A 118,454-nucleotide genomic window follows, 5' to 3' on the forward strand; every position below is an offset into this window, starting at 1 on the left:
ACAAATCTGGGATGTATAGGAGAAAAACAAGATGTTATCAGAGTGTGTTCAGCTGTGGTGGGCTTCTTGCAAAACCATCCTGCTAGGAAAACCAGTCTCTCGTCAGGGTGGACAAGCACCACCTGTAGGTAAACAGAGATGGCTGCAGAGATGGTAGCCGCTTTCTGCTAGGAGTCGGCTTCCAACACTAACTGAGCTATCCTCAACCCAGCCATTTACATTTCAACTATGTGGGAGTTTGGATGAGAACGACCATCTTAGGCTCATATGTTTGAATATTTGGTGTCCAGCTGGTGGAGCTATCTGGGAAGGACTAGAAGTGTGGCCTTGGTTGAAGAGCTATGCCATTATGTGCAGGTTTTGAGGTTTCAAAGACCCACAGCCATTTCTACTCACCTCTCTTGTGGATCAAGATGTGAGCTCTCAGCTACTGCTCCAGCACCGAGCCTGTCTTATCTGCTGCCATGCCCCCTGCTATCATGGTCATGAACTCTAAGCCTCTGGAACATATGTAAGCCCACAACAAACTCTACAAATATTGCCTTAATCATGGGTTTTATCCCAGCAATAGAAAAGCGCCTGAGATAAACTGATTCTTTTTCCCCCTGAGGTTTTTTTATTTATTTATTTATTTTTTTTTTTTTTGGTTTTTTCGAGACAGGGTTTCTCTGTGTAGCCCCGGCTGTCCTGGAACTCACTTTGTAGACCAGGCTGGCCTCGAACTCAGAAATCCACCTGCCTCTGCCTCCCGAGTGCTGGGATTAAAGGCGTGCGCCACCACGCCCGGCTTAGGTTTTTTTTTAACTTAAAAAAAAAAAACCTTTTTATTTAATTTTGTGTGTATGTGTGCATGCAGGAATGTATGTATGTGTACCACATGTATGTAGTGCCCAAGGAGGTGAGAAGAGGCACCATGTAGTCTGGAAGTAAAGTTACAGATGGTTGTGAGCCAGGATGAGGGCGCTGGAAACCAAACGCAGGTCCTCTACAAGAGCAGCGATGCATTTAATGCTGACCCATCTCTCCAGCCCTTCCTTTGAGTTTTGGGGTTTTTTTTGTTTTGTTTTTTTGTTTTTGTTTTTGTTTTTGGCTTTTTTGAGACAGGGTTTCTCTGCAGCCCTGGCTGCCCTGGAACTCACTCTGTAGACCAGGCTGGCCTCGAACTCAGAAATCCGCCTGTCTCTGCCTCCCAAGTGCTGGGACTAAAGGCGTGCGCCACCACCACCCAGCAAATGTGTAGCCCAGGCTGGCTTCGAACTCGTGATCCTCCTTCCTCTGCCTCTGCGATCCTTTGAGTTTTCTTAAGATGCTACTATGAACACACATTATTTTGTATGATTTATTTACAAAGGAAACTGTATCAACATGATAAACAGAACCAGAATCAGTTGTCCCAGCAGGTGGAAACGGAAATAAATGCAGTGTTGAGGACTGTAGCCCAGACAGCAGGCTGCCAGCCTGTGAGATCAAAGTGGAGCACACAAGGGGTAACAGAGACACTGGGTAACAGGACCTGGAGAAGTCAGTGTGATCTCCACAAGGTTCCTGGATCAAAACTCTGGGGAGCTGGAGAGATGGCTCAGTGGTTAAGAGCTCAAGGTCCTGAGTTCAAATCCCAGCAACCACGTGGTGGTTCACAACCATTTGGATGAGATCTGATACCCTCTTCTGGTGTGTCTGAAGACAGCTACAGTATACTTACATATAATAATAAATCTTTTTTTTTTTCTTTTAAAGAATCAAGGGCTGGTGAGATGGCTCAGTGGGTAAGAGCACCCGACTGCTCTTCCGAAGGTCTGAAGTTCAAATCCCAGCAACCACATGGTGGCTAACAACCATCCGTAACGAGATCTGGCGCCCTCTTCTGGAGTGTCTGAAGACAGCTACAGTGTACTTACATATAATAAATAAATAAATCTTTAAAAAAAAAAAAGAATCAAGAGTCTGGGGCTGGAGAGATGGCTCAGGGGTTAAAAACCACTGACTGCTCTTTCAAAGGTCCTGAGTTCAATTCCCAGCAACCACATGGTGGCTCACAATGGCATCTGATGCTCTCTTCTGGTGTATCTGAAGACAGCTACAGTGTACTTATATATATAAAAGGAATCTCTTAAAAAAAGAAAAGAAAAAAAGAATCAAGAGGCTGAGCAGGGCAGTGGTAGCGCCTGCCTTTAATCTCAGCACTTGGGAGGCACAGGCAGGAGTATTTCTGTGAGTTCAAGACCAGCCTGGTCTACAGAACAAGTTCCAGGACAACCAGGACTACACATAGAAACCTTGTCTCTTGAAAAAAAAGAGTCAAGAGACTGAAGAGATTGTTCAGCTCTTGAAGAGGACCTAGGGCCAGTTTCCAGCACCCACATCTAGCACCTTACAGTGGCTATCACTACAGTTCCAGGGGACTTGACCTCTTCTGACCTTTGTGAACACTTGCACACATGTAACACACTAAACTCATGCAGGTACACATACATACAAATAAATAATAAAAATCTCTCCTGTCTCTATGTTTCTGTCTCTTTGTCTCTGTCTTTATCTCTCTGTGTCTCTCTATCTGTCTATCTGTGTGTGTGTGTGTGCATGCGCATGCACGCGCACATGTGTGTTTCTTTCTGTGTCTCTACCTCTCTCCAGTGTCTCACTATGTAGTCCTAGCTGGCATAGAACTTGCTATGGAGACCAACCTAGCCACTAGCCTTTCTCTCTCTCTCTCTCTCTCTCTCTCTGTCTCTCTCCCCTCCCTCTCCCTCTCTCTCTCAACTTCATTTCTTTCTTTGAGTCAAGCTCCCACTAGGTTGCTCAAGCTGGGTTTGAACCTGCAATTCTTTTGCCTAAACCCCACAAATACCTGGAATTCCAGACCTATATCATTTGCTCAGTTGTCATCTTTAGATTACACTGAGACATGGTGAAATCTATATAAATAGTTGCTATACTATATTGGCAAAAATGATAAGAAAAGCTCTCTTGACCTCTTGTTCTTGCTCCTTACCCTCTCCTCCCCCTCCCTCTCCCCTCACCCACCTTTCCCCCCTGTCCCACACACACACACATGCTCATGGCCAGTTTCTACTCCTCTACTCCCTCCCTCTCTGCCTTTCTCTGCCTCTACTACCCACTCAACTTCCCTCCCCGTGCCCTGAATAAACTCTATTCTATACTAAAAAAAAAAAAAAAAAAAAAAAAGACAAGAAAAAAGTCTGTACATATTCAACACACAAAACAATCAAAGGGTAGAAGTACCAGCCATATTGGCATTGTCTTACTTACTACAAGGGATTGTTTTTCAACAACAACAAAAATGAAATGTGTTGTTTGGTTGGTTGGTTGGTTTTTTGTTTTTTCAAGACAGTTTCTCTGTATAGCCCTGGCTGTCCTGGAACTCACTTTGTAGACCAGGCTGGCCTTGAATTCAGAAATCCACCTGCCTCTGCCTCCCAAGTGCTGGGATTAAAGGCGTGCGCCACCACCGCCCAGTCGAAATGTGTTGTTTTGGTGAGTTTTATAGCATCTTTTGACCGTAGAACCAACAGATTCTCTTGAGAATCAAACCACAAGAATACAATGTATGGACAGGAGGTGCTGGCCTATGATAACAACCTCACCAACCCCCAGGGTTGCATTTTATTTAGTTTAGTTTTGTTTTATGAGACAAGATCTCACTCTGTATCACTAGCTGGACTTGAACTGGCTTGGAACTCACTCTGTAGCCCAGGCTGGCCTTGGACTCACAGTAATTCTCTTGCCTCCTGTTCTGTACTGATATTAAATCTCGAGCCACCATACTTGGCATGAAGCTTGGGGTTTCTGAATGCCTCAGTCTTTTGCTGAGGTGGGAGAGGAGAAGGGAGGGAGGAAGGGGAAAAGAATGAAAGGTGACCTGCAGCTTTTCTTGTTGATCTTTGCCTTCCTTCCTCTCTTCTCTTTTCTCTTCTCTTCTTCTCTTCTCTTCTCTTCTCTTCTCTTCTCTTCTCTTCTCTTCTCTTCTCTTCTCTTCTCTTCTCTCCTCTCCTCTCCTCTCCTCTCCTCTCCTCTCCTCTCCTCTCCTCTCCTCTCCTCTCTTCTTCTCTCCTTACATTGTAGACCAGGCTGACCTCAAACTCACAGAGATCTCCCTACCTCTGTCTGCCAGGACCAAAGATGTGTGTGCCACTATGGTATGGTCTTTGCCTTTTTTGTTTGTTTGTTTTGTTTTTGTTTTGTTTTGTTTTTTGAGACAGGGTTTCTCTGTGTAGCCCTGGCTGCCTTGGCACTCACTTTGTAGACCAGGCTGGCCTCGAACTCAGAAATCTGCCTGCCTCTGCCTCCCGAGTGCTGGGATTAAAGGCTGGAGCCACCACGCCCGGCTGGAGGGCGAGTCTTACTCCCTATTCCATGTGAAATGTTTTGAGTGTTTGTCCCCCAGATTTCATATGTTGAAAGCCTGGTCCTTAAAGTTTTACATTAGTGGCAATTGAAGAAGGAACTTTTGGAAGATGATGTGTTCATGAGGATGCTGACCTCATGAATGGTTCATAAATTCATGAATTGGTGGATTAGTGAGGAAGTAGTTAGCAGTCATGACATTGCTGTATTGGGAGACTAGGCTCATGATTAAGGTCTGGATTCCATCCCCAAAAACATAAAAGAAATTTGGCTATCTTGGCTTTTTCTTGCTATATGTTATCCTGGGTCCACTCATGACTGTGGCGTCCTGCTTCACAAGAAAGGCCTGTCAGAGGCAGACCCTCAGCCTTGAGCTTTCCAGTCTGCAGAACTAAAGGTAAATTTCTTTGCTTTTTCAATGACTGAACCTCAATTATTTTGTTGCAGCAATGAACAACAGACTCATAAGAACCAGGATATGTGGCAGCTAACTAGAGAGGCAGCTTCAACAGCCTTACTTCTACCCTTAGTTAGAATGATGAACATAATCCAGCTTATATTGAAATGTCTCAGTTTTAGCACAAAAGTCCCTTGTCCCAGGAACCTACTCAGTCCCAAGAAAATGGAAGGGTGAAGTTACCTCAGTAATGGCTTTACCATCCAGGAAGTTGGACCCCATCCCAGAATCTTCCTGCTTCATGCCTGCCTGCTGAGTTACTCTACTACATGCAATGCGGGCAAAGGAACATCTGCTGGGAACCTGCTCTTGTCCAGTGACAGTGCATTCTGAGCAGCAAAAAAAAAAAAATTGGGCAAAAAAAGTCCACAATAGCCGGGCGTGGTGGCGCACGCCTTTAATCCCAGCACTCGGGAGGCAGAGGCAGGCGGATTTCTGAGTTCGAGGCCAGCCTGGTCTACAGAGTTCCAGGACAGCCAAGGCTACACAGAGAAACCCTGTCTCGAAAAACCAAAAAAAAAAAAAAAAAAAAAAAGTCCACAAATAAATCTCCATTGATGGTGGAACAACCAAGGAACCCTGATTAGGTCTAAGGGTCTTGCGGGAGCAGAATTCCAGAGCAAGGGGTTAATGAAGGGAATGCTGGCCCAGGGATGCCTGAAAGGTTGCATTCAGGATGTTGGCTCAGGTTGTGGTCACCTGAAGAACAAACTGAGGCTGGAGAGTGCCCATCCACAGCAGGTCATAATTTAATTTCATATCGGGGCCCTCAGTTCTTGCTCTAGATGGCTGTTTGGGTATTCCCTCATAGATACTGGTTTTCTCCAGACTAAGAGATCAAAGAGTGAGTAAGCTGATATCGTCAAGGACTTAGAAATAGGTTGCACTCAGTCATTCCTGCACATCTGATTGGTTACACCTTAGGCCTGATCAGTGTGGGAGTGGACGTTACAAGAGTGGGAATGCCAGCTGGGCCTGTGTCTTAGGGTTTTACTGCTGTGAACAGACACCATGACCAAAGCAATTCTTATAAGGACAACATTTAATTGGGGCTGGCTTACAGATTCAGAGGTTCAGTCCATTATCATCAAGCTGGGAGCATGGCAGCATCCAGGCAGGCATGGTGTAGGAGCTGAGAGTTCTACATCTTGCTCTGAAAACAAACAGGAGAAGACTGGCTCCCAGGCAGCTAGATGAGGGTCTTAAAGCCCACACCCACAGTGACACACCTACTCCAACAAGGCCACACTTCCTAATGGTGCCATGCCCTAGGCCAAGCATATACAAACCATCCCAGCCTGTAATCCCAGCTGTGAGGTGGCTGAGTTGGAAGGATCTTAAGTGCACAGGATCTCTGGGCAGCAGAGTGAGTTTGAGGCTGGCTTGCATAATTTAGTGAGACCATGTCTCAAACTAAAAAAGTTAAAAGAGGGTGGAGGATACAGCTCATCGGTTGAACACTCACCGAGGATTCACAGACCCTAGGTTCAAGTCCTAGCACCAAGTATGTGAATGCAAATATCCAAAAAGGCCAAGGGCATATTGGAAGCTGGCTACTACAATTGGGTCTCGAATGAGGTCCAGCTTGGTGATTTAGATCAGACTCAGTTTCTCAAGCTCAGCCTAAAGGCAGAGCCCAGAGCAACAGGAAAGCTAAGCAAGAGCTTTACCCCGGGTCTCCTCAATGTATGTTCTACAAGCAAGCCTCCTCAGGACCTCAAATTCCTCCTGTCTCATGCCCTCTCCATCTACCTTCCCATCATCCCCTGCTCTCTGAGGTCCCTTTCTGCCCAACCCCAAATCTGAGCACGTTCTCTCTCTCTCTCTCTCTCTCTCTCTCTCTCTCTCTCTCTCCTGAGTGTTTTCCCAACCATCCCTCCCCCCCCCCCGCCGCCCATGCAGGGAACAGTCCTATGCTCTCAGCCTCCCTCCCTCTCTCCCTCTCCCTCCCTCCCTTTTCCCCTTCTTCTCTTCATTCCTTTCCAAAACCACCCTCTTAGAATCCACCTTCATAACTCTTTGCCAAGGCCTGCTGTCCACTCGTGGAATGAAATGAGAGGAGCCAAGGACAGAGACAGATGAGTTGTACTGGGCAGAGAGAAGTAGGCAGGTTCCTAAGTGTAAAATATGGACAAACCTGCCACCATCCATTCCCTGGGACAAATAGATCATCACTGAATAGGCTGCAGAAGAGCAAAGAGACAAATTACGCAGCTGTGGCTCTGTCACCTGCTCCTTATTGATGGGCTTTTATGCTCAGGCCCAACTGCTCTCAGAGAATTGTATTCCCCAGCTTTCATGGGACCTCAAACAGGAGGGACAGTGACTCAAAAGCTTTTGTCTCTGCTGGGGCATGAGCCACAAGACCAAGTTCCAATCCTTTGGTCCTAGACATCATATGCAAATATGAATGGTGCTACTTTAACATAATATTTACATAAGCATATTAATCAAATACATTTTGTATGCAAGTAAAGAAATAATGCAAACGCTCCCCCAAACTTATCTCAAGCATTGAACAATTTCAAAGTTACTGGTATGGAATGACTTACAACTGTGATTACAAAACATTGCCACAAGGTGGCACCACTTTAGCTTGGAAACGCATGCTAGCATCTTGTCTCTGAGGGAGTCTGTTGCTGCAGTTTGGACTCTAGCAACTGCTTTTTGTGACTACTGAGATGTCTTGTGGCCATTCACTTAGTATTAACTACAATAGCATCATATGAGCTTGAGCAGAGTATTTATCGAATATGATAAAGCAAACTAAATAAAGTTTGAACAACCCATGTGATCCCTGGACAGAGATATAGTTGCAAAAGCACACAGCACCATCAGAGGCAACAAAGTAGCAAGATGGCGGTGTAGATTTAAGAGTGATGGGACTGCAGTTTACTTTGTCTTTGCATTCATTTTATGGAGGGAAACAGGCCTTGGGATGCAACGGTTTAAATTGTGACGTTTAAGGAAGCATCCTTGTTAGAATATGATTTCCCCAAACCTCCCCAGGTATCCTAGCATAAAAATGGCTCCTAGAGAGAGCTCAGTCATACTGGCTGATACATCCCTACAGAAGAGATATGACTCTCTTAACCCCAGTACCATGAAATGTGGCCTTACTTGGAAATAGCGTTTCTTATGGGTTGTTTTTTAAATGTTTAATCTCTCTCTCTCTCTCTCTGTGTGTGTGTGTGAGATGTGTGGACGTGGGTGTGCCATGGCATGCAGTTGGAGGTCGGTAACTGTCAGGAAGGAGTCAGTTGAATCACTTGTCTCCTTCCTTCCACCATAGGCTCTGGAGTTTAAGCTCAGGTTCTTGGGTTCTCCATGTCAAGCACCTTTGCTTACTGAGCCGTCAACCTTGCCTGTTTTGTTTGTTTGCTTGTTTGGGTTGTGTTGTTGTTTGTAAGACAGGATTTCTGTGTGTGTCCCTGACTGTCCTGGAACTCCCTCTGTAGACCAGGCTGGCCTTGAACTCACAGAGATTCTCCTGCTTCTGCAGCCCAAGTGCTGGGGTTAAAGGGGCGCAGCAGCACTGCCTGCGTGGTTTGGGCTTTCTTGAGGAACGCTCTTTGCCATGTAACCCAGATTGGCTGAAACTCATAATCCTCCAGCCTCAGTCTCCTGAGTGCTATGATTATAGGTGTGTAGTATCATGATTGGCTGCTGAATTTAGGATCTTCTCCATCCCTACCCCCACCATAGGAACTCACTCTGTAGACTGAGCTGGCCTCAAACTCACCGAGATCTCCCTGCCTCTGCATGCATCCCCCCCAGGTAGTGAATTTAGGGTCCTAACGGGGCTAATGAAATTATTCAGAAGCTGATCCAGAATATGTGACGCAGTTTTGAGGCCAGCCTGCCTCGGTTACACGGTGAGTTCCAAAGCAGACTTGGCCTCAGAGTGAGCCTATCTCTAAAAAATAGAAAGACTGGGGCGAGGCGGAGCGGGAGCGGGTCGAGAGCTGGCTCACAGTTAAGAGTTTATACTGCTCCAGGAGATCTGACACCACTGGCTCCCATAGGCACCCAAGCTGACTTGCACAGACACAGACACATTCACTTATTAAAAGTCTTTTGAAGCCGGGCGTGGTGGCGCACGCCTTTAATCCCAGCACTCGGGAGGCAGAGGCAGGCGGATTTCTGAGTTCGAGGCCAGCCTGGTCTACAAAGTGAGTTCCAGGACAGCCAGGGCTATACAGAGAAACCCTGTCTCGAAAAACCAAAAAAAAAAAAAAAAAAAAAAAAAAAAAAAAAAAAACTTTAATCCCAGCACTCGGGAGGCAGAGGCAGGCGGATTTCTGAGTTCGAGGCCAGCCTGGTCTACAAAGTGAGTTCCAGGACAGCCAGGGCTATACAGAGAAACCCTGTCTCGAAAAACCAAAAAAAAAAAAAAAAAAAAAAAAAAAAAAAAAGTCTTTTGAAGCCGGGCGTGGTGGCGCACGCCTTTAATCGCAGCACTTGGGAGGCAGAGGCAGGCGGATTTCTGAGTTTGAGGCCAGCCTGGTCTACAGAGTGAGTTCCAGGACAGCCAGGGCTACACAGAGAAACCCTGTCCCGAAAAACCAAAAAAAAAAAAAAAAAAAAAAAAAAGTTTTTTGAAACATAAACAAAACAGGTTATTAAAATGGGCCCTCTGTGACTTGAATGGAAATGGCCCCATAGGATCCTGTGTTTGAATACTTGGTCCCAGTTGGTAGAACTGTTAAGGAAGAATGAGGAGTTGTAGTCTTGCCAGGTAGTAGTGATACACACCTTTAATCCCAGCACTCGGGAGGCAGAAACACAAGGATATCTTTGAGTTCAAGGCCAACCTGGTCTACAGAGACAGTTCCAGGACATAGAGAGTTTCAAAGAAACTCTCAGACAGGTTGGGTTTCAGACTCAGGACAAACAGCTCTGGTGCCTATTTAACATATAAAAGTGGACCTAGCCTCCAGGTACTCCCAGCATCCCTCAGTCCCTACCTGTGGCAAGATATAGCATACGTGCCACGCCCTCTGCTCTGAACTTCCCAGCCCAGGATCTAGCCCTCTCCCCCAGAGGTTCTTCCCTATATAATGCACACATTTTAGTTTCTAACTCTCCACTCTCTCTGCAATCCATCCCCATCCCCAAGGCAATATCCCTGGCCCTGTTTGGGATCAATAAAACTGCCTAAGAGCTGCCCCCAATAAACCTGCCTTTATACTCTTAATTTGGCTTGAATTGGCTTATTTCCTCAGTGGAGAAAGCCAATCAAGACCCTGTCTTGGTGGGGGGTGGGGGTACTCTTGGAAGAGGTCTGCCTCTGGAGGTGAGCTTTGAGATTTCAAAAGAGTTGAGGTGGGGCTGGAGAGATGGCTCAGTGGTTAAGGGCACTGCTCTTCCAAAGGTCCTCAGTTCAGTTCTCAGAAACAACTACATGGTGGCTCACAGTCATCTGTAAAGGGATCTGACGCCTTCTTCTGGCATATCTGAACACAGCTACAGTGTACTCATACGAATAAAATAAATCTCTTTTTAAAAAAAGAAACTACATTTTAAAAAAAAAGAGGGGCTGGTGAGATGGCTCAGTGGGTAAGAGCACCCGACTGCTCTTCCGAAGGTCCAAAGTTCAAATCCCAGCAACCACATGGTGGCTCACAACCATCCGTAATGAGATCTGACGCCCTCTTCTGGAGTGTCTGTAGATAGCTACAGTGTACTTGCATATAATAAATAAATAAATAAATCTTTAAAAATAAATAAATAAATAAAAAATAAAATAAAAAAGACGAAGCATTCTCGGGGTGCATCTCCCTGCCTCCTGCTCAAGGACTGAGCTCTCAGCTATTCCTGCTACCACGCTCTTCTCTTCCATTGCTGACTCTACCCCACGGAGACAGCCCAAGTAAATGCTTTCTGTTTTATAAGTTGCCTTGGTCATGGTATTTTGTCACAGCGGTAGGCGTTTTTATAAAAAGGGGGAATCATGGGCTGGTGAGATGGCTCAGTGGGTAAGAGCACCCAACTGCTCTTCCGAAGGTCCAGAGTTCAAATCCCAGCAACCACATGGTGGTTCACAACCATCCGTAAATAGATCTGACTCCCTCTTCTGGAGTGTCTGAAGACAGCTACAGTGTACTTACATATAATAAATAAAATAAATCTTAAAAAAAAAAGGGGGGGAATCAAAATCTGACTAGTGCTAGGGAAAACGTTGTGAAGAAACCTGAGACGAGGCTTTGCAGAGAAAGGAGTCCTGCTACCACAAGCCTGCCTAGGGCTACCACAAGCCTGCCTAGGGCTACCAGAAGCTGGAGAGATGGGGGAGGATCCTTCCCTTTCTAGGAGACAGAGGAAAAAGCAGTCTCAATTGGCACTCGGACTTGGTCTCGGACTCACAGACTCTAGAGCTGTAAGACAAGAAGATGCCTTCCTTTCTCTTGTGTGTGTGTGTGTGTGATAGCACATGTGGAGGTCAGAAGGCAACCTCGGGTGTCAGCCCCACCCCCAGCCCCTTTCTAGCTTGGCTGGAGCAGGTTCTCTGTAGTGGGAGTTCTGGAATTTTAGTTTCTTTTAAAACACAGAAAGATTTTAAGAACGGGCTTTTGTTTTGACTCCAGGTGTGGGAAGTGGGGCTGATTTGGACAGTCAGAGCAGCTGGCTATGATTTGCCTCATGCTCTAGAGGAGACAAGGTTTTGCCAGCTGCAGATAATCTCTGCGATTGCGTGACCTTTGGGATTCTGGGAACTTTTCATATGTAAATGCTAAAGCACCGACCCGTGGTTGTTGGTTTAGGAACATTGATTGTGGTTAGTCTTGCTTTGGTCAAAGAAGAAACAAAAGGAGAAAAATTAGAGTCAGGGATTTTCCTATTTCCTCTCCCCTGTGTCCTTGTTTCTCTCCTATCTAATGTTGGGAGTTGAAATTGGGAGATAAAGGATAGGGGAGAAGAACCCACAAAGTAGCAAAGACCAGCCCCAGTTCTTTTTCTCTTGTGCTCCATTCACTAAGCATCTCCAAAGGCTCTCAAGCTTGCAGGGACTCTCCTGTCCCTAAGTGTACCCTAAGTCTCCTGTCCTGTCTCCTCGGTGTCCCTAAGGAATGGGGAGTACAGATTTGAACACTGCGGTTGCCTCACTTTTCATGGGTTTTGGGATTCAAACTCAAGTCCTCACCATGTGTAGCAACTATGTCACCCACTGAGCCATTTCCCCTGCTTGAAACTTCTGTGTTTCTAGGTGACCCATTTAATGGTGCTTTGGTACAAGAGGTCCTAGAAAATGAATAGAATATCAACCCAAATACAAAAGTATCAGCTTGCTATGAATGCCTGTAATCCCAGGACTCCAGAGCTCAAATTCAAGGTCAGCTTGTTTCAAACAGTGAGAGCAGTGCCTTCAATGAGACTACAAAACAAAGTACCAATTAATGTAACAAAGAAACAGCAGTGAGTTGGGAATTAGACAAGGTCCTTTTCCTCCATAAACCTGCTGTCCTTAAACAGCAGTGGCCCAGAGCCAGGACAGGGTGAGCTGGAGAAAGCGATGAATCACCCTCCAGGCGAGCAGGGTAGGGCAGGGCAGGCCAGGGCAGGATTTCCTCACCACACTCAACAGCTTGCACTTAGAAACTCTGAAATTTAACATTTAACATTTTCAGATTATAGCTGAGCAAGGGACTGCTATATTTTCTTTTTCTTTTCTTTTTCTTTCTTTCTTTCTTTTTTTTTTTTTTTTTTTTTTTTTTGGTTTTCTGAGACAGGGTTTCTCTGTGTAGCCCTGACTGTCCTGGAACTCACTTTGTAGACCAGGCTGGCCTAGAACTCAGAAATCCACCTGCCTCTGCCTCCCAAGTGCTGGGATTAAAGGCGTGCGCAGCCTCCACCACCACTGGCAGGACTGCTGTATTTTCAACAATGTTTCTCTTTACCTGTCTTAGTTTTACTGCTGTGATCAGACACCATGATCAAGGCAACTCTTATAAGGACAACATTTAATTGGGGCTGGCTTACAGGTTCAGAAGTTCAGTCCATTATCATCAAGGTGGGAACAGGGCAACATCCAGGCAGGCATGGTGCAGGAGGATCTGAGAGTTCTACATCTTTATCTGGAGGCTGCTAGCAGAATATTGGTCTTCAGGCAAGTAGGATGAGGGTCTTAAAGTCCACAACCACGGTGACACACCTACTCCAACAAGGCCACACCTTCTAGTAGTGGCACTCCCTGGCATATGCAAACCCCCACACTACCCCTGCTCTTTCACACCCAAGTTATGTGGAGCTCATTTTCTTTGAAACTCAGTGCCTCAGCCAGGCATGGTGGTACAAGTCCCCCTCAAGGCAAAGGCAAGCAGAACTTTGTAAGTTGAACTGAGTTCTAGGCCAGGCAGGGTTACAAAATGAAATGCTATTTCAAACAAAACAAAACCCAACTCAGTGCCTCAGCGTGGCACTTTGGAAAAGCATCCCCGCCGTATAAAGCTCTCCGGGACTAGGTATATTCAATCAGTCAGCTCACCTCCCAGAGCCTTGAGTTCCTAGTAAGCGAGAATCTCTGTTTATGTGACTTCGCTCTCCACCCCATCTGCAAAGCAATGTGATGCAGCCTACCAGAACACATCCAGAAGCAGAGTGTGCGTTCTTAGCGTTTGGGGGCTGTGGGAGGGGATACTGAATTCCATCCCAAGGTGGGCTATTTGTTTGGATGCTCTTCCCCAAACCAAACCAAAATTCCAGAACATTAGAAAATAAAGTCAAAGTCACACTGAGAGACAGTCAGCAAATAATTGGTTGGCTCATAAAATACAAGGAAAGACTGTAGGAGTATTATGGGCTGTAGGAGAGGAAGGAGAAATAACTAAGCATTGCATTGGATTCTACACTGGATCCAGGAACAGCAAAGGGACAGTAATGAAAAACAAAACAAAACTATTGCTATTGAAATAGCAATAAGAGCCAGGCGTAGTGGCGCACGCCTTTAATCCCAGCACTCGGGAGGCAGAGGCAGACAGATTTCTGAGTTTGAGGCCAGCCTGGTCTACAGAGTGAGTTCCAGGACAGCCAGTGCTATACAGAGAAACCCTGTCGCAAAAAAACAAAAAACAAAAAAACAATAACAACAACAACAAAAGAAATAGCAATAACATCTTTAATGAGATGCAGTGTCTCAATGTTGTTATTTTTTTGTAGAGCTGGGAGTTGAAGTCAGGAAATCTCATGCTAGGCAAAGATTCTACCAGTGATTGTTGAAACCTGAGAGTCACAAGGAAAAAAAAAAAAAAACAGGTTTACAAGTGCAAGCCATATTTGAAGCAAGCTTTAATTAAAGGTTGGCCAGGATGAATGGGCTCTGACCCCGACCATTCGGAGTACCCAGGGAATGGATGGGTTCTGACCGGGAACATTTAGAGTGCTCAGGGAATGGTGACAAATCACATTTTGCAGAGGCTTCAAAAGAACCCATAAGGCTGTTGTATTTCCCATCAGCTCCAATCAGCGGCCAGCATACATCCTGACATACTTCCTGCCATCGGATCTCCTGCCTACACCCAATCAGGGGCAAGCATTCATCTTGACATATTTCCTGCCCATGCTCCTCCAACTCACTTGTTATCAAGCATAGCCAGTGCAGATGGGTTAAACAAACAGGACAAACAGGAATATATTGTTAACTATCTTCACTGCAAACAGAACCCTTAACTGTAAATGAAAGCCTTAACCTGCGAGGTGTATTTTTCCTTGCATTAAATTGCAAGGTGTATTATTCTTGTTCCTGTTTGGTCTCACGTGATTGACACATAACCCATCCAACATTTTTTTTTTTATTTATTATTATATGTAAGTACACTGTAGCTGTCTTTAGACACACCAGAAGAGGGAGTCCGATCTCATTACGGATGGTTGTGAGCCACCATGTGGTTGCTGGGATTTGAACTCGGGACCTTTGGAAGAGCAGTCGGAGCTCTTAACCACTGAGCCATCTCTCCAGCCCCCCCATCCAACTTTCTTTCTTCCTAACCTTCCTTTCTTTCTTTTGTTCTTCCTTTCCTTCTTTCCTTCTTTCCTTCCTTCCTTTTTCCATGTCTTGCTTGCCCAGGCTGCCCCTGAACAACATGATCTTCCTGTCTCAGCTCCAGGTCTTTGTTTTGCCATTGACTTTTAGAGCTGGCACCTCGTTATGTTGCCGAGGCTGGAATGCAGAGGTCATTCACAGGTCCTGTCTCATTCTGATGGTATTTGACTTGCTCCATGTGGACCTCATAGTCCTGGGTTCATGCGAGCATCCTTAGGGAACATGGATTCCCTCCTGTACACACCACAGTTGCCCACGGCACTATTTCCTAGCTTGCTGTGATAAAGTACTGACCAAAACCAACCTGGGGAAGAAAAGGTTTAGTTCATCTTACGAGCTATAGTCCATCAGAGGGAAACCAGGACAGAAGCTAAAGGTAGGACCCCAGGCAGAGACCAGAAAAGAATGCTGACTACTGGCTTGCTCAGTTTGCTTTCTTACATAACCCAGGACCAGGTCGGTTATATAGGAGTAGTACCACCTACAGTGGGCTGTGTCCTCCCTGAACCAATCATTAATCAGGAAAATTCCCCCACAGATTTGCCCACGGGACAGTCTGATGCAGACAATTCCTCAGTTGAGATTACCTCTTCTCAGTTGACTTTACCTGTGTCAAGTTGACAAAAAAGTATCCAATGTCATTGGAGTCCTCAACTCATGGGCTCAAACAATCCTTTTGCATCCTCCTGTCTGTCTGTCTGTCTGTCTGTCTTCCCAGCCATAGGGGGTTGATCTGGTGCCTCTGTGTATACAAATGTTAAATACTGTCCTCCAAGTTCTGGTTGCCCCCACCAGGAAAGACTCGTGTACACCAGCTTTTGTTGTGCAAACCTTGCTCCCCACATTAACTGGTCAATAAAAGATTAAAGCCTGTGATTGGGAAATAGATAGAGATACACAGTCTTTTTTTTTTTTTTTTGGTTTTTCGAGACAGGGTTTCTCTGTGTAGTCGTGGCTGTCCTGGAACTCACTCTGTAGCCCAGGCTGGCCTCGAACTCAGAAATGCGCCTGCCTCTGCCTCCCGAGTGCTGGGATTAAAGGCGTGCGCCACCACGCCCGGCTTTTTCTATTTTTTTTTTTTTTTTGAGATACACAGTCTTTCATTACCTGTCTGGGGGGTCATAGGAAGAGAGAAGAGAGGAAGAGAGGACATGGGAGAAGGAAGACATCACCATGAGAGACGATGGACCAGGAGAAACAGCAAGTAACAAGGGACACATGGATGGGATGTGAGTTAGAACAGCTCCAAACCTGCCCACTCTAGGCCACTGCTGCTAAATAAAACACCTAGGCTATGTGTCCTTTATACAGGCTAGCTAGAATTCACAACTCCTTTTATACCCGGCTACCTATCTATGATACTGGAGGTTGAACCTAACCCATCCTGCATCTCAGGCAAATGCTTCGTATTCTTTTTTTTTTTTTTTTTTTTTTTGGTTTTTCGAGACAGGGTTTCTCTGTGTAGCTCTGGCTGTCCTGGCACTCACTTTGTAGACCAGGCTGGCCTCGAACTCAGAAATCCGCCTGCCTCTGCCTCCCGAGTGCTGGGATTAAAAGCGTGCGCCACCACGCCCGGCAGTGCTTCGTATTCTTAGCCCAAGCCACACAGTCTTGCTGTGCTCCCCAGCTGTTCTCTCACTCCTGTGCTCAAGCTGTCTCCCTGCCTTGGCCTCTTTAACATTTGGGACCATCGGCAGGCACTGCTTGCCCAGCTCCAGATGTATAAGCTTGTGATTCTGAACAGTGTATTGTAAGATGTCAACATCAAGGCAAGCTGAACGAAGGTACAGAGAAACTACTGTCTTTGCAATGATGAAATTTAACATTGGTTTATTTATGTATTTATTACCTGTATCATTTTGGCTCCTGCTTCTTTTTTTAATTAATTAATTAATTTTTATGTATATGAGTACACTGTAGCTGTTTTCAAACACACCAGAAGAGGGCATCAGATCCCATTACAGACAGTTGTGAGCCACCGTGTGGTTGCTGGGATTTGAACTCAGGACCTCTGGAAGAGCAGTCAGTGCTCTAAACCACTGAGCCATCTCACCAGCCCCGGCTCCTGCTTCTTAAAACAAAAACAAACAAACAAACAAAAAACCCATTCATTCTCTGTGAGGTGGTGGTGCACACCTTTAATCCCAGCACTTGGGAGGCAGAGGCAGGCAGATTTCTGAGTTCGAGGCCAGCCGGGTCTACAGAGTGAGTTCTAGGATAGTCAGGGCTGTACAGAGAAACCCTGTCTCAGAAAACAAACAAACAAAAAACCAAATAAGAACAAAAAAAATCACTTAGTCATTATATGGTATAAAGTAGTAGGCTAAGAAAAACAGACAAGGGGTTGGGAGTGTAAGGCTTAGCTAACACGAGCAAAACCCTGGATTCCATCTCCTGGGCCACATAAAACTAGGTGAAGTGCCATATGTCCATGATCCCAGGACTTGAGAGGTGAAGGCAAGAAGATCAGTTCAAAGTTATCCTCCGTCAGTTTGGGACCAGCCTGGGCTGAAAAAAAAAAAAAAAAAAAAAGTCCCTCTCCCAGGGTTTCTGTGGAGGCTGGCTGTCCTTGAAATCACTCTATAGACCAGGCTGTCCTTGAACTTACAGAAATTCACCTACTTTTCCCTCTCAAGTCCTGGAGCTAAAGGTGTGTGCCACCATTGCTCTACCTGAAAAGTCTTAAAGCAAGAGATTTATAGATTTAGAAATAGAACTAGCACAATGAATAAACAGTAAAGGGTTGGGGAAAACAATCAAAAAAAGAAAAAGGACAGTGTAGCCAGTCATAAGAGGCCCTGAGTTTGCTAATAGCAAAGTCCAGGAAGAAAACAAGACTGCCTACATGAGTCCTGTGTTGCCCTTAACAAATAGAGCATAGACTATTTAATGCTATGGGGGTACCTTGGCGACATTTTGTTTTTTTTTCTGCTTGTTGGATTTGAGGTTTTGAGACAGTCTTCCCTTGATTAGTGTGGTGTCTCTGGCCTTGGCTTCTCGGATTACAGGCATACCATCACACCCAGCTCACTCCATGTTAACCACTAGAAAACCAGCAAATCACAACACAATAAATAGTTACATGAATGCCATAGGCCAGTAGATCATACATGTTAAAATCTGTTTTGCTTTCTGGCCACATCAAGTTCCTATTGCTATGTAACAAGTTGCTAAAATCTAGTGGCTTAAAACAACCTGTTTACTCTCATCCAGTACCCATGCCCGGGCTTAGCTTAGCGTGGAATTCTGCTCGGGTTTCACAGGGCTGCAGGCCTCATGTCAGTGACACCATGGTTCTCATCTGAAGCCTACGGTTTTCCCTGGAGCACACTCAGATTTCTGTGAAACCTCCAAGTCAGGACTGCAGGACTGAGAGCCGTTTTCCTTAGCTGCTGCTGCTGCTCATTCCTAGGTCTCTGAGGCCACCCAGAATTCCTTGTTCTGTGGCCTCATAGGTTGTTTAAAACGTAAATATCTACTTTCTGGCTAGCAGAAGTACATTAATCTGCCTTTTTTCACCTTCTACTTCTAGATGCCTTTAAGAGTTAGTTCACGCCGGGCGTGGTGGCGCACGCCTTTAGTCCCAGCACTCGGGAGGCAGAGGCAGGCGGATTTTTGAGTTCGAGGCCAGCCTGGTCTACAAAGTGAGTTCCAGGACAGCCAGGGCTACACAGAGAAACCCTGTCTCGAAAAACCAAAAAAAAAAAAAAAAAAAAGAGTTAGTTCACAACAAAAAAACAAAACAGCCGGGCGTGGTGGCGCACGCCTTTAATCCCAGCACTCGGGAGGCAGAGGCAGGCGGATTTCTGAGTTCGAGGCCAGCCTGGTCTACAAAGTGAGTGCCAGGACAGCCAGGGCTACACAGAGAAACCCTGTCTCGAAAAACCAAAAAAAAAAAAAAAAAAAAAAACAAACATAAATAAATAAATATATCCTTTTGCTGGGAGGTGGTGGCGCATGCCTTTAATCCCAGCACTTGGGAGGCAGAGGCAGGCAGATTTCTGAGTTCAAGGTCAGCCTGGTCTACAAAGTGAGTTCCAGGACAGCCAGGGCTACACAGAGAAACCCTGTCTTGAAAAAAAAAAGAAAAGAAAAAAAATAGTTCACGGGGCTGGAGAGGGGTTAAGAGTGCTTGCTGCTCTGGCACAGTACCCAGGTTCAGTTCCCAGCACCCATGTGGAAGCTCTCAGCCACCTGGACCTCTACCTCCAGGACTTGCAACAGTTGGTGTCTCCTTGGGCCTCAGACATAAAATAGAAATACATAAATCTTTATTTGTGTGTTTATTTATTTATTTATTTGAGACAGGGTTTCTCTGTGTAGCCCTGGTTGTCCTGGAACTCACTATATAGACCAGGCTGGCCTTGAACTCAGAAATCCGCCTGCTTCTGCTTCCCAAGGGCTGGGATTAAAGGTGTGCACCAACACCCGGAGAGAAACCACGTCCTTAAATACAAATGTATACAAACACACACACACATACATGCACACATATGTATACTTTTATGTGTATGAATGCTTTTCCTGTGTTCGTGTCCGTGTCTTTAAACCAAGCAAGGACTGAGCCACCACACTGGCTCCATTTTTCCCTTATTTTATTTTTGCTGTGGAGATGGGAGTAGCCTAGCTTTCTACTATTGAGATACAAGCCAACCCTTCAGTCCCCCAAGCCTTATCTTTATTCCCTTCCCTCTCTTCCCATCTCCTTCCCTCTTTTTCTGAGGTAGGATCTCATGAATTCCAAATTGGCCTTAAGCTATGACCTTGAACTTTGATGTTCCTCTGGAACTGTGGTCCCTGCTCCAGGCTCACTCTGTGCGGGGACTGAACCTGGGGCTTTGTGTGCTAAAGAAGCACTCTGCCAACTGAGCTTTTTCTTTTAAGACTCCTCTCACCGGGTGTGGTGGCACACAACTTTAATCCCAGCACTCTGGAGGCAGAGGCAGGTGGATTTCTGAGTTAGAGGCCAGCCTGGTCTACAAAGTGAGTTCGAAAAAACCAAAACAAAAAAACAAAAAAAAAAAAACCCAAAACAAAACAAAAACACTCCTCCCTGCCCCTGACAGGGTTTCTCTGTATAGCACTGGCTGTCCTGAAACCTGCTCTGTAGATCAAGCTGGGCCCTCTTCTCTTCTCTTCTCTTCTCTTCTCTTCTCTTCTCTTCTCTTCTCTTCTCTTCTCTTCTCTTCTCTTCTCTTCTCTTCTCTTCTTTATGCTGTCCTTAACACACCAGAAGAGGGCATCAGATCCAATTACAGGTGGTTGTGAGCCACCATGTGGTTGCTGGGAATTGAACTCAGGACCTCTGGAAGAGCAGCAAGTGCTCTTAACTGCTGAGCAGTCAGACCTTTTCTTTTCTAAAGAGAGGGTCTCACTATGAAATCCTAGCTGGCCTGGAACTCACTATGTAGACCAGGCTGGCCTCCAATGCACAAAGATCCACCTGCCTCTGTCTTTAAATGTGGGATTCCCCTCTTTATTTTTATTTATTTGTCTGTTTGTTTTTGTTTTTTCAAGACAAGATTTCTCTGTGTAGCCTTGGCTATCCTGGTACTCTCTCTGTAGACCAGGCTGGCCTTGAGCTCATAGAGATTTATCTGCCTCTGCCTTTTGAGGGCTGGGATTAAAGGCGTGTGCCACTACCACCTGGCTCCTTATCCCCCTTTCAAAGACTCTTTTTACATTGATTCTTAGGCAGTTTCATACATGTGAACAATGTATTTGTTCACATCCAGCCCCACCCCCTCACTCCTCTCCCCAGACTTTCCCAACACATCCCCTTCCCGCTTCCTTTCCGGGAGACAATTCCTTGCTATCTAGTACATGCTGGTACCAAACAGTTGCTATCTTTCGTTTCTCAGCCTTTTGATTGATAAAAATTACATGTGCAAATCAGCAAACCTGGTTTCTATTTTTAAAAGATCTCATATAGATTACTTGTAAAGTGATGTAAGCCACAACGTGCCATTAAACAGAAGAGTGAGCGAGCGGGTCACTACAAGTACAAGTGGCAGAACTTGGTAAACTCATTACCTGGTTGAGGAGGGCTCTGAACACGTGACTCCCCAATTTTCACCTCCTGAGCACCAGGATATTAGGTTGCCTAACTATAGGCTCAGGACTTTGTGTATGCTAGCCAAGCACAGTATTACCTGAACTACACCACCAACCTCCCACAACATATTTCTTCTATGAGTTTCCACTGAAAGGATTCTCTGCGAACCTCTGTCAGCTCAGGCTCACTGTGCAGTCCTGCCTGGCCTGGAACTCATAAGATCCCCTTGCCTCTGCCTCCTGAGTACTGGAACTAAAGGTGTGTGCCACCAACACACATGGCCATATCTATTTTGTTAACAATACTTTGGTTTTTTTTGTTTGTTTGTTTTTTTTGAGACAGGGTTTCTCTGTGTAGCCCTGGCTGTCCTGGAGCTCACTTTGTAGACCAGGCTGGCCTCGAACTCAGAAATCTGCCTGCCTCTGCCTCCTGAGTGCTGGGATTAAAAGTGAGCAACCACTACCGCCTAAAATTTCTTTATATCTGTGGGTATTTTGCCTGAATGTTTTTTTTTTTTAAGATTTCTTTATTATATGTAAGTACACTGTAGCTGTCTTCAGACACTCCAGAAGAGGGTGCCAGGTCTCGTTGCGGATGGTTGTGAGCCACCAGTGGTTGCTGGGATTTGAACTCTGGACCTTTGGAGGAGCAGACGGGTGCTCTTACCCACTGAGCCATCTCACCAGCCCCTTGCCTGAATGTTTATCTGACCACCACAGTTGGATGCCTTGGAACTGGAGTGACAGGTGGTTATGAGCCCCCACGTAGGTGCTGGGAATTGAATCCATATCTTCTTCAAGAGGAGCCAGTGCTCAGCCGGGTGTGGTGGCGCACGCCTTTAATCCCAGCACTCGGGAGGCAGAGGCAGGCGGATTTCTGAGTTGGAGCCCAGCCTGGTCTACAGAGTGAGTTCCAGGACAGCCAGGGCTATACAGAGAAACCCTAGTCTTGAAAAACCAAAAAAAAAAAAAAAAAAAAAAAAAAAGGAGGAACCAGTACTCAAAACACCACCATCTTTCTGGCCACCTTACCCATTTTATGTTTTAATAAAGTGTGTGTGTGTGTGTGTGTGTGTGTGTACCTGTGTGAGAGTATAGGTTCCTGAGGTACCCAGCAGAGGGAATCAGATACCCTGGAGCTGGATTTGTAGGCTTCTGTGAGCTGCCCCACTTGCAAGCTGGGGATTGACTTCAGGGCCTGTGTAGGAGCACTAAGTGCTCTTTTTTTTTTTTTTCCGAGACAGGGTTTCTCTGAGTAGCCCTGGCTGTCCTGGAACTCACTTTGTAGACCAGGCTGTCGTTGAACTCAGAAATCCATCTGCCTCTGCCTCCCGAGTGCTGGGATTAAAGGCGTGTGCTACTACGCCTGGCAAGTTACTATGTCTTCCTGTTGGGGAATCAACGCCCGGTCTCCCACGTGACAGGCAAGGGGTACTCACCACTATACTAACCAGGATGAGCTAAGTGCTCGTAATCACTGAGCCACTTCTCTACCCCCATTATATCTATTTTTATTCCTGGCTCTCACTTGTTTTGATTCACAACTACCTATCTCGCACATGGACCTTTCCCAGGAACTTTAAATGGAGCATTTTGCAGATTAGCTCTAGGCCTAGCACCTAGGCTATCTTCTACAAAAATGAATGATTACTCATCACAAGCCTTATGTTTTAGCTCCCGCTGTGTGATCTACTTCCTCTCGCTGCTCCTCAGTGCAGTCTCCAGATCACGATTCATTGGCAGCATATCAGCTCCTGGGCTATTTGTTGTCTCAGTAGGAAGATTCCAACCTGGGTCTCCCACCAGCAGGGAAGCACTGAAGCAATAAAAATGAAGATGACTCCACGCCCAGCCCACAGCACCCTGAAGCATCACTTTGGTGGCAGCCTTGCTGTTGGGTCCAGTCAACAACTACCTAGCCCTGGCTGGTGCTTCTTAGGCATCCAAGGATCTCTTGCAGCAGAGTGAGACTTGAGCTACAGGACAAGTCTAGCAACATTGTCTAATAAATACTACAGAATTCCAATCATGTTAGTTATGTATTGCTTCTTGAACTCCCATGTATACAAAAAAAATTTTTTTTTTTTTATGACATTTCGGTGCCTATAAATCCTTAGACTTTGCTCTTGTTAGCCCCATTCCCAGTCCATATTTTTTGGAAGCAGCAATAGGGAGAATTTAGAAGCTTAACGTTGTGTAGCACACTGGTAAAGCCAGCAGTTCTGGCCTAGATCAGGGCTCAGTCCCATTTCTAGCCTTGTCTCTCAAGATCTGGGTTGAGCATGAGATTCTATCATGCTGGGCATTGGTTTTGCCAGGGTCAGAGCAGAGAGGATTTGACAGAGATAGCACTTATGGAGTGCCTATTGTTTAATCAAACTACATGCAGTTGTCTCCTTTGCACCATGAGAACTAGTTACAAACAGAATTTAAGCTGGGCTGGCGTGGCATGCACCTTTGTTCTAGCACTCAGGAGACAAGACGTTGGTAGACTTGTCTGAATTTAGGGTGAGGCTGGTGTACATACTGAGTTCCTGGACAGCCAGGGTTACGCAAAGAGACTGCCCCTACCAAATAAAGCAACACATAAACTAAACAAGGACAGCAAAACAAAAACACCCCTCCCCAAATAAACCAAAACCAAACCAAAACAACAGAAGTCAAGCCAGGGCTGTAGGGTTTTTTGTTTTTGTTTGTTTTTTTTCCTGAGACAGTGTTTTTTTTGTTTTTGTTTTTCTGTGTAGCACTGGCTGTCCTGTAACTCTATAGACCTCAAACTCACAAAGATCCACCTGCCTCAATTTCCCAAGTGCTGGGATTAAAGCACCAAGCTCTTCCAGGGCTATGGTTTGTTTGTTTGGTTTTTGTTTTTTGAGACAGGGTTTCTCTGTGTAGCCCTGGCTGTCCTGGAACTCACTCTGTAGACCAGGCTGGCCTCGAACTCAGAAATCTGCCTGCCTCTGCCTCCCGAGTGCCTGGATTGAAGGCATGCGCCACCACACCTGGCTCCAGGGCTATGGATTTAAGAGAGGCCGAGGAAGAGGACATGCTTAAGCTCAGGGGTTCTACGATACCCCAAATAACACAGGGAGACCCTGTCTCAAAAACAAACAAATAAGGCAGAGGCAGGCGGATTTCTGAGTTCGAGGCCAGCCTGGTCTACAAAGTGAGTTCCAGGACAGCCAGAGCTATACAGAGAAACCCTGTCTCGAAAAACCAAAAAACAAACAAACAAACAAACAAACACAAACAAACAGACATACAAAGGTTGGAAAGATGGCTTAGTGCTTAAGAGTAAATGTTGCTTTCGCAGAGGACCCAGGTTCAGTTTCCAACACCCATGCAGTAGCTAACGACTGAATTACAGTTTCAGGGGCTCTGGAACACTCTTTTAACATGCGTGCCAGGTATACATGCAATGCACATATGTGCTGTAAAACATTTATATACATAAGATAAAAAAAAATTGTGGTGCTTTGACTAAGAATGGCCCCATAAGCTTATATTTGAATGCTTGGTCACCAAGGAGTGGCCCTATTTGAAAGAATTAGAAGGCTTAGGAGGTGTGGCCTTGTGGAAGGAAGTCTATCATTAGGGGTGGTTTTTGAGGTTTCAAAAGCTCATGCCAAACCGTTGTCTTGCTTTCCAAGCCTATAGATCAGGATATAGCTATCTCTCAGCCACTGCTCCAGAACCATGCACGCCACCATGCTCCCTCCCTACCATGCTGATAATGGACTAAACATCCGAAACTGTAAAGAAGAAAAAGTCCCCAATTAAATGTTTTCTTTGATACGAGTTGCAGTGGTCATGGTGTCTCTTCACAGCAGCAGTGCCTGGGGAATGTATCTTTAAAACAAGTAAAAACTCTACAACTCTCCAGAAAGTTAAAATTTTCCTAAGCATATTATACATTTGATGACATTAAGCTACAAGTACTCCAAGTATGTAGCTTGGAAATTAAAACAAAACCAAAAAACCAAACAAAGAAACAGAGGATAAAATGAAAATTCTTGCCGAGCAATAGTGGTCCACGCCTTTGATCCCCAGCACTTGGGAGGCAGCGGCAGGCGAATTTCTGAGTTCGAGGCCAGCCTGGTCTACAGAGTGAGTTCCAGGACAGCCAGGGATGCAGAGAGAAACCTTGTCTCGAAAAACTCAAAAATAAATAAATAAATAAATAAAATTAGCTTTCTATATGTATTTAGCAAGTTTCAATTCCTCAACCACCAAGTAAGGTAGGGAAGGACTATCATGAATCCTGTGGTTATTCTAATTCTCTTAAAAAGAAGTTGACGGGTCTGGCAGGCAAGTCGGGGCAACTTAAGCGGCCTCACTTCGTGTTTGAAAAATATTAAGTCAGCATATATAATTAAGTGTCAAAAAGGAATTTCGGCCGGGTGTCCCAGATACGACTGATGCTCTGGTAAGACGCTATAAATGGGATCTCTCACTGACCGCAACAGTACCTCGTGCGGTGCTGTCCGGGCCTCTACAGGTTTCCCGGGAAAGGCGCCGCCCGCGCCTTCTCAACCAGTCTTGCTAGAGTAGGAGTATACTTTACGAACAAAAGCGCTCGGAGTGACCGCATCTACAGCCACTCAACGCCGAGAACAGACCGGCGGCCCTCGTTCAGTGCAACTTTCAATTGGTGAAGTAGGCCTCCAGGAGGCGGGACGAAGCGGAAGTCCCGCTTCCTTTGGCGTTGCTGCCAATCACAGCGTCTTAGAGAAAAAAGGGTTAGGGTGAGTCCGTGAGTAGCGTTGTGGGAGTCCGGAGGGCGGGGCGGGGCGGGGCGGAGCGGGGCGGGGCCCCGGCAGGTCGCTGAGGTGGGGGTTGGTAGAGGACGCTTCCCGAGGGCGCGCAGAGCGGAGCTGGTGACAGACACGCACGCGCGTGTGCGCTCCCAACTACTGCGCGGCCCCGCGACCCTCGGCGGTCGCTGAGAGGCCCGGCGTCGGCGCCGCAGCCGTCTAGGATTTCCGTCCAAAGGCGTCCCTGGCGTCCGCAGCCCGAAGCTCCGAGCTCCGGGCCGCGCGTGCTTTTGCCGGCATCTCCCCCGACCCCCCCGTCGTCAGAGACTGTCCCTTAACTCGTCTTTCCGCACCCACAGCCGGGTCCTCGCGGCCCATGCTGGCCGCTGGGGACCCAGGCAGCCTAGGTCTGTCTCGGGCCGGCCAGCCGGCCACCATGGTGGCCCTGAGGCCTGTGCAACTACTGCAGGGGGGCTAAGAGACCCAGAACGCGGGCCTAGGGGTGAGGGGATCCAAGGCCGGTACCCCGCGCCATGGCCGGAGCCATCGCTTCTCGCATGAGCTTCAGCTCACTCAAGAGGAAGCAGCCCAAGACATTCACGGTGCGGATCGTCACCATGGACGCCGAGATGGAGTTCAACTGCGAGGTAACCGGCCGCCGACCCCGACGGGCTGTGAGTGGAGAGCCGCGGAATCTCTGCCTGTCTGGTGGCAGCGGCGCGCGTCCCTACCCATGGGGTGCCCTCGCTGTGGTGACAGTCGAAGTGGAAGCTTAAGGGATTCCGTATATGTCATTATCTGGAACCGGAAGAGGCTTTCTAGGGCCAGATCACAAGTTAAAGCTAGTTGTTTGTTTGCTTGTTTGTTAAAGTGGGGTTCTTGGTTTTGGCATTTCCCGAAGGTTATTTTCATTCATTTGTTATTGGAAAACACTGGAATCTCCCGTAGAAACGAACCGGTGTACAGTGTGTAGAACTCGCGCCTAAAACTCCAGGGAGTTTTTCACTAGGTATTAACTGTGTACCCTAGGTCTTAAAAGTTACATCTAGTTATATTGGAAGCTCGTACTTTTCCCTGTTCCAAAATTTTCAGTTTCTGGAAAAAAAACTCTTTGAGTAAAGAGTGTCTTACATTTACTCTCTATAGTTTCTAACATGATGATAATACCTATCATTTGTTGAAGTGTGTGTATGTGAGTGTGTGTGTTTGTGTTTTCGGGGCCTTGTGTAAGCTAGGCATGCACCCCATCACTGGGTTGTATCCACAACCCTGAACACTTGCTAAGTGTCAGACATTTACATTTGACTCTCAAAAAGCAAGCAAACAGAAAGCAAAGCAACAACAAAAAAGCCAGTCAGGTACCTGTGACACTGGAATATACTTGGTTTGCTTCCCTAGCCTATTGCTTTTAAAATCCCTGGAATCTCCAAAGTCCTGGGTTTCTTTTTGTGTGTTAATGAGTTGGATGCTGTTGCCCAGTTATAGTAGTTTTAGAATTCAGCCTGGTTCCCAGAAAGGATCTTTAAGGTTGGGACTTCTCACTTCTCCCCTTAAGATTGAAGGGTCAGCCAATGATTTAAGCGACAATGCCTATATAATTAAGCATCCATAAACTGAAAGGATGTGGCTTAGAGAGCTTCCATCTGAACATGTGCTCTAGTAGTGGTATAGTATTAACGATAGTAGTAGTAGTATAAACCCTGCACCATTTCCCACATGCTTTACCGTATACATTTAAAAAGATCTTATAAGCTGGGCAGTGGTGGCACACACCTTTAAACCCAACACTTGGGAGGCAGAGGCAGGTGAAAATCTGAGTTCGAGGCCAGCCTGGTCTACAGAGGGAGTTCCAGGACAGCCAGGGCTACACAGAGAAACCCTGTCTTGAAAAAAAAAAAGGTCTTCTAATATCTTGTGCCCCTTTTAATATCCTATGAAAAATAGGTAAATGTGAGTGTTTTTACCTAAGTTCTGTGACGTGTAGTACTAAATTAACTGAACCCAAAGAGGGAGTTGTGGAGTTGTGGCCCTTCAGTTTTGTAGCTAGTCGGAAGCATGTGATTGGCCTCAGAACCTGGAGGCAGTCTTGTGTGGCTGACACTGCAGAAGATGGTAAAAGCCTCTCTTTAAAAGGTGGAAAAAACCCTTATTTTTTCCTTTATGCAGAGTGCCTCAAGATTTTGAGCTTTTAGCCAGTATGATACCTAGACTCTGGAGCAGTTTAATCCTTGCTACCCTAAGTGTTGATTCATGGCAAGCAGGATTGGTAGCCGTGTCAGGAGTTGCCGGATTGTTTGTACCCGTGGCTACAGAGCCAGTCACTTCAGCTTTGCCGGGCTTTGGAGTTCTGTTGGAACTACTCAACTATTTAGCTTTGCTCTTCTATTGCACTGACTTAAGCAGGACAGTATCATAACTCACTGACATTTTCTACTCCGCAACTGATGGGAATACTTCTGAGCACAGCCTTTGGGAATGGCTGTAAGGGCGCCCGGCAAAGGCAGCAAGAATGGGAAGGTAATAAAGTAATAAGAATGGGAACGAGCCAGGCGTGGTGGCGCGCGCCTTCAATCCCAGCGCTCGGGAGGCAATGGAGGCGATCTCTGGGAGGCAAGTGGATCTCTGTGAGTTCCAGGCCAGCCTGGTCTACAGAATGAGTTCCAGGCCAGCCTGGTCTACAGAATGAGTTCCAGGACAGCCAGGGCTACACAGAGAAACCCTGTCTCGAAAAAAAGAAAAAAAAAGAAAGAAAGAAAGAAAGAAAGAAAGAAAGAAAGAAAGAAAAGAATGGGGATGTAGTCAGGTGGTAGCTTGAATCGAGATTGTCAGCGCTGCTTTCCCCTTCTGATGAGTGAAAGAGACTCCACTACTTGCTGCTGAGGCGAAGTTCTAGGAAGGCGCACTTACTTGGAGGGTAGGCTGCTTTTTCCTATTCAGTCACTACTTGTGGAACAGGATGTGGCATACAGAGATCATTTAGGACCTCAGTGCTCTAGTACCGGCTTTGACTTGTGAGGTGGTTGGTTATTTGATGGTAGGGAAGGCAAGTTGCAACCTCTACCTACTGTGTTTTTCCACCCAAGACTCAATCCTAGTGAGGAAGGAGACAACTGAGAGAAAAGCTTGCATTATCTCCTTCCCTATTTCCAGGATCCTGGTTCAGAGAAGAGTGGAGGGGGCTAGGTCTTAAAACAGAGAGTTGCTGACTAGGGGTATAGCTCTGCTAGAGCACATTCAGGCGGTCCAAGAGTCAACGCCAAAAAACAAGCAAAACCCTGATTGTTCCTAATCTTCCCCCAAAGGAAATCCCTCACCTGAAACACAGTGGGAAAGTTCACGCCTGAAGGCAGATTTGAGAATACTAGGTTTCAGTGAGAGAAGGTTCAATTGTTTGAAGATACAGCGTGGACTGCATGTTTTCCAATTTGCAAGAAATTATTAGGGAATCTTCCTTAGGTAGGCATAAATATCAAACACTCACCTAAGAAGCAGTTCCCTCAAAGTAACCATAATTCAGTAGGCTAGTTTGTATACAAGTTTTGCCTTAGGACATTGTTACAAATGTTAGAAAACAAGCCACAATTACAATTTAACAGTTGGATGGTCCTGGAAAGGGAAGACTAAAACCAAGGTCATTCAAAGCATCCACCGCCCTGGGAAGAACTATTGCAGGCTTTCACGCTGTGGGATAAATAGATTTTCTTAAAAGCATCCAAACAATAAATAGTCAAGAGACTTGACGTCGATTTGATGGTCTGTGTGGGCACTCTCAGCACTTGGGAGGATGAGGGCTGGAGAATGGAGAGTACAGGGCCAGTGATAGAGTGCTGCCCCTTCCCACCAAATAAGAGCCTCGATAAGGGCACTAGAGTCACTAAAATATGCTATCTGAAATGTCCAAGGGGCTGGAGAGATGGCTCAGCAGCGGGGAAGAGCACTGACTGCTCTTCTAGAGGTCCTGGGTTCAATTCCCAGCAACCACATGGTAGCTCACAACCATCTGTAATGGTGTTGGATGCCCTCTTCTGGTGTGTCTGAAGACAGTGACAGTGTACTTACATATAATAGATGAATCTTTTTTAAAAAAGGAAAAATTTTTTAAAATAATGAAAACTATGAGATATACAAAGAAAGTGGAAAGTATGAACCATATAAGGGAAGAGGAGGTGGGTGTGGGGATGCTAGCTACAGAAGTGAGAGTGAGCAGGGCTTAGATTAACAAAAACGACTTTGGGGGAGCCATAAACTGCAGGCCATAAACTGCTTGCTAGAAAAGTGTGAGGATCTGAATTTTGATCCTGAATACCCATGTAAAAGCTGTGCTGAAGGCAGCTCTCTTGAACTTGCTGGGCAGTCAGTCTAAATCATTGAGCTCCAGGTCCAGTGAGATACTTTTTCACCAAAAAAAAGGTGGAGAGTAATAAAGAGGGATACTTGATACTGACCTCTGGCCTCTGCATGTGCACTTGTGTACCACATATGTGCACATCTATACACACGCACATATTCATGCGTGCATGTGAGTGAGTGTGCGTGTGCACACACACAGATTTAGCCATTATGAATATATTCCCAGAACTTAAGGGAAGCACAAAATAGTAAAGGAAGGTACCATAATACTGCCAAATCAAATGGAAATCCCTAAAGGGAGGAATTATAAAAGAAACTAATGAAAGTTCTAGAGCTGAAAGTACAGTAGTTGGACTAAAATACTCAGTGAGGAACCCCAGTTATAACTTTGAACTGTTGGGCTGGAGAGATGGCTCAGCGGTTAAGAGCACAGACTGCTCTTCCGAAGGTCCTGAGTTCAAATCCCAGCAACCACATGGTGGCTCACAACCATCCGTGATGAGATCTGATGCCCTCTTCTGGTGCATCTGAAGACAGTAAGTACAGTGTACTTAAATATAATAATAACTAAATCTTTAAAAAACAAATAAATTTGGACTGTCAAAAGAATGAAGAAAGACATTGGTGGTGGTGGCAAATGGCTTTAATCCCAGTACTTGGGAGACAGAGGCAAGCAGATCTCTGAGTTCTAGGCCAGCCAAGGCTACACAAAGAAACTCTGTCCTGAAAAATAAAAATAAATAAATAAATAAACAAATAAATAAAACAAAATAGAAGGTCAAGTAAGAATTATATAGCAAAATTGAATATAGTTTGGCCATTTTAGAGTGGTGAAATGAAGACAACAGATAACCAAAAACTGGGAGGAGTTATTGCTCAAGGACCTGCCTTACAGGAACGTGTTAAGGGGTCCTTCAGGCTGGAAGTCAGAGACCTTCGGCAGTAATTGCAATGCACATGAGAAAACAGTAGAGGTAATTGTGTGACTATATAAGATGCTGTAAAAGCATAGTTTTCTCCTTTACTGATTAAAAAAAATGTTTAAGTGTGTATGTTGGGTGTATAGCAGGTATCATATGTATAGCACATTGACTAACAATAACACAGAAAAGATGTGTTGGAACAAAGCTATAATAGGCTACGGAAATGACTACATATGGTAAAAGAATAGCTGTAAAAGTTACTGTGCAAGTAAATTTCAGAACATTTCTGAATCACTAAAACTAGTTTAAACCAGAAGTTGATTTTGGTAAGTCAAGATTATATGATAAGCTGTAGAGCAACTACTAAAAAGATCTAAAAATATGGAAACGGGTTAGAGAGAAGACTCAGTGGTAAGAATATTCACTGCTCTTGTGGAGTACCCAGGTTTGCTTCCCACACCCACACTGCAGCTGATAACCACCTGTAATCCAGTTCCAGGGGATCTACTGCCATCTTCTGGCCTCCACGGGCATTACATGCATGTGGCACACTGATGGGGTGCTTGGTCCTGAAGATTGAACCTCATGGTCAATAGCAAATGCTATTCCACTGAGCTGTTTGTTCTGTTTTGGAGAAGGATGCAGGCCAAGGTTTCATATAGCCCATGTTGGCTTTACACTTGGTATCTAACTGTAGATGACCTTGAATTACTTATTTCTTGCCTCTGTCTTCCAAGTACTGTGGATTATAGACATGTGTCTTCATGCCAGGCTGGAGAGATAGCCTCAGTGGTTAAGACCATATCCTGGCTGGTCATGTACATATATACACTTTCAATCCCAAAAGTCACTTTAATCTCAGGAAGCAGAGGCAGTGTGGATCCCCAAGTTTGAGACCAGCCTGGTCTATATAGTGAGTTCCAGGACAGCCAGTGAGATTCTGCCTGGAAAGAAAAGAAAAGAAAAGAAAAGAACAACCAGACAATATTTTCCTGCAACTTGCAGAAGACCCAAGTTTGGTTTCTAGCCCCTATATCAGGCAGCTCATCACTATCTGTAATTCCAGTTCTAGAGAGATCTTATACCCCAGCCTTCATGTGCACTTGGACTCACATACATGCACGTATACCTACATTTACACATAATTAAAAATAGTAAAAGTAATCTTTAAAAAATGATCTGTAGATCCAAAAATAACAGATAGTATATTCAACTCAGGTGTGATTTCTCAGCTTTAGCGCTGCTGATGTTTGGATGGATAACTTAATGTATAGGGAAGCTGTCCTGGGTACTGTAGAATTTTTTGTTGTTTTTTTAGAAACAGTGTTTTTGGGTTTTTTTTTTTTTTTTTTTTGGAGACAGGGTTTCTCTGTGTAACTCTGGCTCTCCTGGCACTCACTCTGTAGACCAGGCTGGCCTCAAACTCAGAAATCCACCTGCTTCTGCCTCCCAAGTGCTGGGATTAAAGGTGTGCACCACTACCGCCCAGCTGAACTTTTTTTTTTTTAAAAGATTTATTTATTTTATATATATATGAGTACATTGTAGCTGTCTTCAGACACACACCAGAAGAGGGCATCAGATCCCATTACAGATGGTTGTGAGCACCATGTGGTTGCTGGTAATTGAACTCAGGATCTCTGGAAGAGCAGTCAGTGCTCTTATCCTCTGAGCACCTCTACAGCCCAGCTTTTAAACTTTAATGGCACACAACTGACACGAAGATGTTAATTAAACCTGGGTTTCTCTGTAGCTCTGGCTATCCTGGAACTAGATTGGTAGAGCAGGCTGGCCTTAAACTACTAGATTGAGTACCGCTGCTTTCCCAAAGATCAAAGGCGTGAGAGATCTCATTTCTAATGAGTTTTCAGATGATGCCAAGCTGCTAGTGACCACCATTTGAGTAGCAGAGCACATGGACTTTAAATAAGACACACTGAGACTTAAAGTTCTGCCCTTTTCCTAACCACTCCTGCTTGGACTGTGACATGTAAGCTCTATGGACCTCATTTTCCATATCAGTAAAGTGGGACCAATAATGCTGGCCCTGCACACTGCACAAGGATGTCCGATGCTTAGTCCCCCCAGAAAGAAGCAGCAGAAAGGCCATAACTGGCTTAAAGTAGGAGGCTTGCATCACTTTAGGCACTGCCCTCTTGAGTTTTTTATTAAGTCATCTCCTTTGGACTTCAAATTACAGAGGAAACACTGTTTATAAATGGTGTTTGACTATTTTGTTAAAGTAACAATAGTTTGTTCTGTGGTATTAGAGAGCTTAGAGAAGCAAACAGTCTCACTCTCTGCCATGCTTTTGTGCCCAGTTTATACAAGGAGATGGCAGATGCCTTAGGGAAAAAAGAAAGCCAGTATTTGTGGAACTCTTGGCTTTGGTAAGGTCAAATGGTAGTGACCTTCCAAGAAGGACTCGATTTTAGAACCAGTGGTAGCCGCCATGTGAGTCATGTTACCTTATGGGGATAAGTTCAGGATTTTTGCTGCAGAGATGGGGTGGACTCTGTCTCTTGATCTGTCTGTTGCATTGCACAATTAGCTTGATGCTCTAGAAGATTTTTCCACTTGAGAGATTTGGTATTTGTCATCTTGAGAAAGTGGATGCTGAGTGTAATTCGCCAGGAGGCTAAACGGTTATGTTATTTCTTATCTAGGCTGGAATTTTGCTCTTATAATTCAGTCTTTCATTGGGATGAGTCAAATATGAAAAATTTCTCAAAATTGAGTTGTGAGAGATTCTAATACTGTATTACATAAAAAACAAAGTCTTCTCATGTTGGTTGGCATTTTAAATGCTTTTACCACCACCAAATGGGATTATGAATGCCAACATTACTGGTCATCATACCATATAACAAGTAGACGTAGTTTGTCCATAACAAAAAGAACCTTCAAAGGGGGGAAAGCAGAAGTAATAATGCTGGCATATTTAGTATAGTCTTTATTCCTATACTTCCAAAAATGTAGGCACATAACATCTAGAAATTATGGTTGCTATTTTGTATGTTGTATAGCATATTAGAACTGTATACATGTGCACTGAGGAACTTATTACAAAAGAAAGGCCATCATCTTCTTGCCACCAATATCCTATGGGTAATAAATAGTGCGTTTGAATGGCGTGCGGTCTGTAGTATAGACAGGGCAAGTGAAGGATGAGCTGGTGGAGAGGTAGGGAGCATGCTGGTTAGTTTATGGACTTGGTACCTGCCCTTTAGTGGGATGAAGGACTAGGGAATAGCAATGACTATGTTTCATGTACAGTACTCTGGTTTAAATGCATGGTTCCATTTGGTACAACAGGGCTTCATTATTCATTCAAGAGAGACTGAGTTCCCACAAGGGCTAGGCAGCTAGCATCACCTAGTAGAGATCAAGGCCATGTGGGACATGTGTGTTTTGTTCTGTTTTTTTTTTTTTTTTATATATAAGTACACTGTAGCTGTCTTCAGACACTCCAGAAGAGGGAGTCAGATCTCATTACAGGTGGTTGTGAGCCACCATGTGGTTGCTGGGATTTGAACTTCAGACCTTCGGAAAAGCAGTCGGGTGCTCTTACCCACTGAGCCATCTCACCAGCCCTGTTCTGTTTTTTGAGACAGGGTTTTTCTGTGTGGCCCTGGCTGTCCAGGAATTCACTCTGTAGATCAGGCTGGCCATGAGCTCAGAGATCTGCTTGGTTCTGCCTTCTGAGTGCTGGGATTAAAGGTGTACAATGCTACCACCACTTGGCTAGTTTTAGTTTTAGGTATTTTTTTTTAAGATTTATTTATTTATGCATATGAGTACTCTGTCTGCATGTACACCTGTGTGCTAGAAGAGGGCATTAGATCCCATTACAGATGGTTGTGAGCCACCATGTAGTTGCTGGGAATTGAACTCTGGACTTCTGGAAGAAGAGCCATTGCTCTTAACCAGTGAGCCATCTCTCCAGCCCCTAGTTTTAGTTTTATTATTTTATTTTATTTTATTGTTTGTTTGTTTGTTTTTCAAGGCAGGGTTTCTCGGTATAGCCCTGGCTGTCCTGGAACTCACTCTGTAGACCAGCTGGCGTCGAACTCAGAAATCTGCCTGCCTCTGCCTCCCGAGTGCTGGGATTAAAGGCATTTGCCACCACCACCAATGTCTTTCTTCATTCTTTTGACAGTCCAAATTTATTTGTTTTTTAAAGATTTAGTTATTATTATATTTAAGTACACTGTACTTACTGTCTTCAGATGCACCAGAAGAGGGCATCAGATCTCATCATGGATGGTTGTGAGCCACCATGTGGTTGCTGGGATTTGAACTCAGGACCTTCGGAAGAGCAGTCTGTGCTCTTAACGGCTGAGCCATCTCTCCAGCCCAACAGTTCTATTGTTTTAATTAAACTTAAAAAGAGAATATTACTGGGTGAAAGGGCATGTGTGGAGAAGGCCAGGGGACTACTTTTGTGTACTCAGCTCTCCTACCTTTACATGGGTTCTAGGTCTGGCACTCAGGCGTCCCAAGCTGGCCTTGAACTTGCTGTGTAGCAGAGGATGACTGGGGGACTTGGTCCCTGGTGCCGCTTCTGAGGAGCTGGTTCCTTTACCTCTTACTTGGATCATCTGTAAGATGGGATTGTCATGATTTTCTTGTAGGAGTTATTGGGGAAATACTTAGACCAATACCTGGCACCAAGTAAAACCATGTAAGGGTTTTGGAATCAGTGGAGTTCCGTCCTGAGCCCCTTCCCATGTCTGTGCTCCTTTCAGCCTCTCCTGTACTTTGTCAGACACACTTTGCTCTGAGCCTATTGGCCCAGTTACTCTCTCTCACGCTCTGTTCACAGAGCCTCTGTGTAGACCTGGATTGCGCTTCTCACTTTCCGCCTGGCATCGGGATCCTAGGAACTCACTTACACGATGGCCAAGCTTGCTTTTTGTGTTGGGTGCCATACTGCTGCTAAAAGGTGAGCCTGGGATTTGATTCCCGGGAACCAGTCTTCCAGGCCATTCTCTCCACTAGGTGTGTCAGGAGGAACAGGCCAGCCCTTTCTCTTCCATGTATGATATTCTATAGGAGTCTCCAAGTGGAAAGAAGGAAACGTTAGAGCCCCCCCTTAAAAAAAAAAAAAACCTAATTCTAAGTATTTGGTAAATAGGAAAAGTGGAGGTAACAGTCTATTTAAAGAACTTATTATTAAAGACAACTTATTTGACTTTGTCATTATTTTATTTATTGAACATGGTGTTAGATTCTATCTCAAAGCCATTTTGTAAACTTGCCAGTGGGCTTTAGATTTTGTTGGGTAAGGACATGACTAACCGTCTTTGCTGTCTGTCTTGCCTTGATATCTAGTTTGTCCTTTGGACCACCTGAGCATATTTTTATAAGAGAATCTTTTTCAGTTGCCCATGATCAGCTTGGAATTCATGCCTTTGGCCTAAAGTAAAGCTTATTTTGCAATAGTTAAGTATTTTCTAGTTGCATATTTCACATTCTTTATGGTCACAGTGGTTCTTCCTTGGTATTCAACCTGTCCAAAACATGTGGTGTGCCCACAAAGATGGTACCTTATTTTTTTTTCTTTGTGTATTGGAGTTGGACCCCAGGGCCTGTGGCGTGGCAGACCAGCTCTTTACCAAGGAGCTACACAGCCAGCAATGGCTTACTTTTATTTAACTCCCTTCCCTCCAAGGGTCTCTCCAGTAGTTCAGTTTTAGAGGAGCCCAAATTGAGATGATCAGAATTACAGTTTCTGTACAGGAAGAGGAAGAGGACTGCAGGCACTTTGAAATGCATGATTCCTTTCTGAGTTCCAGAGGAATTCCTATGGGGGGTGAGGGGGAAAAGACATGGATGGACAGACAGATAGACAAGGAAAGAGACAGACTGAGAAACTGAGGAAAGGTACTAATTTTTCAAGGTGTTCATGATCCAGTTAGAGATGGAAGACATAAGTTCTTGTATACACACATACACAACACATATTTGGACTTGAAATCATATTAAATCATATTAAAATTGGGATAGAAACCATGCAGTGTGACAGCTACTTAGTTAGGAGGCTGAGGCAAGAGGATTGTTTAAATCAGGAGTTTGGGACCATCCTGAGCAACATAGTGTGGGTCTGTCCCTTTAAAACAAAACAAAACAAAACAAAACAACAACAACAACAACAAACCTTTCTTAGAAACATCAGTGAGTGCTGGAACAAAACTAGACGGATGTGTGGGTCTACTGAGTATCGGAGTTTGCTGGGCAAGCCTGACTACAGTTGGGCTCTGGAGGGCTATGCACCTTCTCTGTGTGTGGTTCTCTGTTTCTTGTATAAGATCATAGAGAGCCCTGAGCTGGGCTCTGAACATCTGGTTGAGCTATTTTCAGCTTGTTAAGTCTTTTTCCCTAGTTGCTCATCTGAACACTAAAGGGAAGAAGTCACATTTCAAAGGCCCTCAGCATCAGCGTCTGCCTTAGGACAGTGATCCCCTCCTTCCATTTTTGTGAGACAGCATCTCTCTGTGTAGTCTCAGCTGGCTTCTTTTTGCTTTAGCCTCCTGTGTGCTGGGATTACAGACATATATCATTCTCTCAGCATTTTTCTTTCTTTCTTTTCTTTTCTTTTTTTTTGATGACTCCCCCAGTGATTTATGCTAGTTTTATGTTATTGTCCGAGAACATTGTTTGGTACGTGTTTAGTTTTAATTTCAGAATTTAAAGCATTTGAGACTTAAAAAAACTCAGAGCTGCATTTTTTTTTTTTTTTTTCCTTTCGAGACAGGGTTTCTCTGTGTAGCCCTGGCTGTCCTGGAACTCACTCTGTAGACCAGGCTGGCCTCGAACTCAGAAATCTGCCTGCCTCTGCCTCCCAATTGCTGGGATTAAAGGTGTGCACCATCACTGCCCTGCGACGTCCCAGGTCTTAAACTTTAAACTATAATAGTGGGTTCTGAGAGGTTCAAGCTGCTTGTCCCAGTTGAGGAATCTCTGGCACCACTAGGTGGAGACAGAGGACAGAATTTTCTATGACACCCCCCTCCCCTCCCTTCACTTCTATTCTTGTTTTTCTCCTTTGCCAAATTCAGGCCAGATATAGGGAAATTCACAGAATCTCTTTGTTCATCTTGTTGCTTATGGTCTTCGGGCTTAAGTAGTTTGTTAGTTTGACTTTCAGATAAAGCTGAATAGAGTGATTGTGGAACTTAATCTGGACAGGTCTGAGGTTTTAAATTCCCCAGCAGTGCCTTTATCTGCTATCTTACTCGTGCTGATTTTCTGATTAAGTCAATCACATAAATATTCTTGCTAGAAATCTTCAGACCTTAGTACTTCTCACCCTTCAGAACTTTTTACCAACTCTACTCATTCCTATAACTTACTGTTACTTTAGTATTGCTAAAGTCAGTGTTAAATCTTAGAATCAGGGGCTGCAGAGATGGCTCAGTGGTTAAGAGCACTGACTGCTCTTCCAGAGGCCCTGAATTCAATTCCCATAACCACATGGTGGCTCACAACCATCTGTGGCTCACAACCAATGCCCTCTTCTGATGTGTCTGAAGACAGCTACAATATACATAAAATAATATACATATAAAATAGTATACAGTATACAGCTACTCATATACATAAAATAAATGAATAATTCTAAAAAAAATTTTTAAAATTTCTTAGATTCAGAGACAGAATGTGTAAATGTTCTGGGTGCTGCCTGAGCTGGTTTGCATGCTCTGATCCTGTTACTCAGAAGTTTGTTTGGAGAGAGGGGCTGCTTTAGGTTGGACCAATGCCCTACCTAGCTGGTGCTTTGCTTCGGAGTTTTGTCCCCAGTACTACTGAGAGGTTTGTTTGCTTGCTTAAACTTTATTTTGGCTTTTTGTGAATGTCACATCATGTGCCCCAGTCCTACTTATCTCCCCCTCCCCTTGTACCTGCCCTCTACCCGTGCAATCTCCCCTCCAACAGAGAAAATGGATCTTGTTGTGGAAGCTGCAGTATGTCACAATGAATCCCACAGTATACTCTTTTGTCCACACTTGTTTGCTTACAAATATTCATTGCAATAACTTATTGGTCTGGTATGAGGCCTCTGGCTTCTGCTACTCTATTGATACTGGAACCTCTCTGGGACTCCTCTAGGATATCCTGTTGTTGCCCTGTGTCATGGAGATCCTGTAGTTTTGGCCCCTTCATGTACTCCAGCAGTTAATTCATCGGTGGGGTAGGTGTTGGGGTAGGTCAATTCAAAAGCCTGGATCTCGACTTGAGAGTTGTCATCTAAGCTGGTTAGCCCTCTGGCTCTTCTGCTCTCATGGCCTTGGGGCCAGCTCATCCTCCACCCCCACATCCAGGGCCAGCTCTACTGTGCTGCTCCAGTTAGGTGCAGGGCTTGCTTTCCTGAGTGCTGCAGCACTGGGAGGATTTTTTTGTTTAAGTACAAGAGATTGAGGCCACAGCCTTGAGCATGCCCAGTAATTGCTCTTCCTCTGAGCTATATCTCTATTGGAAAATAAGGGTGTCAGTGGGGTTGTCTGAATTAACCTTGAATTTATAATCTTCCTTCTTCAGCCTCCCGAATATATGCCATTGTGAGTATATGCCATTGTGAGTATATGCCATTGTGAGATTGTGCCCTAGGTCTGGCCTAGGAACTTTTTTTTTTAATTTACAATATCCAAGAAGGAATAATCATTTAGGTAATATTCTGCCATAGGTTGGTTGTATTTGATAGTCTGCTAATTTTGCCTAATGTTGAAGCTGGAGAGAGATTTCTCTGATTAGAAGTGCTGGCGACTCTTCCAGAGGACTCCAGTTTAATTCCTAGCAGCCACTCGGTGGTTCACAACCATCTGTCACTCTAATTCCAGGGCATCTGATGCCCTCTTCACAGGTGCCAGGAATACAGACAGGGAAAACACCCTTCACATCATTCTTTCCTTCTCTTTTCTTATGTGCAGGGAGAGCCTGAGCAACACACAGCATGCATGCATGCATTTATTTGTTTACTTATTTACTCACTTATTTACTTATTTTAGTTTTTCGAGACAGGGTTTCTCTGTATAGCCCTGGCTGTCCTGGAACTCACTCTGTAGACCAGGCTGGCCTCGAACTCAGAAATCCGCCTGCCTCTGCCTCCCGAGTGCTGGGATTGAAGGCGTGCGCCACCACGCCCGGCTCCTGTTGTTTTTTTGTTTGTTGTTGTTGTTTTAGACAGTCTCTGTAGCTCAGGCTGCAGATTCTCAGTTATCCTTTTGCCTCAGTCTCCTGGTGAGTGTTAGGGATACAGGCATCAACCACTACTTCTGGCTTAGGTTTATGTCTTAGCCATACCAAACATCCTTACTATTGTTTCAGGAGAATTGTTATTTTCGGTATGTTAAGTATTGTAATCATTGCTAATTGCATATTCTCCTCAGCATGTTATTTGCTAAAATCTTCCTTTTCAGCAGTATTTATAATTACCATTTTTGTTGAATTAGAGAGTTCATAATACAGTCTATGCAGTCAGTTTTTTTTTTTCTTTTGAGATTGTGTCTCATGTATCTCAGGCTGGCCTTGAACTTATAATGTAGCTAAAGTTGGCTCAAACTCTTTTCTTTATTTAGAAAATTTTATGTACAATTTTAATGTACATTTTGCTTGAATGTATGTGTGTGTGAGGGTGTCAGGTCCCTGGAACTGGGATTACAGACAGTTGTAAGCTGCCATGTGGGTGCTAGGAATTGAACCCAGGTTCTCTGAAGAACAGCCAGTGCTCTTAACCTCTGACCCATCTCTCTAGCCCTGGTTGGCCGGAACTCTTGATCCACCTGTGATGGGATTACAGGTGTACACTACTGTTCTAGCGATAGCATCCCCCTTGGATTACGAGGCATAAGGATCTTACTAGCAGAGCCCAGAGTAAGGGAAAATGTTCCAGAAAGTGCACAGCAATGAAGTATTAAGTATTAGTTACATTCTTAGAAATGATTATAAGTTAACAGAATGGGTTGTTAAAAGATTGACAGAAAATTATTCCAGCAACGAAAAAGGTACTATCTGATTTATTCAAAACCATCTCAAACTCGTGGACTCAGAGGGTGACCACTTGATGACTGCAGAGGTTGAGCCCCCAAAGAGGTTAAGTGACTTACTCAACACAGCAGGTTGAAGTATTTATGGCTGTTTGACAGAGCTATGATTGCTCTCATGTTGTGAGCTGACTTCCTCAGATAGATATTGTCTTCTTGGCTTTTGGAGGACAGGCTCTTTCTTGCTTTTATAACACTATAATTGGTTTTTGTTTTTGTTTTTTTTTTGCTTTGTCATCTATTTGTTAGCTGACTTTGAAACAAGTACATCCCCCTTGCTCCAGCCCAAAATCTGCAGGTTACACGAAGCTTGGAGGAGTTAGGGATGAAAACACTGGAGCCTACTTAGACTAGGTCACTGATGTCACAGGTTGCTTGTGGCAGTAGGAGGAAGGATCTGGACTATTGATCTCTTCTCAGGGCTTACTGCTTATCCAGTAGTCACTCTCCATTTGGGTAGGGAAGATGCCAGAAGCTGCAATCAATAAAGACTTTTACTCCCTCAAAACCAGTAACTTACTTTGCTTTGAAAGACTAAAGACCGAATCAAAACCTACATTTTGTGGCTTCCCAAAGTGCTGTGATTTGTCTCTTCCTAATAGTGCCTTTTGTTCTATGGAAAATTTTCTTTGGTTCTTTGAGGTTTAGATTTCTTTCCTAAGGTATTTTTAGAAAAAGGGAATCAGTATGTGTCACCAAAGGGGGAAATATGTATCTTAAGGCCTAGTTATGTAATTAGAATTTTAATAAGGAGAGTCATAAATTCTTGCTTCATTGCAATCATTACTTAGGAGTGTTCTACTTTGAAGCCTCATCTAGCTATCATCATCATTATCATCACCGTCACCAGCCAACCACGGCACTTATGGAGTGTCCACAGATCGTGCAGCACTTGTTTATATTCTGAGGGACTTAAGTAAGTGTGTGTGTGTGTGTGTGTATGTGTGTGTGTGCCCTTGGCTTTAAAGAATTGGTGATCCGTAGAACTGGAGAAAAGTCAGGAATCTTGGGAGAAGATAAACTCGCTTTTCCATACATGTGAAATACACACTAACTCTTACATGATTTTGAGTGGATAGTGAAAAGGGTGGAAGGAATAGTTCTTAGAAAGGTCTGGAAGCATGTAGCTTTGCTGACTTGGGAATGTGTAGACTGAGTTATAATAAAGTCAGATAATTGGTTGAAGGAGAGAAAATGCAATTGATGAAAAGCCTTGATAACTTATATATACTGAGTACAGTAACAGAGATGATTGGAGGACTGGGAGAGGAAATTAATTGCTATAGTTGATTATAGCAGAAACTGACAGGGTAGGCGATTGGTTGGAAATAGACTTGTTTAATTGGTTGGTTGGTTGGCTTTTTGAGACAGGGTTTCACTATGCAGCCCTGCTGTCCTGGAACTCGCTTTGTAGACCAACCTGGGCTAGAATTCACAGAAGTCTGCCTGCCTCTGCCTCCTAAGTGCTAGCTAGTATTAAAGGTGTGCTCCACAACCACCAGACTAGATTGGTGAATTTTAAAAATTATCTTTTTTTTTTTTCTGCAAAGAGAAAGTTATAGCTTGTGACGAGGGATACAGGCTTCAGGACTGCAGAGCAGCAGAAACACATCAGAATCTCTGTTTCTATTTGGAGGATTCTTTGTCCCCTTTGGGGAGCAGCAATGTCCACGTAAAGGGATGTGTCCCTTAGCTGCAAGACCAAAATGCAGGCTGGGTTTGCATGTTTGCAATGTCCACGTAAAGGGATGTGTCCCTTAGCTGCAAGACCAAAATGCAGGCTGGGTTTGCATGTTTGCAAGTTCAATGGACAGAAAAAAAATCTACTTTTGTGGTGTCTTACTCCTTTTGAATTTTTCTTTGATTAATCAGATTTTAATGAAGTTCATTTTTCACCTATTACATAGCAAAGTTATCTGTATAAATGTTTTTGAGCAGGTTGCTGGGGATTGAATATACTAGGCAAAAATTATGCCTACTGAGTTGCATTCTCAGCCCCTAATAACTCTCCATTTTGTTTATTTGTTTGTTTTGGCTTTTGAATTTTTCAGACAAGGAGTTACTTTGCAGCTTTGGCTGGCCTATAAATTGCTATGTAGAACAAATATGGTTTGAACTTTTGGTGATCTTCCTACTTCTGCCTCACAAGATTTGCAAGGAGTGCACCACCTGGCCTATCTGGGCTCTAAATTGAAATATCTCCCTCTCCCTCTCCCTCTCCCTCTCCCTCTCCCTCTCCCTCTCCCTCTCCCTCTCCCTCTCCCTCTCCCTCTCCCTCTCCCTCTCCCTCCCTCTCTCTCTCTGTGTGTGTGTGTGTGTGTGTGTGTGTGTGTTCTGGCCTGAAACAAACTTGAGAGACCAGGCTGGTCTCAAACTCTTAGAGATCTGCTTGGCTCTCTGCTTCCATGTGCTTAAATTAACGTTGTATGCCAACATGGCTGTTGCTATCTCTTTTTTTCAAAACATAAATAAATAAAAGTTGTATTGTGACTTGAATACAAACATCTTAAATTCACAAGTCTTTTTTAAAATTTATTTTCATAGGCCAATTATGACTACAAATGTCTGTTGTGGATGACTGTTGAGCAGAGAAGTCAGTCAGCTTGAGTTTTCTGTTTCTGAAATAATGGCACACTCGGGGCACAGGCCCTGAGCCAGAGAAGCACAGGCCTTCTGTCACACTATCTGTAAGGAATCTAACCTTCCTGCAGTTTTTATGCAAATGCCAGAGCAGCTTGTGAGCTAATTGGAAAGATCTGATAAGCAAATGGGTTCTCTGGTTCCTCTTCTTGTTCTTAACTTTTTTTTTTTTTTTTTAAATCAATAGCTAAACAGGACCACTGTGTAGCTGCTGGTTGGCCCACCTCCTTTTTTGTGAAAAGCCTCTATTTCAGCTCTTTCCAGTTGTGAGTTGTGTGTATGTGTAAAATCTAAATTTTTCTTTTTTTGGTTTTTCAAGACAGGGTTTCTCTGTGTGGCCCTGGCTGTCCTGGAACTCACTTTGTAGACCAGGCTGGCCTCAAACTTAGAAATCCGCCTGCCTCTGCCTCCCAAGTGCTGAGATTAAAGGCGTGCGCCACCATGCCTGGCTTTTTTTTTTTTTTTTTTTTTAATGTATTTATTTTATTTATTTATTTTATTTTTTTTTTAAAGATTTATTTATTTATTATATGTAAGTACACTGTAGCTGTCTTCAGACACTCCAGAAGAGGGCGCCAGATCTCGTTACGGATGGTTGTGAGCCACCATGTGGTTGCTGGGATTTGAACTCTGGACCTTCGGAAGAGCAGTCGGTTGCTCTTACCCACTGAGCCATCTCACCAGCCCCCTTTATTTTATTTATGTGAGCACATTGTAGCTGTCTTCAGGCACACCAGGAGAGGGCATCGGATCCCACTACGGATGGTTGTGAGCCACCATGTGGTTGCTGGGATTTGAACTCAGGACCTCTGGAAGAGCAGTCAGTGCTCTTAACCACTGAGCCATCTCTCCAGCCCAGCTTTTTTTTTTTTTTAAGATATATTTATTTATTGTATGTATACTGTAGCTGTCTTCAAACACACCAGAAGAGGGCATTGGATCCCATAACAGATGGTTGTGAGCCACCACGTGGTTGCTGGGAACTGAACTGAGGACCTCTGGAAGAGCAGTCAGTGCTCTTACCCACTGGGCCATCTCTGCAGCCCCCGATCTACGTTTTTCTGTGGGTTCTAACTCTGAGGCGTTCACATCCAGCGTCCGAGTTGGGTTTACTCTCTTCAAGAGAGTGGAAACCGTGTTTAGCTGTGGCCTTTCCTCAGCCTGTGGCCTAGTTTCCTCTCACCCTGCAATGTAGTATCAGTGTGTACCAGGAGTTTGACTGTCAGGGGCTGCAGAGCACTACCAGGGAAAAGAGAAATTCAGTGTCAAGACCGACAAAGTCAGAAAACAAATGGCAGTGTCAGGATGATTTCATATACCCCTGGCCAACTGGTGAGATGGTTGTGCTGGCTAATAGGCTGCAATCGACTCCACGGGTTATTGGTGCCATGTGCTTCCTGTGGCTGACAAGTGCTGCATTCTAGCTGTGTTCCTGCAGTGGAGGGTAAGTGTTCAGTGCTGTTTACTTACAACATTCTAAGGTTGATAAATGACAAGTACTTCACTCTGGGTAAAGCTTGTAAATCTAGCCCCTATAAAAAATAACAAGCCGACAGCACTTAGTCGTGCTTATAGAGTTGACGCACATCTGTCTTTTGATACAGGTGCATTACATATCTGTGACATCACACTGCAGCCTGTTAATGGAACAGGGCAGCAAGCACAGCCACAGCCAAGCAGCTCCAAAGGCCCTCCTTCCAGCCCCCCTGCCTGAAGGGCACTCTTCTGTGCCCGTCTTCTTTTTGGAAACCACTCTCTTTACTTCTGGAAAGTGAACACCTGCCTCAGCCTTTTTCCTCTTCTCTAGCCATGATCAGGGAAGAGGGCTGCAGATGGAAAGAGACAGGTTTAAGTGTACACTTCATGAAAACCAGAGGCTGTTCTATTTTTGACACACTGTTCAGAAAGGACTATACACCTAACTTTAAATCAAAATAAATAAATAAATAAATAAATAAATAAAAGCCTACAAATACCATATACTACACAGCTTGGCTCCTTGACTTGACTAGGGACAGTGAGGGAATAAAGAAAGAATAGGAGCCGGGCGTGGTGGCGCACGCCTTCAATCCCAGCACTCGGGAGGCAGAGGCAGGCGGATTTCTGAGTTCGAGGCCAGCCTGGTCTACAAAGTGAGCTCCAGGACAGCCAGGACTACACAGAGAAACCCTGTCTCGAAAAAAAAAAAAAAAAAAAAGAAAGAATAGGTACCAAAGAAACAGCCAAGGTACACAGAAAAGCTGGGCTTCCGTGGTTGTGTGTGCTCTGATGGCGCACTGCATTGAGTGCGGCAAGCTCTGCATGTTTGTTATGTACACATAGGGTAGGTAGCTAGTCTTGGTGGGACATGCTTATAGACAAGAAGTCTCAGGCTGTCGATACCCAGGAGGAGGAAACTGGTCAATCATTTTTAAACACTGGCATTTGAAATAGAGGAAGGTTTTGAATTCTAAGCCTCACAATTGTGGGAAGACTTTCCCAAATTCCAGTGGGTCTGAGGTATTGATCGTAGGCATGACCATGTCAACAGTACACACTCAGGAGTTCATCTGCTATTTACGTATTCACTCAATTCAGGCTTCCTCAGCTGCCTGCATCCAGTGCTGGCAAGATTACTCCATGGGTAGAGTTGCTTGATAACCTGATTTTTTTTTTAAGATTTATTAATTTTTCTTTGTGTTTATTCATGTTTTGCTTGCATGTGTTGTATATGCACTGCATGTGTATATGCTGTTTATAGAGTCAGAAAAGGGTGTCAGGATCTCTTGGAATTGGAGTTAAGGACAGTTGTGAGCTGCATTGCCATGTGGGTGCTAATAACAGAACCTGTGTCCTCTATAGGAGCAGCAAGTGTTCTTTTTTGGGGGGTGGGGTTCGAGACAGGGTTTCTCTGTATAGCTCTGGCTGTCCTGGAGCTCACTCTGTAGACCAGGCTGGCCTCGAATTTAGAAATCCACCTGCCTCTGCCTTCTGAGTACTGGGATTAAAGGCGTGTGCCACCACGCCCAGCTGCAGCAAGTGTTCTTAACTGCTGCACCATTTCTCCAGTCCCCTGATGATCTGAATTTGGTCTGCAGGATCCACATGGTGGAAGGAGAGAACCAACTCCCTCAAGCTGTCCTTTGACCTCTACATGTGTGTGCATACCCCCTACCCAAATAAATGGAATTTTAAAGATTATTTTAGAGGTCTGGAGAGCCATCTAGTGCCACCAAGATGATTTATTTGTCAGATAAAGATGCTTGCCACCAGCCGGGCGTGGTGGCGCACGCCTTTAATCCCAGCACTCGGGAGGCAGAGGCAGGCGGATTTCTGAGTTCGAGGCCAGCCTGGTCTACAAAGTGAGTGCCAGGACAGCCAGGGCTACACAGAGAAACCCTGTCTCGAAAAACCAAAAAAAAAAAAAAAAAAAAGATGCTTGCCACCAAACATGATGACCACAATTCAAAAGGTTTGGAGCCCAAATGGTAGAAGGAAAGAACTAACTTTGACAAATTGTCCTGTGATCACATGTATTCACATATGCATGCACACAAATAAACAAAAATGTAACAACAAAAAAAAAGGAGGGTCTATCATAATGTAAATGTAGGTCTGAAAGGCTTATGTGCCTGTCATCAGGTGTCAGAAACACTGTTTTTTTGCTCCACAGTTCAGGCTAGCTCAGAATTTGTGTCCATCTTCCAAAGGGCTGGGATTACAGGCTTGTGTCATCAAGCTCTGGCTAGGAATATTTTAATAAGAAAATAAATAGGAGACACATCCCATTCATCCTGGCTTCTATTTGTACTATTGTTACATGCATCTCTGCTTTGATCTAGTGTCCTGACACAGCCTGGTCCCAGGTCAGTTGTGCAGAATGAGAATTGTCACGTGTACCAGGCCAAAGCTACATATTCAGCCCTGCATTGAACATTCAGTACTGCAGATTGGAAATCATGCTGTTTGTCATACCCTAGAGAAGTGCAGAGAACATTCCTTTACTTTGGAACAGCTTGGACCCAAGTGCAGACACACTGTTCCTTCAAGCTGGCATGACCTTCCTTTTGTCAGCTTTCTCCACAAGACCCAGCTCAGCCAGTGTCTCCTCAGTGAAGCTGCCCTCCCTAAAGTTTCCTGGGCACAGCCTGTTCTGTTAGCACTTAGCAGATTTGTTTTTCCTTATTCATTTACCTGTCTTCCTGTCAGACAGGAACAGGGGCTGTGTCTTGTCTTGAATTCATCATTTATCTCCTGTGCTGAGCACAAAGACTAGGATGTAGTGGGTGCTCAATAAATGTTTGTCAAATGAGTGATAGTATGGTTAGCTCAATGAGAATTGATGGTGCCCTTTTCCACCTGTCATCCATCACTGTGGTATGAAGTGGGGCCGGGAGGCTTTAAGCAGCACACCACTTGAGAATCAAAGGAGGGAGGCAGAGTGAGAATTAAGAAGAGCTACCCCTTATTGAGTGTTTATTTGCTCTGGGCCCAGCACTGTCTTAGTCCTTTTTCAATGTATGAATGCACTTAATCCTTAGATCAATCTGTTAAGACAGGTTCTGCTTATTCTCCTTGTAAGAGCATAAGGAAGTTCAATAACTTGCCCACGGTCACACAGCAACAGCACTTGAGATAAACACTGTGGCAGATTAGTCACTTATCTATACCTTTTTGGCTGGTTCCTGGAAAGAAGCCCTGAGATCTCGAGGTATCCAACTTGTGTAATGATTTAACTTGCCTTCTGTATGTCTAGAATAGTACCGGCTGTGTTCTATCCTATAGCACTCAGGCTGACATTGAACTCAGTCCTCCTGCTTCAGCTTTTGAGTGCTAGGACTGTAATTGCTGGTGTGTGCCAGTCTGTGTCGCTGTAGTTCAGTTCTCATTTTTTTCATATCTGTCTCTGTGTGTGTGTGTGTGTGTGTGTGTCCCAAGTGCAGACACATGCCTTCAGGCTGGCATAACCTTTTGTCAACCCCTTCCACCCCAAGACCCAGCTCAGCCAGTGTATCTCCTTAGTGAAGACCACTTCCCTCAAGTCTCCTGGGCTTGAGAGGAAATCTCTTTTCTCTTGCCACCTGAGGACCTCCTCTTGGTCCTGAGGGTCAAATTCACGTGGTCAAGTTTGGTGGCAGGGTGCCTTTCCCTTTAAACCATTTCACCGGATTACTTTGGTTCTTTTGTTTTTTTTTTTTTTTTTTGGTTTTTCGAGACAGGGTTTCTCTGTGTAGCCCTGGCTGTCCTGGCACTCACTTTGTAGACCAGGCTGGCCTCCAACTCAGAAATCCGCCTGCCTCTGCCTCCCGAGTGCTGGGATTAAAGGCGTGCGCCACCACGCCCGGCTGCCTTTGGTTCTTTTGTAAGTTCAGAAGTATTTTCCAATGAAACTAAGATATTTCATTTCCCCTAAGAACCCTTTTTGTTCTAGACCTTTGTAGAAACTATTCTCTCTGCAACACCCTTTCTTGCTGTCTTCTTCTCCAAACCCAATCTTGCTCTTGGCTTCTCTTTTCCACCATGAGTCAGTCTAGATGTTGTTTCTGTGAAAAGGGGATTTCTTTCTTAGGAGTCCCAACAGTCCCTGGGCATCCCTGTCATATCACGTGTTTCAATGTTGAAAACCTCACTGTGAGCCGGGCGTGGTGGCGCACGCCTTTAATCCCAGCACTCCGGAGGCAGAGGCAGGCGGATTTCTGAGTTGGAGGCCAGCCTGGTCTACAAAGTGAGTTCCAGGACAGCCAGGGCTATACAGAGAAACCCTGTCTCGAAAAACCAAAAAAAAAAAAAAAAAAAAAAAAAAAAAGAAAACCTCACTGTGATGACTTCTGCTCGAAACTGTAAATGTGAAGACTTGTCCCTTGTTACCCACTGATCCTCTGTACCTTAAGCACCCCGTCCTCGGACACACTGTGTGTTCACTGTTTGTTTGGATAAGGAATGGATATATGGGCTAGCTATGATAAGTCTCTGAGCCTTGAGTTTTAATGTCACTTAGTCAGTCATATTAGACAGCTGCTGTAGGATGTCGTGTGTACTCTGTGTACTCTCCATTGGTCACTGGGGATGCTGACTAATGCCATTCCTAGTTAGAGATGCCTACAGTCTACAGAGATCTTCCGATGATGGTGAGTCATCTGAGCATCAGCAGAGTGCAGTACCAGACAGGCAAATCGATTTGTACCAAGAAGGCCAAGCATCTCCTCTACAGCAACTCCACAACTCTCTAGACCACCTCTGGCCAACAGTTCTTGTTTGTACAGAAACAGAAATTCAAAAAAGGAAGATAAAGGAGATCTTAGACATTTGAGGAAGAACATATTGGAAAGCACGGCCTTTTATAGGTGGAGATTAACCAAAGAGGAACTTGTAGGCCTTTTGTTTTGTTATTGTTGTTTTTGAATCTCTACTGTGTATAGTCAAAGCTCACTTCCTGCCTCAACCTCTCAAGTGCTAGGACTCCAGGTGTAAGCCAACATGTCTGGCAAAACAAACAAACAAACAAACAAACAAACAAACTTACTAGACAAAATATTTTGTTTTGTTTTGGAATGAGGTCCCACTATACTACCCTGGGCTATCTTGAACTCCTGGGCTTAAGTAATCTTCCTGTCTCATCTGAGAATGTTCTGTTTTATAAGTGAAGGTCTTTTAAATTTTTTTTTTTTTTCAAGACAAGGTTTCTCTGTATAGCCCTGGCGGCTGTCCTGGAACTCACTCTGTAGACCAGGCTGACCTGGAACTCAGAAATCCACCTGCCTCTGCCTCCCAAGTGTTGGGATTAAAGGCGTGTGCCACCACGCCTGGCTTTAATTTTTTTAAAAATTTAAATTTATTTACTTTTCGTCTGTGTGGGAGCCCATATATGAAGATCAAAGGGTTAGTTGTGGGGTTAGCCCTCTTCTACTGTCTTAGTTAGGCTTTTACTGCTGGGAACAGATGCCATGACCAAGGCAGCTCTTATACTGACATTCAATTGGGCTTGGCTTACGGTTCAGAGGTTCAGTCCAGTATCATCAAAGCAAGAGCATGCCAGTGTCCAGGCAGGCATGGTGCAGGAGCTGCTGGTTCTGAGCTTCATCTGGAGGCCACTAGGAGAAGACTGGCTTCCAGGCAGCTAGGAGAAGGGTAGTAAAGCCCACAGTGACACACCTACTCCGATAATAGTGACACTCTCACTCCCTGGGTCAAGCATATACAAACCATCACACTTACCTTGTAGTCCCAGAGAAGAAACTGGGGTCTTTAGCTTTGTGGCACATGCAGCTGAGCCAGCTCCTAGCCCAGAGAGCTTGAAGCTTAAATGTCTTTAAGGCATCTCTACCTTGCTTGCTTGTGGGTTTTGTTTTTTGTTTTTGAGACAAGGTAGACTTGGTTGACTTGGAACTTACCATCTAGACCAGGCTGGTTTTGAACTCAGAGATCTGCCTGCTTTGGCGTTCCAAGCTGGGATTAAAGGTACATACTACCAGGGCACTTGCTTTCTTTAGGCAGTTTGTCTAAAACTCAGTTGCTCATCTCTTTTCCCCAAACGTGTTGCTTTTTCTGTGTTCCTTCTCTTCCCTGTGATACCAGGTGCTCACGCTGGAAATGAAGGTAGGTGTTGTTTTTAAATTTTTCTCCTTCTAGCCTGTTTAAATGTTGGTTCTGGGGCTGCCTTCTTTCCAGTCCCAGGCTATTTTTCTCCTACTGCCTTCTTGATGTCAGAAGTCTGCTCTGTGCAGACTGCAACTGTTCCTTCCCTGCAACTTTTCCTTACCCAGTAGAGTACAGGCAGAAAGCAGACGAGTCCTCAAAGCCAAAGGCTGAAGTGAGCCACCTGCTCCAGCACCGAGTGTCATTCCCACACACACCCACTCCTGAGGCTGGCTGTCAGTTTTAGCCTCATCAGATACAATTGTGGTTTTTGGTGGTGGTGGTTTTGTTGTTATTGGTGATGGTGGTAGCTTTTGTTTTGTTGTTTTAAGATAGAGTTCCTTCCTCCATCACTGAACCTCAGCTGTTCTTCAGCTCTCTTCTGCCCTGAGTTCTTGCCTCTTTCTCCCACAAACAGCCTATTTCCATCATTGTATAGCCTCGGTGTGTGGCTGAGCTACTCTGGTATGCTCTGTAGTACTTGTTGGAAAATGGACTCTGATCTCACAGAGCAGTAAATGAGCTATATGACTCTTCTGGGAAGGGCTTCTGTTTCAGTATTGCTCACTTACTGGCCAAGGTAGGGACAAAAGATTGAGTGATTGCAGAGCTGGAAAAGGGTGTTTGTGAGACTAGGTTTGCCTATCATGAAAAGAGGGGCCAGATAATTGGTGACGCAGTTCACTCAGGTTAACACTGAGAGTGTTGGCCGGGCAGTGGTGGCGCACGCCTTTAATCCCAGCACTTGGGAGGCAGAGACAGGCAGATTTCTGAGTTCGAGGCCAGCCTGGTCTACAGAATGAGTTCCAGGACAGCCAGGGCTACACAGAGAAACCCTGTCTCGAAAAACCAAAACCACCACCACCACAACAACAACACTGAGAGCGTGGATTCACAGGGGGTGAGGACTGAGGCACATCTCCAGTTCTGATCGGAGCCGATGTTAAAATAGAAGTAGGAAAAAAGTGTAAGTAGGGCGTTCTGAATTGTTCTGAGAATTGCTCCTCTTTACTTTATTGCAAGCTCCATGGGGGCAAACACATTGTCTTTTTGCATTTAACAAAAATAGGTCTGCACTTTTAAAAACAAACAAGCAGAGGAGCATACAGAACCCTCAGTTAATGCAGTATTATGTTAAGGTTTGCAGCTCTCCAGGATGCAGCCTCATTCACTGCCCCTGGAAGCTTTCCTTACAGCTCTCCCTCTGCTCATCCTGCTTCTTGACAGCCCTGTGCCAAGGCCTGACCTGGCCATGCCTGTGAATGAGGCTGGATCGGAAGTGATATCCTGATCCTCTTGGTCCTTAGATATTTAACTTCTTCAAGTTAATGCCTGTTTTTTAGTGGCACGTTATCTTGTGGCAGGGTAGGCATCTATAATTCATATACCGTGTCCTGCTTAAAATAGAGACAAGAGGACAATCGGCATTCTGAAGCTTCCAGTTCTCCAAAATAACTTTTTTCCCCCAAGACAGGGTTTCTCTGTGTAGCCCTGACTGTTTGGGAATTCACTTTGTAGACCAGGCTAGCCTCGAACTCAGAAATCCGCCTGCCTCTGCCTCCCGAGTGCTGGGATTAAAGTCATGCGCCACCACGCCTGGCACAATTCTTTAGTTAAATCTGCTTGTAGGAATTAAGACCTTCCAAGTATTAGACCCCTCTATCCAGTTGTCAGATGGGTGTGCCTATCACCCAGCATTGTAAAAGGGAAAGCAGTTGGGGTTTAAAATAAAACTCATTTACTTTTCCCTATTTTAAAGATTTATATCATTAAAGTATTCCAGGGCCTCATTATTGTGAGAGGGCATGGGGCTAAGGTTACAGGATAGGTAGAATAAATGCCTTGTTTGGCAGAGGACCATAGTCAGTATGCCACTTATGTGCTGAGGTCTTGGTATCCTACCATTTGGGTTGCTGACTCTGGCTGCAAACAGAGAGATGGCCTCTCCTGGTGAGTACATGCAAAGGACTGTTCATTCACATCTCTTAAAAATAGACTGGGGCTGGTAGTGTGGCTCATTAGTGGGCTACTTGCCTAAGATGTGCAAGACCCTGAGTTTGATCCCTAGCACTTGGGGATGGGGTGTGGTGGTAAAGAGGTAGGCAAGATGGCTGGTGGGGGGCTGGAGAAATGGCTCAGTGGTTAAGAGCACTGACTGCTCGTCCAACAACTACATGGTGGCTCACAACTATCTGTAATGGGATCTGGTGCCCTCTTCTGGTGTGTCTAAACAGAGCAATGGTGGTGTACTTATATACATAAAATGAATAAATGAATCTTTACAAAAAAAAAAAAAAAAAAAGATGGCTGGTGGGTAAAGCTGTCTACCCAGATTTGCTCTCCAGAGCCATAGAGAGCTCTAAGGAGAGAACCACTTCCACCACATTGTCCTTTGAGCTCCACATACTCACCATGACACATACCCGACACAAGCAGCGAGGTCAGCCTCTGCTTCCTCAGGAGCCGTCCACCTTGTTTGTGCTTCTAATTTTCCTCCTCCTCCCTTCCTCCTCTTCTCTTCTCTTCTCTTCTCTTCTCTTCTCTTCTCTTCTCTTCTCTTCTCTTCTCTTCTCTTCTCTTCTCTTCTCTTCTCTTCTCTTCTCTTCTCTTCTCTTTCTTCCTTCCTTTCTTTCTTTCTTTCTTTCTTTCTTTCTTTCTTTCTTTCTTTCTTTCTTTCTTTCTTTCTCTATTTGAGTGTGTGCCATGGTTTGTGGGTCAGAGGGCAATCTGGGCAGGCAGTTCTCTTCCTCTACCATATGGATTGAATTCAGGTTGGAGGTGTTCAGACTTGACAGCAAGAGCCCTTAATCAGAGAGCGATTTTGTGGACCCCCCCCCTTTTAAGCTAGATTCTTACTGGGACTTGGAGTTCTTTTATTAGGCAAGTGAGCTCTACCCCTTACCCCCCACTCTACTCCACTCCTTCAGTGCTGGAATTACAAGGTTGGGCCACCACAACCATGGGGTCTCATGCTAGTGTGACAAGCACTTTACTGACTGAGCTGTGGCCCTGGTGGGTAAAGGTTTTCTAATGGGGTGGGAAAGAAGCAGATGCTTCTGAGAGCACTCAGGTGATTTCACCATCCCTTACAGTTGAATCTTGGTTGGTCATACATGTGTTTCATATGATCATAACTGTACTCAAAGTGTTGTTGAATGTTTATCTGATGCATGGGGTAGTTGGGGTGGGAAGTAATATAGGAAAAACCTAGTTAACGTAAAGCCACTAGGTGGCAACATTTACTCAGCCGCCCTGCATCCTCTTAGCCTAATGAAGACGTCTTAGCTTGCTTTTTCTAGCTACATTGATTAGCAGAGAAAAGGTTTAGCAGAGATTCTTTAAGTGGGACTATGGAATAGACATATTATAGTGTTTTGTGGGTTTTTTATTAGATATTTTCTTCATTTACATTTCAGATGCTATCTCAAAAGCCCCCTATAGCCCACCCCCCTGCCCTGCTCCCCAACCCACCTGCTCCTGCTTCCTGGCCCTGGCATTCCCCTGTACTGGGGCATATGATCTTTGCAAGACCAAGGGCCTCTCCTCCCAATGATGGCCGACTAGGTCATCTTCTGCTACATATGCAGCTAGAGACACGAGCTCTGGGGGTACTGATATTTGTGTTTTTTTATTGTATGGGTTAGGACACTGAACATTTAGAATTGTTCTTTGTGACATGAGTAACTGCTTGGGTCTAGCCAAGCATCATGACAGAGGCCTGCAATTGGCCTATCGACTCTCTCATTGTTTTTCTGTTCTACAGTTTGTGACTTTGGGTACAGTTTCCATATATTTAATTTTTCTTAATAATACTGTTTTTTTCCAAAACAGGGTTTCTCTGTGTAGCCCTGGCTGTCCTGGAACTTACTAGACCAGGCTGGCCTCGAACTCAGAAATCTGCCTGCCTCTGCCTCCCCAGTGCTGGGATTAAAGGTGTGCACCACCACGCCCGGCTCAATACTGTTTTTGGTGTTTTTTTTTTTAAGTAAAAAAATTCTTACCTTTTATCAAAAGACAGAGTCACGATTTTAAAACAAAAATCAACAAAAAAATCTCAAGGGAATTGGTGTCTCACAAACTAGCCATCTTCCTGGGCTAATTCTGGAGGCTTGACTTTCCTAAATGAGGCTGCTTATTTACCAGGTTTCCTAAATTAGCAGCTTCAGGGATATTGAGATCTGTATGGAACTGTCCAAGGAGATATTGTGTGTGCTCCGCAGCAATTAAACCATTAAGCTCTAATTGGTATTTTCCCGCTCATGGTTTTGTGTGGGAAGCATTAAAATTATTTGGGAATTCAGTGTTCATCAGCCATATTGGTGACAGAGGAGAGTGCTGAGAACAATTGTGTGTGTGAGCCGATTACAATTTTTGCTTACAACATCCCTGCCTGTTGGTTTGTTATATTGCAGATGAAATGGAAGGGGAAGGACCTGTTTGATTTGGTGTGCCGGACGCTGGGGCTTCGGGAAACCTGGTTCTTTGGACTGCAGTATACAATCAAGGACACGGTGGCCTGGCTCAAAATGGACAAGAAGGTTGGGCTAGATCTCAGGGAAACCATTGGGGGAGGCTTGTGCTTCCTGGGTTTGTTGTTTGTTTGTTTGTTTGTTTTCCCAAGCATGCACTTAGCTTCACTTATCTTATTTGCTCATTGTTGAGGTGTCACAGGGACATGGCAAAAAAGGGAACAATTTTTTAAATGAAGTCATGTATGTAGAAAGCAGATCCTATAGTCAGGCATTCCTAGCCTCCACAGACTTCCCAGATAAGCAGAGTTCCCCAGGACATTACCACTATCTTTGTGTACTTCAGAACAACAACAACAACAGTGTACATCTGTGAGAGATTTTCGTAGGCCTCATATTCTCTAGAGTTGGTTTTTGTTTTTTAACAAGCCTTTGAGAACATGAGGATCCAACTGGCTTAACCATTGCTAAGGAATAAAGAGCTGGCGATGAAGGAGGCCTTTCCTCCTCAGGGTTCTTGGGGGCTTCTAAAGCACATGGAATCTAGGTTTCTAGCAAATTGAAGATTTGGAAATGGATATGACTTAAGGAAGCTGCCTTTTAAGGGGTTCATATCCTCACAAAAAGACATGCCCATCCATTTTCCTGGCCACCTGACACTGAAGACAGCTGGAGAACAAGGCCCAAGGACCCCTGATTCCCAAAGTTAGTTCACATCTAACTCTGACCCTAAATGTTGTTTCCCCTATCAATGTTACCCCTGAAGTTATCTACTACATAATATGATGACCAACAAAAGTCTCTTGTCTTACTAAGTAAGGTATTCAAATTGTGTTCACAGCATGTACATGGTGAACTACTTCATGCTTAGAACTCCTGTTGGTTGTCAGTTTCAGATGGTCACTCCAGGGATTAGAAACTCAGTGCCACAAAGAACCAGTGTCTAGGAGGGCAGCCTAGATTAGGTTTATTTTAAATCCCTTGAGGACAGCCACAGGAATTTGGGCAGGCATGTAGAGAGTTATATATCAGCAACAGCAAAGCTTTCTGTGTCTCTTTATGATTCTCAGCAAAGTGAATTTTAAATCATACCTGAGTGTTAGCCAAATGGATATTAGATTGGGGGCATCAGGAGTCATAGAACCTGCTGCTCAAAGGAAATAAATTATGACACATGTTAATGGAGCCTGGTAGCATGTTTATGTCCTGAAATGGAATTCACTCTGGGGACCAGATGGTCCAAGCTTTTCAGGGGGTGGGTAGGATTGTTAAAAGATTAAAGGCAATGGGTTATTTACTGCACTGCAAGCATTTTGTGGACATCTCTGGAAGATTCCGGGAACAAAGCATTGCCGTGATGGATATGTTTCACTTCTAGTATTCATAACATGTAAATGATCAGTTTAAGCTGTGTTCCAGTGAAACCTATTAGAGTGGGCAGTAAGAAAAAAAAGAATAAAGTTAGATGTAGTTATTTCAGTCTTCCATAAACGATATGCCCAAGATCTTGGAGTTTTAGATTCTAGCTTGTAACCATTTTCTGTGGCTTTGAGAATCCTGTGCTGTCACTGTGGCTCCGCTCACCCCGTGGGTTAGTGATTGATTTGGTGCAGAACCCCTGCATGAAGTGGATATTATATCCTGCTATGGATGGCTCTGTGAGTGCTTCCAATTGTATAACACACACAGTCTTTAGGAAATGGGAAGAATGTAACGGGAAGGGATTGTCTACCTTCCCTGCAAAGCACGCTTTGAAGGTAATAGGGGCTAGCACAGCATGTCTTCTGCTCTGCAATTCTGCAGGTGTTGGATCATGATGTTTCGAAGGAAGAACCAGTTACCTTTCACTTCCTGGCCAAATTTTATCCTGAAAATGCTGAGGAGGAGCTAGTTCAAGAGATCACGCAACACTTATTTTTCTTACAGGTACACTAGCCCATGCTATCTCCCCCTCCCAACCACCCCTACCGTATTAAGAGGACCAATCCAGGTATGGTTTCAGAAGCAGACCAGGTGAACCCCTTGGAGTTGACCACAAACACTTCCACACTGCAGAAAATGTTCTGCCTCCAAATAGTCCTTTGGCTCAGTAATGGAAAAAAAAGTCTTCAGAATAGAACTTTACCCAAGCAGTGAGAATTGGTGTCAGATGAAATTGCAGAGGTGTGATGATGAAGAATAGACAGAGTTACCCAGTATAAATCCTCAGTGAAGATGCATCCCTGTTTCTTCTAGCGAACTTAAAAGTTCTCTGACAGTATAAAGAAAAGCCTCAGAGACTGAGAAAAAAGTTCCTTTAAAGTTCAAGATCTGGGTCATTGAGGCAGGAACTCTGAATGGCAATGGCCCTTGGCATGCCCCACTCCTAAGATGTTTCAGACAACCTGCTCTGCTACTTTGGGTGTATATTTTATTTCCTCCTTTATTAGCGTGCAAGCCCCTTAGAGAGAGGCTCACTGAATATGCAGTTGGTATTCTTAAGTAAGTTATTGTTCAATCAAACTGAAGAAATAATAGGTGTTCCAGAGTTACAGGCTGACCATCTAGAAGCACAGTGAGATTGTTGGTTTAAGGATGGAAACCTTGCTTTGTTATAGCCAGAGAGCCCCTCAGTTTCCTGGCTGTCTGTAGTGACTGATGCCCAAGCTGCATAAGTGCCTGAAGATGCCCACTGTCTATGATGTAGAGGATTGTTATGGGCCATTGATTACATTGGTTTCCCAGAATTATATCTCGTTTTTACATAATACTTGTACTGTGGAATCTCCATGTATTGTGTTCATGATACAGTATGTGAAATGTAATATTACCCTCCAAATGTTGTCTTGTTTTGTTGGAGAAGAGAATCTCACTACATAGCCAAGGCTGGCCTTGAGCTTAAGATCTTCCCCCTCAGCTTTTCAAGTGCTGGGATTATAGTATGTGTGCCCCCATGCCTGGCCAGATAGTTTCACCAAAGAGATCTGTGTGCGTATTTTAGGTTAAAAGGTAGCCCTTTCAGATTGTTTTTGTGTTATGGCTGCTTTTTTATCTCTTTGTAAAGAAACTAGGAGATTTAAAGGTTTCACTGCTTCAGAACAGCTCAGCTTTCATTTTTTCTTGGCTTTAAAGCCTGGGGAAAATTATATGTGTGACTGAAGCCACATAAAGATTCTTTCGGGGTTGGGCTGTAGCTCTGTTGATAAAATGCTTTCCTTGTATTCATGAAGCCTTGGGTTCCAGCTCCAGCACTGTATAAACAGAACACAGTGTGCTTTTGTAATCCACAGGCGAATCAGAAATTCAGGGTCATCTTCTGTTCTATAGAGAACTCAAGCCAGGCTTAAGCTCCATGAAACCGGACTCCCTTGTGTTACAAAAATGGCGGCTTTCGTGTGCTTAACTGAGACAGCACTTGTCCCTCCTGTGACTTTGGCTTGATTTTCCTGCGTATTGAAATGTTAGATTGTTCTGTGACTAAGGAAAGCAACATTTAATACTAGGGATCTGGAGAGACAGTTGGCTTTGTTAGTGGATTCTTACTTCATGTGGCTTTCTTGTCCTTGTGTCTGGAACATCACACATTGCACCACTGTAAGAAATTAGGTGTAATGAGATATGTTAATTCAACATTATGGCTTAGGAATTATATTTCCTGAGCCTCATGTGTACTTAAAAGTTGAATTGATCAAATTTTATTGCTTCCTTTTTCCTTAGAGCAGCACATTGGAAGTGATGACTTTTTTCTACAGTCATAATTCAGTGGCCTTGGTGACTTTTGTCTTATATAAAGATTTGAAAGTACACTTTATCTCCTGCAGTCCTGTGAAGTGCGCCACAGGCCAACACTGAGACAGAAAGTGCAGTAGCCCTCAGCTCTTGTCATGCCGCCACCTTGTCAGTCTCTGCTGTAACCAAGCACATCTTTTTCTTGGGGGGTGGGCAGAGGGTCTTGTTGTTGGTTGGATGGTTTTTCGAGACACTGTTTCTTTGTGTGGTCCTGGCTGTCCTAGAACTCTCCCCGAACTCAAAGATCCACCTGCCTCTGCCTCCTCAGTGCTGGGATTAAAGGCATGCACTACCACGGCTGGGCAAGCAGATCTTAGTGCAAAAAGATGCAGCTGTCTTACTGATAGCTTCTTAGTGGCTGAACTAGCAACTGGTCTGCAAAAGTTTTTTAAAAAGTTCCCTTTGTCGGAAACTCACTAACAGGCTGCTTTGTTCATTTAGGCTAAAGCCCTCATTTAGAATTCTCTGCAGCCATCTGTTGTCGTCCACACATGCCATTGCCTGTCTCCCTCATTCCCCCTTTCAGGTGAAGAAGCAGATTTTGGATGAGAAGGTCTACTGCCCTCCCGAGGCGTCCGTGCTCTTGGCGTCATATGCTGTCCAGGCCAAGGTGGGTGCAAAGAAAGGGAAATGTGCTCTTCTTCAACATTAACTCCACAGGTGGCTATGGTCTTCCATTTCTTTAATTTTAGGGACTTCAGAACAACTTGCCCCCAAAAATGAGATGTCATAAGGTTTGGACATCTATTGTTGCTGCCTCAACGTCTGTATATTTTGTATATGTGCATGTGTTGTGTACTATGTGACAAGCATATCATTCTAATGACTTACAATTCATTCTAAGTGAATTCATTTAAAAAGATGAATTTTCTGTGTAATCTCATTATGCACATGTGGCTCATTAAATTCATCACATCAGCTTCATTTTATTAGGAAAAGTGAATTTATGGTCTCTAATTATGATCAAATGAGGCCTTTAGGTCAGCAAGACCCAGATCCTCCATCCAAACTCATCTTTCCAGAGACTGCATTCTTAGAAACCACACTCCTGGTGAGGCTCTGGTGGGCATATTTTGTGCATGTGGCTAGATACTGCAGGATCTGGGTCTGCTGAGCCTGCCTGGCCCAGTGACGCTGTCTCATTAGCCTAAAATCATTCCTTTTTGCATAGACAGTGGACCAGGGGTGGTTGGAGAGGAACATCTTTGAGTATTGGGTTTTCATCCCATCTTTTAAGTTCAGGTTGAGTTTCAGCCAGAGTGTTCCATGACCCTTGGATTTCCTACCTCAATCACATTTTTAATGCAACTTCAAATCAAAGCTAGGAATGGCTTGCTTGTCATTTGGGTTGGGAAATGAGTTTTGAAATGTGTATGCTGGTCAGGCCAGTAGAAGCACAGTGAGTGTAATCATTTGATGACTCATTAGTGTCTGCTGAGTAGTCACAAGGATGGAACATGGGGCTTGTTAACTGTCGGATGCAGGCACTAGAGCAACTTCTGCCCTCAGTGATTCTCCAAGGTCATTGGTACCTTCACAGGTAAAGCTGGAGACAGAATCTATGGCTTTAGAATTGTACTTTATGCCTTCCTTGAAAAAGGAGTGATTGAGAAAACAGAAATGGGCTGTGGTTCAAGTAAAGCAGATGCTCCTTTTGTGCTTTGATCAAGAGTATTGGTAAGAGGAGAGAGGCATCCTTTCAGTCTTTGTGGGGACAAAGCAGCCATCATCACTTTCATTAGGTCTGTGTACGTGCCCCAGAGCTGACCCCTTCCTGCATGCTTTCTCCTGTCTGACGCAAACCCTCAAGGGTACTATCTCAGTCTCAAAGGTTTTGGGTCACAAATTTAAAGGGCACCTGTATGGGGGTAGAAGGGTCTGCATCATTTTTCAGGACCCAGCAGATGTTCGCTTGAACAGATCTCACTGTAGGAAAGCCAAGTTAGAGATGAAAGTGATTCACAGACAACATATGTGGTTCATATGGAGGCGGGTGCTCTAACTGTTTTTTCCGGTGTCAAATTTAGGAATCTTACAAATAAAGGTATTCTCTAGCCTTTATCTAGAGTCTGTATCTGAGCTTGGTGTGGTGGTGTACACCTTTAAGACTAGACAGGCAGGCAGTCCTATGAGCTCCAGACCATCAAGGTCTGTAAAGTGAGACCCTGTTTGCTTTAGGGGAACCAGGGCTTACTATAGCTATGTCAACAGTTTCTCTTGGACTACTGCTTAATAGTAAAAGAATATTTAGGGTAGGCTACCTCTTTGTTTAACAAAGAGTCCAACAGACTATTCCAGAAGATACTCCATGAATTAATGGAAGCCAAGACTTGTACAAGCTTGTTTTTTGGTGACAAGATTCAAGGTTAGAAGAGATGACTGGTTTTTTTCCAATCACAGTTCTTTTACATTATTTTAATACTTACGGAATGCACAGATGACTTTTTGTTTGTTTTTGTTTTCATGGCCAGGGACTTGAACCCATAGCCACATGTGAGGCAAGTGCTTTACCATGTAGTTACCTGCCTCTTGATGAGAGTGAAGCCTACTGGGAAGGAGGGTAGAACCAGGCTGGAGACCTAGGTGTCTGGGCTGCCTGATGCTGTACTTTGTTCTGCCCCTCACTGTCTAGTGAGGTATGTGGGGGTCAGGCATTAACTTTCACTAAATTCTAATTTTGTTTACAAGATAAAACAACTTTATCTGAACGTTTTCAGTAAGCCACAGTCTCCTTATAGACAGTTTATTTTCTTTCCAATCTTTATTTTTTGGTTTTTTCAAGACAGGGTTTCTCTGTGTAGCCCTGGCTGTCCTGTAACTCACTCTGTAGACCAGGCTGGCCTTGGACTCAGAAATCTGCCTGCCTCTGCCTCCCAAGTGCTGGGACTAAAGGTGTGGGCCACCACTGCCTGGCAGGATTTTACTTTCCAACCTAAAACAGAAACTCTATAGAAATATGGAGGGAAAATGGAATCAAACTCATTAACACATGGAATGTAATTATGTGCAAAATGCATTCATTACAGTATTTCAGCTGTTGGAATGATGTAGATACACTTAACTTCAAACCATAAAGAAACCATTAACTTCAAGGTACAAATACAAATAAATTTAATCACATGGTTCAGTTAACAAGAACCACATTTCTTTTTTTTTTTTTTAAAGATTTTTATTTATTTATTTATTTTATGTATATGAGTACACTGTAGCTGTCTTCAGACACACCATAAGAGGGCATCAGATCTCATAAAAGATGGTTGTGAGCCACCATGTGGTTGCTGGGAATTGAACTCAGAACCTCTGGAAGAGCTGTCAGTGCTCTTAACCTCTGAGCCATCGCTCCAACCCAAGAACCACTTTTCTTGATTCAAGTTTGAGTTATGCTAGAATCAAAAGAATGGACCTATCACATGACAAGTGAGACATTCTTGCAATTTTAAGCTGCCTGTTGGATCTTATATAGATAATTTAGTGTTTCAAATGTGTTTTCCTTTCTTTTTTTTTTGTTTTTGTTTTTGTTTTTCAAGACTAGGGTTTCTCTGTATAGCCCTGGCTGTCCTGGAACTCACTTTGTAGACCAGGCTGGCCTTGAACTCAGAAATCCGCCTGCCTCTGCCTCCCGAGTGCTGGGATTACAGGCATGTGCCACCACTGCCCGGCCTGTGTTTTCCTTTCTTTCTGAAGTATGTTTATAACTGAAAATTACTAGGAGAGAATAGGATAATATTTATGAATTTTGCTGCTGCCTGTGGACTCTTAGCATTCAGAAAGAAGAAGAAAATAGTGGAAGTTAGAGTTGGTGAGGCGGCTCAGCAGTGGAGAATGCTCACTGTTCTTGAATCGGGCCTGTCTGCTTTTCAGCAGCTACAGCTCACAACCCCAGTTCTGAAGGATCCAGTGCCCTTTTGTGATCTCCGAGGAAGGGTTCCTGCATACATGTGGCACACATATACTCACTCCCAAAGGCTCACACATACACATAAACTAAAAATAAAGGAATCTGGCCAGGCATTGTGGTGCGTGTCTTTACTCCTACCACTTGGGGAACAGAGATAGGAGTCATTCTTGGAATTCTAAGACCAGCCTGATCCACTTACCCAGTTCTGGGAGAGCCAGGACTACACAAATGGACTCTGTCTTAAAACAAAACAAAACAAAACAAAACAAAACAAAACAAAAAACAATGGGACTCTACTCTGAAGTGTCAAGGGCAGTAGCTAAATGCAATTCAGTTATGAAACTGAGTGCATATAAAAGCACAGTGGAAGAGCTGAAGATGAAAGCTCATAAGGGGGAAGGTCATGGAAGCGTTAGCTGCTGGGTGTGCTGGGCCAGTGAAGGGTTTAGGTTTTGACGGAATATTTGGTAGCTGTGTAATGAATATGTTGATCAGTGCCCACTGTGATGGTATACACCTTTAATCCCAGCTCTTGAGAGGTAGATGTACAGGGGTCTCTGTGAGTTTAAGGCCAGCCTGGTCTACATAGCAAATTCCAGGCAAGTCAAGTCTGTCGAGTGAGTAAGTCTAGAAACAGGGAAAGAGAGCTATCTATTAAAAAGTGATTGTTTTAGTCAGAGACTCTGAGGTTCATACCTCAGGTAGTGGTTGGATATGAGGGTACTAACTTAAAAATGTATGTGAAGGGCTAGGCATGGTGGTGTAAGCCTTTAATTTTAGCACTTGGGAGGCAAAGGCAAGTGGATCTCTGTGAGTTCTAGGCCAGCCTGGTCTACAGTTTAAGTTCCAGGATAGCCAGGGCTACACAAAAAAACCCTATTTTGAACACCCCTCCCCCAATTTTTTTGTCCAAGAGGGGACAGGAGATGCCTTTCAATGGAGTACTTGCCTAGCATGCACTAGACCCCGGGTTTTATCCCTAGCAGCATGTAAATGCAGAGTGGTGGTACATGTGTTTAATCCCAGGAGTATTAGGAGTTCAAAGCCATCCTCTGTTACATAGCAAGCTTGAATTGAAGGCCAGCTTTCACCATATGAGATTCTGTCTCCAAACCAGGATGCAGGCTTGGTGACATATGTCTTTAACCCCAGCACTTAGGAGGCAGACTCCTTTTCTCTGAGCTCAAGAGCTACCCACCTTGTCTTCATCAGTGAGTTCCATGCCAGCCAGAGCTACACAGTGGGACTCTATTTTCAGAGTCCAGTAAATTTCATATGTGTAAAAATTTCTTCAAACACTACATAAATGCCCTCTAGAAGTGTGTTCCAATCTAACTCCAGCAGCAGTATGTGAGAATACTTGCTTTTGCACATTGTTCGCAACAATAGATAAATAAGATCAGTCTTTTAAAGTTTTGCTGACCTGTTTCAAAAAAATAGGCTTTGAAAAAAATTACATAGCTTTGCTATGGGACTGAGACTCTCAGGGATTAACTGGCTGTCTGCTCATTTTCCCTCTGCAATGGCGGTTCATGGCTTGCCCTTCTTCTGTGGTGGATTTGTCTTCTTCTGATTGATTTATAGGTACTCATCTATAATGATAGCAACCTTTGTCTGCTGTTATGTGTCAGGTTTAAGCGTGATCTCACCGACCACTATTGTGCTCATCCTCTCTTGTCTGGCCTTTTATGGATTTTTGTTTATAGGTTTAAATCCTCAGTTCCTATGGAATTGACTGACTGGGTAGTCAGAATCTATTTTACACAGTTAGAAGAAAGAAAAGTAGAAAAAAGTCCAACCTTTGTTTTATTAAAACCTATTCAGAACATTTGGTCTGATTTTTTTTCATTGAATGTACAGCAAGGAGTGAACCTGGGTCCTCTGCAAGAGCAGCAAGTGCTCTCAACTGCTGAGCCTTGTCTACAGCCTACCCTACCACCCCAAGAGTTTTATCTTAATTGTCAATTTCTCAAAGTGATTGATATTTGCTTAGCTTGTTTTAGGTGTTGTTGTTTTTTTTCTTTTTTAAGATTTTTAAAAAAATTTTTATTTATATGAGTACACTGTAGCTGTCAGACACACCAAAAGAGGGCATCGGATCCCATTACAGATGGTAATGAGCCACCATGTGGTTGCTGGGAATTGAACTCAGGACCTCTAGAAGAGCAGTCAGTGCTCTTAACCACTGAGCCATCTCTCCAACCCAGCTTGTTTTAGTTTTAAAAATTGAACATGAGTCTCTTACATGCCAAGCTATATCCCCAGCATTCCCCTTCTTGAATTTTTAAATTTTTTTGGTTTTGTTTGTTTGTTTTGTTTTGTTTCCCCTGGCTGTCCTGGAACTCACTTTGCAGACCAGGCTGGCCTTGAACTCAGAAATCTGCCTGCCTCTGCCTCCCAAGTGCTGGGATTAAAGGCATGTGTCACCACACCCAGCAAAATTTAAAAAAAAAATTTATTTTATGTCCATTGGTGTTTTACCTGCATGTATGTCCGTATGAGGAGGTCAGATCTTGGAGTTACAGTCAGTTGTGAGCTGCCATATGGGTGCTGGGAATTGAACCCAGGACCTCTGAAAGAGCAGTCAGTGCTCTTAAACACCGAGCCATCTCTCCAGCTGCACCTCCCCTCACCCCCTATTCTTGAATTAAATTCAAGTGATTTATATGGGGCAGTATAAGACCAGGTTTTGTGGCCTCTGAAATGGAGGCAGTTTAGGGTTGGTTTTTTTTTTTTTTTTTTGGTTATTTGTTTGTTTGTTTTGTTTTTTAATGTAGGATTACCAAATGATGAATATAACATTAAGCACAGGCCTACACAGCAGCAGAGCTTTGAAACTCCAACTTTCTTACTTTCAAAGTAAACTCATCTTGGTCTCATCAGAATGCTGCTGTTGCATAAAGAAATGAGGAAAAGTCATTTCCATTTATAGAGTGGGAAGCTTTCCTTTGTATTTATTGCCACTACACCAGCATTTTCCCCCTTAGTTTTTAAAACAGACATCAAGGTGGCTTTAATGTTGGGAGAGGAGTTGGCCTAGGGAAGAAGCTCTTTGAGCAGAATCTCCACTGTTCTGCATTGCTCAGATGTAATATATTTGATCAGTGTAGTAGCTGGGAGCTTGGTATAATTTAATAATGGGGGTCGTTAATCTTGCAAGCCTTTGAGCCCTGAATTTACAACTTTAACTTTACATATCTGCTTACTTTTGCATTGAAATTGGGTTGGCCAGTGTTGAAAGGCTTGCCAATGCTAGTAGTTGCATCTGCAAGTAGTTAATACAAGACACCATAGTGCTCATCCTGACCTCCCAGGATCCAGCACTGACTCCCCAGATGCTTGCCTAGAGTCCTGTACTGTTTGCTTCTTGCTTTACAGGTGAGGAGCTACGGCTTAAGAGGGTGCCTTATAGCATCACTCTAGAGATTTCTCTCCAGGGCTCTCATTTCACAAAGAACTTAGACTTGGAAAGATTTGATTTATTTTATTTTATTTTGAGGCAGGGTTTCTCTGTGTAGCCCTGGTTGTCCTGGAACTCACTCTGTAGACCAGGCTGGTCTCTAACTCAGATCTGCCTGCCTCTGCCTCCAAAGTGCTGGGATTAAAGGCGTGTGCCACCACCATCTGGCTTTTCTATATTTAAAGAAAATTATTTTTATTTTATGTCTATGAATGTTTGCCGTGGTGTTTGTGTGTGCACTCTGTGCATGCCTGGTGCCTAAGGCTTATCTGGAACTGTAGGCTCCCGGCACCCACAAGGTGGCTCACAATCATATCCCGGCTACTATACTGATCAATATATTACATCTAAACAATGCAAACGTAGTGGAGATTCTGTTGAAAGAGTATCTTCATTGGACCAATTCCTCTCCCAACAATAAAGCTACCTTGATGTCTATTTTAAAAACAAAGGGGAATGACCCAGGTTCAATTCCCAGCACCCACTAGGAGGTTTATCACCTCCTCAGGCTCCAGGCACACATGTGGTGTACAGATGCACATGCATGCGAACACTCATACACATAAAACAAACTCCAGTTCCAGGGGCTCTCATGTCTTCTGGCCTCCCAAGGGCACCAGGCACACACACAGGACATAGGTATACATGCAGGTATAACACTCATACACGTAAAATAAGATAAAATAAAATAAAAAATTTAAAGAAAAGAGGTGGTTCAATGGGTAAGAGCACTTACCCAGGTTCTATTCCTAGCACTCCCATGGAGGTTCATTACCTTCTCAGCACCAGCGCACTGTGATGTACAGATGCACAAACAGGCAGAACACTCATACACATAAGACAATCAAAATAAATCGGAAAGCTTTTTGTTGTTGTTGTTTTTTTAATTAAGAGAAGAAAAGAGCTAAGTCTCTAGGCTGCCGAGATGGCTCAGCGAGTAAAGGCACTTGCTGCCAAACCTTGCAGCCTAACTAAGCTGGATTCCTGGGACTCACATGGTGGAAGGAAAGAACTCACTCCATTTATAAGCACTGTGGCATGCACCACCCCCAAATAAATTAAGGCAATGTAGAAGAGAAAGAAACCAATGACTGCTGACTGATAAGAGAGAAGCTCTTAGGTTCTATCTAGTTTTCTGTCTCTCTTTCCTATTTATTTTTATTTTAATTTGAGATAGGGTCTTACTATATAGCCCTGGCTAACCTCTAACTCATAGCTGCCTCTGCCTCCTCAAGGGCTGAGACTAAAGGTATACATCACCATGCCTAACCCATAGTCTCTTTATATCTGGGGCTGGGAGTTGAACCTAGGGCTTTATATATGATAAGCAAGTGCTGTCCCACAGAGCCACATCCCAGCCCATTATATTTAGGATGATTCTCTGATCTAAGATTTCTAGGAAAGAAAGGAATATTGGTTTTAAAAATCAGACAAACAGACAATAAAGTTGTTGCCCCTGGAGGAGTACCGTAGATTGTTGGACCTGCTGGTGATCAGCAAGCTCTACAAGCTTTGGCTGTAGGAGTTAACCTTTTATCTTATTTGTTTCTTTGTGCAATAGAAATGGCAATGTTGATATCAGAGCTTTCCAAAGCAACTTTCAGAGCCTTGAGCAAAAGTTATTAAAAATATTGCTTGCATTATCCCTGGTCCCACCTTGCAATTGGCTCCAATTACCAGCTGCTTAGAAGCGTTTGTAGGTAAGGCTCTTATCATACTTGCTGATCACAGCTTTCACAGTTGTGTTTTGTTGTTTCTGTTACAAAGCTAATGTTTGGAAGTGACTGCCTTCTTTGAGGGCTAGGAAACAGACTACATTTCCATACAAATGTCACACTCCTATTAGCACATCACCCATCCATCCCTTATGGGATTTTGCAACCCTGCCCATAGATGTAATCGGCTTTGTATTTTCATTCAAGGATAACAGACTGGCAAGGTTGAAATCTTGTCATCAGAATTGAATTGCTCCCTGAAACTGGGAGGAGGGACCAACTGAATTGAGCCTTGATCAGAAATGACAGTAGTCCTTCGAACCTCAATCACCTGCTCTCTTTCTTTCCTTCCCAGTATGGCGACTATGACCCCTCTGTGCACAAGCGGGGATTTTTAGCCCAAGAGGAATTGCTTCCGAAAAGGGTAAGAAATCAAATTCTCTGTTTGGGGAAATACAGCATATGTAGCTGAAGGAAAGCCATGGGTGACTTGAAGAATGCAGGGCGTACGCAGCAGGCACACTTGCAGGAACAGTTCACAGTCTTGAGAAAAGAGTATGGAATCTTAGATAAGCCTCTCTCTCTCTCTCTCTCTCTCTCTCTCTCTCTCTCTCTCTCTCTCTCTCTCTCTCTCTCTCTCTCTGTGTGTGTTGTATTCCTGTGAGTGTACAGGTGTGTGTGCACTTTTACACAAACAGAACAAAAGCTGGGTTCCTCTGTACCTCTATTGTTCTTTCCTTACTGTCTTGAGACAGGCTCTCTTGACTGCAAGCTCTCATTTAGGCTAGATAGCAAGCTAATGACCTTTCAAGATCTGCCTGTCTCTATGCCAAGTGGTGTGGTTACAGACATGTATATAGGCATGCCTGAGCTGGGTTTTTTCTTTTAATATTTCTATTTATTCCTTGAGAATATATAGTATACATACATATTATATGTAATCTACTTGTATATAATTAATATAATATAATATATTTATATATTTTTGGTTTTTTGAGACAGGGTTTCTCTATGTGACCCAAGCTGTCCTGGAACTTACTTCATAGACCAAGCTGGCCTTGAACTCACAAAGATCCCTCTGCCTCTTCCTTTTAGGTGCTGGAATTAAAGGTGTGCAGCATCACTACCACTACCCAGCTTCTTTTTGTTGTTGTTGTTATTGGTTTTGAGACAGGGTTTCTCTGTGTAGCCCTGGCTGTCCTGGAACTTACTCTGTAGACCAGGCTGGCCTCAAACTCAGAAATCCACCTGCCTCTGCCTCCCGAGTGCTGGGATTAGAGGCATGCGCCACCACGCCGGGCCACTACCCAGCTTCTTTGATCATAATCTTTCTCCTCCTCCAACTTCTCCCAGGTCCTCCCCTATCTCCTTACCTATCTAACTTCATGTTCTTTCTTTCTCTTAAATAATAACAACAAAGCCGGGCGTGGTGGCGCACGCCTTTAGTCCCAGCACTCGGGAGGCAGAGGCAGGCGGATTTCTGAGTTCGAGGCCAGCCTGGTCTACAAAGTGAGTGCCAGGACAGCCAGGGCTATACAGAGAAACCCTGTCTCGAAAAACCTTAAAAAAAAAAATAATAATAATAACAACAAATGTAATGGATTCCCATTTTTTTGTCTAGCTACTCCTGAGTTTTGCTGCCTGTGGTGTAGTTGATACACCCAGTAGTCATTCTACTTGAAAAAGTATGATTTTTCCTCCCCTAAGAGCTATCAATGAAGAGCCAATAGCTTCTTCATGTCTGTCAGTACTGGGGATTCAGACTGAAGCCCCCAAGTTTACAGAGCAAGTACTTTTACCTCCTGAGCTTTCTCTCCAGCCCCTGTTGTTCTTTGATGGGCTCTTGCTCTGTAGTCTGAGCTGCCTGTGAACTCACTATCCTCCTACCTCAGTCTCCTGAGTACTGGAATTAGTGCTGCGAATAGTGCACACATCTGAACTCCCAGTGTTCGAGGGGCAGAGGCAAGAGGATCACAAGGTTAAGGCCAGGCTGGGCTAAGGAGTGGGGTTTGGTCTCGAAACAACAAAACAGCAAGAGTTTGTGGAATTAATGTTGAAATGCCAGTCGGATGTGGCCTATAGATGGTTTTGTGGTGCAGCAATTTCAGAAGATGGTTGAGTGGCATTGATCTAAGGGAGCCATGAGATTGTGTGTTCATTGTGCAAGACCGAACTGTTTTGGGTAGAGAAGATGAGGTTGGGAAGGGCCTTTTAATCCTCCATCTTGTTGGTTGTATTCGTTAGACACAGAGCAGCCTTCGGCTGCCTCCTATCTTACAGCCCCACTTATCATCTGTCCCTGGATAATAAAGGCTTTCCCCCAACCCTCCCCTGCCTTCCCTGTCCTTTGATAACTTCTGTGCAGTCGATGGCCAGTGAGTAAGCATTGCTCTACTGTCAGGGTGGTCCCTGAGATGAACAGCCCCAGCAGCCAAAAGGGCCACTCCTAGCCCAGGAGTGTACTTAGGCTAGAGGAATTCTGCAGCTTTCAGGTTGCTGCTCTAGTGGAACAGTACTTGTTTACACACCCACCTCTATGTGTGCCTCTCCCTGCATGCAGCTTTTTAAAAATAGCTCTGTTGTTTTGTAAAAATGAGCCATAATTATAAAAATGGCAAACAATACCCAGACTTGCTTTGCATGTGGGCTTTTCTTTTGCTGTCTTTTTGGTAGGTGATAAATCTCTATCAGATGACTCCGGAAATGTGGGAGGAGAGAATTACTGCTTGGTATGCGGAGCACCGGGGCAGAGCCAGGTGAGGCCGCTTCATCCTTGGTTTATATTTCTTCATGCCTCCTCCCCTACCCTTAAAGAACTATAAAACTAGGGCGTGCTCATTGGACACAATGCAGTCCTGAAGTATATAAAATGAGAAGCCAGAGCCGGAATAATGTTGCTCTTCAGTTTTATGTGCATCCTTGTTGTAGTGTGGGCATGTGGCAGTCTGGATGTGTGGCTCAGTGGGAGAGTGCTTGCCTAGCCTGCGTAAGACCCTGGGTTGAAACCCAAGTGGAGCCCTTTGTTTTTGCATTCAGGCATGTGCCGATGGCACTTAGAATACCTGCATGCTTTCCCCCTTACAGAAAGCTCTGCAGTGCACAGTCTCATGTTGGCACACAGTTTCACAAGTCCAGAGGGTAGATTCTTAGAAGAGAGTTGTGTTTTGACAGGTGACACTAAGGAAAATTTTTTACTTTTTGGCACATGTCCATCAGCAGTGTTAGAATGTTCCTATCGCCCTATGTTTTTAGTCAATCTGCAATTTTACTAAATTAAAATTAAAACACAATCTGGGTGGTAGTGGCACAAGCCTTTTATCCCAGCACTCAGGAGGCAGAGGTAGGTGTTCTCTGTGAGTTGAGGCCAGCCTGGTCTATAGAACGAATTCCAGGACAGCCAGGGGGACACAGAGAAACCCTGTCTCAAATAAAATAAAACACTAAAATGTATAGCTTGTTTTAAGTATTCCCTTGGTAGCTTCAGCTATTGATCATCTCTGTGTTAGGCCCCTTACCCCAGTCCTTCAAATCAGCTTCCTGCTATATTTTTTCTTCAGATTTATTTTGTGTATATGGCTATGTTTTCTACATGTATGTCTGTGTACCATGTGCATGCATGGTGCCTGAGGAGGCCGGAAGAGGGCACTGGAACTGAATGGTTGTGGGACTCTAGGTGGGTACTAGGAATTACTAGGCCCTCTAGAAGAGCAGTCAGTGCTCTTAAGCACTGAGCCATTTCTCTAGCTCCTGTATCTTTATTTTTTGTTTATACCCACTAAATAGACAGATTTGGAGTATGCTGCTTGATTATTTACCACAAAACGCTAAGTAAGGACTAGAGCATGACTCAGAGATACCTAGCTCAGCAACTTCTTTCTTTTTCTTTTTGAGCCATTATGGAGCTCTGGCAGTCCTAGAACTGACTATGTATTCTTCAGGCTGGCCCTCAGCCACAGAAATCTACCTGCCACTGCTCAGTGCTGGCATTAAAAGCTTGTGTAACCATGCCCAGCCCAGTTCCCCCAATTTCTAATTAGTGTTCCCATAGATTAGTGCTGCCCTTGCTTACCTTCCATTGTTATATTACTATTTTGTAGCACTGAGGATCAAGTACAAGGTCTCTCACATGCTAGGCAAGTCACTATTCTCTCACTGAGCTGCACCCATAAGCCACCATCACCCATTTTTAAACTTTAGATAAATAAAACCTAGTGCCACCTTTTTCTCAAGATCATCTTGTGAGATTTGAGTACATGGCATGTAGCGATGTCTCTCCTCATTTTCATGACTGTGCAGAAGTCCAAAATACTAGCATAACAGGTTATTTATCCCTTCTACAGTTGAAAGACTCCTAGGTTGTTGGGTTGTTTCTTGGGTTTTGCTGTTATAGGTAATGTTGAATAGTTTCCTAAAGTAATTGAATCAATTTGCATCAGCGGTGTATGTGATTTCTGGTTCTTCCACCTGCCTGCCAACACTTGGCATTCTCTCAGGGTGAATTTTTTAAATCCATTTGAGAGTGTTTTGAGATGAGAGAGAGGACAAGAACAAGGTCACCGGGAAGCTTGAGTTAAATTACTTCAATACTTTTACCTCTCAGGGAGTTTTCTGCAAGTCACTGCTGCATCCAGAGCTTGCTTTAAGCTTGACTTACAACACAGAAGCGTTCACCTACTGGCCTGGGTTTTATGGCTCAGATAGTTCTTGCCTTAATCTTCAGCAGTAACCCGAGAGATAAAACCAGGAAAGTGGGTGTTGTTAGCTTCTAGAGAGGCTCCTTCCTTACTGAAGCTCTAGGTTAAGGAAGTACACAGAGACAGGCAGTGACTTCGTACATTTGAGGTGGGAAAGAATGAGTGCACCCTGGCTTTGTTTTTTCTTTCTGCCAATGCCGGGGGTGGAACCTAGAGCTTTGCGCATGCGGAGTGAGTGCTTTGCTGCTGAGCTACACTCCCAGCCCCCACGTTCTTTTTTTTTTAAATCACTTGAGACAGATGTCACTATTTACCAAGGCCAGAGTGTGAAATTGAAGCCAAGAGTCAGTGTAATGAATCTGTTTTCTTATATCACGGGGATGGGAAACTCTGGGTTGAGAAAAGTGTTGCTGTGTCTGGTCTGTCTCATCTTCTGCAGGTCCCTTCCTTCTATCTCACCAGAGGCATGCTCAGAATATTTGACTTGGCAAGTGTCTGTCCTTCATCCTTGTCACTTAGCCCTAATAATGGTGTCTTCTATTCTCCTCACAGGGATGAAGCTGAAATGGAGTATTTGAAGATAGCTCAGGACCTGGAGATGTATGGTGTGAACTACTTTACGATCCGGGTGTGTTGACTCCTTCCCCAGTTCCCTGGCTCTCAGAAAGACTGGGTAGAGGCCACCCAGGCACATGGGCTACCTCCTCGTCCCAGGGTGCTCAGAGTCTTCATGATTCAGTAGTAAAGAAGAAAAGGGAAGACAGGGTCGAGAGCCTGCTTTCATTTGGGGCTTCGAATTAGATCAGAATTAGATCAAATTAAGTGTCAGTGGTACCCTGAGGGACTCAGGCCCAGTTCTCGTCTTAGCAGAGACCTGTTGGAATGCTGGCCATGTAATGTTTGATTATTCTGGCCTCTTGGGAAATCCAAGGAGCACCTGGAAATAAAGTCTTTCCCTGGGGCCCACTGAAAGTAAGGCTGCTCTTAGAGATTCCTAATTTGTTTGGGTGGAACTCTTGTTCTCACTGTGAGGCTAATTAGTTTTCTATTCAGACCATTAATGGTCTGCAGGCCTCCGGGAACCGTGCCTCTGCAGAGAAAGGCATTTGTGTTCTGTTCAGGTCTGGCCCTAGAGCGTGTTTCTCGCTTGTTGGGGGATTTGGCTGCTGGCTGCAGTATTCATGGCTTCCTCCAGAGGAGCACAAGCCAAGTACCGGGCTTTTCCTCACTGCTGGATGGCGGGTGCCAGGAAGCTTGGCTACAGAGGAGTAGACATTGAAGGTCATCTGCAGCCATCCCCTGTACTATCCCACATACTCTTTGCTTCCCCATTTTGGGGTCCTACAGTCTTTATGTTAACTTTGAGTAAATTGATTTAAGCATGATTTCAGTATTCTAGGATAGCTTTCTACTTAATTTGTTTCCTAAATGCAGGTTTTTGTGGATCCTTTTTTTTTTTTTTTGCATTAAAAACCAGGGCACAAGCCGGGTGTGGTGGCGCACGCCTTTAGGGAGGCAGAGGCAGGCAGATTTCTGAGTTTGAGGCCAACCTGGTCTACAGAGTGAGTTCCAGGACAGCCAGGGCTACACAGAGAAACTCTGTCTCCAAAAAAAAAAAAAAACAAAAAACAAACAAAAAAAACCAGGGCACACTGAAATGTACTACCACAATAAGCAAGGGCCTAAAAGGTATTTTACTTGTAGCAGGACCTGAGTTCAAGTCCCAGTTCGTGGTTTGGGAGGCTCACAATTGCCTGACATTCCAGCTCCAGAGGGATCTGAGGCCCGTGGATTCTGAGGGCACTTGCACTTATGTGCACAGACACAGAAATACATAACTAAAAATCATAAAGATAAGAACAAATCTTTAAAAAAATAAAAATAAAAAAAGAATGCAGAAGGTTGTTTCTCATGTTTCATGAGGGCCAGTGAGATGGAATAATAGATAGGCAATTGCTGCCAGGCCTGACATGCTGAGTTCAGGTCATGGAATTCACATGGTGAAAGGAGAGAACTCTTGTTCTTACCGTGCGGCACATGGTCCTATGATCTTCACATGTGTGCTGTGGTATAAGCATGCATTCACACAACACACACAAATTAGGATTAAGTAATTAAAGGTTTTATTAGTTTGTGTTTGACATCTGTTTCTTTGAGGTTAGACTAATGCATTTCTGTGGTTTTGTCTCTTGCCCACCACCAACATTAATTGTTTAAAAGAAAAAAGCATTTGCAATCCTTAGAAAATGGATTTCTTGGGCTAGGAATTGGTAACACACACTTTTAATCTGAGCGCTCAGGAGGCAGAGGCAGGCAGATCTCTGTGAGTTCAAAAGTGAGTTTGAAGCCAGCCTGGTCTATAGAGTGAGTTCCAGGAGAGCCAGGACTACACAGAAAAATCTCTCTGAAAACCAAAACAGAATTTCTTACAAATTTATTTTACTTAGAGGAGGAAAAAGTATATATATTTGTATATTTTGTTGTATTTATTTGTTTATCTATGTTTGTGGTGGTGGGCAGAGGACAACATGCTAGAATTCTCTTCTACCAAGTGGGTCCTGAGGTCAGACTGAGGTCAGGTTATCAGGTGTAAGCATGTTGGTTCACTAAGCTATCTCAGCAGTCCAAAAACCAGCTTATTAAGGAATATTTCTACATTAATCAGATGAGCATTTACTAGTTTTTATATGTTTTTATGTTGAACAATAGACAAAGTTAGTGACCCTATGTTAGACATCTTAAATTCTATCATTAACTAGGGAAGATAAATTATTAATACATTTTATTTTAACTGATAGATATTTGTATGTATTAATGGAGTACCATGTGATTAAAACCATTTCAGAGGTGTTATTTGTGCTACCATCTCTAATCTCTAAAAGTGTGAGAGTCACAACAAGAGTAGAGGGTGGAATCCTTTCTATCTTTATATAAGCTGACTTAGCAGAAACATCAGGAAATACCTTGTTTTCCATAAGGGGCTGTTCAGATGTGAGGATTCAAGCCTCACTCCTGTCAGCACATCAGTTTTAAAAGCTTCTCAGACAAACAGGCCACGCTCTGGCTGGGTGTAGCGCCTGCTTTCAGGTGTTAGAAGGAGTAGAGAGATTCATCTTCAAGTGCTCACCTCTCCCTAACACCTGCTGTGAGATGGGTACTTCTAGTCACAGCCCAAGCACCATCTCAGTTTGCAGAGCTGCTCTCCTTCCCTTGAGCTGTAGCTTCCTTGTGTGTGGGAGGAGTTTTGTTTCAGCTGCCTATGAGGACAGACTGGGCAGTGGCTCCACAGCTGGTCAGTAGCTTGGGAGACGTGCACTAAGCCTCTGGCAGCAATAACTGTTGACTAGGACTGCTCTCAGAGGTATAGCATCCATATCGTTAACTGGTGTTTTAAACAAGTTCATTGAAGTGTAATTTAGATATAATTTATTTTTTTATTTCTTCCAGTGTTCAATTATCAAGCATTTGAAACATGGGAGAATGAAGTTTTTAGTGAATGCCATATATACCCACCACCTAGATACTGCAGCTAATACCACAGTGGGGTATTATATAGTAAAACTACATGGAGCTGCATTTTAACCTAAAATGAGGCTGTTTAGTCCCTAGACCTAAACATTTCTTCTAGAAATCCAACAAATTTTGTGTGTGTGATGATGAAGATCAAATTTAGGATCTTGTACATGCCAGACAAGAATACTGCCTTTCCTGTAACAGGAGAAATGTTCAAATGTGTGGCTTTTAGCTCTCTCTTTGATAACCTGGTTATTTAATTAGTAGTACTTCAACATTTAAATTACCATTTCTTTAGCTACCAAGCCAGTGACAGGAGTCTGAATCCACACTGATACCTGTAGGGGACACACCAATCACAAAATTGGTATTGTTTTGCCTCTGCTTCCTCAAATCTAGAAGCTGGAAGCCTCCTGGGTTACAAGAGAGCCATGATTTCTGTTGGGACTTGTTGAAACTTGTCAGATATAACAGTGTGTGCCAGATTCTGTAGAAAGTTGAATAAAATCACCAGCTGGAAGCTGACAACAGCTGCTCTTTATTGGCTCTGCAGAATAAAAAGGGCACAGAGTTGCTGCTTGGAGTGGATGCTCTCGGGCTTCATATCTATGACCCTGAGAACAGGCTGACCCCCAAGATCTCCTTCCCATGGAATGAAATCCGAAACATCTCCTACAGCGACAAGGAGGTAGGACATGTCTGTACTACAGATGCCATTTATGGTGCAGGAGTCCTGCAAAAGGTCCGCTCCCATTTCTCTTCTTTGCCAAAGCTCTCCAAGCCAGACCATCTCCTTGTCGGTGAAAGTCCTTTAATTCCCAGGCTTTGGAGCTCTGGTTGTTGATTTTTAAAGTACTTACAGAAAGTGTTGACATCCTTTTTTCTAAGAGCATGGCTAAACCCTACTATTGACTAACAAGAGAGTAAGCAGCTCAACCTGTCAGGGCTAAGCCCCGAAGAACACAAAGAAGGAAAAGAGGAACATTTCCTGATTATTTGGCTGATTAAGTGTGATCTGTACTAAGCTTCTCTCCGTGTTCTGTGTTTAGTACATGTAGTGGAAAAGTGTGCATGTGTGCCTGCATGTAAAAAAAAATTTTTTTTTTGTGGAGGGCAGAGGGAATTGCTTTTTTCATTTTGCTTTTTTTTTTTTAATATTTTTTTTATTATGTATTTTCCTCAATTACATTTCCAATGCTATCCCAAAAGTCCCCCATACCCTCCCCCCAACTTCCCTACCCACCCATTCCCATTTTTTTGGCCCTGGCATTCCCCTGTACCGGGGCATATAAAGTTTGCGTGTCCAATGGGCCTCTCTTTCCAGTGATGGCCGACTAGGCCATCTTTCGATACATATGTAGCTAGAGTCAAGAGCTCCAGGGTACTGGTTAGTTCATAATGTTGTTCCACCTATATTCATTTTGCTTTTTAACTGGGTTTCACTATATAGTCTTGGCTAGCCTTGGACTTGCTATATACACCAGGCCAGCCTTCAACTCTACTTCCTGAATGCTGGGATTGAAAGTCTACGTACACCACCATGTCAGACTGATAGCTGTGTGTTTGTAAGGGGTGTATTAGTCAAGATTCTCTAGAGAATCAACCGATAGGATGAATATGTATATTAAAAGAGTATTAATTAGATTGGCTTATAGCATGAAGTCCAAGTACTTCAACAATGGCTGTCTCACACTGGAGAGTGGGGTGGAGAATCCAGTAGTGTCTAATCCACAAGGCTGGATGTCTCTTCAGTCTCCGTCTGTATTTAAGGCCTAGAAGATTCCTGAAGTGCAGCTACTGTTTAGTCTGTGTTGTAATCCCAGTGAAGTTGGTTCTGATATCGGTGGAGGAATGCTATAGCAGCAGGGTAGATGAACTTGCTCACGAGAGTGAAAACTGCCAGCAAAAGCAAACTCCCTTCTTCTGTGTCCTGCTCTGTGGGCTACTAGAAAATATGGCCTGGATTTAGGCTCCAGAACCTTATTAAGCCCTCGGGGCTGGGAAGGTGGCTCACAACCATCTGTGATGGGATCTGATGCCCTCTTCTGGTGTGTCTGAAGACAGCTGCAGTGTGATCATATACATAAAATAAATAAATCTTAAGAAAAAGAAAAGAAAAGAAACCCCCTCTCAGGAATACCGGGAAGCCTGGGTTTTAATTGATTCCAGATACAAACTGACGATCAAGATTAGCTCTTAGTGGATGGTTCTCTCAGTAATGACATGAATGAAGATAGCAAGCTGCCATATTTCTAAGGGTTAGAGAATAAAGTTTGAGGAACTTAAATAACATTTGTGGGTTAAAATATTTCTATGTAGGTCAAAATGGCCTTGAACTAACAGCAATACTCCCACCTCAGCCTCCTAGGTTCTGGGATTACAGCATGAGCCACTGTGCCCAGCTTAAAGGAATTGTTGGACTTTGTGCCAGGCTTCATAGAGCACACAGAGATGTAGAAAGTACAGTGCTATCTCTCAAGGAGATCTGCTTCAGAATGACTTGACTGCTCTAATACATAAGGACAGTGTGGGCTGGTGAGATGGCTGTCAGGCCTAATGACCCGAGTACAATCCCTAAGGCCCTCATGTTGGAAAAGTAGAGAACAAAGTCCTACAGGTTGTACTCTGGCCTTCACATGTAGGTCCCGGCGTGTAACTCATCCTTCCATAAATAAATGAGTAAAATGGGGTTGCCCAGGGCCTCTAATTATATATGCGTTACTCAAAATTTACTGAAAAGGCAGGGATATATTCAGTATCCATGTCACCAGAAAATGAGCTCTTGTGTCTGATGAGTGAAGTGACAAGGACCAGGGACTAGGGTACCTGATGCCAGAGCTCCTGCTTATCAGTGTGGTCCAGAGGCTGGACTGTAAAGACACACGACACCAGGCCGAATGAGGCAACCTGGACAGTGAATAACAGTGATAGTTTATGTTGCCTGCAGTTCTTGGAGCATATTTCCTGGGTGATTTGTTTTGTTTTGTTTTGTTTTGTTTTGTTTTTGTTTTGTTTTGTTTTGTTTTGTTGGTTTGGTTTGGTTTGGTTTGGTTTGGTTTTTGTTTTTCTTTTTAGCAACTCAAGGAAAATACTAGTTTTCAGTCTTGTTTAAATTACTCAAGTTTATTTGCTGAGGCAAATTGAACTTGCCTTTATCCTGCCTCTTCCTCCTCCTCCTTCCTCCCCCTCTGTCTGTCTCTCTTGACAGGGTCTTGCTGTATGACCTCTTGGTTCAGTTTTTAAATGCTGGAGTTACAGGTGTGCATCATCACACCAAACTTAAAATGAGCTTGCTTGTTTTATGTTTATTTATTTACTTATTGGAGGAAGGGATGTAGCATGTGCCAGGGTGGATGTGTAGACATCAGGGGACAACTTACAGAAGTCTTTTCTCTCCTTATACTATGTTGGTCCCAGGGATCAAACTCAGTTTTAAAGGATTGGTGACAATCACCTAAATCTGCTAAGCCACTTGCCAGCCACTTGCCTTTCTCAGTCCCAGGCACTCTGGCTGTTGTTGTTTAATTGCTGGCTATCCTGGGACGTGAGCATTAGGTAGTTCTCCCTTTCAAGTTCTTAAATTGGAAACTCCACAGGACTTAACGTATTGGGAGTGTCACAGTGTAACTAGTGCTTCACCTTCCAATTTCACAAAGGCTGTTCACTACACATCGCACATTTGCACACTAAAGGTTTTTCAGAGAGCTCAAGGATTAAAGTCCCCGAGTATGGCCTGACACAACAAACTCTAATGTGCCCTCTCTAGGGGTAAGGTACCATCATGTTCCATCACACCAATACGTTATATGGCAAGCAGACTCCAAGCTACCTTGGCACGCCATAGTAGGAAGTAGTTTTTGGAGTTCTCTATGACAGTCACTCTGCTAAAACAGAATTGTTCCTTTATTTTAAGTTGATTGAGGGCTGGTGAGATGGCTCAGTGGGTAAGAGCACCCGACTGCTCCTCCAAAGGTCCAGAGTTCAAATCCCAGCAACCACATGGTGGCTCACAACCATCCGCAACGAGACCTGGCGCCCTCTTCTGGAGTGTCTGAAGACAGCTACAGTGTACTTACATATAATAAATAAATAAATCTTAAAAAAAAAAAAGTTGATTAATTGTGGAACAACAGTATGAACCAACCAGTACCCCCAGAGCTCCCAGGGACTAAACCACCAACCAAAGAATACACATAAAGGGACCCATGGCTCCAGCCGCTTATGTAGCAGAGGATGGTTTTGTTGGGCATCAGTGGGAGGAGAGGCCTTTGGTCCTGTGAAGGATCTATTCCCTAGTAGTATAGGGGAATGCCAGGGCTAGGAAGTGGGTGGGTTGGTGAGCAAGGGGAGGGGGGATGAGATAGGGGGTTTTCCAGGGGAAAGCAGGAAAGGGGACATTTGAAATGTAAATAAAGAATATACCTAATCAAAAAAAAAGGGGGGGGGGGGTTGATTGATTCTTCCTATATGGCCTGGTGTGAAGTAGAGCCTGTGGTTTCCAGACTACTTGTGGCTTCTTACTGACAGCTCTAGGGTTCAGTAACAGGGCTAGAAATAAGCTTATGAAATTCATAAATAATATTCCACACCAGAGGAATACTTTGACTAAATTAACCTGGTTCAAAACCAAACTAAGGATTTTTTAAATTTGTTTTTGGTCCTATGTGTGCTCATTTCTCTGGACCTTCGGAAGAGCAGTCGGGTGCTCTTACCCATCTCACCAGCCCGTGTGCTCATTTCTCATTGGACTATAATATGTAAAGAAATACCCAGGAATCTGACTGCCCCTGTAAGTTTATTTGCTAGGCAGTTCATCCTTTTTGTTTTTTTTTATATTTTGTGGTCCTTAGGATGGAAGCCACATACAGGCAAGAGCTGAACCTCTGGGCTAATCTTTTTTTTTTCCTTGCTTTGCTGGGGGCTGGCCATACATTTCTTTCTTGGGAATATATATGTACTTGGGAATGTTTGTTAGCATATGCTAATTGTACATTTTTCATATGTATATAAAAATGCATCAATCTAGATATGCTTGTCTCATTTTGCTTTTGAAGTGGGTCTTGCTATGTTTTCCTGGCTGGCCTAGAAATCTATATAGAACACTGATGCTTTGAACTTGTGGTCTTGCTCCCTCTGCCTCCTGCCAGTATGACAGGTATGTGTTACCATATCCACCTTAAAGACACATTTCCTGGGGCATCCCTGGAATCTAGGACCATTCTGGTCTCCTCAGTGGTTAGAGTAGCAGGTGCCTTGTTTGTATTTAGCTTTCTTTTGCTACATTGTCACTTAAATTTTGATTCATACCATATGAATTTTAAGCCCTCTGACTTTTTATTCTTCACCACCCATCAGCCTTCCTGTCTGAGCCTACTGTATCATTGCAATTACTAAAGAGCTAATAAGGCTAATATCCCTGCTTCTTCCCCCCTCACCATCTCCTCCTCTTCTTAATTTTCAGTGCTAGAGACTGAACTTATTCTTTCTACTTGCCCTGTCTAGGATGCCCCTCCTCCATATCTTTAGCTATTCTGCCATATACTTCTAAAAGCTCCCATTTGTGCTAGGTCTGCTCTAAACCTCTAGGATATTTGTGACATGTGTCACCAACGAGACACTAATATATGGTGTTATCTCATCTGGCTGTTGCTGGACTAAGTCCTACTCGACTGTGTCAAGGAGCTTTGCAGTGTGGCCTCCAGAGCAGGCCCATCCTGGGTTCTAACTTCGGGTCTTTACTGTCCTTTCTTCACAGGTACCGGAGCTGGTTAGGGTCATAAACTTCTGCAGCCTCAAACTTGGTACCCTGTATGCCTCTAATTCACCCAGGCTTCATTCCCGGCACTGGAAGGCCAAGGCTAGAGGCTGTGTGGTTGCTACTTTTGTGGATTTTCTGTTGGTGTCACAAGAAACTGTACTTTTTTCTTTCAGTTTACTATTAAACCACTGGATAAGAAAATTGATGTCTTCAAATTTAACTCCTCAAAGCTTCGTGTTAATAAGCTGGTAAGTTGAAATCCTGGTTTTCATGACAGAGAACTAACTTTTCTTAGAAATTGAATGGTGTGTGTGTGTAATTTGCCCTTTTTAAAAAGCCTCAGCCGGGTGGTGGTGGCGCATACCTTTAATCCCAGCACTTGGGAGGCAGAGGCAGGTGGATTTCTGAGTTCAAGGACAGCCTGGACTACAAAGTGAGTTCCAGGACAGCCAGGGCTATACAGAGAAACCTTGTCTCGAAAAACCAAAAGGGAAAAAAAAAAAAAAAAAGCCTCTCTGCCAGGAATCTATCTGGCCCTAGTTTCTTTTGCTAAGAGGTGTAAAATGATATTTGACATGGGAAATATTTTTCTCTTTAGTTTAACCTACAGAGAGTTAACCAGTTAACCTTTTTGTTTGTTTGTTTGTTTGTTTGTTTTTGTGAGGGGCTAGAGTAAAGATAATGGATGCTATGGCATTGTAGGCTGGTAGGCAGCTAGGTAAATTTACGTGCTTAATATGTTTCCTTGGCCACAGATTCTTCAGCTATGTATTGGGAACCATGACCTATTTATGAGGCGACGGAAAGCTGACTCTTTAGAAGTTCAGCAGATGAAAGCCCAGGCCAGGGAAGAGAAGGCTAGAAAGCAGGTGAGAACTGTCTTGTTTGTTTCATTCGGCTTGTGTATATATGTATTTGTGTACTTGAGGAGGCCATGGGTCAACCTTGGGCATCATTTCTCAAGAGCCGTCTACTTTGTCTTTTGAAGCAGGGTATCTCTTGGCCCAGGGACTCAGTGATAAATCTAAGCCAGTGAGCCCTAGGGCTCTGTCTGTCTCTACCTCCCCAGTATGCTGCCATGCCTGGCCTTTTTTGTGGGTGTTAGGGATCAAACTCAGACACTCATGGTTGCCTAGCAAGAGCTTTATTAACTGAGAATTCTTCCCATCTCAAGCTTGTTTGTTGTTTGTTTGGGACCCAGTCTTACTATATAGTTCTGGCTGGCCTGGTATACATTCTGTGGAGTTCAGTCAGGCCTCAAACTGGAGACAGTTTTCTTGCCTCAGCCTCTCTAATACAGGGATCACTGATCGCGGTGTACTACCATACCCAAGTAAGACATGATTTAGGGCAAACAAGGTGGCAAGTGTAACATCATTTGTTTGATATCTGAAACCCATTGAAAGATGGAACAAGAACTGACTCCACACAGTTGTCCCCTGACATCCACCTTGTGCCACAGGACACGTGCCACACACTTCACCCACTTACTCATACACATAACAATAATGAATAATAGGAATTAAAACCTTGTTTTAATTGACACTGCCTTTGGTTGGTCTTGGCCTACAAGATAAGGGATGGCTGTTGTCAGACTATTATGGTTATAGATGTACTTGCTCTTATTTCATTCCTGTTGGATTTTTATTAGCTAATGCCCAGATAGTGGGATGTCAGATATAGAAATAAGCACATGGGCTGGTGAGATGGCTCAGTGGGTAAAGGTTTGCTACCAAACCTGACAACCTGAGGTTGATGCCCAGAGTCAGGTAGAAGGAGAAAACTGACTTCTACAGTTTTCTTCTGACTGCCACATGCATACTTACATACATAAATACATAAACATGATAAAAATCTTAAGGGAAATTCATACTACGTTCTAATTTTAGCATATCTAAAAAAGAAAATAAACAGGATCTTTAGTGTGATCATCAGACTTGGGGCAAGGTAACCAGGCATGGTTTTGTCTCTCTGTCTATCTAGCTGGTTGTCTTTATTGTCTGTCTCCTCTACCGGGTCAGTGCCCTTTTTAATTAGACGGTGATAGAATACAGGGCAGCATTTCAGAGTGTGCTGTGGAATGCTAATTAGGCTCCCAGCTGCAGTTCATCAATGCTGGTCAACCTGGGCACACATGGCTGGCCCTCTGCAGGGGTGCTGTAGCACCTATCAGCAGACTGGACTAGCTGGATCATTGTTTTCTACTCACAGACCTTCTCTGCTCCCTGAAGTCCACAGCTGATTTGCGTCTTGCTGCTGAGACTATCACTTGTGGTTTGGGATGAACTGTTTGATAGAGTAGTTACAGCTGCATTTGGCCCTCTCAGGACTTGAAAGCTCAGAGGTGTAATGATTAGTCTGTGTGGTATTCTCTGATTTGGGAACCACAGAAAGGCTGGCTCCCAGCCCCAGGCTTTAGAGAGAAATACCCAATTTGAGCTAGTGAGCTGTGAGCTTGCCCTCTTTTTGCTGTCTGGGAGAGTAGGCCATCAGTTTCCTCCTTAGGATGCTTTAAGGATGATGGTATAGGTTCTATTGAACAAAAGTGTGCTACTGAGCTAGCATGGGGTATAGTGACAGCTTTAAGAAGCATACTCTTGCCGGGCAGTGGTGGCGCACGCCTGTAATCCCAGCACTCGGGAGGCAGAGGCAGGTGGATTTCTGAGTTCGAGGCCAGCCTGGTCTGCAGAGTGAGTTCCAGGACAGCCAGGGCTACACAGAGAAACCCTGTCTCGAAAAAAAAAAAAAAAGAAGAAGTATACTCTTGGGGGCTGGAGAGATGGCTCAGTGGTTAAGAGTACTAACTGCTCTTCCCGAGGGCCTGAGTTCAATTCCCAGCAACCACATGGTGGCTCACAACCATCTGTAATGAGATCTGATATATGTCTGAAGACAGCGACAGTGTGCTCATATAATGAAATAAGTAATCATTCTTCAAAGCAGCAGCAGCCTCTTTGACTTGACTCTTAAGTAGAGGAAAGTTAGACTCTAAAGTTATCAAGGCCTCCGAGCCCTAGAAGAGCAGAGTGCAAATGCCACCTGATGCAACATGTTGACCTTGCAGCTAAATCTTTCATTTAGTACGTGACTCAGTTTCCTTATTGTCAAGTGGAGCTAGTGATACCTCTCTCCAGAGTACAGATTGCACCCAAAAATCTTTGTAAGTCATAACCTGCTTTAAAAATAGGAAATCCTTTATTACTAGTGTGAAGGTTTCATAAAAAGTACAAGGCTGGAAACTGGCAACAGCCTGTTCCTTTTTTTTTTTTTCTTTTTCAAAAGGAGAATGGAAATGGAAATTGTATTTTAGTGGGAACTGAAGAACAGGTTGCTGACCAACCTGTTCGCTGAGGTCAAGAGCGTTATTGCTTGTCTCTTTTGCATGATTCTTTGGATTAAAATGTGCCGAGGAGCATCATGTTTAGAAAGGGCGGCCTTGTAGAGCCAGAGTTGGATGAGGTTGAAGCACAAAGGAGTCGTTAAACACGACTTCATTATCTGAGGCAGAAAATTGGTCACTTCTGGCTTTTGCTTTCTCAACTCAGTGTCCTGGAGTCACAGGAAACTATGCTGTCTTTAGTCTTGGTTCTCTTATTAATCTTGGCAAGTGGCCCAATTAACAGAAGGCTAGAGGGTGGCAGGAGAGGCTTTGTGCTGTTTCCCAGGGATGGGGTCTGCGTTCCCTCCGCATGGGGTTGTACAAGACTGTGCAAAGGCACGGCAGCTTCCCGCTGTGGAATTCTGTGTGGGAACTATCATTGTCTATGAGCAGAGGGAGAAGTGCTGGTATTGTGGATGAAATTATGTGAAGGGCTGTGGGGACTAGAACTGTCAAGGTGAACAGATGGGAAAGGTGTGTTCTCTGGACCCTTGTTCTGGGGAGGAGGAATCTGTGTGGAAAACTGCCAGTCATGGGGTAGAGCTATGTGAGGGTTCCCAAACAGCAGAGCATTGCAAGGGCAGATTATACCGTGTGCAAGAATCCTCTTTCTCTACATTATGGTGACTGAGTTTGGATTTTTTTATTTCTATTTCTTTTTTTTTTTTTTTTTTTTAAAGATTTATTTATTTATTATATGTAAGTACACTGTAGCTGTCTTCAGACACTCCAGAAGAGGGCGCCAGATCTCGTTGCGGATGGTTGTGAGCCACCATGTGGTTGCTGGGATTTGAACTCTGGACCTTTGGAAGAGCAGTCGGGTGCTCTTACCCACTGAGCCATCTCACCAGCCCCCTTATTTCTATTTCTACCGGAATTTATTTGTACAGCTTTTAATTCTAAAGTTAGTTTAGGACAGAGGGCAGCAGACAAGAAGAATGTTCAAAAGTAGAGACACAGAAAGGTCCAAAGTGGAGACAGGCTCCTGAAACTGGCCCTTCTTGGGTTTCTGGAGCACTGACTCAGACCTGTTCTTTTACCCCTAGATGGAAAGGCAGCGGCTGGCTCGAGAGAAGCAGATGCGGGAGGAGGCCGAGCGTTCAAGAGATGAGTTAGAGAGGAGGCTCCTGCAGATGAAAGAAGAAGCGACGATGGCCAATGAAGCTCTGGTGATTTGTGGTGTTTGGCCTCCTATGGATCATGAATTTATTTCAGTTTTTAAAACATCAGTGCCTTTTTTTTTTTTTTTTTTTAGAAAATTTAAAATATGTTCATTTGTAGCCAAACTCCACTTTTGCAACTGACTTACCTTTGCATCAGAGATGCTTAGCCTTCATCTGATCAACTCTTGGGGAATAGTACCAACCGTAACCTGCCAGTAGTCCTCTGCTTGGAAGGATAGAGAGTCCCCCTATGGTTACCTGCTAGCCGCCAGTAGTACCACTCCAACCTCAAAGATTTCCTAGGACTGGGATGTGGCTCAGGGGCAGGCTCTATGTTTTTATTTATTTTTATGTATTCAATTAGGGACTGGGATAAGTAGGAAGAAACAGGTTTCAGATATCCCAGACTTAGATTGAACTCATTATATAGCCAAGGATAACCTTGAACTCTTGATATCCTCCCTGCTTCATTTTACAAGTGGTTGCATAAAAGGCATACCTGCCTGCCATACCCAGCCTACCTTGTATTTGATTCTCTAGCACTGCAAGAAAATACTCTCTAGACAGCTTCAAAGAGTGGGCAGTGGGCATTACACCTCTGCTTTTGGATTACTGACTTAAAGGGACAGAACAGAGTTTAAATTGAATATTCCCTCACAAGCATAACGTCAGCTAAAATACATTTTATACATAGGTGCTTTTTTTCTTTTTCCCATGGTGGAGCCTGCAGAGCCCTGCTGAGTGTGTAGCATATCATCTGTTGTCAGACAGACTGGGAGTCTCGCAGTGGGAAGGCACAGGGAGGTTAAGACTGGCTCTTGGGGGCTGGAGAGAGGGCTCGGAGTTCAAGAGCTCTGACTGCCCTTCCATAGTACCCAAGTTTGATTCCCAGTACCTACTTGGCAGCTCACCACCTTCTGTAACTCCAGCCCCAGGAGATCTGATGGCCTCTTCTGGCTTCTAAAGTTACTGCATCTGCATGTACAGGTGCACAAACATTTATGCAGGCAAAATACCTATATACATAAAAATAAAAGTTAAAAAAAATAGTAAAAAAGACCATGCTTAGCTTTTACATGCGTGCTGAGGATGCAAACCCTGGTTGTGTTGCCCTGTGCTGGGAGGCCAGATGTGGGAGACAAGAGTGTATACCGTGTGAGACTACTCCCCATATGGAGATAGGCACTGGGCCTACACTAGCTGAAACACTTTCCTTCCCAGATGCGCTCTGAGGAGACAGCTGATCTGTTGGCTGAAAAGGCTCAGATCACAGAGGAGGAGGCCAAGCTTTTGGCACAAAAGGCTGCAGAGGCTGAGCAAGAGATGCAGCGAATCAAGGCCACGGCCATTCGGACAGAGGAGGAGAAGCGCCTGATGGAGCAGAAGGTGCTGGAGGCTGAAGTGCTGGCATTGAAGATGGCTGAGGAGTCAGAGAGGAGGTGAATAGTTGGTTGTCCTGGGCACTGGGACATGGGAAAGGGTTATGTGCCTGGTTTCAACCCTACCAGAGCTGGTGGTAGCATCTTCATCCTTCTCTATTGTGGGAACAGACTATAACACCTCTTCCTTGGCAGGCTGGTGGGATTGGAGCTACTCGGGGCGGGGGCATAGAATATATTTTTCTTTGTCTTTCCCAGGGAATCTTTCTGTCATGCCTCTACAACATACCCCTATCCTTCTAATAGTGAAGTTTGCATGAAAAACATTTAAGCCTATTCATTGACTGCTTTTAGCCAGAGAGAAAAAGAGGGTCTTTTGCATTTAAAAAAAAGTATGTGATGGTGAGTTGGGGCCTGGAGAGATAGATAGCTCAGAGGTTAAGAACACTGGCTACTCTTCAAAGAACATGAGTTGGAATCCCAGCATCCACATGGTGACTTGCAACCATTTGTAATTCCAGTCAGGGGATGTAACCTCCTCTCTGGCCTCCATGGTATGCACATGGTACACAAACATACATGCAGGCAGAACACCTATATACATAATAAAATAATTTCTTAAGGGGGACGTGGGGGGCTAATCAGCAAAGTACCTAGTGCACAAGTACGAACATACATGCAGGCAGAACACCTATATACATAATAAAATAATTTCTTAAGGGGGACATGGGGGCCTAATCAGCAAAGTACCTAGTGCACAAGTATGAAAACCTGGCTGTGTATCCCCAGTATCCATGTAAAACCTAAGCATGGTGGCATGTATATGTAGCCTCAGCACAGGTGTTGGGAGGGAAGCAAAGGTGGGGAGATCTGAGGACTTCACTAGCCAATGAGCACACATTTAGTGAGAGACCTCCACTAAGGTGGAGGCCAGTAGAGAATTATACCCCACACTGACTCTGCACTGGCTCACATTAATGCGTGTCTCTCTCTGTCACACACACACACAGCTTGGTACTGTTTACTTCAAAGGCAAGCTAAGTACCCGTTTCCCTGCAGTTTTTCAGGTAGTTAGAGGAGCAGGGCACCTGTTTTCTGACCAAGCTGCCCTAGCTTGTAGCCAGGTTGAAGGATGAAACTGTTGTCTGTACTCTTTAGACTCTTCTAGGCTCTGAATTGTTCTAGTACTGCAGGCTTCCAATAAAACACTGGCATATTCCCCAATCATCTGGCTCTGTTGATTTAGAGCACTTGAATTTGGCTCTTAACCACTAAGGTACCTTCACTACGGTTTTTCTCACCACTTTTTGCATGTCATTCTGAGAATATGGTTCCTTGATGCCTGCCCACTCCAGCTCCTTTCTGTGTGTGCATGGGTCACATTTCGAGGACTAGACTTGTGGACAAGCTTTGCACTCCTAACCCATAGAGCAGGGCTCTGCACCAAGACACAGATACCTTCAGTGATAGCATTTCTTCCTGCCCAAGGAAAGGAGTACTTGGCCTACAAGTGTTTGACTGGGGGCATGAAGAAGCAATTTGTTTATGATCTGCCCTTTGTGGCCCTGTGTAAGACACAGGATGCCCTTAGTCAAGCGGAGTACCTCTGGGTCCTGCCCACTCTTCCTCCTCTCCACTTGTTTTGTTGTTGTTCTTGTTATTTGTTTTGAGACAGGGTGTTACTATGTAGCCCTGGCTGTCCTGGAACTCAGTATGTAGACCAGGCTGGCCTCAAACTCAGAGATCTTTCTGCCTCTGCCTTCTAGTGCTGGGATCCAAGGCATTGGATACCACACTTGTTACTTTTTTATTTTGAGATTGCATCTGCCTGTGCTGCCCAGGCTGACCTCTGACTCCTTGGCTTAAGTTATTCCCCTACCTCACTCAGCCTTTGTGGCAGCTGTCACCACGGGCACAAACTATTGAATGGTGCTGACATGCAGAAGTGCCACTTTTGTTGTTTCCCACCAGCGATCCCATATTCCAACCTAGCTTTTCCATTGAGTAGTCTCAGAAATACTGTTTGTTCTTTAGAAGTTCTGGCTTCCTGTAAATGTCCCTGTCACAGTGTCCTTCCTTGCCTTTTTCAGTGCCGTGTACAGGGTTATTCCAGGTCCTTGCTCTGCAGTTAAGTGTCTACTCCTCTCCCTATCCCCTTCTGTGGGGCTGACATCTTTTTCATTCTTTGCAGGGCCAAGGAGGCTGATCAGTTAAAGCAAGACTTGCAAGAAGCCCGAGAAGCAGAGCGAAGAGCCAAGCAGAAGCTCTTAGAAATCGCCACCAAGCCCACCTATCCAGTGAGCCTGGCCTCAGTCTGGCAGTTTTTGGCTGCTTTGGTCTGGCAGCTTTCTAGGAAAAGCCTCCAAATCCTTTAGTTTACCTCACAGTGCCTTTGGAGTGAAAAGCAAATTCAGGGCCCAGATAGGATCCTCCTAGTCTTCCATTTAGCTTTAGGATGACTAGTCAGTTACCTCTCTTGTTTCTTAGATAACCCTTTCCAGCTCTAGAGTGTTTACGACTATGCTATAGTCACTACCCTCAGGGGAATTTGCTGTCTAGCTCCCTGCTGTCAGCTAAACATAATCTTCAATTGTCGGTATATATTATATGCTACAGTGTGTAGCTCTGTGAAGGGACTGCCTGTACAACTCAGAGTGAATTACTGCTATGCCAGAACCAGCTGTCAACCTCGGTTTTGGGACGGGGGGGGGGGGGGGCTGACTTGTACTAAGTGGGATCATAAGTAGACATTGTTCCCCTTCCTTTCTTCTGTACATTCCACGCTGCAAACTTGTTCTCTATCCATATAATATCACCAATCCTGACAGATATGCCCAGATCACAGCCCAGCCTTGGAGGCAGGAAAGGCTTGGCATGACTGACTTCTGCAGAAGAGCAGCGTTCCCTGCTGGGCAGGGAAGAGAGGCTAGAACACTCTGGGTAAAGACAGAGTGTATTCACAGCACAGACACATAACCCATTCACACATATGCTGCACACACCCTGAGTAGTTGTGCACGTGACGAGCACACTGCACATTTGTACACTTGGAGCACTCACATGTGGCCCAGGTGCACTCAGGACACAGAGACATAAGAGCCCAGGGTTTGAATTGAGGGAGTGCGAGCGGTTTGCTATTGCCATGTGTCCTTGTTATTTATTCCTGGGCAACAGATAACCCCAAACACCATTGTTTGTCTCTTGGGCATTGTGTATTAAAGGCCCATGTCTTCTCTCAAGATCAGATGGTCACAGTCAGGTGACAGCTGGGATTGTGGTAGTCTGAACACTCACCTGGACTATGTACCTGAAATACCTGTGTCTAAAACAAACAGCCATTAGAGCAAACTTACAAAGTGCTCTTCCTTTTGCACTTTCCCTTAGCAGTGTCTCCCAGAGGCGAGCACGCCAGTTCCTTGATCATGTCAACGGGTGGGTTGTAACTCAGCCAGCCAGGCCCTAGACATGAGTTCTTAGTGTATCTCCTGTAGCAGTTTTGAACACAACTGCACTGAACAACCCTGAACAACACATTTTTGCACACAGATGTGACAGTTTTCCTAGACCCGTGAGGTCAGATACTCAGTTGTGCCACCTGCCAAAGAGGGTTTGTCAGTTTCTGCTCTCACTAAAAGGGTAACGTCTAGCGTTCTTCCTTTCTGAGAATTTTTCTGCGGGTTTTTTGTTTTTGTTTTGTTTGTTTGTTTGTTTGTTTTTTCTGGTTTTTTCGAGACAGTGTAGCCCTGGCTGTCCTGGAACTCACTCTGTAGACCAGGCTGGCCTCGAACTCAGAAATCCGCCTGCCTCTGCCTCCCAAGTGCTGGGATTAAAGGCGTGCGCCACCACTGCCCAGCTCTGAGAGTTTTTCTGAAGTATAAGGTAAATAGACCTGCCTAGATTATAACTGTCCAGCTTGATGAAGTGTCACAGAGCAGACTCTCTCATTTACCCAGAATTCAGCCCTGAAAACAGTGTATGTAGGACCTAGATACCCTGCTCAGGAGCACACTTGACACACACCATACATCCTCCCTTAGACCTCACTGCCATAAAGAAAGGCTGAGAGGTTCTGTTCCTTTCCAAACATTGTCCCAGACTCAGTAAAAGATCCTAGGAGGAAAAAAGACAGACCCAGGAGGGTTCTCTGCAGTGTGGAGCTGAGGAAAAGGCGGGGCAGCAGTATGCACATCATGCCAGAGAACTGCAGAGGGAATGAGCAGCTGTTTTGTCAGGGTAGAGGGTGAGAGGGCTCGAAGGGCTTTGCTGAGTGACTGGAAGAGTTGAGAACTTTGAAAGGGGAATGGACACCTTGCTGGGCTGCTATGACCTATACCTGCAGTCCTAGCACTCAGAAAGCTACCACAGAAGGCTCACCAGTTTGAGACCAGCTCCGGCCATGTGGCACATCCCTAATGTCACAGAAAATGACAGGGAAGGAGGAAGAGAGAGAAGAGTGGCAGGGAGGGAAAGAAAGGACACATGCTAAGTGTGGGATAATACATAGTACTGTTTATGATTTAGCAGGACAAATAATGAGGGACACTAGAGAGGTAGGTAGGGACTGTAGGTTAGGTGACCTTTTGTTGTGGAGTGAGAAGATCCTGAAAACAAGTCAGCTGGTTTCCCCTTTCAAGCACTCTTCTGGCTCTGTCTTCGGAATCTAAGCCCCTTCCATACGAGCAAAGCCTTTGTGACCCGAAGCCAGTCTCTTACCAGTCACCCCACAGGGTACTTGAGATGCCCAGTGCTTTGCATGGACCCTCTCTGCCCTGCCTACCAGCATGCCTCTTGCCTAGCACCTTTCTCCTTTGGCTCATTCACTGATCCCCAAGGAAGCTCTACCCTGGCAGATCCCTCTAACCTCATACGCCCTGTCCCTCCTCTGGCTCATGTTCATCTTACTTAACTATGAGGATTTACAAATACATCTGCTTCCTGAACAAGACTTTGATCTGCTTAGAGCCAGGAAACCTGTCTTCCTGTGTCTCAACTCCTAGCTCAGTGCCTAAATGAGCTTCCTAAATGAGAAGCTGAGTGAAAGTTTAGAAATGATGAGGTTTGAGGAGAGAAGGGTGACTTGTCTGATTGAGGTTGCTTTGGGACCACTTACCTGGCAGTATTGACTGTAGGGGTCTCTGTGCTGTGTAATTTAAGCATCTTAACAGGAGCTTTCTCACTGACAGCCCATGAACCCAATCCCACCACCACTGCCTCCTGACATACCGAGCTTCGACATGATTGGTGACAGCTTGTCATTCGACTTCAAGGATACGGACATGAAGCGACTTTCCATGGAGATAGAGAAGGAAAAGTATGTACGCTCTGTGGCCTGCTGGGTCAGCCATGAGCATGAGTGAGTGGATCTGGCCTAGAGTCCCAGGTCACGACAGCAGCCAGTCATTACCCCTGCAAAGGTTTGCTTTTGTCACCCACTGGAGAACAAAGTTTCTAATTAAAAATTAAAGACAACAGTCAGGGTCCCAGGATAAAACTAACACTTGATTAAGATGGTGTCCTGAAATTTATGTTTTAAACCTTGACTGAAAAATAGAACTGGCTTGTATTGAGTCCGGAGTTAAGACTGTTGTTCGCATAGTATTAAAATACAGTTTTCTTCTGGTCATGTTCTTTCTTTAGCAGTGGTTCTAGAACAAATGTAAAAGAAAAAATAATTCCTAGGCTGAGCAAAGCTGGCGGCCAGGGGAGACGAGTAATCCTATGCTGGTGACCCCGAGTCTGACTTCTGCCCAGCCAGGTCACAGCCACTTCCGTCACATGCTCTCCCTTCGCTGTGGACAGCAGAAGTGGAGCAGAGATGGAGAGGACGAGTCCCATTGTAGACGAAATCTTAAGTAAGATCACTCTCATTCTTGAGCAGGAGTGAAAAATAGTGCTACAGCTGGCAGAGATCACAGTGATGCCATGGATTGACACCTGTGACTCCATGTAGCTCCTTGGTGTTTGTCTCACTCACACTTAATTAACAAACATCCCACTGGAATCAAAAGCAGGGTTTAGAGACTGGGAATATAGCTTAGTTCATAGAGTGCTTGTCTAACATAGTGTAAGTCAGGCATGGTGGTATACACCAGTAATCTTACTACTCAAGAAATACAGGTAGGAGGATCAGAATTTCAAGATTATCTTCAGCTACGTAGCAGATTCACATCTGGCCGGGACTGCGATGAGGCCCAGACTCCAAAAAACATTTTAGTGTTGCAGTTATATAGAAGAAATAGACTTAGTTTGACGAGTTCATCCAGCCTGGCATAGCTGATGAGAAACAGGACAAGGATTGAAACCCCTTTCTCTCTTCTGGTCCTCTCAGAATAGCTCTCTGGAGGCCAGCATGAACCACTATGAACCAGGCTAACCTCCTTTGATCCCTCATACTGAGAACAGCTAAGAAGCTGACGATCCTGAGCTATTGCTCCGAGTGTCCGTCAGAGCTCCTTCTCACTGTCCAGATGTGCATGTTTATGTGGTTGTGATCAGCATAAGACCACATCCTGTACTGGGTCTTGGTTTTTTATAGTTTGTATTTTCTTACTGTTTCAGTGTGTTTGCCTATTATAACAAAATACCAGGGCCTGGAAAGCTTATAAACAATAGGAATTTACCTCTCATAGTTCAGGAAACTTGGAAATCCAAGATGAAGGAGGCATTGTGAGAATGTTCCTCCTGGTTTGCAGATGACAGCTTCTCACTGTGTGCTTTTGTGTGCCTGTGGCGTCTTCTATTATGAACTGATGACCTCCTCCCTCCCCAGGGCTGCAGCATGTGAGTGGAGGGGACACAGACACTCAGCCCGTGGCCCTTTTTCTGTGCAGGCTGGCAGAGCCCATCAGTGGCTGCAGTAATTCCTTCTAAATGTTTATATAGTAGTGTTACATAGTTTTCTGTTCATGCTCCTGTAGTTAAACACTTGAACCTCTTCAGGTGAAAGTGGATATCTATTTCTTCCCAATGGTGGCTGAGTGAGTGTCTGCCATCTTTTTCTGAAGGGTTTAGAATAAGTAGGAGAGTAGATTACTGGCAGGGACAGCCTGCTTCACTGCTTACGAAGGGTAGAAGCAGAGAGTATCTGGGGCTCAGGAGGCTTGTATGCTCTGATTTTTCATACAGAACCAAAAGCTGTCTGTGGCAGGGTTATTTGTAGAGCACTCTGAAAGTTTATACAGGGCTTTCTTCCTACACTTTATTTCTTCCTGACCTGTAATTATCATCCCAATTGAACTGATGGGGAAAGAGATTCATAGCAGTCAGTGGATAGCCCAAGCTCCCTTGGCTTCTGAGTGGCCAAGTTCAGGTGTGAAGTCCAGACTGCAGCTCCTGGCTGCCACTTTGGATAGCTTCCGTGTTACGGCTTACCTCTCCTGCCTCTGTGTGCCCAGCCATGACGCCTGGTTTCTTGTTGCATCAGAGTGGAGTACATGGAGAAGAGCAAGCACCTGCAGGAGCAGCTCAACGAGCTCAAGACGGAGATCGAGGCCTTGAAACTCAAAGAGCGGGAGACGGCCTTGGACGTCCTGCACAGCGAGACCTCAGACAGAGGTGGCCCCAGCAGCAAGCATAATACCATTAAAAAGGTACCTGAAATGTGAGGTTGGCATCTAGTTTCCTCAGGAGCCCTATCATTAAACTCTTGTCTATTGGCTTTCTTTTTTAACATGTACTTAGTTAAGGGAATTTTTCAACTCCTGACAGAAAGAGAATTTAATCTGCCAATGACCATGATGGAAGTGGAGCTTATGTTAAAAGCTCTGATGAGATGAATCCTTGTTCGAGGATGGGTTTTGATCTATCACTGAGAAATAAAGTGATTCTGTCTTTAAAGTCAAAGGGACTTATGCCCAAAGAGCTACCTCACGTAATAAGAACTCACAGGGAACTAGAGGCCTGTTGAGTGGAGTCCCTTCCAGTCTTTGTGTAAGACCATATTCTGAATCTCCAACTTCTTTCATACTTAAAAGGAAGTATATAGAAGAACCTTAATGTTTAGAAAGATGAGACTTATTTATGAGGCTCACAGAGTCCCATTTTTCTCTCCTGATATTTAGAGTTCTCATCATTTTCGGGGTTTAGAAGTTACTAAGTACTCATTATCAGCCCGAGAATGTGTAGATCTCAGATCTGGGCAAAGCAGAAAGATCTTCTGGGCAGGGAAAGCTCTGCTTTTAGCTGATCACCCCTATAAACAGGGGTTGTAAAGGGATTGGTGTGGCGGCACACGGTGGTAATGCTAGCATTCAGGAGGCAGAGGCAGGAGGATTGCAAGTTTAAGGCCAGGCTGGGCTACAGAATAAGGCCCTGACTCCCTTTCCTTGAGATTGGATGGTAGTTGATATAGTTAAGTTTCACTCTTTATTCCAGTGTGTAAAGCAGTCTCCACACTCAGGAGGCAGAGGCAGGTGGATTTTTGAGTTCGAGGCCAGCCTGGTCTACAAAATGAGTTCCAGGACAGCCAGGGATACAGAGAAACCCTGTCTCGAAAGAAAAAAAAAAAAAAAAAAGCAGTCTCCAGCTCAAGGACTGTCTCTGTTTTCAGTGATTAAGTTGTCACTGAACATCCTAAGAAGCCTAAGTCTCCCTGCCGACTCTGATGTATAGTTGGGAGTTCTACTTCTGCTTAGCCCTTCACAGTGGACAGCAAGTAGAGAAGGTATCACAGCACTCCGCACCCTCTTCCCTCTGGCTCCTGTTGTCCTCTGGGTTTCTTGTTTCAAACAAAATGGTTAAATGTCAGAGGGGAGTTTAAAACCAGGCATGGTGACCCACAGAACTCAGGAGGAGGAGGCAGGAGGATTAAAGGTCATTTTGGACTGCAACAAAAATTCATGTCCAGCCTGTGTTATATAAGACCCTGTCTCATAAAGGGGGCAGGGGAGATGGGGGTAAAGAGGAGGCTCTTAAGCTAAAATGTGATTGGGCTAGTGAGCCTGTCAGCCCCCTCATCCTGCCTCCTTGTCACCTGGCATCCTGAGCAGTCTCCTGTGCCACTGCTGCTGTGGAGAACTGGGCTCTCAGCTGAAAACCAGAGAGGCCACTGTTCAAACTGTTTCGCAGTACACTTGAGGTCACTGTCTCTATTTCTGAGCATTTTGCAAATGGCACATGTGGCATTTTGATTTCACAGGGTATGTCTTTGTTTTTTCATTTTATTTTGCTCATTTAGCCTCAAGCCCAAGGCAGAAGACCCATCTGCATTTGAGTCCTCACAGTAGGCTATTCCCAGGTATTCTGTCTGTGCTGCTAACCCATGCATGAGCTTGCCTGTCTCTGTCCTCGGGCCACGCAGAGCCCTCCTGAGGGCAGGGAAGCCTGGGGCCTGGCCACAGCATGCTTTGAGGGTGAGAGCAGCTGTCCACCCTGGGGGGGGTGCCCAGACCAGCCTCCAGGGCCTAGAAGACTGCCTCACTCTGAAGAGCATGCTGTGGGGCTGCAGGACCAGTTGCTTGGTTTACCTTATGTCACTGGTTGGGTTGGGGAAAGTCATGGCTCCCTTTCCAGTCAAATCTAAGTCCTTTGTCTTCTTGGTGGTATACTCCTTTGATAGATACCTCTAGCATGGAAGTGGGAATCAGTTCTGATGCTTTTAAGACTGATGCCTCTTGTTCAAGATCACTCCTATCCTGTAGCGGTACACTCTGCAGACTTATCACAGCTGGTAGCTTCTGGGTGTGGGTCACTCATTCTCATTTTTTCCTCAAGCCTTCTGTTCTCTGCACACCCCTTTTCTTTCCTAGGGCAGCAAACAGAACACTGGTGCATCTTTAAGCCAGTTGCAGTGAGTTGGCTGTCCCATGGCTGCTCTAAAGGCCACTTTGGCTTCTGTCCCCCTACCGCATGGAAGGAGCGATGCATGGACAGGCTCATCTGCAACTGTCCCATTGCAGACACCCAGGAGATGAGTTAGCAGCATTTGTGTTGAGTCAACTAATTAAAGCCTTACAGATTATTCTTTCAATATGCCCAGGCAGTACAAGATTATCATGCCTAATACTTAAATGTTACGGTCCTTCCATTACTGCTTGATCCCCAGTCATACCCATGTCAGCATGCCTCTGACACTTCTGACAAAGGAATAGGCTATGTCCTTAGCATCCTCACTGCAGTCAGGTAAAGAAACTCTGAGCCTTCTGCCCAGGACATTTCTGTTTGCTCAGTGTCCCACAGAAGGTTAGCTGTGAAGTCCCAGGTACATCTTTCATCAGGTAAATGAGTTCGCAGAGGCCCCAGGAGAGCCTGCCTGAGTGAATGCACTTCTTTTTTCAGCTTCATGCCCACTTTGGTTCTGCTACCCTGACATCATGCAGTGTGTGCTCTAAACGGGACATTGGAAAGGTGAATCTCTGCCCACGTGGTGACCCAAGTGGATCTGTGGTGCTTCGTGCACTCTGGTCAGTGCAGGGCACACGGAAAACCTTGCTGTGTCTTACCTCATGCATCAGATGCTCCCTGCGTATAATTAGGCAATTTCATTACAATGTGGGTTCATCTTTTGTTGTGTGATATAGAAGGTTTGTATTCTTCAGGGACCTAAGTTTGATCGTCAGTCCTCACGGAGTTGTTATAGACGAGAGGTTTCCTCTTTAGTCATCTTTGTATTGTTTCTAGACCTAGTGCCTCATCATGCCAAGTGCCCAATGACAGATTGAGTACACAGTGCGGGGTCTGTAAGTTTGTATTACCCAGTGGCATCACAGCCAGCTTAGTCTATGATTTTCCCTTAGTGATAAGGTCATCTACCAACACACCTCTCACTGCATGGCCCAATCATCAAGTAGTGAGTGACTGTATTTGGAAACATTTGTTTGTTTGTTTGTTCATTCATTCACTCACATGAATGCCTTAATGTGATAGTTGTTTTCAAAACAGATTGCTAAGCTGTATTTAATTAAGAATTCTGATAACCAAGGTTACTAAAAGCAAGAACTTGTCTTTCAATATGATGCAAGTTCCTCTCAGCAATTTTAAACTAAATACTGGTGGATTTCGCTGTCTGAGGAATGTTTCATTTACTTAGGTAGTGGCGGTCTCTATGGCTAGTGGCCAGTGCTCATGACTGATGGTTACCTTCCTGTGTAGAGGTGGCTCTCAAGTCATTCCCACCACTGTCTGAACCATTGCTAGCCTAGCAGAAAAGTGTCCCTTCTGGCTTTGGAAGTGTGTGTATCTATTGGTCAAGGGAGGAGCTCCATTTTGACATTGGGGATGAGAGATTGCTTAGAGAGGGTTTCTCTTGCTGTGAAGAGACTCCATGACCATGGCAATTCATAGGAAGCATTTAATTGGGGCTGGCTTACTTTCAGAGGTTTAGTTTAGTTCATAATCATTGTAGCAGGAAGCATGGTGATACACAGGCAGACATGGTGCCGGAGATGTACCTGAGAGTTGTACATTTCAGAAGACAGTACTGGGCCTGGCTTGAGCATTTAAAACTCTAAATGCCTACCCCCAGTGACATACTTCCTCCAACAAGGCCAACTTCCTCCTAATGCCAGATTCTCTGGAATCAGAGTCACAGATGGTTGTGACCCACCGTGTGGGTGCTGGGAATTGAACCCTGGTCTTCTGGAAAAGCAACCAGTATTCTTAAGCACTGAGCCATCTCTCCAGCCTTTGATTTTTTTGCTTTCTTAGGAGACAAAATTCTTAGCTAGGTGGTGATGGCACACACCTTTAAACTCAGCATCCCAGAGGCAGGGGCAGGCAGATCTTTGGGGGTGGGTGGGCAGGGTATGAATGAGAACTCTTACCTGTAAAGAATTAATCATGGATAAATCAAGCCTGGTAATAGCTCACATCTATAAACCAACTTCTTAAGAAACTGAGGCAAGAGGACCACAAGTTCAAGGACAGCATTAGTAACAGAGCAGGATAAGGAAAGGGGACAGTGGAAGAGTGCTTGCTAGCATGCATGAGGCCGTGCATTAGATCCCAGCAGAACAGGCATCAGAAACATTCTGCCACGCGCAGTGCCTGAGCAAGTGTCAGGACTTGGCTAGGACTATACAGTGAGACCCTGTCTCAAATCCTCCACCTCCCTCCTCCTCCTTCTCCTCTCTCCCACCCCCAGGATTGTTGTGAGGTTAAATGAAGGAAGTCACGTGAGACACTTAGTGCATAGTGAGGGTTTAACGACATGAAAAGCATGATGAGGGAGGAAGGAGGAATCATGGGCTGCGCTACCTGGCTTTAAGCCTACAACTGGCAGTGAGCATTAGGTGTGTTGAGTGACATGATGGAAGTGAAAAAACTAGCTTTTCTGGCTCCTCCAGTTCACTTTGGACCTGCAAGGTAATGGGTTTTTGTTTTTGTTGTTGTTATGCTTTTTTTTTTTCTCCTGCTGATCTGATGTCCCTACATTTTCCACTTTTCCCAGTTGGTGATCAGTACAGCTGGTGTGGCAGGACAGTCAGCAAGCTGCTCTGGGGAACCAGGATTGGCTTCATTCTCAGGGGGAGTGACACATGTTCCCTGCATCTGAGCCCTGAGTTACAGAGTGAACCCAGCAATCCAGCTGAGTGAGCACACAGGGCTCACTTCAGAGTTTGCACTTCAGAGCCGTGGTGTGCTGGTGACAGTGATAGCCAGGTGTGAGTTAGCTCAGCCACCATACTCTAGAGGTGAAAACATCTTGGAGCAGGCACACTTCAGGACCATCCTGTCATTCTCTCAAGGTTCTTTAATTGTTTATTTTTACTTTTTATGCATCGGTGTTTTGGTTCCATGTATGTCTGTTGAGGGCATCGATCCCCTAGAACTGGAGTTACAGTTGTGAGCTGCCATGTGGATGTGTGCTGGGAATTGAGCCCCAGCCCTCTGGGGGAACAGCCACCACTCTTAATCGCAGAGGCATCTCTCCAGACCTCCCTCAACATTGTTAATTCAGTCAAGAGCCAGCCAACAGTCATCACTTTCCTGCTATAACCTCCAGCAGAGCAGAGGGTTTCAACGGATGGGAAATTTTTTTTTTTTTTAAGATTTATTTATTATATGACACTGTAGCTGTCTTCAGACACTCCAGAAGAGGGCATCAGATTTCATTACGGATGGTTGTGAGCCACCATGTGGTTGCTGGGATTTGAACTCCGGACCTTTGGAAGAGCAGTCGGGTGCTCTTACCCACTGAGCCATCTCACCAGCCCCAACGGATGGGAAATTATGAGGGTTGTGGAGGAGCAGGAGAGGCAGAGCTTTGACGTTCATGGGGAGCCTGGCTGCCTCTCCTGGATCAGGAAGACAGAAAAGTCTAATGTCATCTTCAATTTCTGGAGAGTCCCCTTGGAGATTCAGGGCTTGTGAAATGAAATAGAATATCTCGGGCACCTGGAGGAGTGATAAATCACAGGGACTCACTGAATATGCCTGAAAGGTATCTTCCTCAATTAAAACAAGTAACCAGGGCCTCCCTGGTTACCTCTAGTGTGCATGGCCAGTCTCAGAGATTGCTGCGAAAAAGTTTAATGCACAGTTCATTGTCTTCATTGTAAACCTGTGGGCTGAGTGACCCTGACTGCTTTAGAAATCAGGCATTATCTGATATGACATTCTCAGTCCTGACATAAAAGCCAGCATACTGGCTCCCCAGATTCCAAGACCATTCTTTATTGCAGTAGGGGAAGAGGAGGAGAGGACTGGGGTGGGAGCAGCAGTGAGGCCAGATGTGAGCACAGAACACCCAGAAGGAACTACATTGATCCAGGACCCTTTCAGATCCCAGGCTCCATGGAAGCACACGGAAGCCTTAAGAGCTGGTCTGTTTTGTTGTTTTGTCTTTTGAGACAGGATTTCTCTGTGTAGCCCTGGCTATCCTGGAACTCACTCTGTAGGCCAGGCTGGCCTTGAACTCACAGAGATCCACTTGCCTCTCCCTCCTGAGTGCTGGGGTTAAAAGTCATGATCACCACTCCTGGCATGAGAGCTGGTCTGAAAAGAGGTCCTCTTCGGGCTGAAGTGATGGCTCAGCATTGAAGAGTACTGACTGCTGGTTCAGAGGACCCAGATTTGTTTTCCAGCACCTACATGGTGGCTCAAAACCATCTGTAACCACAGCTCCAGAAGGTAGGACATCCTCTTCAGACTTCCTTGGGCACCAGGCACATATATAGTACAAAGACACACATACAGGCTAAACATTCATATATGTCAAGTAAGATTTAAAGAGAGAGTCCTTTTCTTGGTTGCCATCCTGTGGGCTCACTCCGAAAAGCCATTCCTAACACATATGAGTTTCCAAGGGTCCTGTGGCTGCTGAGGGCTCTGGGTTTCTTGCTCTTTTCTGGTAGATCCAGCTAGAAGGGTCAGCCAGCCACTGTCTCACACTACAGGGTGAGGAAGCTTTCCACTGCAAAGAGTTTTGCTTTGGGAAGTGTTGCGCCTGTAAGCCCTGCCTTGTGGCCTAGATGTTTTATGGCCATTTGAAAGTGCCTGTGGCCATTATTGGGCCTTATTTGATGCAGTAAAACATTCCATTTGGCCCCTTGGCTCTGAAGATATGTTTCATTTCAGCACAGCGCTCCCAGGGCACCTGATTTGTTGCTGCAACAGTGGGAGGGAAAAGCTGGGATGCAAACTCATTCTGCAGGCTCCAGGTTCTGTTCTTATGAGACTTGCTGTGATTTCTCTTTGGAGATTGGCAGTTTAAAAGAAGCATCAGTATATATCCGAACCTTTCTTAAGGCCCAGAGTGCTTGGTAGATCACATTTGGCCTCCACCTGCCCAGTGAGGTGAATCAGGCCGATGAGTTCATTTGTTAGGTGGAAGAACGGTAACAATAGACCCTTCCAGCATCCTAGGGCAGCAGAGACACAGGCAGACATTTGTAGGCACGGTGCTGCCGCATTAGGTCCCTAAGGATTAATACAGATCGATTCCCTGTAGATTTCCTGGGCAAATTTCCCCATAAAGGAATTGGATTTGTTTATTGGCATGGAGTTGCCCTCTCATTTCACTTCTGTTTAGGGATATGCATGTGGACCGCTCTCTATGCACGCATCATGAAGACTGCATTTGGGTGCAAGACATTACTACCAAGACTACAGGAAGCTTAACGTGCTCAGCTTATAGTGGTGCCTCCCTTTGTTGGCGCTTCCACCTTGGCTCCGTGCAGCTTTAGGAGGGGGTAAATGTTTATTGTACCCCAAACAAAGATCATGTTGAGTTTGCTGGTGCTGGCTCTAACTGTCACCTTTCTGCTCCGGAGTCTGCTTGTTCCCTGCAGATCCTCGTGCCAGAGAATCTGCATGTCCTTTTCTATCTCCACCCTCCCCCGCTCCTCCATTTTCAATATGTACTGGTGACGAGGAAGTATAACATGATTTTAGGGCTTGCATTTCAATTCCACTGCATTTTTATGGGACAAGCTGAGTCTCAGCACTGGGAGTTATTAGGTTAGTATCTAAAATGGGTTTGGCACTGTGGGTCTTATTATTTAAAATGAACTAGGCAGCCCCCTCCCACCTGCATCTTCTCCCTGGGGATGAGTGGATTGAGGCGAGGCCCCCAGGGATTAGTGTAAGGAATCCTGGTGCCCTGATTAGTTTTGTTCTTTCAGCTTAACTGTAGAGCTGCTTTTCTCCCCACTGACAACCAAAGTGGTGCTGTCCTGTCCGCCTCTCCACTCCCTTTTGCATTAGGACAAGATTGTCACAATACAGCCTTGTGAATCAATTTCCTTTCTGTGCTGATGAAAGTGTAATTCATTCTTAATCAAGCAGCCTTGCTGCTGCAGGATTCATGCTGGAATATATTTTGTTACCCTTCTATCACTCTGGGAAAATGTTCCCCCAAAAGGACTTTTGGAGGAGAGATGGGGAGAGTCAGCAGTCTGCCATCTCACAGTGGGTTTTCCAGCAGGGGGCGCTCTTGGAGTCAATGTTGGAAGCACCCTAGTAGTTAGACTCCAAAGTCCTAGGCCATCAGATGGCAACACTGGTCATAGGTACCTTCTGGACTTGTGGCCCGCCAGCCCCGGAGCTGTTTCCCAGGAGCATCCTGATGGAGTCCATGTCTTACAGTGAGCAGGAGACAGCTCAGTCTGCAGATCCACGCACCGAGAGAGATGAGCGCAAACCAGCTGGGTGGCAGGGCCTTTCTGAAGGCTTTTGTTGTTGCTTTGTTTTGTTTGAAACAGGGTGGCCTGAGACTCAACGATCTTTCTGTCTTTACCTTTCTAGTGCTGATATTTAAAGGTTCCCTCCAGCATATCTGGCAAATCTCTTTTTCTTCTTATATTTAGTTTATTTGCAGTGATGGGAATTGAACCGTAGGCCTTGTACATGCTAGACAAGTGCTGACCACTGACCCAGCCCCATTTTTTTTTTTAGGACAGTGTGTCTACTGTCTAACCTTGGATGAACAATTTAGAATGCACCCGTCTCAGCCTCCTTAATGCTGGAATTATAGGCATGTGCCTGCCTTAGCTTCTTGTCTTTTGTTCATTTGTTTGGTTTGGTATTTAAAATAGGGCCTTGCTGTGTAGTTCTGGCTGGCCTGGCATTCTCTATGCCAGCCTGGCCTCAAACCTGCTGTACTATGCTGCCTCTGCCTCCCAAGTACTGGGAATGCAGGTATGTAGGCCTGTCCTATTATGGAAACAGATGTATCTCCCAAATCCAAACTTGTTTAGATTTGCTGGTTTGTCCATTTTTGTCATTTAATGCATAGTTTGGGGAGCAGGGAGCAGAGGGCTTGCTTTACTAAATGGCTTCTGTCCTCCCTTCTACAGCCTGGTCATTTGTGGCTAGGAGGAAAGGAGGGTCTTCCAGGGGCTGTCTGTATATGCTGAGGAGGGAAGGAAGGTCAGAGGCCCTTATGATTAAAACAAAGCCACATAGATCTGCTGCAGAGAAAGAAAAGGAAGTTGGTCTCTTCAGATTAGAGTTGGATTAGTGACAGCCTCGAACAGCAGGCTCATTCAAGAGAGAACTGAATTCCTCCTGTATTATTCACAGGGCTGGTTCTAATCAGATGTGAAGAGACAGCTGGAAGAGAGCAGCAGGTCAGCCTAGTGCCTAGTGAGGAGGCTGCATGTTCTTTTAGTCATCTTTCGGGAGGAAGCTGGCAGGAACCCATTGGATTGAGCACTCTGAGCAGGTTCCTCGTGGCTTCTAGCCTTCCCAGAGGAGCAAGGCCTGACTGTCCAGATGCCTGTGTTGACCTTGTCTGGATCCAATGTGAGTTTTGAAGGTCTATGCATAGCAGAGTGTAGCAAAGTGGCCACTGGTCAGCATGAGCTCAGCTAGCTTGTTCATGGATTCAGGTAGGGACACCAGACCTAGGCAGGCCCCAGAATTGGCCCAGCATGGTACATGGGGCCTGGTGGCATCTCCATGTCATGAGCATGTCAGTCTCACTGCCTGATGGAATACAGGACTCTCCTTGTCCAGTCTAGCCTCCCAGGTATCTTAGTGGTGTGAGCAGAGCCTGCACTCAACATTAAAGGAGTCTGCCTCCACAGCCACAGGGGTACCGTACCCCACATTCAGATGATGCAGCTTCACAGCCAAAAACACACGTGAACAAACACTTTGAGATTCTGCACCTCACAATTAAGGGATCCACCTCCATAACCAAAGGGTGCACGTGAACATCGTGGCTGGGATTCTTTTAGAGACTGGGCTCTTTGGTTGGTTGGGTTTTTTTGAGACAGGGTTTCTCTGTATAGCCCTGGCTGTCTTGGAACTCACTCTGTAGAGCAGGCTGGCTCTACAGTGAGATCCGCCTGCCTCTGCCTCCCAAGTGCTGGCATTAAAGGTATGCACTACCATGCCCCACCCCCTCGCTGAGGCTGGAATCTTAGTGGAATTGTCTCCATAGCACTCTCTGCATCTTACAGAGGCGTTGCTGTGCTGTGTGCATAGAGATCCAGTCCTGTCACTGGGCAACAGGGCAGCCCAAGTGTTGTGGGCTCGTGGATATAAGTCTCTCATAAGAAACCCAGGGCGTTTGTTGAAGGGCTCACCATGTTCCACTTTCTCTAAGCCTGAGAGTTCCTTTCATGGGTACCTCCTGCTTTTGAAACTCTAAGTGTGGAAAGCAGCCTTCTAGAATGATCCTTGCCTATATCAGAGACAACAGGTGGAAATAGATCCCATGGGTCAGCTTCCCCACAGAGTGCCTAGCCAGGAGCACACACGGCCAACAGAATCGAGGAGCAGTGCCCGAGACGAGAGCTTGGGCTCTGAAATGCCTCCGTTGTGGGGCTCAGCGGGTACCTTGAGTGCATACTAAAAAAGGAAGCTCAAGGTTTCTCTCCAAATACCCTTGAATCACTGTCTGCCTCCCTCCTGCATGAGCTCTGCCCTCCAGTCCTGCCAGGAGGAGGGCATTTGATGTCTTAAGATAAAGGATGCTGCTGAGGGAGCAGTCAGAGGTGGCCACTGGAAGCATTCCAGCAGTGGGAAGTGAGCACACACTATAAATCCCTCAGACTTTGGGTTCTCTGATGGAATTAGAAGAACTGCCGAGAACTGCTTGGTAAGGGCATAAGGTAGGATAGTCTCTCAGGCTTCCCTTTGAACTGGGAGGGGACCATAGGAGGCTCTCAGCTACCCTATACAGTGGATTTATGAGCCTTGGGGCCCCTGAAATGCCACTCTCCTGCATAATCTCAGCCTGTACTTCCCTCTGCACTGAGGACAGACCCCCTTCTGGTAAGAGAAGAGATCATCTCTCCTTGCAGTGGAGCACTGGTGAGATTCTGATAGGAGCATCTTTGCACCCTAACAAGCTCATGCTTGAGTACCTGGAATTGGATGTTGCCAAAACCCTCCCCAAGCACCTTGAGGGGACAGCCAACATGCTTGGGTAGTGGATCCAGGAATTCTTGGAGCCAACATTGTTGAAACAGGCAAGAGACTTTCAGAGGCCCCCATTGCCTGGGCGTCCTGCCTGGGGAAGTAGCCAGGCCTCTCAGGTCACTGTCTATCCTGACTCAGAGGCTGGCACAGTGCATGGCCCTTCTGCCTGAATCTTATCCTAACCAGGACTGTTTCCCCTAGGCGGGGTTTGATGCCACCGTTAGGAATGATACCTGATGAGCCCTTGGCGTGAACCAAGTGGGCGTCTAGCATTTTCTCTGCCACCCTATGAGAAAGTGCTGCGTCACCCCGTGTCACCGTTGGTTTATGTTACGCTGTGCCAACATTTCACTGAAAGTGGCTATGGGTATGTCCTGTCCCTGCCTGCAGGCTCCTTATCCCAAGAAACCTCCTGAGGTTGTCCCAGAACTGTGGGGACACCTTTGGATTCAAACCCTTCCCGGAGAGGATTTTGGTCCTAGATCTCTGGTGCCATCTTCTCCTTTACTACCCTTGGTCCCCATCATCACAAAGCACACCCCCACTGGCCCCTCTCTGCTGCTACTGAAGGAGAGACCCAGCCAAATGCAGTTCCCGTCTGGAGGGTGTTTGCCTCTCTCCATTCCTGGCAGAACAAGGCTTCCATGGAGCTTCTGGAATTGATTCTGCCGAAGAAAACAGCTCAGATGCCTCCTTGCATTCAGCTTGTTAGTCAGGAACTTCAAGGCCAAAAGATTTGGCAGGATTTAAAGAGTCGACTCTCAAGCTGTCTCGTTTTGAGCACACTAATGCTGCCTGTCTTTTGATGGTAAAGTGGGCTCACAGTCTCCCTCTCCTGCCCTTTGTAGAGCTTTGGTAAGTACTGTAGACTTTTCAGAATCAGAGACTACCAAAGGTCCAGAGCAGCTAGCCTGTCCCATTGCTTTCCACCAGAGGAGTGAGGTTCAGAGACAGCAGGGGTGTTTACTGAGGCCACACAGCGAGCCGCAATGGAAACAGCCTCGTGTCTCCCATTTAGTTACAACCGTGGCTCATTTCTCATCAGTCCACTCAATAAACATAATCTGTTCTCCCACTCAGAGCTGAGCACTAAGGTGAACATTTGGGGCAAGTGCAGATGGACAGTGTGCAGTTGCTGACACACACAATCCTTTCTGGGGCTCCATCAAGAACATATAATCTTGCCCCAAGGGCACCAGTTCAGGAGCAGCTTGAAATAGGTGCCTATGCCAGATGCTTCTATCTGAGGAGAGACTGGAAGACAGCCCCAGGGTCAGGAACTTGGGGAGGCATATCTGCCTCTGCTCCCTTCTCCATGTTCCCAGGCCAGACCTTCTTGGTGGTATCCTCCTGACCTGCCAGGTACTGCCCAGTACACCTGTCCTACTCCAGCCTGGCATGCCTAGAAGGAGAGTCTGGTCTCTCAGCTTCCAGGCCATGGGCAAGTCAGCTTTGGAGTCACCCAGAAGTAGGAGCAGAGAGAACAAACTTCATCTGACACAGGCCTGCTTTGCCTGAGGCCATGTTGCCCTGCCCTAAGTGGAGCCAAGCCTGGGCCTCAGCCCAGAGAATTGGTGCAGTACAGACAGCAGCATGAGAGTTGGCGGTTCAGAGCCAGAGAAACATGAGAGCCACAAACTAGACTCGCTCTGGGAAAAGGTTGATAGGCACGTTCTCTGCTGACATGTGTCTGTCCACCAGCTTTCCTTTCTGACATGTCATCTGTCATTTTGCATTTGAATCCTGGAATAAATCTGAACCCTCATCTGGGCTTGACTACTAGGATCTTGAGCATCTACTGGGCAGGTTTCTCTTGTCACCCAAGCCACCGTTGAGGTCATTCCCTGCAGCAGGATGGGCCGTGCTGTGAGACCCAGTGCTCTTTCAGCTTCTTCTCTTCTTTCTACAGCTCACTCTGCAGAGCGCCAAGTCCCGAGTGGCCTTCTTTGAAGAACTCTAGCAGGTGACCCAGCCACCTCCTGCCACATCTGCTGCTCCTGACACCAACAGGATGGGCCTGACCCCAGAGGAACCATCAGTAGAGGGCTGGCTTGTTTGGGAACTCTTGAGTTGAGGGCCCGTGCCACTCTGACCCTATAGAGAGATTTCTCAATGTGTTCTAGTTCTGGCCTGCATACCGGCATATCTCTCTCTCTCTCTCTCTCTCTCTCTCTCTCTCTCTCTCTCTCTCTCTCTCTCATATATATATATATATATAAATATTTGTTGTGTGTGGGCTGCCATCCTTCCTGCACCCAAGCACTGTGGTGCAAGTGTCACTGTGCTTGCTGCTGACTTTGGGAATCAGCTGTGGGAGTCCAGTGTGGAAGCTGACTGAAATCTACCATGCAGGTGCTGCCCACTCCCTGACTGGGCTTCTGGTACGGGCCTCCCCTCCACAGCAAGGACTTGGCATGGGATAGAAGTGTGGACTGGCTTAGCTCAGAACCAGCAATGGGGGTTGGGGATTTAGCTCAGTGGTAGAGCGCTTGCCTAGCAAGCGCAAGGCCCTAGGTTCAGTCCTCAGCTCTGGGAAAGAAAAAAAAAAAAAAAGAACCAGCAATGATGGCTCCTTAGCCAGGCTCATCTGAGGCAGTGTAGCTGTCTGACTGGCAGGACAGCTGTGGCTAGGAAGAGGCTTAAGATAGAGGCTGTTGGGAGACACTGCACATGAGCCCATGGTGGGCCAGGAGCTTCCTGGTCACATTCCCATGAGTGCCTGGGAACCCAGCTGTGACCAGGACCTCTGTCTCCTCCCACTCAGCACATGGAACCTCAGAGCCCTGCTACCTGTCCATCGTCCTCTTCAATCCCTAGGCCTCACTGTCATTGTCCTTGGCTTCCCCGGGAACCCAGCAGTGTCATTTTTGTCCTTCCTTTCCTTAGCCTGACAGGTGTCAGGCCACTGACAGTCACACAAGCTAACACTATGGGTTGCCTCTTACCATGCGCCTCACACACTCCATGATTGGGCCTATCTTCTATGTAACTGGGGTCACTACTGTAGCCGATCAGAACCCTTTAAGTCCTACAGAGCAGGTGATCTGCCTCAATCCACAAGCAGATGTATAGTAACTGAGGACAACTGAGCTGAGGGGCTGAGCAAGGGAATGTTCCACAGTACAGTTTGTTTTTGAGGAACTGAGGCACACCACCTTGTTCCCTGGCTGTTATTAGACCACTTTGTCATAGGCAGCCACGCCATGGTCACCTCAGCATCTTTGGGCACCTGGGATAGCACTCTAGTCTGGAACCTAAGGCTGAGGAGAAGGCCTCTGGACTTGACACCCCAATATTTGCCGAGTCTTCCCTGGCTCTGAAGTTAGAGCTGTGTTCTCTGGCCTGAAATTGCTCTCTGACTTTCTTCCTCTCTGTACACTTGATCTGACAATGGCTGTGGGACACGAGACAATGATGCTGGTTTATAAAAATTATGCCAGGCCTTGGCTTTTTCATTTAACTACGCTTTATATCTCAAATTGGGAAATACCAAGCTACATAACCACGTGAGAGCCCTGGTATTTGAGGAATGGTGGGTGTAACCATTTCTTGGAAGGTGAGGTCCAAACCCCACTCAGAAGTACCTCAGCTCCGAGACAGAGAGAGAAAGAGAGAGAGAGAAAGAATGGGTCCCCAGAATGTCTCCAGCCTGCTTTGAGCCTGTAGCTGGTTTCTTACTGGTAGACAATTTTAGAGTCAAAGAGAAGCATCTGAAGTCCAAAGTGAGGCCCAACCCTGGCTCTTCCTAGTTTCAATGGTTTCTGAAACATGGGCAGGGGTACCCTGCTACTGAAACAGCAAGTCACTCTCAGTGCAGGACACTGAGGCCTTGCTCTTGCCTGTGGCTGGTCACATACCCTGACTGGGGCAGTACCTGAGCTACCACAGCACTCTGACCTGAGGTCACTGCCAACCCCTGCTAGACAACACCAGTGGGCTTCACTTACTGCTTTATCGTCTTTTAGACAGGTTTCTCGTGCTCCCATACTTTTCAAAAAGCCCAGAGGCTGACTCCCAGCAACAGTGACTAACCGTTCTTGCCAACAGGGCCAGCCTCAAAGTCCCTAGTACAAGCAGCCTTCACAGAGGACCCAGACTCTCCTAGGTGCCTTAAGGCCAAGCCAGTGCCCATGGGCTTCCATTCCTCTGTTCATGTGAGGCTCCTACCACTCCTATCAGGGCCAGAACATGAAGCTGGTTTTGGGGGTTGGGGGTGATTATAATTTAAGTGATTGTTTTAATAAAAACTCTAAGCTGCTATAGTCTTTCATTGACTTTTTTTGAGCTTTATTGGTTTATGTATATTTTGTATGCATGTGTACATTGTACACTCCTGTTGCCTGCAGAGGTCAGAAGTGTCCGATCTGAAACTGGAAATACAGACAGTTGTGTCTTACCAAAACAATGGAGCTATATAGCCCCAGCCCTCCATTTGTATTAGGTGACATAGATTGCTAGTTCTAACACCCAGAAGTAGCCCGATTTCCTGGGCAGTCAGATCAGGAAGACTACCCTGCATAAACTGGTCATCTTACACTGTTGAAGTCAGTATTTTCCTGACTTTAAAAAGATACCCCAATAGCCCAGATTGTTCACTGACAGCCTGGCATCTCCATCAGCAGAGTGAACTGACAATATTGCCTGATGCTTCCATTGTTCTGAAACACTGTGTAGTCCAGGCTGGACCATCCCTGTTGTCCTCTGCCTGGCATCTTGCTGTGGATGCTGTGTTGTGGTGTTTTTATTCTAGCCTGGGATGTCAGGTGAGTGTTGGAGCTTGATGCTTCCTTGTGGCATTCGCATCCCAGTGCCATGCTGTCCACTGCTGTCATTGTGATCTCCCTCCAGCACTTCCTCCTCTGCCTTGGGTTTCTTGAGTAGGAAGCGCCTGGCAGCTGTCCCACAGGACTGACTGTCCCACCAGCCTTCATGGGGAGAATCAGATTAGGAGTCACCTACGTGTAATGGAGAGCTGGCAGCCCAAGTCTAGAAGGGGAGAAGGTACCGGCAGAACAGTGCTGCAACCTTGTCTGATCTAATCCCTTGCAGACTGGGGGAGAGAAAGTCAACCTCCTTCATTCACTTCTGTCTCCCTACAGACAGCCCAGACATCCTCTCCAGCGAGAGGGCTCTCCCGCCCCTCCCTGCCATGCGGGGCTCCCTGGCAGCCTGTCATTACTGCATTATGACAGGATCCCAAGGCTGCAGTCCCAGCCCAGAGGAAGAAAGCTGCTTCAGCCATCAGTGTAGTAGCAGGGCAGGGCAGTGGGAGCAAATGATGGGAACGTTTATCAGCACAGCAAGGTCTCTGTATGACTCAGAGGACTCCTGCTGCTTCTCGCCTGTTTCCACCGGATGCCCATTTCTCTTTGGAAGAGTGACCCCAGAATAGCACCTGGCCGCCTGCTGCTGGATAGACTTCAGGGCTGCCTCAGAACCCTGAGGTGGGAGCCAGCCTTCCCTTAATCAGTTCTGCCTAGCTAGAGCACTGCCCTTTCCCAAGGCCAGGGTCCTCTGTCACTTCTGTAAAAGTGGTTGGCAATGATACTTTTAGAAGCCTGGGAAGATGAAGAGTGTAAACAGTACTCTAAAGCCACGAGAGGGCTCAGTGGGTAAAGTCACTCGTTAAATTCTGTCTCAGGACCCATGAAGTAGTGGAAGGAGAAAGCCCACTCCTACGATTTGTTCTCTGCCCTCTACCAAATACCACAGCATGAGCATGCCAGGCCCCAATAAATGTGCAATTAAAAAAAAAATTAAAGTATTCCAAAATAAAAAGTTGTTTTGTTGTTGTTGTTTTGGTTTGGTTTTTTGAGACAGGGTTTCTCTGCGTAGCCCTGGCAGTCCTGGAACTCACTCTGTAGACCAGACTGCTCTCAGACTCAGAGATCTGCCTGCCTCTGCCTCCCAGGTGCTAGGATCAAAGGTGTGCACCACCAGTGCCCAGCTGGAATCTTCTTTTATCCACAGCCTCCAGGATTCTGCGGACAAATCTCCTGGCCAAGGAGCGCAAAACCCTTCTTGATTCCCAACCCAAATGGCCTGGGGTCCCACGCCTGCTCAGCACTTTCTAGCCATTTCACCTAGGCAAGCGGGTTTTCCTGTTTTGGAGCTGTCCATGGTACTTTTAACGGGATTATGGAGATAAATGATGCCTAGAGGTTCTAAGCACAGGACCTAAAATAAACGTGGTCACTCCAGGGTGCCAGCTTTCTCTGAATGGTGCCTTCTGGAGAGCTGAGGGCAGAAGGAAGCAGAGAAAAGAGCCAGGATGACCCCAGAGGGAGTCACAGCCCTGAGGCAGCAGGCCTAGCACTGCCCCAGGTGGCCCCACCCCACCCACCTGCACCCCAAGCTTAATGACCTTGCATCTGGCCTGTTTGTCCTCGATGTTTGCCCAGTGCCAGCTGCAGAGCCCACAAGATGATAGATAGCCCGGCCTGGGGCTGCCTGGGAAGGATGTCACTGTACCACATTAACGCTCTCCACTTGGGTCAATAATTTACTGGAGGCTCAGGACAGGAGAGGCTTTGGATGGTCCATGCTCGGCTCTGCAGATAGGGCTCTCAACCCTGTCCATGGCACCTAGGTAGGAAGAACCATGCAGCAGACACTGGAAGGAGTGGCAGTGACCTAATTTTCTCTTATCAGGCATAAGGGAATAGTCTCCACAGAGCCTTGCCTATTTCCAATATAAATAATGTAATTCTCCCCCACACCCCCATTGGGGAGGAAGGGGCAGCCTTTGATCTGAAGGAATTAAGTCAGTAAACAAAAGCAGAGACTGTGGAGGTGTCTTGTGACAGGTACCTGCTGAGCCATTCACCCTCAGAGAGTCAAATTCTAACCTACACTTACTTGTTCAGCACAGATTGGCTCGCTCCAAGTTTCTCTTACCTCTGGGACTCCTGGCACTCACCTCTGGGAGCTAAGCATCAAATGGGGCCCGCTCCACCCTTTTCTTATCAGAGGTCCGGAGTGAATGAGTGAGTTTTCAGTGGAGAGTGATGCTCTGGGAAGCCTGCATGAAAGGCTTGACTGCCCTGGTGCTTGCGACTTAGCCCAGGCCTGAGGCCACAGAAGGCCTGCAGGCTGGGAGGAAAGGCTGACAGAGAAAGCCCCAAGAAGCTGCTAAAGGCTGGCTCTGGTCCCTCCAGCTCTCTGCTTTCGCTGTACAGCCTTGAGTAACTCTTGTCTTCTCTCTGGCCTCCTCACCCTTGACTGAACAAGGTCAGCTTTGCACAAGAACTCTGGGATCCCCTAAGTTTTCAGTTTCACAGACCGGTTCTCCTAGGTGCCATCAAAAGAGTGTCACCATTTGGGAAACTTAAAAAAAGAAAGGAGGTGGACTAGACCCAGGCAGCTTGGCCTGTGTTAAGAATATCCACTTCACCCCATTCTCCCTCCTGGCCCTACATACACTCTTGGGCAGGGGGCCTTAGTGGTCCTCCAGATTAGTGGAGGCCACTGAAGGCTTTCCCAGTGCCCTGCCTCTTGAGTCCCAGCTCCTGTCAGGACAGAGGATAGGGGTGGCAGGAGCTGAGTCTCAGCCTGGCCTGCAATGACAGTCGTTCTGCTTTGAAATCCACGGGGGACCACACCCGCCCGGTCCCCTCCTCCCTCCTCCCAGCCTTCAGCTTCCAGGCTGAGATCCCCAGATCCCTAGGCGGAATCTATTAAGTCCTTCATATTAACCAGCGAAGGGGGAAACAGCCCTCTTTCATCTTAAGCGAATGAATTTGCATTAACACCTGGGGAGCTGTGTTTGCCTTGAGAAAGCCCATTGCTATTCTGGGCTGCATACACCAGCATGGAGCTAGTTGCAGCAGTCTATTCTTTTACTAATACAGCTTTGCTCTCCTCCCTCCTCTTTTCCCATGGAAAGGGGTGAGTGGCAGGGTTCCCCACTCCACATGGGAAGGTCCCTGGATGCCAAGGATGAGAGGCAGGGAGCAGCTCCCAGCGGAGCTGTGTCTTCCTGGGGAAGACTGCTGAGCGCAGCTGCTCTTTGAGATCCTGGTGCAGCCCTACCAGCAACATTCAGCAGGCCCTGTTTGTGCCCAGTCCACACGTAGCTGGGGCCCAGGGCTTAAGGAGACATTGAGAAGGGGATGGGAGAGAGTCGGAACTGGGATAGATGCCAGGAGGTGAGGGCTGCCTACCACTCCAGTGATGCTCATGGGTCTGAACCCCCCACAGAGGTCTCCATGTGGAAGCCACAGCTTTCTTGGGGGACCTGACAGGCTACTGAAGTCAGCCACAAGGCCACTGCTTCTGGCATATGCATAAGGAATGTTGGGTCCCTGATGGGTATGAGTTGGGCAGAGCATTGCAGGTTTTAGACTTGGTGACTGGGTTTCAAGAAGAAAAAGGGGGTACAGTGAAGAATGAATGTCCCCTCTGCTTTTTTTTTTTTTTTTTTTTGAGACAAGGTTTCTCTGTGTAGCTCTGGCTGTCCCTGAACTTGCTCTGTAGACCAGGCTGGCCTGGAACTCATAGGGATCCAACTGTCTCTGTCTCCCAAGTTCTGGGACTAAAGGCATGTGCTGCCACCACCCAGCAGTCTCCCCTCTACTTTTATCTGAGATGGGTTGTCTCGTGCCTCCAAATCTTCAGGGAGCCCCGTTTGCCCCTGCAGCTTCTCTGTCCAGGTTAGGCCAACGAACCATGGAAAAGCAACAGCCCGACTTCAGAGCAAACTCCCATCTCTTCACACTCCCCTGAAATAAGGGACAGGAGGCTGAGCTAGGATTTACTGGGGTAGGGACTGGCTGGAAGGCCAGGGTCCATATGAGGATGGCCTCTCAGTCTCCCATCCTTCTCGTGGTGGCTCACGCCTTTAATCCCAGCACTCGGGAGGCAGAGGCAGGCGGATTTCTGAGTTCGAGGCCAGCCTGGTCTACAAAGTGAGTGCCAGGGCTACACAGAGAAACCCTGTCTCAGAAACAAACAAACAAACAAACAAACAAAAAACATCCTTCTCCAACAAGAGTCATGTGTGAGCTCACTAGGAGCTTCCTGGTTCTGAGCCAAGGCCTGCTGTAGTAGAGTGTATGAGCCGAGGCCTGCTGCTGTGCGGCTATAGATGGGAGCTATTTGCTTGGATCAGTTATCAAAGGTGACAGCACAAGGAAGAAAGATATGGGCCCAGGGAGCTCCCGCATGGCTCTGTTTCCCATTCCGGTGGAGCCCAGGACAGCTGCGCCCCCTTTGGAACCACCACAGGGTGAGGAAAGGAACAAATGTGGCCAGCTGAGAACCAGCTTAGAGCTTGAGTTCTGGGGTCAGGATTGTGGCTAATGGTCCAAAGTCAAGCCTGGAGGATGCAGCCTCCCGACCCACAGGGACCATGGGGACTGGGACCCTGGCCTTCCATCAGCATTCCTAAGGTACTGCTGGCAGTTGGCCCACCCCCATCCACAACTGGGCCATTGCCAGGCACGTCTGCAGCTCTCCAGTGACATTTACCAGCTGAGAAGTGGCCACCCAGACGTGAAATCAGTGTGGCCTGGAGCTAACTCACTTCATTAGAGTCTCCTTGCTCCACTGGCTGGACAGCACAGCCCCTCGCAGGGCTCCCCCAGCTCCTTGCCACCCAGTTGCCACCAGAGCCCCCTCCCAACCAAGCACAGAACCTGTGCTCACAGATCAGGACTAGTCTCTCCTAAGCACCAGCTCTGGCCAGGCCTGGGGAGTGTCAGAGTAATGACAATAGCAGCTTAGGTTGCCCCTGGCACTTGTTTTGTTTTGATTTGTTTTATTTTGTTTTGTTTTGTTTTTTTAAGACAGGGTTTCTCTGTGTAGCCCTGACTGTCCTGGAACTCACTCTGTAGGCCAGGCTGGCCTCGAACTCAGAAATCCTCCTGCCTCTGCCTCCCGAGTGCTGGGACTAAAGGCGTGCGCCACCATGCCCGGCTCCCCTGGCACTTTTTAACTTTTATTTTGGGGAGTAGCTCATATATCCCAGGCTGGTCTCAGACTTAAAATGGACAAGAGGATGACCTCGAACTCCTGATCTCTTGTCTCTGCCTCTACTGTGCCTTGATTACAGATTCACATCATTCACTTGGCATTCAGTTTGCTTGCTTGCTTGCTTGCTTGCTTGCTTGCTTGCTTGCTTGGTGTCTCTATATAGCTTCAGCTGACCCAGAACTCACAGGGTTCTCTTGCTCCTCCCTCCTGAGTGTTAGTGTGTGCACCACACACCTAGACTCTATATTACATTATTATTATCACCATCGTGTGTGTGTGTGTGTGTGTGTGTGTGATGGAAGGCGATGCCCATGCCACAGTCTATACTTTATGGACTTGGTTCTATCTTTATGATGCGGGTTCCAGGAATCAAACTCACGCCATCCAGCATGCGCAGTAAGCACTTTTACCCCTCAGTCAGTCACCTTGCAGCCAGCCTCTGCACTAAGACAGGGCCTCTCTGTGTAGCCCTGGCTGTCTTGGAACTTACTAGGTGGATCAGGCTGGCCTTGAACTCACAGAGATCTACCTGCCCCTCTGCCTTTCACTGCTGGACTCACATTCATGTGTTCCCACCCTAAGCAGCCTCTGTCCACTTCAGCACGCCTTGACCCTCACAGCAGCCCCAGGAGCCGCCTGGACTGTGTGTACACCACAGCCCACTGAGACGCAGCAATGCCTGATTAGGTCCTCGAATGGAGCATCATGGGAGGCCCCAGAAAAGCCCCTTGCATTCTGCTCATTTGTGTGATAGGGAGGGGAACAGGCTCAGGGCCTATATGATTTCTCGTGGCTGAATTTTGAGCCCTACCACCTCGCATGCTTGGGTTCATCCTGACCTTAGCTTCACAGGAAAACCACTCTACCCCCACGGGACAGGAGTCCTTTCCTTGAGTTACCCAAGGACCCAAGGCCACGACAACCTGCACTGCCCGTCAGATTCTGGAGGGACAGTCCCAGGCCTCCCCCTCCCCCCACAGCAGGGCCACTGAAGAGGAAGGTGGTCTTGGTCCACCCTCACAGGGGAACAGAACAGAAGTTGTAAGCCTAACTCCTCTCCGGCTGCAGGATCCCCAGAAGTCCTGTCCTTTCTTTGGGCCTGGGTTTGCTCCTCTGGAAACGAGAGTTATCCATGTCTTCTGTGGTTGAGCAAAGGAAGTAAGGACCATGAAGTGGGCAGTGGCTCCTGGTGCTGAGCAGTGCCTGTGACTGCCAGGGAGCACCTGTAACCTCCCCAGTG

The 118,454-nt window shown here is 45.4% G+C and overlaps 1 protein-coding gene across 2 annotated transcripts; it reads left to right on the forward strand.

Moving 5' to 3' along the window:
• Positions 1–25,734: 25,734 nt before the first annotated feature.
• On the forward strand, positions 25,735–109,798 carry Nf2 (NF2, moesin-ezrin-radixin like (MERLIN) tumor suppressor). 2 transcript variants are annotated; one of them, XM_021178374.3, is made up of 17 exons: positions 25,735–26,316; positions 55,652–55,777; positions 57,512–57,634; positions 60,003–60,086; positions 68,905–68,973; positions 71,223–71,305; positions 73,796–73,871; positions 77,310–77,444; positions 82,688–82,762; positions 83,270–83,383; positions 86,940–87,062; positions 88,278–88,495; positions 90,627–90,732; positions 93,619–93,746; positions 95,859–96,024; positions 97,611–97,670; positions 109,152–109,798. In XM_021178374.3, the coding sequence occupies exons 1-16, from the start codon at positions 26,203–26,205 to the stop codon at positions 97,644–97,646; spliced, it is 1,776 nt and encodes a 591-aa protein (XP_021034033.1). In that variant the 5' UTR covers positions 25,735–26,202; the 3' UTR covers positions 97,647–97,670; positions 109,152–109,798. The 2 variants fall into 2 exon arrangements, with proteins under 2 accessions (XP_021034033.1, XP_021034032.1); XM_021178373.3 differs by lacking the exon at positions 97,611–97,670.
• The last annotated feature ends 8,656 nt before the right edge of the window (positions 109,799–118,454 follow it).

This window comes from Mus caroli, unplaced genomic scaffold, assembly GCF_978045245.1.
Source record: "Mus caroli unplaced genomic scaffold, Mus_caroli_1 scaffold_13, whole genome shotgun sequence".
Lineage (NCBI taxonomy): Eukaryota > Metazoa > Chordata > Mammalia > Rodentia > Muridae > Mus > Mus caroli.

Coding starts and splice junctions, on each gene's coding strand:
- Nf2 (XM_021178373.3), top strand. CDS start 26,203: ATGGCCGGAGCCATCGCTTCTCGCATGAGCTTCAGCTCACTCAAGAGG. Junction 82,763..83,269: donor AGCTTCGTGTTAATAAGCTG/GTAAGTTGAAAT, acceptor CCTTGGCCACAG/ATTCTTCAGCTATGTATTGG. Junction 90,733..93,618: donor CCACCAAGCCCACCTATCCA/GTGAGCCTGGCC, acceptor TCTCACTGACAG/CCCATGAACCCAATCCCACC.